The 135,997-nt window shown below is 32.2% G+C and overlaps 10 protein-coding genes across 11 annotated transcripts; 4 read left to right on the top strand and 6 right to left on the bottom strand.

The window, feature by feature from the left end:
- Positions 1-6,686: 6,686 nt before the first annotated feature.
- Positions 6,687-9,857, top strand: LOC149904733 (putative cytochrome P450 313a4). Its single transcript, XM_090107620.1, has 9 exons — positions 6,687-6,874; positions 7,029-7,118; positions 7,370-7,480; positions 7,669-7,857; positions 8,100-8,296; positions 8,427-8,686; positions 8,849-9,003; positions 9,151-9,336; positions 9,653-9,857. The coding sequence occupies exons 1-9, from the start codon at positions 6,721-6,723 to the stop codon at positions 9,814-9,816; spliced, it is 1,506 nt and encodes a 501-aa protein (XP_089963746.1). The 5' UTR covers positions 6,687-6,720; the 3' UTR covers positions 9,817-9,857.
- A 2,156-nt stretch (positions 9,858-12,013) lies between these two features.
- LOC149904734 (cytochrome P450 4C1-like) lies at positions 12,014-25,278 on the top strand. Its single transcript, XM_090107618.1, has 10 exons — positions 12,014-12,216; positions 12,949-13,038; positions 13,708-13,818; positions 14,441-14,626; positions 14,936-15,129; positions 22,682-22,751; positions 22,845-23,043; positions 23,521-23,672; positions 24,230-24,415; positions 24,860-25,278. The coding sequence occupies exons 1-10, from the start codon at positions 12,057-12,059 to the stop codon at positions 25,024-25,026; spliced, it is 1,515 nt and encodes a 504-aa protein (XP_089963744.1). The 5' UTR covers positions 12,014-12,056; the 3' UTR covers positions 25,027-25,278.
- Positions 25,279-25,965: 687 nt separating this feature from the next.
- On the bottom strand, positions 25,966-29,542 carry LOC149904735 (cytochrome P450 4d2-like). The gene is made up of 7 exons (XM_090107090.1): positions 29,452-29,542; positions 28,554-28,742; positions 27,974-28,170; positions 27,473-27,672; positions 26,869-27,023; positions 26,522-26,707; positions 25,966-26,129 (listed from the first exon to the last, which is right to left on the bottom strand). Exons 1-7 carry the CDS (start codon positions 29,540-29,542, stop codon positions 25,966-25,968), a joined length of 1,182 nt encoding a protein of 393 aa, XP_089963216.1.
- A 5,129-nt stretch (positions 29,543-34,671) lies between these two features.
- Positions 34,672-40,054, top strand: LOC149904736 (cytochrome P450 4C1-like). The gene is made up of 10 exons (XM_090107619.1): positions 34,672-34,826; positions 35,849-35,938; positions 36,716-36,826; positions 36,912-37,097; positions 37,603-37,799; positions 37,922-37,988; positions 38,192-38,393; positions 38,550-38,701; positions 38,952-39,137; positions 39,363-40,054. Exons 1-10 carry the CDS (start codon positions 34,673-34,675, stop codon positions 39,527-39,529), a joined length of 1,512 nt encoding a protein of 503 aa, XP_089963745.1. The 5' UTR covers position 34,672; the 3' UTR covers positions 39,530-40,054.
- A 4,012-nt stretch (positions 40,055-44,066) lies between these two features.
- Positions 44,067-60,194, top strand: LOC149904737 (cytochrome P450 4C1-like). Of its 2 annotated transcripts, XM_090106903.1 has the most exons (10): positions 44,076-44,247; positions 45,482-45,571; positions 49,564-49,674; positions 51,128-51,313; positions 51,588-51,784; positions 58,153-58,216; positions 58,295-58,496; positions 58,792-58,943; positions 59,274-59,459; positions 59,792-60,194. In XM_090106903.1, the coding sequence occupies exons 1-10, from the start codon at positions 44,088-44,090 to the stop codon at positions 59,962-59,964; spliced, it is 1,521 nt and encodes a 506-aa protein (XP_089963029.1). In that variant the 5' UTR covers positions 44,076-44,087; the 3' UTR covers positions 59,965-60,194. The 2 variants fall into 2 exon arrangements, with proteins under 2 accessions (XP_089963028.1, XP_089963029.1); XM_090106902.1 differs by having other exon boundaries at positions 44,067-44,247; positions 58,153-58,496.
- On the bottom strand, positions 47,068-48,165 carry LOC149904738 (uncharacterized). Its single transcript, XM_090107013.1, has 3 exons — positions 48,125-48,165; positions 47,250-47,662; positions 47,068-47,174 (listed from the first exon to the last, which is right to left on the bottom strand). The coding sequence occupies exons 1-3, from the start codon at positions 48,163-48,165 to the stop codon at positions 47,068-47,070; spliced, it is 561 nt and encodes a 186-aa protein (XP_089963139.1).
- A 498-nt stretch (positions 60,195-60,692) lies between the features above and the next one.
- Positions 60,693-73,181, bottom strand: LOC149904739 (cytochrome P450 4c3-like). The gene is made up of 10 exons (XM_090106905.1): positions 72,985-73,181; positions 65,533-65,619; positions 64,968-65,078; positions 64,377-64,562; positions 63,790-63,986; positions 63,256-63,325; positions 62,611-62,812; positions 62,178-62,329; positions 61,520-61,705; positions 60,693-61,297 (listed from the first exon to the last, which is right to left on the bottom strand). The coding sequence occupies exons 1-10, from the start codon at positions 73,139-73,141 to the stop codon at positions 61,122-61,124; spliced, it is 1,524 nt and encodes a 507-aa protein (XP_089963031.1). The 5' UTR covers positions 73,142-73,181; the 3' UTR covers positions 60,693-61,121.
- An 11,388-nt stretch (positions 73,182-84,569) lies between these two features.
- On the bottom strand, positions 84,570-94,857 carry LOC149904740 (cytochrome P450 4c3-like). The gene is made up of 10 exons (XM_090106947.1): positions 94,498-94,857; positions 92,752-92,838; positions 91,521-91,631; positions 89,468-89,653; positions 88,617-88,813; positions 87,337-87,406; positions 86,910-87,111; positions 86,435-86,586; positions 85,225-85,410; positions 84,570-85,081 (listed from the first exon to the last, which is right to left on the bottom strand). Exons 1-10 carry the CDS (start codon positions 94,652-94,654, stop codon positions 84,906-84,908), a joined length of 1,524 nt encoding a protein of 507 aa, XP_089963073.1. The 5' UTR covers positions 94,655-94,857; the 3' UTR covers positions 84,570-84,905.
- Positions 94,858-101,220: 6,363 nt separating this feature from the next.
- Positions 101,221-102,631, bottom strand: LOC149904741 (uncharacterized). Its single transcript, XM_090107304.1, has 4 exons — positions 102,067-102,631; positions 101,650-101,721; positions 101,472-101,561; positions 101,221-101,318 (listed from the first exon to the last, which is right to left on the bottom strand). The coding sequence occupies exons 1-4, from the start codon at positions 102,493-102,495 to the stop codon at positions 101,256-101,258; spliced, it is 654 nt and encodes a 217-aa protein (XP_089963430.1). The 5' UTR covers positions 102,496-102,631; the 3' UTR covers positions 101,221-101,255.
- Positions 102,632-108,722: 6,091 nt separating this feature from the next.
- On the bottom strand, positions 108,723-135,077 carry RhoGAP93B (MyTH4 and RhoGAP_KIAA1688 domain-containing protein RhoGAP93B). The gene is made up of 22 exons (XM_090106764.1): positions 134,940-135,077; positions 134,667-134,757; positions 134,371-134,463; positions 134,168-134,296; positions 132,957-133,096; positions 130,315-130,438; positions 130,033-130,138; positions 129,834-129,943; positions 129,551-129,649; positions 128,990-129,120; positions 127,569-127,742; positions 126,513-126,679; positions 125,943-126,056; positions 124,153-124,305; positions 123,568-123,845; positions 122,826-123,050; positions 122,283-122,488; positions 113,997-114,189; positions 111,704-111,835; positions 111,121-111,361; positions 110,532-110,686; positions 108,723-109,672 (listed from the first exon to the last, which is right to left on the bottom strand). Exons 1-22 carry the CDS (start codon positions 134,951-134,953, stop codon positions 109,448-109,450), a joined length of 3,300 nt encoding a protein of 1,099 aa, XP_089962890.1. The 5' UTR covers positions 134,954-135,077; the 3' UTR covers positions 108,723-109,447.
- Positions 135,078-135,997: the final 920 nt, after the last annotated feature.

The following is a 135,997-nucleotide window of genomic DNA, read 5'->3' on the forward strand; positions in this document are numbered from 1 at the left end:
TATGGGAAATGATTTTATGAATTCTAATTAAATAATAATAATGAATCGTTAACATTGCATTATATGACGTAATTAAACTAAACTAATATAATGTCTTGATAGAGACTGTATACTGAAATAGAGATACTATCCGAGATGCTTTCCGAATCGGTGGTAAATGTTAAAAATTTGTAATGTCGATTCGAAAGTGCTTCTAAAAGAAGTCTAATTGAATAAATAAATGTTTGAGTTTGAGTTTGATATGCCTTGGAAACAGAAGCTGAGTTTTTAACTGACTTCGACTTATCTCGTAAACTGAATAATTACATGAATCTTAGAAATGAATGTATTTATAAAACTTAGAAATTATGAATTTATAATGAATAATAGAAATATTTGGACACTTTTCTTTTTGTTTGATTATGTAACTTATTGTAATATCAAAAATCTAGTCTGGCAAATCGATATAATATTTTTAATAAATATTGTAAAAAAGTTATGACTTCATAATAATCTTATCTTATCTATCAACAATCTTATGTTGTATATGTATAATATTAAATGTATCGTGGTTTATATTAATAATCGTAAAACAAGTAATGAGGAAAAAAGTTTTTTATTTACTGGGTAATTTTTTTTAAGTAAAACAAGTAATGAGGAAAAAAGTTTTTTTTTTACTGGGTAATATTTTTTTAAATTACTAATTAATGGAATCTATGTTACATGCGTATGTTAGTCTTTTTATTGTGTATGTTATTTTCCTTCTAGAATATTCGAAATTTCATGGTGCTTATCACCATGAAATTTATTATTTTTTCAGTCGTCACATGAATAAAGTTCAAATGTTTATGCAATATACCGACTTAGTTTACCTTCAGTTTTCCTTGCACCATCTATACATATAATAAAATCGTAGGAAAGTCAAAACTGTACATTGAATATTTTTTTAAAAGAATACATAATCCATGATCTATAATCGATATAGAAGCCAAAAATATAGTTTTTAGAATTTTTGTCTGTTTGTCTGTTTGTCTGTTTGTCTGTTTGTCTGTATGTTTGTCCGAGCTAATCTCGAAAAGTACTGCATAGATTGACTTCAAATTTTGCATGAATATTACTAACAGGTCGTGTGAGGTTTTTTTAAACATATTATCATGCTATCACCTCCGGGGGAGGAGCTGTGAACCTTTACTTTTCTTACGTATTCCGTGTACTACGACAGCGTACAATCTAAAGACTCATGTTTAAATGTTGTTTTTGAGTAAGCCATGCTATTATCTAGCTTTACACTATAAAAACTACGTCATTTACGTAATTTGGGCAGAGAAACTGTTTAATGAATCTTAGTACTATAAATACAAATTTGATTCAGCGCCATCTATGAGATTTCGTAAAAATCAAATCAATTTACATGTTAACACTACTGAACACAATGTTAAAAATTAATAATTTAAATATAATTATGTTATTTATTTATTTAACTCTTTAACCCATAATAAATCTTCCCTTCCCTATAAGGTGCGCTTATATAATTCGTGTGAATATACTACATTTTTAAAAGTGAGGGTAGATGTATATTATAGACACCATTACAGTTAATCTAATATTGATTGTGTTCATTGGTTACATTTTTAAAAATCTTCGTGTTTTAATAATTCGATCACGAGGCGGGACTCTAATACAAAAAGGTTAGTTCGTTGATAATTATTATTCCTTCATCATTTACATGTTGTTAGTAAAAATATACTTTGACTGTTAATACTTTTGTTCAGTATTTATCTGTATGATTATTGCTTGGTAATTAATATATTTTCATGTCGTATACCTAATTATAAACATAAGTGTGATGTGAAACTAGCTGGATTTATTTTTACACACTCACAGTCTTATATTTTGTGTTAATGTTAAAATAGTATTAATAGTGTAAATCATAATATTTTTTCAAAGTTAAAAATATTTCCTTTTTTCTGATGGTGTTGCCATCGAATTAAACCGCGCTGTCGTTTCGTTCACAAAAAGTCATGTTATTAGGACCGAATATGTAGCCGCCTCAACTTACGGAAACGAGAGTAACCTGCGTTGTCTGTTAGTTATTGTATAGTCGAATTTAACGTTACATGGAAATTGGAATCTAAATATATGTATACCTACTTATATTAAATCTGTAGAGGTCAATTCTGCACATGAAATATATTTCCTAAATAACTATCACGAGGTGATTAGAGATCGACATCGACGTCAAAAATGTTTGTCCGTCTGTCTGTCTGTATAACCGTTATAGAAACAAAAACTACTCGACGGATTTAAACGAAACTTGGTACAATTATTTTTCATATTCGTGAGCAGAGCAGCAACTCCATTTTTAAGCTTTCGTCGCGTGTGCGTTCTTAATACGTGTATCTTAATGGTAGCTACACAGAAATCAAGTATGAAAGAAATGTTCTCCATATTATATAAAAAATATCTCCCGACATCATAAATGTCTATCTTTTATGGTTGAGCTTAGGAGTTCAAAGCTTTCTGATTATATTTGTCTACTAGCTGTCCCCGCGACTTCGTTCGCGTGGAATAGTGACTATGGGACCTATGACCATGGGCTCAGGGTGGGGCAACAATAAAAAATCATTTTTATTTTCATGCTCCCACTCCCGCGCCCACTCGCACTCCCACGCCATATGCCACGTTCAGTCCCAATCCCACGCCCACGCCCACTCCCCTTCACAATTAGTACCTACCAGATCAAAGCCAGGGTAAGCGCCCCACCCAGCCCCACCGTGGCTACGCCCATGCTGAATTACTACTTAACATACAATTATTGAGTAAATACGTACAACCATACTGTACTGTTGTACTACCATAAATAATTAAAAGAATTGTTATTAAAATTTCTTACTAAACTGAGCTAAAAAACTTACGTACCAAATTATTAAAGAAAATCAAGAAATGAAATGCCTAACCTATACCAAATAGTTACTACATATTGTAATTAAAAATTATGATTAGTATATAATATCGAAAATCAAAAAAGAAATGCCTAACTAATTCTACGTAAAATTTCTTTTAAATTATGTCATATTATTTTTTAGGAACCAAGGGGGGGGGGGGGAGAGGAGCAAATTCTATTTCCTTCCTTTCTTAAACGGATGTTTTTAATAATCTATGGTGTAGCCAGTAGCCACTGATCAGCTTAATCGATACTCAGTTTTTATCAAATCCAGCAACAAATCCAAATTAGATCTTTCCTGTCTCACGCACGTAACTAAAGGCTGAAGAGAGAGAGAGCGCGTAACTAAACCGTTTAGATGAAGAAAAGTGTATAGAAAAAGGAATAAATAATTTCATAAACTTCCCGACGATCTTTAAAAATAAATTATAACTTTAATTTTTTTCATTCCCACTTTTACCCCTATGTAGGTATAATAAGTGGATGAACCAATTTTGATACACTTTATCTAAGAACCAGCGTCGGAAAATATTCTGCCTAACAAAAAAAACCGCATCTAATTCGGTTTACCTGTTAGCCAGCTACGGTGCCATAGACAAACACACACACACACACAGAAATACATAGCGGTCAAACACATAGGTAACACCAGTCTTTTTGCGTCGGGGGTTAAAAATATAATACGACATAATTTAAAGGACATTTTATGTGGAAAATTTACATATACACCAGGGTAGATAATTTTTGAAACAAAAAAAAATCGCAGTAGGATGAAACCCATTAGAAAAGGATATGATAAAAATGTAAGGAAAAATAAATTACGGTCAATCGGAGTTCGGGAAGTGGGAGGGGGGGAGCTTTTAAGAGAAAAAAATGGTTTCTCTCGATTTCTCGATAATAATAACACCTGCTAATTTTTTTCTACATATTTTAATTGTACAGACATCACTTTTCCACAATTTTATTATATGTATTGATGATGATGATTGAGATTATAACACTCTTAGTCCGTTTTAACTTAATTTTTATTCACCCGCATCAGTGCCACCTAAAAAATCTTTATATATCGAAATTCGAGCAAAGTTAAGAAAATGAGAAATAAGAGTTCTCAAGGATCGTTAGAGATAAGAGGCTTACTATTGACCGAAAACAACATGTGTTATGCCGAACCTGAAACCGCTTCACAACGAGAATTGCGGCTCACAGCTGACCGCGAACGGCATGTACTATCCTGTGAGACCGAAACCATCACTGAGAGGGTATATATAACGTCTCACAGCTGATCGCAAATGGCATATTGTACTATCCCGTGAGACCGAAACCCTCACTGAGAGGGAATTACGTCTCACAGCTGATCACGATCGTCATATTTTATCTCGAGAATTCTGAAACTTTTACTCAATATGAAGACCGTTTGACAAATAATAGGGTGCACCATAATATTATTCGATCTCTCGAAGATGAACATGAGCATAAACTAGAGTAGGGACGCGAATATTACCATTATTTGAGACAAGAACGATTAATAAGTTTGTTTAATGAAAGATTAAGAATTGAATCTATTGGTCTCTTTAAACGGACGAATAGCAAGAGGCCCGTCTTACTGCAGACAGATTTCGACATAGTCTTAATGACTTAGAGGTAAACATAGAAGATCAATCTACAAATTCGGTGGTGTGGTCCGACAAAATAATATAAAAGTGGGTTTGCTTATAACCTCACAATTGATTACAGATCATCTTCTGTATAGGCGATATTAACGTAGTATGTTCTTTTTGTAATGCTTTAAAGTGGAGTAAGGAGTCGGCTTTCGTTTGAAGATACGCCGGAACCTTTGAAGTCACTACTTTTAAGTTTTATTTATTTATTTATTTTTTTTTTATTGTACAATAGGGGAGCGCTTGGCCACAATCTCGCCTGATGGTAAGCTGAGATGTGGCCTAAGATGGAGCGCGCTTCCCTAAAATGTACCTGTTCACTCTCCTCTTGAAGACCTCCAAATTGTACTCGTCGGGGAACACAGATTCAGGAAGCATGTTCCAGTCCCTAGCGGTTCGAATAAAGAATGACGATCCGAACCGCTTTGTCCGGGTAAATGGAACGTCAACCATGTGGCGATGCCTAGAATCTGTGCGCCTCGACGAACGATAGAAAAATGTTTTAGAGGAACATGTGCAATCTAAACAGTTCTTAGACAATATTAGCTCTTATAGTATTGCGTTTTAAATGATCCTTTGGTGCTCAACAATTATCAGATGCTCCTATCATTCTTACTTTTAAGATACAAGGTCAAGTTTATCATTTGATAGGATCCCTTTTGCCTGAAGGCCAACCTAAGTTTCTTTAAATATATTTTGTATTCGACTACGACGAATAATCGAATACAAGAAATCAATATTTCTCGAATTTAAAACTGAACTCATTTCACAATTTTAGAACATGTTAATTCATCAGGTTAATCCGTATATATGCGTTTTAAATCGACATTAGAAGCTTTTCCTCAAGATGGTGATATTAATATAAAATTGGTATAAATGCCGATAGACGGAAGTCTATCAGCACTCAGGAATTCCCTGAGCGTGTTATAACGCCCAGGCCACAGTATTACAATTTTTCCTACAGTAGGGCGACGAATGTATTTTCGCATAGCAACGAAGGGGAACTCGTGGGGGGTAAAGTGACGCGGGCCACGTACCACAAACATGTTTAGTTTGTGGTACCGAGCGCGAAAGAAAGTCATCGTGTTTTTAGTAAAGTTACTATATGTGTACTATATAGGTGCGCTCAAACTGTTAATCTACATTTAATTTAGATTATTATTTTAATTACTAAGAAATGTAGAATTTAAATCACATTCATTCATGTTTTCCTCAGATATTCGATGTCTATGATTTTCGATGATTTTAAGATTTTCTTATCAGAGTATTCAATTTTAATGTAGTTAAATTTTATAAGAGACAATTAAGAACATTCAAAAATAAAGTGACACGTATTTTTTTTAAACGACGAATGACGAAAAACGACCGAATCGCGGACGAAGTCGCGGGCAACAGCTAGTTATCTAATAAAATAGTGATATCGTAGCAAGGCAAAATACACCTTTTTTTAAAACCCTAACGCACATAAATTAATGTTTTCTATTACATGTTATTTCTATTTTATATGGGAAAACCATATAAAAATCTGTTGAGACTTTTTTAATTTACATTAATTAAACTCAAAGATACGATGGCCGACTTATTTCCATCTTTTCATAATAATATGTAGTACATAATTATATACACACGTGTATTGTATAGTAGTGGTAATGTATTTAAAAATCGGTTAAGTGCGAGTCGGACTCGCGACATTAAAGGTTCCGTAGATACAATTTACAAATTAGCTAAAGGGCAACTCCAAAAACGCTCACCCGTCAAATTTATTTGCTGATAGATAGCGGCCCGATAAATACTCTGAAAATTGTCTAACTTTCACGGTTCATGAGATACAGCCTTGTGAAACAACAAACAGACAACAAAGTCTCAGTAATAGGGACTCGTTTTTCCCTTTAAGTACCGAATCCTAAAATAAACTTTACTCGTGTTTATGAGTTAATTTACTGTTTAATTATTACACCTTATTAACTAGAGCAATCATTTTAAAAATAATATATGAAATGACCGCTCTTAATAGGTTTAAATAAGGAACAAAAAATCTTTTTTTTTTAATATATATAAAAGGTTATAATAGTTCCTTATACAATAAGATCGCCCTTTAGTTTCAAAATTTTACTATTAACGGACGTATAAAATTTTATAATGTTTTTATGGGTATATTTTATGTTTGTTATACTTTTTCTTTATTTGGGAAAAAGACACATCCGTAGGTATGTGGTAGCTTCGCGAATATATTCTACTAAAAAGAACTTGCCTTTTATAGGCGTTGCCCATCATTTTTCTGGCGATACTGAAAGTAAGTGTTTATACAATAAAATTTTGGAGTCAATTTTTTCATTGATGTCAGAGAGTTAAACGGTTCTATCCGGCTTTTCTGTGTTGACTACTTTCCTGAAATAAAATTATTATTATATTGTGTCAAAATTAATTGAATCTTTTTTATGTTTAAGGTATAATGGAGTCGCTAGTAGATTTGAGTAGCGAGTGTTCAGAAAACGGTGGTGTCCTGAGGGCATGGCTTGGCCCATTACTATATTTAAGTAAGTTTATTTCTTCAAAATATTACCTAGAATCAAAGACCGTATTATCTTAGATGGTATGTTTTCGTTTTCAAGCGTTTCAAATTAAAAATACCTAAAGTATTGAAGCATTTCGTGTACCCCCTCTAGCCAAATGACTAATTAGGTTTAACTGTATGAAAGACTTCATTATCATATATTCTTAATGTTTATCTGAACAAAAATTTTAAGATAGAAAAGATAAATTGAATGCTTATTGTATTATATTTCAGTTACGACGGATCCTGAAAAAATAGATGTAATACTTAAACATCACTTGGACAAGGACGACGTTATCAAGGTTCTTCATCTTGGTGTTGGCTATGGATCTTTATTTGCCCCAGGTAAGAAAAAAGCCAAATTTACTATTTTACACATGGTTTTAATAAAAGGCCATCTCGAAATGAGAAAAATATTTACTTGTGAGTCGAAACCGAACAATAACTTACTTGTAGGATGGTAGGATAGTATCTAAACTCAAAAGGAAAACCTTTCAATATTATTAATACTTAAATTATATATTTTATTATAGGTCCGATATGGAAGCCTCGTCGGAAAGTGATGATTTCTGTTTTACATCCAAAAGTTTTGACGAATTTCTTCGACACTTTTGTACAACGAGGTAAAAAATTAGCCGAGAACCTGGCTGTGATTGCAGTGGATAAAGAGCCGAAGAGTATTTGGCCGTATTTGAATTCACATAGTTTTGATATTATCTGGGGTAAGTAATGTATACTTACTTATAGTTACATTGGGCGGTGTGAAATTTCAGATTTAGGTTCCATAGGACAATAGCTAACCACAAAAAAATTTACGACTCTCAACTCCACGCCCTATAATGTACAGTTTAGCCGTTACATTCCCTTTTGAAATGTAAGACAAAATAATGACTAAATTTATTAAGGACTAAATCTTTTTAAATATTGGAGTAAGTACCTACCTATTTATTTATGTTTTTTCCAGAAACAACAATAGGAAAGAGCTCTATTGACTTCGATAGACATAAAGAAACATTTCTAGACGCAATAACACAAGTGAAAGATTATCTTACGACTAGAATTTTTCATTTTTGGCTCCAACCAGACTTCACGTTCCGTTTACATCCAAATTTTGCAAAAATTGAGGCACTTAAGAAAACTGGCTACGCATTTCTTGATGAGGTAATAAAAGATATAATATTAATTTTTAACGTATGCTTTTGCTTTGAATTGATTGATTCCGTTAAAAAACATAAAATATCATGATTTCTATAAATTTTTTAATTTGCAAAATATTGAATTTGTATTACAGGTTGTGCGAAATAAGAGAAGAGAATTTAACGAACAGCATGTAACAGATCAAAGCTTGGGGCAAATCAATGAAAAATCGACACTCTTCGATCTATTCCTATCCTTTTCTAAACGAGACAATAATGGGTACAATGATTTAGAAATGCGAGAAGAATTACTGTCTCTATTTCTAGCTGCTACGGAAACTTGCGCAAACGCAGTCTGCATCGTCTTAAAATTACTAGGAAAGTATCCTCTTGTGCAGGAAAAAGTATATGAGGAGTAAGTATATATCAGTTACTAGTAACTAAATCCAGGTCCACGTCATAGAATATAGTTAGGTACTGTATTAATATTAGTATACCGACATTGGAAAAATAGCAGATAAGGGTTTTTTACCAAATAATATATATCTCACTTATTGTATAAAACATACATTTTTAGAATGTGTGCAGCGTTTCAAGATCAAGACATGCTACCAAATAATAAAGAAGATCTTGCAAAATTAGAATATTTAGAGCGTGTGATTAACGAAACCCTTCGACTTTACCCTGCAGCGCCCTTCATAATCAGAAAAACAAATAAAGATATAAAATTCCGTGAGTATATTTAAAATGCTCATATTCGATGTAACAAAAACCTTTCAAGGTTTATCAAGGTATAATGAAATACGTCACAAAGATAATAACTATTATATCTATCAATAAAAAATATTTTTTATACAAAATTATTATATTATATTGCAGCGGATGGTATTACAATACCGGAAAACATAAGTGTACTGATATCGATTTGGGGTCTGCATAGAAACAAGAAGTACTGGGGCTCGGACGCAGACTGCTTCGACCCCGACCGCTTTCTGCCCGAGCGCTACACTCAGGTGCCCCCAGGCTGCTACATACCGTTCATTGCCGGTCCTAGGAATTGTCCTGGTTAGTACCCTATTTATTTATGTAGTTTCCTTATTTTGAACAACTAGTAACTACTTTAGTTAATAGATTTAGTTGCTAGGTTAGATTTGTTACAGGTAATAGTTATTGCTTCTTGGTAAATTTTCATTATGTCATTTTCATATGTTTATATTGATAATGCAAAATTGCGAAGCATAATAACAAATCAAGCGTTGTCAATTGAAAAAAATGTACAGCAGTTAGAATAAAACCTCAAAATTTTGTACATAGTCCATTTATTGATACAAAAGATACGCTACATAAATGTGATATTATCTATGTTTTGGATTTGTTACAGGTTATTCATACGCCATGATGTCAATGAAGATAACGTTATGTGTGTTACTCAAAGATTTCAGAGTCCAACCAGATCCCGAAGACGGTCCAATTCCACACATAAGAGTCAAGTTTGATATAACAATGTCGGTACTTGACGATAAAGTGGCACTAGAGAAAAGATAAAAATAAAACCTATGAATATGATGGTTACAGTCTTTTTTAAATAAACAAACAAAAAACTTTATTTATTATGTTTTTTTTTTCTTAAAGTCTATTTCTTTGCGAAGCCTTGATCAAATTAGAATATATTATGTTGTTGTAAGTTTTACATAAAATAATTATGATAAGAATTAAAGTCACCGTGAAAAAATTAAACAAACAATGAAGCAAAAACAACATGGGAATCCACTAATTAGCATAATTTATTATTCATGTTAAGAGCACTTCTGCTCTTGAGTGACTCGCGCACACATTAACACAATCGATTGTTATCGTTTTTTAGACCTCTTGACGGGTTTTGTTTTATTGTAATTTAGTATGGTTTTTAAGCAACAAAAGATTTTTTAAGAGGTACCTTTGTGATTTTTTTCTATAGAGTAAATTGTGTTTTCAATACTATACAACTTATTTGCTAGTATATCTCCTGAAGAATATCATATATTTATCTGAGATTTTTTACTGCATTTAATCATATACTTTAAAGCATTATAAAACACGCGTTTAGCTCTTCTATTCCTCTTATGAGTTTTTACCTATAAAGTAATAATAACAACATACATGCTTATGCACGATTTCATATTTCGAATATCTAATTATCAGTTAATCTGCACATTGTTCAGATCACACAAAATATCTAATTTTCAGTATTGCACAGACAATTTTACTTTTTATATACAGATATTTCACAGTAGTCTGTATTAAACTGAAGCGTACTTAACTGCGTAAGTTATGTTTGAGTAGGTACCATGTAGAGCAGCTAACAGCTATGATCATATTATCTTAAAATAAGAAAGTGAAAGTTTGGGAGAATATTTTATAATTTACTAGCTTTCCGCCCGCGGCTTTGCCCGCTTTGTCTAAAACCTAATAAATTAAATAACAAAACCTTCCTCTTGAATTACTTTATCCATTACAAAAAACCGCATCAAAATCCGTTTTAAATATTTAAGCATAGGTACATAGGACAGAAAAAGTGACTTTGTTTTATACTATGTAGTGATAAACGTGTAACGTTTTGTAAATTGCCTAAGGTTTTATTGTATTTTTATTTACATCTAGTTTTTGCAACTGGACGTAAATACCATGAAAATAATTTAAAAATAAATAAGAATATTATGTATATTAATTTTTAAAGTTTGTTTTATTATTTCCTTCGTTCTCATAATATGTACCTCTATGTACTACACTACCTACTTTACTATGGCATCTTTATATTATACTAGCTTTCCACCCGCAGCTTCGCCCGCGTAGTCTAAGAAAAACCCGCATAGTTAACGTTCCCGTGGGATTTCCGGGATAAAACCTATCCTATTTCCCGGGGTAAAAAGTAGCATATGTCCTTTTTTGGGTATCAAAATATCTCTATACCAAATTTGATGCAAATTGGTTCAGTAGTTAAGGCGTGATTGAGAAACAGACAGACAGACAGAGTTACTTTCGCATTTATAATATTATAATATGGATTGTCAATACTTTACACGCCTAAAAGTAAATCAGGATGTGATTTTAAAAAACCAAGATGAACTAATAATAATGATGATGAATTGCTCGTTTTTAATGACAGGAATTGAAAAATAAGAAAGTGATGTTGATAACATAATATTTTGAACCTAAAAATTAATTTCCTTAAATTTCGTTCTATTATATTAACTAACTTAAGCAGTTCCAAACCATCTGACCCGGATTTAAGAACTTTAATTTGCCAAATTCATAGGTTCCCCGAAAAGCAAAATCATATTAAAACTTAATATTAAATAGAAAGAATTCATAACATAAATATTTTCATACATAAATATAATATGTAGATATATTAATTAATTTAAGGCAAACGTTAGAAAACAAGTTTCAGATGACATAAAAAGGGCTTTGTAAAATTTTTATAAAAAATTACTACATATATTATCATCGCATTTCCAAATTACTTTAAGTTAATAATAGAATATTGGGAGAATTTTTTACATCAATTTAAGTATATTTTTTCCGTTACGAGCACAATGACAATGAGTAATTAACAAAATTTTTTGTGGTTAAATGGAGATTTTTTGTAAGAAAACAATAGACTACAAAATTATTCACTTAATTTTTTTTTGGGAAGCGAAGCCATTGTATTAGCATATATCTGTGTTACTAGTTGATCTATTAGAGCCACTATTATAGGAGAGTTGAGTGTTGTGTTTGCTAGACGGAGGAATTTATAATTAATAATGGCCACATTTATTGCATATTGTTTTGTGTTAATTTTGTGTTATTTTATTTACCGTTACAAAAATAGACGCATCTACTCGATGCTTCGGAATATAAAAACAGCCAAAGAAGATATTCCACTATTCGGAGTTTCTCTGTTTCTCCTGGGAAATGCTGAACGTATGTACACTTTTACTTTCAACGTAGAGTACAAGTAAAATATTATACATATTGTTATAAAGATAATAAAGTTTAAATTATCATCTGTATGTTTGTATGTTCTTGATGTACACTTATAAGGATCGTTGACAATGAAATGAGGAAATTATAAAATAGGTACAGGGTGTTTATACTTATTAACTTTCATTAATAGCACAGAAGAAGTTCTGTCTACTTCACAAAACATAGTTAAAATACAGAAATCAAAGCAGCCTTCATAATAAATAAAATTAATGTCGAAATTTAAAAATGTATTTTATATTACTTATATTTACTTAATACATTCATCCTAATGTGTGTGAAAATCCTAATGTGAATACACGTCAGTTTTTGTATAAAGTTTTCCAAATGTATAAAAAAGTTAAACAATTAAAAAGGTTAAACCAAAGTTCATGACTGATGTTAACATTAAGCCTATACTTTTTAAATTGGTAGTTACGTCATATTTAACCATACAGAATGCTCTTATGGAAAAATATTATAATATTAAATATCTAAGTATATCTTCTTACCAGCTTTATATAATACGGTCTACGTCTTAATCTAAGATATTTATAATAATTAATAACAACTTGCAATTATTCAAAACTAAGAATAACTAATTATTTATCATTCGGTAGTTACCTAGTTAGATTTTAATCAATAAATAGATTTTAATTAATAAAATTATTTTCGAATGCTTTCTATTTACAGATATAATGAACAAAATGATACAATATGGTCGGGCCGCAACAGCATTTGGAGGCATTACAAAAGCAACACTTGGACCTTTTGTATACCTCGGTAAGTATAATGCTGTGCCTACATTAAGATATTATATTTAGTTTTAACTCCTGTAAAAAGACCAAGACTCGTAGCTCAGTTTTTCTACCGTTAAAAAGTTGTGAGATCGTAGGTAATACGGTTAACTTATTTTGTCCCTATTTAAGGGACCTTCTGTCTTAAGTTATTCCGTAAAATATTATCATATCAATATTAAAAATCTTTAACGTTTTAAATAAACAGATCGACTTAGCCATCGCATTATTAGATTGTTTAGGAGGTATTTAGTACACAGTACCTACTACGGGCCAGCAACTAGAGTAGGTATTAGTGAATTAGTTGCACTCTGTTTGTTGACAAATTTAAGCGATAATAATATTGCCTCCCGATGAGCCGCTTGGAATAATTATACATTCCTTTTGGAGAACAGTTTGAATCGCTTGGAGCAATATTTTTATGCGATGGCCAAGTCTAAAGAGCATTTAAAGAACTAACGCTCTAAGTGCACAGATGAGAGCTAAGGGCCAAGTCGTTCGATGGCCAAATATCTCCGCACAAGGTACATTATTATTTTATGTTTTTAACCCATTGAGCCCCAAACGGCCCGATCGGTCCACGACACAATAGATTTTCTAATGTGTCTGTGATTCCAGGGCCTGAGTTATTAATAATATTGTTTTCATATTTCAGTAATAACCGATCCAGCTTCAATAGAAGTAGTTTTGAAAAATTGTCTAGAAAAAGACAAATTACATCGATTTCTACATTATTTTCTCGGAAACGCCTCAATTTTTGCACCAGGTAAGTTCTTCATAATTACCTTATTATTAATCCTGGAATCTTGCCAAAGAAGTTTCACTTCTGACACGTGTGCTCGGCACATACACTCTTTTTATTTATTAATGGTTTCAGTTTAAGGAATACCTACGCTTGAATAATGAATGTGAAACATATAAAAAAGTTCGAAAATGTATAAGTGAAAAGTGATGTCCCGTGTCCCCTAGTGGAGTAAGGGGCAGATGCAGTATGCATAGATCTGTTTTACTGATCGATTTTTTTAGAGTAAATGTAGATCATCCTTTTGTGTCCTGCCAGACCAAGACATTTTTTTCTTGGTCTCCACCGGGAATCGAACCCAGGACCCCTCGTTGCTACGCTTACCAAGTACCAAGTGACCTGTACCAAATCTACGAAGATGTATAGGTAATGAATAATGATATTTCCTGTTTTTCATTAGACTGATTTTTCTGTAGTACCTACTTACTATTTTGGTCTAAAACTGAAATTAATTCCGAAGTATAGGGAGATATCATTTAAATTTCGATTAGCTACATCATACTTAATTGTCGTCAAAGTATTCACCTATTTCAAGTATTTTTATAACAAATATTTTTTTTACAAATAAACTTTTATTTTATTTCAGTTTCCATTTGGAAGCCTCGACGTAAAGTGACAGTTCCAGCATTTAGTCCAAAAATCATATCAAGCTTCTTTGATATTTTCGTTGAGCAAAGTTTGAAATTAGTTGAATCACTAAAACCGATGGTAGGAGCAGGAAAATTTAAAATATGGCCATACATTAATAGTTATAACTTGGACTCTGTTATGGGTAAGCTAGAATTCCTAATCAAAGCACGCAATATCCATTTTCGACTTTAAATCAATAGATATTAAGGTATAAAATAAATTTTCAACTGACTTCCAAACTGCAGGAGGTTCTCAATTCAACTGTATATCTCTTCTTGGGTTTGTTACTTCAGAACTTTTGAGTGATTCTTTATTGTGTGTGGTTCCCAAATTTAATTGGAACCACCATTTAAATTTATTTCTATTTAAGTTTAATGTTTTGTTAAAGAGAATTATGTGTAAATATTATACCCAATTTTAAATGTATAAAACAAAATTGATATTTTTTTAGAATCCTCAATGGGCATATCCTTGACAGATGAGGACAATTATGACGTATTTTTAAAGGCTTCATATGATGCTATGAAATATTCCAGTGAGAGAATATTTCATCCATGGCTCCAACCAGATTGGATTTATAAATTTTTTCCGCAATATGAAAAGTTGAAAAAAGCTACGGAAATCATACATGATTTAACTGACAAGGTATTTCGTTCTCGAGTTGCTAAAAATTACATATATGAAAATAATATTACAATAGTGTTATTAAGGTTGATGTTCCGACCGTCCCTCCATACATTTTTGATTACCTCTAAACACTTAACACAGACACTATTTCTTTAAAACTAATCATTTTATCACTTCTCTATAATGAAATGTGTGCGCGTTCGACCTTTTTAATCAATAATTTACAATATTTACTTAGAAAAACAACAGTAAAATACCGGAAAAATTTGACACTTCTACAGTAGTGTGCGTGACTTTTGCCAAGCGAAACACGACATAAAGCACGACATCTAGCGCATAGACTATATACTTATTACAGATCTAGCGCGTCAATGTCTAAACGAAAGGCGATGTTTAGACATTGACGCGCTAGATGTCGTGCATTCGCGTTCGTTATCTTATGCATAATGAGCATAATTCTAATAAATCAAAGTTCTGTGTAAAAATTGAGTAATTTCATTTCCAATCGTTCAAAGAAAATAACAATAAAATAAAATAAAACTAATGACCTTAGAAACTATGTTTTTTTTTATTAATTACTCATTATTGTTCGTCCGTCGTAGGTCTGTAAACTGTATTGTACACTGAAGGTAAATGGTACTGTAGGTACTTTAGTTCGGCGTCGTCGCTCGTCGGCTTGATATAAAATTACATTCTTGATTTCATTGACACGCGCTATGATTTGCGCGCGGAATTTCTTGTGTTGTGAATTTATTTTTGATTCAAATTGCAATGTTTCTCTAGTATGCATTTGAGACTATATTGTAAATTGTAATAATTGATCGTGGGTATAGTAATTAATTATTCTAATAACGCAATTAGTAATATATGTATTTTCGGTGGGATTCAAAACAAAAAATTGGCCCGTGATTTTTATGAAATTTCACCACATTGCAAATCACATCAATCATAGTTCATACACATGTATGACGAAAGTGATTAGTATTGTGGCTAACATTGACTCATCAGTTCATCACTGAAACCAGTGATAAATCAGTACCTATATCATATTGTGTTTGAATATTTTTAAACAATGATATAAGTATACAATTATTATAAATCGGTAAACTATCAAAGTAATCACAAACTTGCAAACATTGGTAAAATGTCCAGTACCTAGTTTATGAGCCTATTCATTACAATCAAACAAACAAACAAAGTTTTCCTCTTTATAATATTAGTGTAGACAAACACTATGAATACGATCACGAATGCAAATTCGGGGATTTTCTAATTATTGCTAAATAATAATTGAATTCGTTTTGAAATACTCTATAATTTTTAGTGTATAAATAGACATTTATAATGTGGTGCTCATTTTTTTTGTACTGCTAACGCTATTGTAGGTACCTATTTTCGTTGTTTTATTTCAAGTGAACACGGCCATACAATTTTGTCACGAGCCGCCTATGATTGTAGCACAGACTAATAATAATATACTATTGTAGGTACTTTTGTTAGGCTCCTTCGTCGTCCGCGTCGGCTCGAAAGTTCTTGATTTCATTGTCACGCGCTATGATTTGCGCGCGGATTTTCTTGTGTTGTGAATTTATTTTTGTATTATTATTATTTTTTATTTTTTTTTTTATTTTATTGATTCAAATAAAATATTTCACTAGTATGCATTTGAGACTATATTGTATTATGTATAATTTATCGTAGGTATAGTTATTCTTATAACGCAGTTATATTTTCGGTGGGACACTAATTTGACCCGTGATTTTTCTGAAATATCACCACGTTGCAAATCACATCAATCATACACACGTATGACGAAAGTATAGTGGCTATAATTGACTCATCAGTTCATCACTGAAACCAGTGATAAATCAGTATATCATATTTTATTGTGTTTGAATATTTTTTAAACAACGATATATACAATATTATTATAAATCGGTAAACTACCAAAGTACTTCCGAATTTTCAGACAGACAAACAAGTAGTTTGAACACGCAGTTTTCTTATACTAGTAGCAAAAATCAAAACCATAATATTATGTTTACCTACTATATTTTACTAAAAGTCGAGTGCGTCGAAATCGTAAATAATAATATGTTTTTCACCTTCCTGGTTATTTTCCCATAGTAAATAGTGTTTTAGGTTTGTTGTTGTAGGTAGGAATAATAATAATTATTCTTACATGTTGGTTATGAAATGTATATTGAAATAATTTACTTTTACAAATCATTAGTGATATAAGTTTTGAGTGAAAATGCTTGGATCAGCATAATATTATATGGTACTTCAAATACATGTTTTGATAAAAAAAACAATAGTGTAATAAAATAAAACTGCGTTTTATTGTAATCAATGTTGACAATTTTAAATTCCAAAATTATTGATCAATAAAATAGTATACACCAACAAATATAACTTTTATTTTTATAACAATCGTTCATAATATAAACCGTAGCAGGTGGCGTTTTGAAGTTCTGTCTACTCATACAGAAAAATGGAAAACTTGTTTTTTTTGTAAACAATTTATTACTCATGTTTAGTGTTGCCGCTCGATAGTCCACTATTGATAGTCTATCGATTAACTATCGATAGTTGGGGAAAAGCAATAGTATCGATAGCACTATCGATACTATCGATAGTGTCGATACTATCGATAGTATCGATAGTCCTATAAGCGTAAATACTATCGACACATAGCAATACCATCGATAGTATCGATACTATCGAAGCTCAATATCGAACGAACTATCGATACTATCGATAGTGTCGATACTATCGAAGCTCAATATCGAACGAACTATCGATACTATCGATAGTGTCGATACTATCGATAATATCGTCCCATCGATAGTGACCTTAGCTATAGCGATAGCTCAAAACTATCGATAGTATCAGTACTATCGATAGTATCGATTGTAGTTGCAATATTCAGTAGCAATAGTATCGATACTATCGACAGTAGTTAGTATAGCAACTATTGGCAATCAATACTATCGATTTTATCGATACTATTGCAGTTCATCAATAGTATTCCATGATTAACGCTATCGATAGTATCGATAGTATCGATAATATCGATACTATCGATAGTGCTATCGATATTCTGACTTATTTTCAAGGTCAACTATCGATAGTCAAACTATCGATAGTTCGGCAACACTACTCATGTTGTTTGGCAACTCGAAGCGTGGTCGTCCGTCGTAGGTACTTTTGTTCGGCGTCGCGTCGTCGTCCGCGTCGGCTTGATATAAAACATTCTTGATTTCATTGACACGCGCTATGATTTGCGCGCGGAATTTCTTGGTTGTGAATTTATTTTTGTATGCTATGCATTTTAATTGAATCAAATTGCAATATTTCTCTAGTATGCATTTGAGACTATATTGTAATAATTGATCGTGGGTAGGTATAGTAATTAATTATTCTAATAACGCAATTATATTTTCGGTGGGATTCAAAACAAAAAATTGGCCCGTGATTTTTATGAAATTTCACCACATTGCAAATTATATATTATACAATTACAATTACAATTATTATAAATCGGTAAACTATCAAAGTAATTACAAACTTGCAAAATATGCTTTTCCGAATTTTCAGACAGACACACAATTTTATTAGTTTGTTTTAGCAAAGTAGGTACCTATACCTATACGCTTACGTCGCGCGTCGCGTCGTCGAAAACGGTGCGCCGGGCGCCCAGAAACAAACATACCTAATTCAGTTACAATCCTTTTTTTGTTCCGTAATTTATTGTATTTATTCTAATACGATTTTTTTTATTCGTCGGCCAGTTCTACTAGGTATAAAAAGATAAAATTGAAATATAATTATTGTAGCGACAGCCATATTATGTTACTATGTTTTCGTAAATATGTTTTTCACCTTCCTGGTTATTTTCACATAATCTTATCTTATATATAAAAATGAATCGCAAAATGTGTTGGTAAGCGCATAACTCGAGAACGGCTGAACCGATTTCGATCATTCTTTTTTTATTATATTCCTTGAAGTACGAGGATGGTTCTTATAGCTAGAGAGCTAGTTAGTTTAGTTTTAGTGCAGTGGCAGTGTAAATGTTGTTGTTGAGGTTATGTAAATTTAACACTTTAGTTAACTACCTACCAAGATATAAAGAAATGAGGATAGGACACAATAACTATTGGTTGAGGTATTTATAAACTCATAATATACTTTTAAAAAAATCACGTTTTAATAAATTTCTAGAATTAAATTAGAACAGCTGATTCAAAATAGCCTAAAAAATCTTAATAATAATAATTACGCTTCACAGCAAGAAGAAAATATGTACCATATGTACCCGCAAAAAGTCGATATTGTGTTGCCTACCGTTCGACTCAATGGCTAGGGTTGTAACTACCTTTAATAATTATTACCAAACTAATAAACCGAGTGATGCGAAATAACCATAATTCTTTTAGAGTTTGATAAAATGATCAGGCAGGTATTTTCTTTAATCCTCTGAATTCTCGGTTACTAAATTGTATCGTTGAAATTATTCTTAATCGCGTAAATTTAATAAATAATCATATGGAAAACACTTTTCATTTGTTTTTTTACTTTCACGCCCAACTACTATACAATAATTACGTTGTTTCGGTATTTTGACGAGAAAACGCAGGAAACATCCGTTGTATCATTTTAGATAGATTGTATATTTTGTATCTGTAGAATTGAAATCAAAGCTATGTATATGTTGTCTCCATTCTTTTCTTATCGGATTGTTGATCCCAATGCGAATGCGTCACTTAAATTTTATAAAAGACAATTAAGAACATCAAAAATAAAGTGATACGTAAATATTTCACAGTGCAATATATTATGTAATTAATAATAATTATATATTTATGAAAAAATAATTACATCAGATTTAATAATAGCAATTGTTTTGAATGTACATAATATGAATAAATGATTACATCATAATAGTAATAATCACAATTGTTTTATTTCCCATTTGTTGCAACCCTAGCATATTTTCATGTAGCAGCAGAAGTACCTACACTGGCGGCGCGGCGGCATCGTGCGACATCAAAGGCATTGCCTTACTAGGTAAGTTTATAATGACTCATTTCTTTTATTATATAATTTACGTTTTACTTTTACAGAATCCGATTCAATGGATTATGAAGACGAGTCACACAACGCCATACGATAGTGATGATGAATGAACATTACATTTTTTTACAACATTCCGATAGTAATAATAATCTATTTTCAAATATCAAAATGGCAGACGTGGTCAAATGGTTTCAAAGTTCGCCAAAAATTTCCACCTGTCTTACCTAAGCGCGCGCCCCGTCCACCACTCTGGGCTTAGTGACTCCTCATCTCATGTATAGTAGGTATAGGGGAATCAACACACAAAAATCCAGGTCTGGTCAAATACATACAGGTAGCTTTGCGCTAGCTCTCTAGCTATTACTTCTTATGGAGAGAAAACGTAAACATGTACCACGGGCGAAGCCGGGGCGGACCGCTAGTAAATAATAAAATAATAAATAGTGTATTAGATTTGTTATTGTATCTTGTATACCTACGAATAATTATTCTTACGTCTTGTTGGGAAATGTTCAAATACCTACCTATTGAAATAATTTACTGTTACAAATCATTAGTGTTATTAGTTTTGAGTGAATAGGCATGGATCAGAAATTCAGAATATAATATGCTACTAACTACTCAAATACATACATGTTTACACAACAAACACTATGGATACCTACGCTCGCGAATGCAAATTCGGTGATTTACTAATTATTGATACCTAGTCATTGAATTCGTTTTGAAATAGCCTGTACTTTGTAATTTTTAGTGTTATAGACATTTATAAAATGTGGTGCTCATTTTTTTGCAATAAATCATCCCGAACGCTATTGTATTTTCGTTGTTTTATTTCAAGTGAACACCTATACAATTTTGTCACGAGCCGCCTCTGGCCTCTGGGTGAAATAAACAAGTCAAATGATTTTTGTTCTAATTGTATTTTGGTAGTAGTTTGTTTAGAATTTACATTACCATTGTTTAATTTTTATTTTGTATTTGCAGTAAAATAAAAAGATGAAAAACTTCATTAGGTATATTGTACGACACCTCACTCTGAATCGCGCTAGCGAAATTTTTTCGTTACAGAGCACATATACAACTTTCGGACAATCTTCATTGAGGCCGGCCGGCAAATCGAATATGTCGAGAAACTTCACTTATTCGATGGAGGTATTCTACCTTCCTTCCTCCACAGTTGTGGGACCCCGACGTGCATTGAACACGCAGCTTTCTGATACTAGTAGCTAAAATCAAAACCACAGATATGTCTGTGATCAAAACCATAATAATATTTTTACCTATTATTTTACTAAAAGTTGAGTGCATCGAAATCGTAAATATGTTTTTCACCTTCCTGGTTTTTTTTCCATAGTAAATAGTGTTTTTGATTTGTTGTTGTATGAATAATTATTCTTACTTGTTGGTTATGAAATGTATTTTGAAATAATTTACTTTTACAAATCATTAGTGATATTAGTTTTGAGTGAAAATGCTTGGATCAGCATAATATCATATTTGCTACTTCAAATTCAGCATAATATCATATTTCAAAATAACATCGAACAATGCGTCGAACACATTCATTTGACATTTCAAATAGAAACTATGACATATGACGTTTGCAAGAGAGATAGATATAGGTATGTGTCAAAACAAAACTTTTACTTTTATTTCTATTTATTCGGTATAATTACAACTTAATAGTGATAAATATGATCATTATAAATACAAATAGGAATTAACAATATCACGAACACGTGACACAACTAGTATTTTACCGATTCCATACGTAGTCATACATGTTTCAAAAGAAAAACTTTTACTTTTACTATTATTTCAATTTATCCGGTTTAATTAAGACTTAATATTGATACATATGATCATTATAAATACAAATAGGAATTAACAATATAACGAATACGTGGCACAACTAAAATTTTACCGATACCACCCGTGGTCATTCTCCTTTGTGGGTCATTTGTAACAGGATGGCGGTTCTACAGCGAAAAAAGAAAAATGATGGTCAGAACGCTGATACCGGATACCTTAAGATACTGTAATATAAAATATTACTAGATTAGATAAAATATTATAGGTAGTATCTTCACCGTGTGTGACGCGCTTTACATTCACGCCATCTAGAGTTAAATCTTTATCATTTTTGTATACGTCTGTGTGTGTAAACGACCCTGTATGCAATGACAGATGTTAAAACGCATAATTTTACCGAATTGGGTGGATTTTAAGGCAATGATATAACATATTTCAATAAAATATAATATTCAGTAACCGCCATGACTATTCCTAGGTTTGATGACTATTCCAATTACGCAAAAACTCAAATAAACTAGAAATGTAGAATTCAGCGCCATCTAGCGGGATATTGGCTGGGAACAGATCGTTGCAATCAACTTTATTATTTTAACACACTTCAAAAATCCCAGACAATAACATTAGAAAAGAACTACTTTTTTCACTTACATTTCATTATCTTTTACTTCAGGTAATCGTGAAAAAGAAATCTCAGATGAGAAAAATTCAGACAGGGGAAGCGAAAGTCCATGAAACAAATGGTATTTTCTTTGATTATTAACTCATTTGTATATTTTGTTATGTAGGTTCGTCTCCTTTAGCATCTGACTTATGAAATATTTTAAAATTTTTAGATGGACGGAAACAGTTGTTAACCTTTCTTGATCAATTAATATCCCATTCTGGAGGTGTTGATGGTTTGAATAATTTGGCGATACGTGAAGAAGTGTTGACTTTTATTTTAGCAGCATCAGACACTTCGGCCGTCGCGATCGGTAATACTCTGAAACTGCTTGGCAAATATCCGGAAATACAGCATAAAGTGATGGAAGAGTGTGTATCTTCGTATTATTTTCTATGAACGACTATTTACCTATAATTATGTACGAAATCGCAAGGAAAATATCCCATGCAATTTGTAGACATTTCATAATATATTATTGAATTGCCTACAGTTTTTCTTTGCATACAGCTATTAATATGTAGTTGTTAAACTAAGAGTATAAACTTTTGTTTTTCATTAGTTATAATCCGGTCAAATTAAGCTTGAAAATAGTATTGAAATTAGGATAATTCCGACAAAGCCAAATTTTGGTGAGGAGCTGGAGTGTACCATAACAAATAAAAATTGAAAAGTCCCTACTTATCCCATGTGTGCAAAAGTTATTCGGGGTCAAAGGTCAAAATTTGCTCCTCACCAAAATTTGGCTTTGTCGGAATTATCCTTATTTCAAATGCTTAACTTGACCGGATTATTAGGTATTGATTTTGTTTATATCCTTAGCTGGCCTCACTTTTTTTTATTTTCAGATTAGATTCTCTCTACGGGGATTCAGATCGTCTCATTGAAAAAGATGATTTTCCAAAGCTTCAATACTTAGAAAGAGTTATAAAGGAGAGTATGAGACTGTTCCCACCAGTACCATTTATTGTACGAACTGCTACTGAAGATTCTCCTTTGAGTAAGTAAAGTGAACTGACCAAAGCTATGATACTTATTACTCAGAAAGAATATGTTGTCGAAGCTTTTTTATTTTTGAACATGCTGGTTTCCTTGCAATGTTTTCCTTGATCGCATCGAATACATACTCCAAAGTAGAGATGATGTTAAAAAAATTGTATCAACCTCATTTGAACAAAAAAATATATGGATCAGGATTACCATTTACTTCAAACTTCTCGCACTTCTCGCAAATTACTTATTAATAATAAACCGAGATGGAATTATTTAACCCTGTATTCAATTCTGTGTTGCAGTTGTGCCCGCGCATTGCTCCGCTCCTGTTGGTCTAATCGTGATGATATAGCCTTCCTTGATAAATGGGCTATCTAACACTGAAATATTTTTTTAAATCGGACTAGTAGTTCCTGATATTAGCGCGTTCAAACAAACAAACAAACTCTTCAGCCCTATTATATTAGTGTAGAAGATATTCTTATAAATTAAGATTGATAGTAAAAAGTAGGTACATCGTAAGAATATAAAATACTTTACTTTCATTTTCCAATTTCATTTTAGATAAAGAAATTACAATACCTGAGGGAACAGGTATAGTTATAAACATTTATGGTGTCCATAGGAACCCCGTTGTGTGGGGTTCTGACGCCGATTGCTTCGATCCCGACAGATTTTTACCGGAACGAATGCAGGGCATGCAACCTTGCTCTTTTATGCCATTTAGTCAAGGTCCTCGAAATTGTCTGGGTATGTATCATATAAATTTTGACTTAATTATTGGTAAACAACTTGCATTTAAGACCGTTTAAAAATCATCTCAATAAGATCTAAAAAGAAGCACTTTCTTAGGAGGAAAGATTTCTATATCTTCTTCTTGCGGTATGCATTTACATGAAACGAGCGAATGCTCATTCTAATCCCGCTATGTCAAATTATTTTAGTGTAAACCTTGGTTTAAACAGGCGTAGAGCATTCTTTCGTTGTTCGTGCGTTCAAAAAGATTCTATACAGTTTTCTGATAATGAACAACACTGACGACACGACAACCTCTTGTTCTTGCTCTATGTTCATTTGATGTAAATGCGCGTAACACATTTTAAAAGTAATGCTAATGGTAATAAATTGGATTAATAACAGCATTTATTTACATTACACCCATTATTATATCACTGACAATTTTGTCATTTCCAGGTTATCGGTATGCTATTATGTCAATCACAACAGTCCTAACGACTCTTTTGCGACGATATAAAGTCATCGGAGAGCCAGAAAAAACCCTTATACCAAAGATTAGATGCAGATATGACCTCATGATGAAAGCTATCGACGGATATGAAGTTGCTTTGGAATTACGATAATAATAAATAGCAATAAATTCTGAAAGATGTTATTTATTGTGTAGGTTTTGATTTGTAGTACATAATAATACGTTCGCAGATACATAACTGTATACTTAATTGATTTTTTATCGGGTAATATTATTTTTACGAATAAATAAAAATGACAAAATAGAATTTGGTTGAATAGAACATTTAAAGTTACTACGTTACTTGTAAATATATTTACTTTTCATTTTTTCTTATAAGCACATTAAAAATTGGAGATGTACTTCAGTAACTTATATTTTATTACAATTAATGATTTTTTTTTTATTCGTAACTATAACACTAGAAACAAATGTTCATATTTTGTATAAAAAAATACAATTACTCAATGATCATGTAATGCGTAAGTAATTTGCATAGATAACTCCATAAAAAACTGAATAAATGTAAAAAAAGATGTTCAATATGTCTATTGTCTACTATTTATTAAATATTAATAATTATGCTAATTTATGCATTTGTCTGAAGTTTTTACCTGTTTAATTAATATTCTCATGGCCTAAACTTCGATTTTTATCTAGATTATTATATTCTAGGGTCAAAAAAATTGTCTGACGTTAAAGCCATTTTTTATTTTACTTTTATATCCTATAACTTAGATAATATCTTTCCGCCGGCTGGTGTGAAACTAGCTACATGCGTAGGTATAGATATAGCTTTTTTACGTTTGAGCAGCATCTATACTAATATTATAAAGCTGAAGAGTTTGTTTGTTTGAACGCACTAATCTCGGGAACTACTAATCCGATTTGAAAAATTCTTTCGGTGTTAGATAGCCCATTTATCGAGGAGGGTTATAGGCTATATTTCATCACGCTACGGGCAACAGGAGTGGAGCCACGGGGGTGAAACCGCGCGGAGCAGCTAGTAATACAATAATGATAATATTCTAATAAGCATTAAATATTTATTTTATCTCTTCGCTAGTGCCACTTTATCGTCAAGTACTGACATTGTGACATCAAACTTGACTCTTATATGTGGAATTGGACCGTCCTCCGGCTCTGGTAGGACTCTGAAGTTTTTCAGCAATACGCATAAAGTTGTCTTCATTGACATCATGGCGTATGAATAACCTGAAACAGTATAATTCACAAAATATGTTCCCCTCTACAACACATAGTCAACTTATCGTAACGTACATCCATAAATCGACTATATAACATTTGAGACTTATGTATTGTAAGGCTAGTAAGAGTTCTATAGCGTAATCATATAGATTAGTATGTTACAATAACGATAAATTAAAAGGCCGATTTTAAATCAAATTATGATAATAATTAATATTGGCGTAAATTTTAATTTCCATCAGCAGTGTTAATTTTTATCCTATTATTAAGTAATTATGTACGTCTCTAAGCAAATTTAAAAAGTAAGTTCAATAACAAAGCAGAAAAAAATAGAAATCTTTAGAAATGGACAGATTTGTAATTCCTAACAAAAAGAGTATTGAATACTAAATATTTACCAGGACAATTCCTAGGACCTGCAATGAACGGTATGTAGCAGCCTGGGGGCACCTGAGTGTAGCGCTCGGGCAGAAAGCGGTCGGGGTCGAAGCAGTCCGCGTCCGAGCCCCAGTACTTCTTGTTTCTATGCAGACCCCAAATCGATATCAGTACAGCAGTGTCTTCAGGTATTGTTATACCATCCGCTGCAATATTTTAATTAAATAATATTACCATATCTTATACATTACTTAAGTATTTAAATAAAGATTTGAAGTTTTCTTCTTTCCCTGTTTAAGTAGTCAAGCAAAATAAAACTGATTTTATTCGATTATGAAGAATTGAGGATGTATAATAATAAACTTACGAAATTCAACATCTTTGTTGGTTTTTCTGATAATGCAAGGTGCGGGGGGATAAAGTCGTAATGTTTCGTATATTACACGTTCCAAATATTCCAGTTTTCCAAGATCATCTTTATTATTTGGTAACATGTCTTGGTCTTGAAACGCTGCACACAACCTAAAAATATATGACTCAATTATTTTAATAAGAGATATTTTATTAGCTATGAAGAAGAATCGAAATGCTATTCTTTTACTACATTGAAAATGTGTTAACCTAAGTTTGGCTAGTAGGTAAACATTACAGCATTTTTCAAGTCAGGATAGTAAATTAATAAAGGCTCATAAATAAGTAGATACTTCTAAGTTCGGGTAGCTCGATTTCTAAGCTTGAAAGATTATCTACAAGCCAAATTAGTTTGTTAATAGGATTGGTAAGATCATCTTGAATAATACTTGCCTAGAAGTCAATGACAGACAAAATTATACATATAAAAGAAAACATGATTATCGTCCTCGTCCACCAACTTAAGGACACATCCATAAAGATTTACTACATTTACTTACTCCGCATATACTTTTTCCTGAACCTGAGGGTACTTTGCAAGAAGCTTTAAAGCAACACACACTGCGTTCGTGCAAGTTTCCGTTGCAGCTAGAAAAAGAGCCAGTAATTCTTCTTGCATTACCAAATCATTGTATTCATTATTGTCACGTCTAGAAAAGAATATGAATAGATTGAATAGAGTTGATTTTTCATTTTGACTCAAGCTTTTATTTGTAACATCATATTGTTGTTTGAAATCACTTCTCTTCTTTCTTACAACCTGTAATTTTAAAATCCTCATTTTATAAATTAACCTATGAATATAAAACTTTCCATTTTTATCATGCACATTGCAAATCGTGTCTAATTATTTTTTTTTAAACCTTTAAAAATATTTTTGTAATATCCACTGACCACACCGTGCCTTATAGCGCAAAAACTTTCCTCTAAAAACACATTCCAAGAGTATGAACGGCTATAATATACATTTATTATAATAAAGTAATTTAAATTTATCATTATCTAGTTAAACAAAAAACAATAAGAGGAATAAAAACATTATTATTCATATTTTTTGTTACCATGTCTAAAAAAGCGTAAGCACTTTTTTTAATCGACTCCACTTTAGCATAATTGGGATGTAGACGAAATATGCAGTCTGGTTGGAGCCAAAAGTGAAATATTCTAGTCGTAAGATAATCTTTCACTTGATTTATTGACTCTAGAAATGTTTCTTTATAATCATCAATGTCAATAGAGCTCTTTCCTATTGTTGTTTCTGGAAAAAATACAAATAATCCTAGTAAATGTTACCGAACATTTCATGAATACTGAAACACGCTTAAATATTATAATTCAGCACAATTAGTATTATTATCTATTTGCTAGTTGCTATTATAAATTGCATCTTAACATAAGTTTGGGTTTCTTTTGACTGTATTGAAGTGAAACTTCTTTAGGCACGTTGAGAGTAATATTTCAAGGCCGCTTCATGGCAAAAAACCGTCACGTAATGGAGTAAGACGACGATTTTTATCTTTGTATCTTCTACTCTGTATTATCTTTAAATATTGCCAAAGAAGTTTCACTTCTGGCACGTGTGCTCGGCACACACGCTTTTATTTTGTATCCGAATTTTTTAGTCTTTAGACTGTAACTTACCCCAGATAATATCAAAACTGTATGCATTCAAAAGCGGCCACATATTCAAAGGCTCATTTCCCACGGAATTTCGAGACAAATCTTGTGCAAATTTTTTGCCTCGTTCTACAAAATCATCGAAGAAACTCGTCAAAACTTTTGGATTTAAAACAGAAAGCATAACTTTCCGACGGGGCTTCCATATTGGACCTAAAATATACAATTTTCCTAGTAAAATAATGTAATAAAATTCATTTTTTACCCATTATGTGTCTCTTAACTTAGTCATAATTTTTGTTCTTTTTGCTCATAATTCAAGTTTCATATTTCAAATGTAGGTATATTATATTTTCAATAATTTCAAACTTTCCAAATACCATTCGGTAAAACTATAAACATTGTAGGCACCTTATAAGTTTTTTATTGCGCAGAATACCTAATAAATAATAATAACAATTCACAAAGCATCATTAAATCTTATTTATTATACCGGTATAGGGCATGCAGGTCGTAGCCACTAACTTATATTTAAATAAAATATTCAAACATTTTCTTTTTTATTATTTTTTTTGTGTGTATGTATTGTCTTACTTTTGACGTGAGTAATAACCATTAACCAGCAAGCACTTTACAAATTCATTCGGGGATCTGTTATGATATCAATTATATGGATTACTAGATTTCCACCCGCGGCTTCGCCCGCGTTTTCAAATAAAAACCCGCATAGTTCCCGTTCCTGTGGGCTTTTCAGGATAAAAAGTAGCTTATATTATGTCTTATTCTGGGTTTTCAGCTACCTACATCCAAATTCTAAAATCATTGTAATTCAATGGTTCAGTAGTTTTTACGTGAAAGAATAACAAACTTACATCCTCACAAACTTTCGCATTTATAATAGTAGGATTTATAGGTTAGGTACCTGGGGCAAATAAAGATCCATTGCCGACACAAGTATGAAGAACCTTGATGACGTCATCCTTATCTAAATGATGTTTCAGTATTACATCCATTATCCCGGGGTCTGTCGTAACTGAAATTTAAAATTATTTTTATAAAAAAAAATATTTTGATCTAAATCCATTTCAAGAATATTTGAATTTGGGTTTAATGGTTTTCTGTAAATACTATTTCAATTAATGTTCTTATTAATTTTCTAGCCTAAAGAGCAACTCTAAACATGTTTTGAGATTTACTTAGGTACTGATTAACGCAATTAGTGAGGAAAACTTGAACTTGAACCCATGAATAGAGTGAATTTTATTTTTTACTAGTATTATTTTATGGTAGGCGAAAAATTGCGATTGAAAGAAAAGCTTTGAATTTTCACCTTCATAGAGCAATTTTGCTTAACAATATTAATAACTAGCGGTCCGCCCCGGCTTCGCCCGTGGTACATGTTTACGTTTTCTCTACATAAGAACCATCCTCGTACTTCAAGGAATATAATAAAAAATGAATTATCGAAATCGGTTCAGCCGTTCTCGAGTTATGCGCTTACCAACACATTTTGCGATTCATTTTTATATATATAAGAAGATTATCAGTATTATTTAACTGTCCTGAGGTCGTCAAATCAAATAATTTAAAGACGTGCATTCAACGAACCAAAATGAAGCTTCTAGCATATATAATGTATGTTTGAAAAGCATTTTCTCTATACACGAACGGCAAAATGCCGCTCTATCTATTGAAGAAACCGCATCAGTTGCGTTGCTTGAACAATCTAAGCGTACATACTACATAGTGACAGATAGGCTGTAGAAAGCGACTTTGCTTTATAAGTATACTATTTATAAGTACTATGTAGTACATTTGATCAATTAAATATTCTTACTTATATATAGTAATGGTCCAAGCCATGCTCTCAGTATACCGCCGTTTTCTGAACACTCGGTACTCACTTCTGCTAGCGATTTCATAATACCTTTAACATAGAGGAATTCAAAATAAAATTTAAACACACAATTTCATGTTTTACAAGAAGAGAAGGACTAAAGCGAGATTGGTGAAATAAAGCGGAATATTATGATAAAATAAACCGGTAAACTAAAACTCGGTATAATAATATGATATCGACTGGAAATCAAAGGAATAGCAGTTTCCACAAGGTAGGGTGTTAAGACTACAAAGAGCTCCACCAGATCAATGAAGGATGAAAAAAGTTGGGCGCAAAAAATAATGTTGAGAAAAAAAACACATGAGCACTTTGATTCTAAAAATTGCAAAAGTTAAAAATTTCAACCACACAAACTGCGGAATAAATAAACCAAAATTTAATAAGGAAAACTATGAATAATATAATAATATTTTCTTATATTCATAATACAATTTTAATAAACTGTATGGACAAAATTTTTATTAAGCTTTGAAAAAAATTGGAATTAAGTATATATTATAAATTTATATTATTAGCTCTTAAAAATTAGTTTTTTTTATTGAAATTTATGTAAAATAAATATTGTGCTTCTGTGTGTATGAGGATAATTTACAAACTGTAGACGCAATGTACCAGTTATTGTTATTCGTATATTTTAAAACCATTAATATAATTTATGTAAGAAAATTGTCAATATAATACCATGAACACTTACTTTCAGTATCCCCAGAAAAATGATGGGCGACGCCTATTAAAGGTAAATTCTTTTTCGAAGAATATATCCGCGATGCAACAACATATTTACGAATGTGTCTCTTCCCCAGAAAGAGAAAAATTATAACCAATATACAATAAACCCACAAATACATTGTAAAAGTCTATACGTGCGTTAGGTACAAAACTTTAACACTGAACTGTAATCAACCTATTTAAGGTGCTGATATAACCTTCTTTACAATAATAAAATAATCAAATTAATTTTTTGTATAATAATTACACGTCATATTTTTATATGACGTGGTAATAAGAGTTATAGTACTAGCATGGCATAGCCCTGGCTTCGCCCGTGCTACATATTTACATTTTCTCTCCATAAGAACCATACTCGTACCTTCAAGGAATATAATAAAAAAAGATTAAACGAAATTGGTTCAGCCATTCTCGCTTAGAAATACATTTGGCGATTCATTTTTATTATAGATAAGATATGGTGGTATATGTGCCATGTGGGGAGGTATCCTTTTCTTATTGGTCTGCAGGATTGCATATTTACCTTTTAAGAATAACATACAAACCAAACGGTGACAACATGAAAATTGGAAAGCTATTTTGTCAAAAATTAACTATCAGCTGACTAATCTATTAATGCACAACCCAATCAATATTTTCAAAATTAATAACATTTTCTTATTGACGACAGAAGAATTTTTAAACATTAGATAAGTTCGTATTGAATTGATAATTTAGAAAATGAACTTTTATATGTATCCTAACGTATTATATTATAGGTATGTATGTGATCTTTACATACCTCTTTGCAAAATATAGATATTACGTAAATGCAACTTTTTAGCAAATAAATAGCTATGACTTTGGTAATCATAGGAATTTACGATTGGTTTTAACAATCATTGTATTAAAGATAAAATAAAGCTTAAGTAATGCATTCCTCAATTATAATAATTATTATGGCACTTTAATAATTAATCCTAGATGATTAATTACCTATTACATACATTGCATAGGTCAGGTATTGAAGTAATACTGATTTGTAATGTAATATGATTACATTGTAATATTGTGTAGGGCTTATAGCAGATAAATCATTATAATAATTGTTGTGGTAGTACGTAGGTACGATTTATCATGTATTTTTATTTTTTATTTTATAACAATGATAGCAAGAAAATAAAAATAAAAATTAAGAACACACCCGACCTCATTTTATGATCGCGTAGGATTTGATTTTTTTTTCAAAATGTTTGATTTTTTACTAGTTAAGCCCCTTTAATTTGATACCTATATGGAGGGAGTTGTGCAAAAATATTGAATCCGCCATTTTGTACCGTCGGCTTTCTTTTACAAATGTTTATTGAACATATCTAAGAACTCTACTCACTACTTCAATTTCCAAATAAAAAAAAACAAATAAAATTAGTTTATATGTTCGTGTGCCACACACATTATATTATAAATAACGAACTTATAGCATCCCTGGGATTTAAAATCATTGCGCTCGTAAGATTATGTAGTTTTCAGCAGAACAACTTTTTTTGTAGAATTTAAATAAATTTAATAAATTAAAAGATAAAAAGTGTTTAAAAGAATTAAAAAGTTCAAACAAGGTAATAGTGAACAACATCTGGTTACAATGTAGAGCGTTCCTTAGAGGCAAATATACCTACTTTGCGTGTACAGGTAAAAATAATGTTTTGAGTTTTTTTTTAGGCCTTTTTTAATAATTGTGAACGTCATAATGGTATTTTGTTTGTACTTCGTGTGATCTTCGTAATTCTCATGTCTAATTGCATCAATTATTTTAAGACTTGCAGTATAAAGTAAGTAAGTAAGTTTAAATTAATTAGATCAAAATTTTTATTTCATTTATATAAATTCAGATGCATACAATATATTTCGTTACTAAGGAGCTTAAAAAATGTTTATTTCATCTCCATCCAATGCCCGAGTTAATATTTTTTTAAAGATATGATCTGAATTTCTTATGCGCTAGTCGTTATTCTTTTATAAAGCGTTTTTATATCTTTCATCTTCTAAATTGATATAATTATAATTTTAACGTTTTTCATTTCATAATAATATACTATAGATATATTTCATAAGTACAAGAGAACAGTGACATAGTTTTCTTATATAAGACATAAAGCCTTCCCCCAGCTAATTGGTTAATTAATGGCAATTAACATTGTTTTTCCAGTGTGTGTGTTATATGTTAATTATTATTAAATACATATATTTCTGTTTCAACAAAAATTTAAAAGCGCCTTCAATTTGTCAAAACTATAGACCAAATTTAATTGGTATCAACTTCCAATAAATGAAGAGTTCCATCTATTTTATCAGGATTCCATGATCAAATAGTGACCTGATGATCATGGAACCTACTGGGAAGATCTTTCAATCAAAAAAATTATTTTCGAAAGCGGCCCAGGTGTCGGTGCATATAAAAAAAGATTCCGACGAATTGATAATCTCCTCCTTTTTTTGAAGTCTCTATAAAATATTATGATAGTCATTGAAAGCAGCCTTTTGGCAAATAACAAGACGTACTTTAATGCCTGTTTTTTAAAGTGAAACTTTTATTACATCGTCTCAAAATTTTTTGTCTGTGTAGCGCATGTCGCGTGTATCGCGGCTGCCGAGTAGGTATACCTACTCGGCAGCCGACCGTCACGCGACATGCGCTACACAAAGCAGTGTTCGGAACCGTTCGAACAGTTTCACTTTTACCGTGGTTTCATAAAACCACACAACATTTTTTTCTTGCCTCCCTTCCACCCGTGAACAGATTTTTTAAATACACGCGAAGTAAAATCAAAAAAATTAAAAATTATAACTTAAAATCCTTTTATCTGTTTTTGAGTGGTGTAACAAAAACTTTACTTTATCTCTATAAAAACGAATCTTCATACTCTTTGTTGATTATATAATCATCTTTAATTATTTCAATTTAAAATTATCTTTACATTGCTAACACTAAAGTCACCGACGGTAAATTATTCTGAATTTTAAAGATGCGTTAACATTTTCACGGGATATCTTAAAACCTTGTTCTATTATTTTCCTTATAGGCATGTCTGTATGAAACTAATTGAAATTAAAAATTAATAGCTCCTAAATAAGAATTATTATAAGATATTATCCTACTATACTACTAGGTCAGTAAAAGTAAAAAAATAGAAAAATGACAACCGTAGAAAGCGTTACGAAGCTTTAACGGTAGTACTATGTTTCGAAAAAAAACTACCAACTTTTTAGACCTGCTTATGGGTGTGAACTTTCCTTAAAATTGGTTCAGTCATATTTACGAAATATAATGACTTGAAAATGTATATCACAATTCAGCGCACACGCTCTAAACGATTCTTCGGACGTGATACATTTTCAGTATTTTGTCGAAACTTTTGCATAATGTATATAACAAGTTTTAAAACAGTCAATTAAAAGGTCTGTTACGTCTCATGCGGATATATATAGCTGTAAGATTAGCTTGCAATCATTTGAACTAGTTACCCATATTGTTAACATGTTGTGGCTTTATATTTTGATCTTAATGATGTGGTATGGTGTGTTCCGTTATAAGCGTCGAAGGATCTACGAAATGGTTTCACATGTAGAGGCACCGCGCGATGATCTACCGTTTTTCGGTGTTTCATTGTCATTGCTTGGCTCTAGTGAAGGTATTTTTCTATTATATTATCTTCTTATATATAAAAATGAATCGCAAAATGTGTTCGTAAGCGCATAACTCGAGAACGGCTGAACCGATTTCGATAATTCTTTTTTTATTATATTCCTTGAAGTACGAGGATGGTTCTTATGTAGAGAAAATGTAAATGTACCACGGGCGAAGCCGGGGCGGACCGCTAGTACTTAATAAATCTATATTGATAAAGTAGTTCAAGTACTATAGGTGCAAACTCATCATTATACATTATTTCTAATAAATAAAAAGTAATATAGGTAATAAACAATACAAATTAATTTAACAATATTTTCAAATCGTGAAATTTTTCAGAAATGAAATATAATAATTATTCATCACACTTTTAAAGGGAAGACGAAACAGAACATGATTAATGCCCTTGTTCAAATATTGGTTGTTATTCGATGTAGGTACAAATGTTAAATTAAATATTTCAATAAATAAATTCTTCCAGTCCCATAGCTAGTTAATCATCATAAGACCCTCATTAAAAAATGCAGCTATTAGGACTTAGCATATTAATAAAATTTTCTTAGCTTAAATATTTACAAAGATCCTTGTGCTCAATATGAAAAGGTGTATTTCTTAGAAGGCTATTTATTTCTAATTTCATAAAATATTCCTTAGAAATGCCTCGATAAATCAGACTTTCCATTGAAACAAAATCACAGCTATACATTGAGTTACCATGTACTACGTACTAGAGAGGGCATCTCTACTAAACTATTTCTAACACGAATTAGAGTCAATCGTCTCAAGCCATTTTTTTTTACATTGATTGGTTTTAATTGATAATTTTTTTCATATTTCTTAAGAAGATAAACAATATTTACATTGATTGGTTTTAATTTATAAGTAATAAAAGGCAGAATATCTACAAAGTAAAAAACGAATATAACTATAATTTTAAACCTATGATGACATGGTCGGTAATGTAGTCGAGTAATCTTAAGTAATATAATAATTTTTAAAACATGTACATGATGTGCTTTTCAGGTATCATGAAGAAACTCGTAGAATACAGCTCGATGACAACAAACGCAAGTGGTGTCGCAAAAGCTTGGCTTGGACCGTTTTTATTTTTCAGTAAGTAGTTTCGTTTTTATTTTTCGTAGTTCTTTTTTTACAGAAACAATAAGGTTTACAAACATAAGTCTATAGTTGTGAATTTAATAACCACCATATTAAGTATCTAATGATAGTCAATATTTACGTACTGTATTATTTTATATTTTATTTGAATTTAGCCAACCGTTTCACACGTAACTAAAAAACCTTTAAAGCATAAAAATATAATATACTTACGCAATTAAATAAGTGCATGCTTAGGTTTTATGTACGCAAAAAAATGAGCAGGAAAATAAGTAAAATAATTGTTTACTTCCATTAGATGCCCATTGTTCTTAGACAATCTTCACTGTGAGTTCATAAAATTAAAATTTACGTTTGCTTATAATTATTCACGTCATTCGTCAACGAATGCGTTGGTATTTTTAACCGACTTAAAAAAAAGGAGGAGGTTATCAATTCGGCCGGTATGTTTTTTTTTTTTTTAATGTATGTACACCGATTACTCTGAGGTTTCTGAACCGATTTACGTGATTCTTTTTTTGTTCGATGGGGGATGGTGTCGAATTGGTCCCATAAAAATTTTATTCCGATAGGCCCAGTAGTTTTTATTTTATGAGCATTTTTGGCTGTATTTGTAAATGTTGCAAGTGCAAGTTTGAAGTCGGTTGTTTTTAACGCAGTTATTATGCAATATTTTTGTAGAATTAAAATGTACGTTATTATTAATTATACCTTAGTACCTCGAACCTCGTAATCGAATTGGCATATTAGTTTTCTATCATGTATTTTCAGTGATTACTGACCCAGCTTCTATAGAAGTCGTTATGAAGAATTATCTAGAAAAACATAGTTTACATCGTTTTTTGAGATTTATATTTGGAAATTCATTAATATTTGCACCCGGTAAGTTTAAAAACGGTTATACTTAGAATCGGTTTTTTCTCAGAAATAGTTAGATATTATTACGTAAATATATTGTACATTTCAGTCGCTATATGGAAACCGAGACGTAAGGTTGCAGTGCCAGCATTCAGCCCAAAGATTATATCAAGCTTTGTGAATGTTTTTGCTGAGCAAAGTTTCAAGTTAGCTGAGTTACTAAAACCAATGGCAGGGACGGGCAAATTTCAAATATGGCCTCATATCAATGCTTACAATCTGGACTCAGTAATGGGTAATTTGATATTATACCGAATCTATACATATAATCAAAATGGAATCGCCAAATGTATTGCTAGGCGCAAATCTCGGAAACAGCAGAACCGATTACGTTTCTTTTAGTTTCTTATCTTTTTCTTTCGATTCTTCTTTTATAATATTCCTTAAAATACGAGGATGCTTCCTATGGAGGAGAAGATAAATATCTATCACTGTCGAAACCGGTGCGCTCCGCTAGTCTTCTTATATATAAAAATGAATCGCAAAATGTGTTGGTAAGCGCATAACTCGAGAACGGCTGAACCGATTTCGATAATTCTTTTTTTATTATATTCCTTAAAGTTCGAGGATGGTTCTTACGTAGAGAAAACGTAAACATGTACCACGGGCGAAGCCGGGGCGGACCGCTAGTTTCAAATAAAATTACATAATGACGGATATTATTAATTATACTCCAAAATCAATAGTCATATCAAAAAGCCTGAAATTAAAAGTTATGTAATCGATAAAATAATTTCCAGAAACTGCAATGGGTGTTTCTTTAAATGCTCAAGAAAATAACAACGATCCTATTTTAATAGCAATCAATGATGCATTCAAATACACATGTGAACGAATATTTCATCCGTGGCTCCAACCAGACTGGTTGTATAAATTGTTTCCTCAATACAAGAAATTGAAAAATGCCACAGATATAATACATAACTTTACTGATGAGGTATATCTTATTTCGATTTTTTTGTAACTTTGCTTGTAAAATCTTATAAAATATAGAAAATAATTAACATATTTAGATACTGGTTAATATTTACATATTATACCTATTTACATATTTTTAAGGTCATTGCGAAGAAAAAGCAAAAACTCAAGGAGTTGGACAAGGGGAAAACGAGCGAAAAGCAAACAGGTAAAATATTTCTACTATTAGTAATTATTGGCTTCAAATATTTAAGCAGGTTCTTAATTACGCTATATTTTAATGAATTACCTCATAGTTTATGGTCGGTTTTCATTTGTTAAAAATTATGATTAGCTATCTTGTCGTGTATTAGGACTAGGGATACTTAGTCCTAATACACGACAATTTTGACACATCCTCTACATTTCTAGATTACCTCCTGGATAAAAATATTACCTTCCTCGATCTTTTAATATCCCAATCGGGGGGTATAAATGGTTACACAAATCTGGAGTTACGGGAGGAAGTATTTACCTTTCTGGTAGCAGCTACAGACACTTCTGCAGTCACAATGGGTTTCGCTCTCAAACTCCTGGGGAAATATCCTGAAGTCCAACAGAAAGTATATGAGGAGTATGTATGTTTTGGATTCTTAAAACGTGTAATATATTTTTATGTAATTTATCAAAACAACAAAGAAGATTACACTAACATTAATTTTGAAATTGCCATGGTATGTTATTTAATAAATGTGATTAGCAGTTGAAAAGCAATTTAAATTATTTCTAGACTTCACGCAGTGTTTGGAGATTCAGAGCGTCTTTTAGAAAGAGATGATCTACCAAAGCTTCAATATTTAGAAAGAGTTATAAAGGAAACTCTAAGACTGTATCCTTCAGTACCTATCATCATTCGAACTACAACTGAAGATTCTCCTTTGAGTAAGCAATAACTATTATATATTTACAAAAATTTTAAAGTCTGAAATATAAAAGTGATAAGCTTGATTAACTCCATACTGAATATAACTTGCAGGAAAAGAACCTGTGATATTATGTCTTAAAATTTTAATCCTTTAAAATGTATATTCCATGTGTTTCTTAAAGCAAAGAGATTTTATTTATTTATTACATTCATCTCCTGTGAAAGAAAATCAGTCAATAACATAATATTTATTGTACTTTTTTTCAGATGATGATATTATTTTTCCAAAGGGGGCAGGAGTAGCTCTTAGTATATATGGTGTCCATAGGAATCCCAAAGTTTGGGGTCAAGATGCTGACTGCTTTAACCCAGATAGATTTTTACCGGAGCGAATAAAAGGAATGCATCCTTGCTCGTTTATACCGTTTAGTCATGGACCTCGAAATTGTTTAGGTGAGAAACTTTTACTGTATTAATTATTTCTACTATATTTTACTTTATAAATACTGCTCCTCTTGTTGTGACTTTATTTTTATCTGCTGCTGCGTTTTTTTCTTTAGTAAAGGCTCTATAAAGAAATAAAGTCTAATCCGATGTCCAATATTGAAACTAATAAAATAGTTTAAGGTATTTTTCTGATATTCTCCCTTATGATACTATAAATTTTACCCTTTTCAGGGTATCAATACGCTATGACATCAATTAAGACAGCATTATCAGCTATCCTAAGACGATACAAAGTCATAGATGAGCCAGAGAAGAGTCCTGCACCAAATATAAGAGTCAAATTAGATATTATGATGAAGGCAGTCGACGGATACGAAGTGGCTTTAGAACTACGATGAATATTATCGAAAGATTATAAATAAATATAGGAAAAAAAAATAAAAAAGCAAAAATGACCGGTAAAAAATTGTAAAAAAACTATGAATTAATTTAACCCGGAAAAAATCTCCATGTAGGTACATGTAGTATAAAAAAATTATTAAAAAAATGTGTTTCAATCTTTCCTTGCACCCTAGGTACCAATATAGGTATTTGTTTTTATATAGCTCTTCCATAAAAAATATTATAAATGCGAAAGTAACTCTGTCTCTCTGTCTGTTACTCAATCACGCCTTAACCACTAAACCAATTTGCATGAAATTTGGTATAGAAATATTTTGATACCCGATTAAGGACATAGGCTACTTTTTACCCCGGGAAATAGGATAGATTTTATCCCGGGAATCCCACGGGAACGGGAACTAAGCGGGTTTTTCTTTGACTGCGCGGGCGAAGCTGCGAGCGGATAGCTAGTTAAATATAAATTAAATAAAATGTGAATTACGGGTTTTTATCTCACAGTTAATGTAGTATTGAAAGAAATAAAATTTATCAAAAGAGAGTTTGAATTTTTTTTCATCCTTGAATTTCCAACATATCCATTATAACACGAATGTTTCTGATATATCAAACATAATGATTAAAATATTCATCTCAAAAGTTTATATTAATTACAATTACCTACCTACAGTTCAGGACATTGTTTAAAAAACGAAAAATCTATTAATTTTCACACATGCATCATGCGATACCATCTAAACATTTCAAATAAAAATATAACATTAACAATTTAACAGAAAATTATACTTTAATAAAAACAACACAAACTCTTGTAACTTCGTTCACACCTGTGGTTTACACAAAATTTTTATTTAAATATAATGACAAGTGCAACAAATAATTCGCATAAAAAGAGATATTAATTATTCATAATTTGTATTATTTCCAATTTCGCTATGTAGGTACATAGGTAGGTACCTATCATTATTTCTAACACAACCTTAACTATTTATAAATAACGTTTATTTAAACCGAGGAAAAATAAGAAAAAGCTATTTTAGTTTTTAGTTATCTAATAAATTATCGACTTTTTTGTAAACGTGACCTCAACGACACGTGATAGTGATAGGATTTTAATCGATTGACAATTTGTTTTAATATTCGCGGAAGTTTCCGTAAATTGTTCATTTCATTTTATTTTCATCTTAAATCATCACGATTTAAAATGAAAAAAAATGATCAAAGGATGCTATGATCAAATTTTACAAAAAAAAAATATTTTTCAAAAATTACAGGGACATGTTTTCCTACACCTTTGGTCTAAAACTGTTACTTGAAAATAATCAATTATATTTATGAGATTGAATATTCTTATGACGTCATTTGTACATTTTTCAAAAAACAAGAAGTTGACAACATAAAACATGATTTACACGGAAATGTCTAGCACTACGTGCTTAATTATTCATTCGTTGAAGAATTACGCACACATTCCATTTAAAAACAACAAATCTCACATTGTAATACGCTTTAGATAACTGTAAGCTGTATCTCCTTGTAGTATTAATTGTACACTTTTTGTTGGGTTGCGATCTGCTCGTGAAATTGATGTGGCGCCTGTGGACCCGGCAAGATCGTGACCTGTCATGTGTATTTAATTCTTATATATAAAAATGAATCGCAAAATGTGTTGGTAAGCGCATAGCTCGAGAACGGCTGAACCGATTTCGATAATTCTTTTTTTATTATATTCCTTGAAGTACGAGGATGGTTTTTATGTAGAGAAAACGTAAATATGTACCACGGGCGAAGCCGGGGCGGACCGCTAGTTTTAAATAAAATAACATTAGATAATGATTAAATTAACAAAATTATTATATTCATTGCGTTCTCATACACTGGATATGATTAAGCTATAATTTTTTTCTAGTTTTTTTATGTTATAAGGTACCTAATTATCAGAATGTCTACTGACGTCAAATATAATTTAAATTATTATTGCTTACGGCAGCCGTTAATCTCCTGCACTGAGAGCAATTATTTTTCTGTAACTATATTTTTGTACTCAAAAAATAATTTATTAGAGCACTTGAATATCATATTATCATATATGTAGTTCACAATTCTCTGATTACATTTTGAAAAATTTAACAAAACATTATTATTAAAAATATCTTCCAACATATTATCCAATTTACCTATATTGTAAAAAATCTATACCTAGATTATTTACATGGGTTGATCCAAAAGTAATGATAATCAATATTAAACAAGGTCATTACAGTTAAAATTATTATTTATTCCTCTAGATAGTCTTCTAACTAGATAATATACTTCGATATTTTTTTCTTAAACTTAAAAAAAAAACCTTTGACTTCATCCACAAAAACCCCTCTACTGCGGCCATCACTTCGCTGTCGTCTTAAAATTTCTTGCCTCGAAGGTGTTTCTTGTGCCGAGGAGAGAGATAGAAATAACTAGGAGCTAGATCTAACAAACAGGGTGGGTGTTCAAGCATTTGGAATGGATTTTTGAATGGCAGCCATTGCAACTGACGCTTTGTGATCTGGTGCGGTGTCTGGGTGAAACAGCATTCAAGCCCGCATTTTGCCATGTCTCTTTTCCTCACTAACCTACCGCAATCTTTTAATTTGGTCTGTGTAGTAAGAGTCCATTATAGTGGCTACCTTCTTAAAATATTCCACCATAATTATTCCTTCTGCGTCCCAACAAAATAACGCTTTAATCAATCCCACTAATTTTCCCTTTGAATTTCTTCATCGTCACTCGCATCGTTTCTTGGTTTCAGCATAAACATGGTGAACCCGGGTAACGTCCATGATCACAAATCGTGACAAAAAATTATCCTGGTCTCATAAAAAATTTGGAAATTCACCCTCTAAATGTCGAATCGTTGTTTCTTCTTTTCGTCGGGAAACATTCTGGCACCCACGGTTCACAGTTAAATTAATTTAAATACTTGGAAACGTGGCCGGTTGATATGATTTTTTTGTGATAACTTAGTGAGTACATGAGTAAACAAAAACATTTATTTTGTATTTTTATGTGCACAGGAAATACCCAATTATCATTACTTTTGGATCAACCTAGTACAATACGTTTATAATATAACTAATACCCATGACCCTTGTTATAACATCACGCGTGAGTGGCTGAACCGATTTAGAAAATTATTTTTTGTTGTTCTCATGAAAAATTAACTTATGAGTTGTCCCTCAATAATCAAGAGAACAAATAATCGAATTACAGTTTGCGCGAATACAGAACGTCTTTTTTATTAAATAATAAAAATTAGTTATTTCATTTCGTTTTTGTAGTATCTATAAATTATAGAAAATATTTAATGGCTAAGGTATATTGACATTAATCTTGTTGGAAATATAAATACAAAGTTTTTATCGATTGATTAAAAAATAAATTTAAATATTTATAACAGAGAAGGTTTGTTACCTATAACGTATCCCCCTTTGCTTTATGTTGGTTACTCTTTCATATATATTTTCGAAGATATTTTATGTATATATCTATACAATCTTATTAGTTTTTGATTGCTGCTTTTGCCTTTAAATGTTGCCGGATTTACCAGGACGCTAAGTGCAGGTATGGTAAGTATTTAAAATTATGTAGGTACGAATGTATTTTTATATGAATTAAACCGTTTAAATAATAAATATATGTTGAGGTGCTGCTCCTTTTTCTTTCTTAACCACGACATGATACTTAATTGAACCTAATAAATTTTCAATCTATTTTTTAGGATTTCGTACTGAAATGCTGTATGTGTGTGTGTCTGAGAACATACCAATCTGTATATCATGTACCGTGATAGTAGGACATTTGCAAATTTCAGAGAGTAATAAATATTTACTTCAATAAAATTTGCTACAGCAACATCTATTTCCGAATGATGTTTAATTTTTATTAAACTTCATCTGCACTAATATTATAAAGAGGAAAACTTTGTTTGATTGTTTGTTTGAGTGTAATGAATAGGCTCATAAACTACTGGACCGATTTTAAAAATTCTTTCACCATTCGAAAGCTACATTATCCACTAGTATTCTAGTACGAGTAATATGGGCTATATATCATCATGCTAAGACCAAGCTATAATAATAAGTCGCTAGCTTTATTTACTTTTACTTTATCACATTTAATTATCTATAATTAATAAATAATTCCCAACTGTTTTTTAAACTCCCTCGCTAACTTATAAGTAACTCCATGCTACAAAACTTGCAGGCACCAGCTAGTAGACAATATTAAAATATATTTTTTTACTTATTTCTCAACAAATTATCATAACATTTTTTAGTTCATTGTCTTGGTCAACACGTAAAAAGTAAAGATTTAATGACATAAGTAATTACTATCGTATTCTATAGTTTGGGTTTAATATTATTTTATGCAAAATATTTTTAATTTATGGCATACTAAAAAAGGTCAATATTATAATTAATGTTTTCACATTAATTGCGGTTAGATAAATTTTATATATATTAGCCAAGCCGATAGCTCTTTCAGTGTCACATCAGATTTACGCATAGAAGCACAATAATGGCTTCTTTTTTATTTTACTGTTTGTTACCAATTTTATGTTATGTGTTATATCGTTACAAAAATAGAAGAATCTATGCGATGATAAAACATGTGAAAGGGAATGCAGATGACATTCCGATCTTTGGGATTTCCGTGTTTCTTTTAGGAAGTGCTGAACGTATGTACATTTTATTATATTACTCATCAGTGTTTTAGCACAACGTAGTAGGTATATATCTGTCAACTGTGGTTTTAGTGTTTCAGTGTGGATCATAATACTTATAATTCTTTAGTTTAGTGAATTAAATTAAGGTGCACCAAAACGTACGGGCCTTGGTAGAACTGGAAAATAATAGTTCCTGATAGGGTTAAAAGTTAAAACCCTACGTGATCATAAACAAAATCGAACAATTCTAAGGTTTTGGCACACCCCGGACACTCCATACAAAATGATCGTTTTGACAGTCACACTGTAGAGACTGCAAATGTGTGTGTTAACGCTTTATGGTTGGCACATTTGTGACTAGCGTAAAAAAAATTCTCGTTTTTCTGATGAAATACATCCGTAAACAGCACAATATCTAACCATTTTCTACGAAAAACGATAATCACAAATCCAAAATAATAAAATTACTTTAAGTCAATTTGATTAATGTTGTCAATCTTCGTTGCGTATCGTCCTTTCAGAAAAATATGGCCCATTTTATGTCTGATCGCGCGGGGGTGAGGTAAGTTTAATTTTGGCGGGAGGCGGAGAGTGTCCGTTCTGTAGCGTTTAGCTACTATTATGTATTCTGTGGTTTTGGATTAAATCCACATGCCTCATAGACAAAATCTCAAATCAATCAAGTCAACTTCCATATCCCTTCAATATGACTTAATTTATACAGGGTGTCCCACTGTTGGTATACTAAGCTCAAAGGAGGTTATAGTTTTGCATACGCTGAGTTCGTAAAAAATACTTATAAAATTCCAGACGCATTTTTTTTTCAAATAGATGAATTCTTAAAACTCTATGTGTACAGTGTACACCCATAACAAGCAAGCCGCCCAACTTTGCCACCAGCACGTGAGCTATCGTTTAAGATTATGTTTTCATAGACAAAATGCTCACATTATCGAAGCGGTGTATGCCGGCTGTGCGAAGCTAGAGAACAAAACATGGATTTTCAGGAACTAGATTTTAGATATTCAAAATGAATTTTAAGCCAGTTATAGAACCAGAAATCCAAATTATTTTTATTACTTTTATTTTATGCTTGTTTAAATTATTTCCAAAAAATACCTGTATAACGCGTTTAGAATTAATGGACGTCACATGCATATTCACTTATCAATCTAATATATCGACATAGTAAAAGAAATTACATTTACATATATCTTAATTTATGAAGAAAATATATTTCTTATAGATATAATGAAGAAGATGGTAGAGTACAGCAAGGTTACAACACACTTTGGAGGTATAACAAAAGCGTGGCTTGGACCCTTCTTATATTTCAGTAAGTAAAGATATTGTATTGATGAATACAGTTATATTATATTGTAAAATAACACTAGGTAACTACCGCCTCCATGATAACTACGAGAGACCATGGGTCTACAGGCATTTTATATTCCATACTAAGAAAAATCAATCAGTAAGATTATTTCCAAAAACCTTTACCTTTATAATAAGTATTGTCAGTTACCCGACTCTGCCTAAGTTAAAAAAATAAGTGGTAATTCGTAACTATCATCATACACTTAAATACTATGTATAATTATATTTTTTGTTTACAAAAACAATTCTTTCCCACCCATCTATTTAATTGAATTGTTTGTGAATGTTATTAGTAAAATAAATTATAGGATAGAAAATTTAAGTTGTTTTTTAGTTTGCTTACAGGAAAAAGCCTTCATTTTACCTTAAAGTTTTACGTACTTGATCACTAGATTTTTCACAAGTCATAAAAAATGTATGTGTAAAAAAAACATGAACACACAAAAAATGATTTATGTATGTGCAATGCGCATATCTACATAACGTTATAAGAATTTTATAATAGACAACTAGCGGTCCGCCCCGGCTTCGCCCGTGGTACCTACATGTTTAAACTATCCTATCTCTCAAGTTGGATCGAACTGCACATGGTGTGCGAATTTTATTATAATCGGTTAAGTGGTTTAGGAGTCCATTGAGGACAAACATTGTGACACGAGATTTATATATATTATTAAGAAGATTAAACTTACAATAATTGTATTGCTATGCATTATGAAACAATAATATACAAAATAAATGTTAGAATTAGTGTTTATTTATTTTTATTACATATAGACCGGGATCCCTCGCCCTTTTTCGTAAGTGATTACTAACAAGCTAAATTTTCGTCAGTAGCTTCATTTTGACGAGACGCCCAACATTAACTAGTACAAAAATTTCGTAAGTGGTAGCTAACAGGGGTAATGAGAACATAATTTGTTGATTTAGTGGTTATCAAAAATTCATTACTAACTGGTTTTTTTATTTATAATTCTTATAATAATAATCTAAATTAGCCGAAAAAATATTTGTCCTACAAAATGCTAGGTTTGATCAACGAGGTCCCATTTTTGCAACATGTACTATTTACGAGGTCATGAAAAATTATTACTAACCAGCTGATTTTTTTTTTGTTGGTTAGTTAATAATTATATAATTTAACGCCCACATTGTCCTACACATTACGTGGAACGTTTTTCTAGTCCTAGACTCCTAAGTTGTCCATACCACAGGACCATTTTTTTTATTAGTAACTGTAGGACAAAAGTATCACGTGATACATTAGTGTGTTTTTTATCCGAATAAAACAATGTCCAACAAAAAAACTGGTATGCATCCGTAGTCCTACAATAATCGTAATTTTCCTTTTTCCTATGTACAACATGAGGTAAAGTGAAAATATATTTATTGAAATAAATCAACTTTATTATGTAACATACATGAAAAAGTAGATATTTTTATATAAAAAAGTAATTAATTTTCATCTGACTCATCAGAAAAACATTCATCCTCACTACTGGCATCACTCTTCTCATCTTCATCAGTATCTTCTTCATTCTGATCTTCCGTGGTATCTAAATCTGTAATAATATGAAAAAATTAATGAATGTCGCCGAAAAATTAAAAACCAAATTTCAATAATATTAATAGGGTACCTTGCAATTGAGAAGATAATTCTTCAAAGGATGGGCTTTGAGGACCATCAAACCAATAATACTCGTATTTACCATCAATTATTGTCCATCCATAATTTTCAGGTACTTTATCTGTGGGGCACCGCATGTGTGCATTACACCATACATTGCTGATGAATACCGTTCTTTTAATTTGTTGCAACAATTCTTGTTTTGTTGGTGGCAAACTGGAAGGATCATATCCTATAATATTTTTTTTTAATACTTTTTCACTTCCACCTTTTGATCTATAGCCTTTTTCAAATAGTTCATACCGTCCTCTGTTGATATCATTTTTGGTTTTTAATGAGTACACTCTACATACATACTCTTCAATAATTCGAACTATTTCATTTGACGTTGTTAATACTGTATGATCACTGTGGCACGTGTAACTAGTGACATACCAGTTGTGATTGTAAATTGTATCGATAATAATAATTATCGAAAACTATTTAGGTTCGCGATTTTATACTATAATTAATGACATGAATGACGTTGCATAACATAGTGTTATATTATAATATAAAATGTTAAGTTTTTGTAATAAAATAATATGAATACTATAACACTAAAAATGAAAATCGAGGTTAAGCAAGGGGCATAATTTAGATGGGTGACCGATTTTTTGCAGATTTGTTGTTCTTTAGCCTGTTTGTACGGAACCCTCAGTGTCGCGAGTCCGACTCACGCTGGCCTTATTTTTATTAATATGTATTAACATCGTATTCAATTTCCAATGATAAAGTATGTGTATACAAAATACCTATATCGATAAAGTATGTGAATACAAAATATATCGATAAAGATATCGATATACAAATTTACTATGTCTCATCTCTAGGACATTTGGTGACCTTGAATTAGCCAATGAGAATGCAGCGCCCCGCTTCACCATACCTCAAGTTGTTGACAGATTGAACTTAGTACATACAAGCTAACATTAGGCGTCTAGTGGTTGTGTGGTCGATGTTTCAGAGCGTCCAACACGTGGTCAACAGAAAAAAACAGCACGGTTATAGTCGGCTTCAGCATGGAGTAACTAAACACAGTACGCAGCATCGCGCGCATGCGTACTAATATAACTAAACTCCAATAGAAAAATGTACAGAATGAATAGATTTTTATTGTTATGAATTTCAAATTCCATTGGAGGATCAGCAAAATATACCATGCAATTTGTAGGACAATGTGGGCGTTAAATTATATAATTATTAACTAACCAACAAAAAAAAATCAGCTGGTTAGTAATAATTTTTCATGACCTCGTAAATAGTACATGTTGCAAAAATGGGACCTCGTTGATCAAACCTAGCATTTTGTAGGACAAATATTTTTTCGGCTACTTTAGATTATTATTATAAGAATTATAAATTAAAAAACCAGTTAGTAATAAATTTTTGATAACCACTAAATCAACAAATTATGTCCTCATTACCCCTGTTAGCTACCACAATCGAGCATTTTCGTAAAGGAAATTCTTGGGCGTCTCATTGAAACGAAGCTACTCACGAAGTTTCAACTTGATACTAATTATTTTTACATCTAGTATTTGTACTACAACCTAAGAGTGTCGGACTAGAAAAACGTTCCACGTAATGTGTAGGACAATGTGGGCGTTAAATTATATAATTATTAACTAACCAACAAAAAAAAAATCAGCTGGTTAGTAATAATTTTTCATGACCTCGTAAATAGTACATGTTGCAAAAATGGGACCTCGTTGATCAAACCTAGCATTTTGTAGGACAAATATTTTTTCGGCTAATTTAGATTATTATTATAAGAATTATAAATAAAAAAACCAGTTAGTAATGAATTTTTGATAACCACTAAATCAACAAATTATGTTCTCATTACCCCTGTTAGCTACCACTTACGAAATTTTTGTACTAGCTAATGTTGGGCGTCTCGTCAAAATGAAGCTACTGACGAAAATTTAGCTTGTTAGTAATCACTTACGAAAAAGGGCGAGGGATCCCGGTCTAATATAAGAGTTCCTTAAACTTTCCTTCCAATAAACCGTAAAGTTTATCAAATAAAAAAATAAAATATTAATGCATTCACTTCACTCATAAAAACCGGATTATTACCTTCCGGGCTGATTGAGAATTATTATGTTAATATTACACATTAGGTATACATAATAGATACGTGTATTACGTCTGTCCGTTTACTGTTATTAATGCTTATTCTTTGGTAATACATAGTTTCCCACTCGAGTTGTGTTCTAGTATCAATATTTTATAGTTTTAATACCAATTTATTATATAAAAATTTCTATTTTTTTCTTCAGTGGTTACGGATCCAGCGGCATTAGAGGTGGTTCTGAAAAATAATTTAGAAAAAGACAATCTGCACCGTTTCCTAAGATTCTTCGTCGGAAATGCATTAATTTTCGCGCCAGGTGAGATTTTTGACAACACCATGTTTATGTATATTATTTACCTTTTCTTTCTTCTTCTCATTCTTAAATTAAACAACTAAATTAGAAAATAATACATCGTAATTTATTCTATAAGGGTATCGTGATAGTACTAGATCCCACCGCAGGATTACTTCGTTCATAGTTTTTTTGATGAAACCAAAATTTTATGTAAGTATATTTATAATTAGGAGAATATATATCGACTAGGTTGCCAGTCAAAATTTGGCCGCAAGTATGTTTTATTAAATTTTTTCCCTTCGATTTTTTGGAAAAAAATTCCGATCACTTGTTATTTATAGTCTACATCACGGCAAATTACATAAAGATTCTAAAAAACCGCGGTTGCCGTTTTTCATCTGGCCGCATCCCCTTCGCAGCCTAGTGCAAACAGGTATGATTTCAATCAATTTATACGTTACACGTTCATAACGCACATTTATGAATCATATATCAAATTAAAGCTATTTTTTTTTCTTTTAATTACCATATATGGTTGCCTAATTAACCCTTAATAAGCCATGGGGATATTATTTTCCCACCTCGGCATTGCCCACAAATTAATTATTATTTTTTGTATTTTTAAAGATACGGTAACATTTAAGGAACGCACCTTAAGATAGATAGTTCTTTTAATTTTTTTCTAGCAACACTTCTTTCTAAACGTCAACTGTGAATGTCAGTAGACAATCGAAGTAAAAAGTTAATTAAAACGACCGTTTTTTTTCCGAAATTCAAGATAGTTTTTTGATCTACGCCCAGAAAAATTCCTGTAAATATGCAATTGTTTATAATTCGTAAAGAAGAACGTGTTATTTATCAAATATAAACAAAATAACGTACGAAAGCTGTTACTTTGGGTTATTTTTTCTAATTTAAAAAATGGTGGGAAATTAATACCCTGTAGCCGTGCATGAAATCTTCAAGTGGGAATATATTTTCCTTTATCCTGTAAGGATACCAAGTAGGTATAAAAAGTAAAAAGTTGAGTAAAGTAAAAAGTAATTTAAAAATTCATACACATTCAATAAATAATAAATTTAATGATGCATTTTTATTTTTTGTCCCTGTGTTAAAATCGACGAGAAAAGGCGCGGGCAAAAGCGGCAAAAGTGGGTTGCTGGCTGTTAAATATGATGAATATTAATTAAAAATGCTTGCGGCCAAATTTTGACTGGAAATCTAGTCGATATAATATTCTCCTAATTATTAATAGACATAAAATTTTGGTTTCATCAAAAAAACTATGAACGAAGTAATCCTGCAGTGGGATCTTAGACTATAACACTTCATTTGATAGATAACATAATTTAAACTAAGATATCATATTATGTTTGAGTTTTTGTTTGTGCTGAGGCGGGTTGCCAAGGAATGTCCTATAAAACATTTCAATGCCATAGTAAATTAACAAATTAAATCCTATGTTTGTTTACAGTCTCTATATGGAAGCCACGCCGAAAAGTTGCAGTACCAGCTTTCAGCCCAAAGATAATTTCTAGTTTTGTCCACGTTTTCGCAGAGCAAAGTGACAAGTTAGCCCACTTGCTAAAACCTAAAGTGGGGATTGGGAAATTTAAAATATGGCCCCATATAAATGCTTATAATCTTGACTCTGTAATGGGTATGTATAACAAATCTTTGATTTATTTTAACATTAATCTATGAGCATTAGTAAAGTATATAATCTGAACTCACACAAGTTTAGTCATCTTAATTTTCGAATGTGGCACAAACGCAATGCAACTGTGCATTTTGAGACATTGTACATTTCCTGAATTTAGTACTAGTCCTGAAAGGATAACTATTATAACATTGCGTATTTATATACAATGTTATGACAAAAATATATCTGTGATAGACTTCATAATTTTCTCATTACGTTTTAATTATTACAGAAACGGCTATGGGTGTCCCCTTAAATACACAAGATGATTATGAAAACCCAATATTAACGGCCACAAATGACGCATTTAAATACGCATGTGAACGAATATTTCATCCGTGGCTCCAACCCGACTGGTTATACAAATTCTTTCCCCAGTATACCAAATTGAAGAAAGCAACGAAAATTATACACGACTTTACAGATGAGGTATGAAAGTTTAGCTCATTCCATATAATCACAACGTTTTATTACGTACTAGCGACCCGCCCTGGCTTCGCACGGGTGCAATGGCGGCCGGCCGGTACCGCCGCAAACGCTATGTCCCGCAATTTTTAAATCTGTAATATCTTCGAAAATATTCACTTAAATCATACGGTGTAAAGGGCCATATAGATCTATATTAAATGAACAATGTATTCAAGGTATTTAATTGGTTAAGGATTAAATTGATTTAATTGCTGTATTGGTTAAAATCGCTTCGAAAATTAGCCATTATTTTTCGTAAAAAGTAAATGACAAAAAAAAGTTATTGTGGGTTATCCATAAGAGATAGACATATACCATCACGGACTTTTCTGTAGACCTTTTCAATGTGTACAATACTTAGTACATTATTTTGATAAAACTCGTAGGGTTCAGCCTGCGTTTGCAATGTAAGCGGAAAAAATGTAATTATTTACGACATCACATTAGAAACCTCAAAAATAACAGTACTTCTCCACTATTTAATGGATGTTATCTATACATATAATAAAATCGTAGGAAAGTCAAAACTGTACATTGAATATTTTTTTAAAAGAATACTTGGGCCGTAATCTATAATCGATATAGAAGCCAAAAACATAGTTTTTAGAATTTTTGTCTGTTTGTCTGTTTGTCTGTTTGTCTGTTTGTCTGTATGTTTGTCCAGGCAAATCTCGAAAAGTACTGCATAGATTGACTTCAAATTTTGCATGAATATTACTAACAGGTCGGGTGAGGCTTTTTTAAACATATTATCATGCTATCACCTCCGGGGGAGGAGCTGTGAACCTTTATTTTTCTTACGTATTCCGTGTACTACGACAGCGTACAATCTAAAGACTCATATTTAAATGTTGTTTTTGAGTAAGCCACGCTATTATCTAGCTTTACACTATAAAAACTACGTCATTTATGTAATTTTGGCAGAGAAACAGTTAAATTAATCTTAGCAGTATAAAGACAAATTAGAAACAGCGCCATCTATGAAGTGTTATAAAAATCAAACACGTTAACTATTGGAAAATTTGTTTTTGAGTAAGCCACGCTATTTTCTAGCTTTACAGTTGAGACTATAAAAACTACGTCATTTATGTAATTTTGGCAGAGAAACAGTTAAATGAATCTTAGCAGTATAAAGACAAATTTGAAACAGCGCCATCTATGAAGTGTTAGAAAAATCAAACACACGTTAACTATTGGAAATTAATAATCAAATCACGCATATATAAATGTTGTTTGACAATATCTAGATTGACACTATAAAAATTATGCCATTTAAGTAACTTGGGAAGAGAAACATAGTTTAAAGAATGTAAGTTGTATGATTGTTGTATAATGTTAATTTTGTAACAGCGCCATCTATGAGATTTCGTAACAATCAAATCAATTTAGATGTTAACACTACTGAATACACAGTTGGAAATTAATAATTTAAATATAATTATGTTATTTATTTAACTCTTTAGCCCATATCTTCCCTTCCCTATAAGGTATATTTCGTGTAAATAATAAATATACTACATTTTTTTAAAGTGAGGGTAGATGTTTATTATTTTAAGTAAAGTAAAACTAGACACCATTATCATTGACGGTTATCTGATTATAATATTTATCGTTATGGCTATCGAGGTACCGACCGTACTGGGATCAGAGTACATGATACAGTTCATCATCCGGGATTGCTAAGAGCATTTTAACACTGAAAAAGATGTTTTCTTTGAATCGTAGTTGCTTCATTTATTTATTTTTAATCATTTTACATAATGTTTTTTATATTTTATAAATATAATATCATTTTCATTATTTAAGTAGATAAAATAAATTATGTAACGGTTTTATAAGAAAACACAGTATATTTATTAGGCGACGGTGATTTCTTCCAGGCAAAAGATATTCATCAGCTCAATAAAATTGAATAGTATGTTGTTAGTTATTCTTTAGATTCACAATTGTAATGAGCATTTCCGCAAGCAAGTTGTATCGTAGTTTAGATATATCATAGTTTTGACATATTAAAGTTCCAACAAAACCCTCAAATTTTTGAGCAGGGTTGAGCAAGATAATTTGAAAAATGTGCCGTGTTAAGTATTATAGAAAAGGTTAGTTCGTTGGTAATTATTATTTCTTCTTCATTTACATGTTGTTAGTAAAAATAAACTTTGACTGACAGTCAAAGTATATTTTAACTAATACTACTTAATATCTATTATACCTACTTATGTTCAGTATTTATCTGTATTATTCATCATCATCAGCCCATATACGTTCCCACTGCTGGGACACGGGCCTCCTATGAGGGTACAGGCCATAATCCACCACGCTGGCCAAGTGCGTGTTGGCGGATGACACATGTCATCGAACTTTTTAATTCTTCGACATGTCGGTTTCCTCACGATGTTTTCCTTCACCGTTCGAGCAGTGGTGATGTTACAACATGCGCAGATAAATTGAAAAATCAATTTATTTCCTGCGCGCTCGCCTGGTCTCGAACCCCGGACTTATCGATTCGAAGTCCGAGTTCTCACCACTGAGCCACCACTGCTTATCTGTATTATTATTGCTTGGTAATTAATATATTTTCATGTCGTATAACCTAATTATAAACATAAGTTTGATGTGTAATTAGTTGGATTTATTTTTACACACTCACAGACTTATATTTTATGTTAAAAGAGTGTTAATAGTGTAAATCATGATATTTTTTCACAATTAATAATAATCCTTTTTTCTAATGGTGTTGGCATTAAATTAAACCGCGCTGTCGTTTCGTTCACAAAAAGTGATGTTATGAGGAGCATATTCGGTCCTCATATCATAAAAAATCTGTGCGAAAACAATAAACACGTGTGAGGCCCTCACGGCAGATCGGGGTGGTCTGACGCGAAGTGGGGACAGCGTTGTCACTGTATCGCTCTTGCCACGCTGTTCAACAGACTTATTCGATAGTTCAGTTTTGTGTTAAGACCGCTGTGACAACCAACCCGTGAGGCAACCAAATCCGGTCTCCCCTACTATCCCGTGAGACCGAAACCCTCACTGAGAGGGTATGACGTCTCACAGCTGATCGCAAACGGCATATTGTACTATCCCGTGAGACCGAAACCCTCACTGAGAGGGAATTACGTCTCACTACTGATCACGACAGTCATATTTTATCTCGAGAATCTGAAACTTTACTCAATATGAAGACCGTTTGACAAATGATAGGGTGCATCATAATATTATTCGATCTCTTGAAGATGAACATGAGTATAAGCAATGACTAGAGTAGGGACGCGAATATTACAATTATATGAGACAAGAACGATTAATAAGTTTGTTTAATGAAAGATTAAGAATTGAAACTATTCGGTCTCTGGAAACGGACGAATAGCGAGAGGCCGGCCGTCTTACTGCAGACAGATTTCGTCATAGTCTTAATGACTTGAGGTAAACAATCTACGAATTCGGTGGTGTGGTCTGACAAATATAAAAGTGGGTTTGCTTATAACCTCACAATTGATTACAGATCATCTTCTGTAAAGGCGTAGTATGTTCTTTTTGTAATGCTTTAAAGTGTAGTAAGGAGTCGGCTTTCATTTGAAGATACACCGGAACCTTTGAAATCACTACTTTTAGAGGAACATACTGTGCAATGTAAACTGTTATTAGACAATATTCGCTCTTATAGTAGCGCGTTTCAAATGATCCTTTGGTACTCAATAATTATCAGAAGGTCCGTTCATGCTTACTTTTAAGATACAAGGTCAAGTTTACCATTTGATAGGATCCCTTTTGCCTGTAGGCCAACCTAAGTTTGTTTAAATAGGGTAAAAGTGGGATAGATAAATGGTGGCCCCACTTTTTGAAATAGCCTCATAATTTTAAAAACATGAATCTTATACGACCACTTTGTATGAATATAGCTAGGTTAATTATCTGTTTTGAATTACTATATATATTTTTTATCCTATCATTTATAGATAATGTGTAATAAACATTTTTGTAGAACACCTTTTTTGAGTATAGATGCCTGCAGAGTGGGATAGATGCCTTACATACTCTATAAACACGAAATCTAATAAAATTTATATGATAAACCAGCAAATGTCATGACTCATGTTAACATAGTTGTTCTGTTGTCCAAGAATATACTTGCGCTCGCACTCCTTCTTTTCTTTTGTATTTTCGTGGCGTGGTTCTCCTACAATCAGTATAAGGGCAGATCATTAATAAGTAAGTATACATAACAAAAAAAAGCAAATTAAACGAGTAAAATCGGTTAACATAGAGAAAACCTCTGGCGCAATCAGGTAAAAATATAAACGGTACCTGTGATTATCGATAATAACATATACATAATATGTATTGAGGGACAGATGCCCTTAGAGGCCCCTAAGGGCATCTATCGAAAAAAAAGGGGCAACTATACTTTTTGATAAGGATAGCTGCCCCAGTATTTTTTTTATTAAATAAAAACAAAAGAGCCACTATTTTCACTTAGATTTGTAATTAATGAACCAGTGTATAGACATAATAAGAAATATAGTGAAATTTATTAATGCTTATAAAGTTATGCAAAGGCAAATATCAACCTTTTTAAATTTTAACGTGTTCGTGAAGTTCGTCGCGGATATTACAACACGCACTAGCGAAACACGTCTTCACCAAACAACAGCTCATGCGTACCCGAGGTGCGGGGTGATAGGAGCTCCTATTTAAATCATTAATTCGTAGTCACGACTCTGGGAAGTGAGGTTTTTTGAAAATGAGGCATCTATCCCGGTGCGGCATCTATCCCACTTTTACCCTATATTTTGTATTCGACTACAACGAATAGTGGAATACAAGAAATCAATATTTCTCAAATTTAAAACTGAACTCATTTCACAATTTTAGAACAGGTTAATTCGTATGTATGCAGTTTTAAATCGACATTAGAAGCTTTTCCTCAAGATGGTGATATCGGCACTCAGGAACTCCCTGGACGTGTTATAACGCCCAGGCCACAGTATTACAAATTTATCCTAAAATAGAGCAACGAATGTATTTTCGCATAGCAACGGAGGGGAACTCGCGGGGGGTCAAGTGACGCGGGCCACTTACCACAAACATGCTTAGTTTGTGGTACCGAGCGCGAAAGAAAGTCATCGTGTTTTTAGTAAAGTTAACTAACGTAATTTAATACTTAAGTACATATTCTATAATGGTGTGCTCAAACTGTTAATCTACATTTAATTTAGATTATTATATTTTGATACTAAGTAATGTAGAATTTAAATCACATTCATTCATGTTTTCTTCAGATTTTAAGATTTTCTTATCAGAGTGTTCAATTTTAATGTAAGTAGTTAAATTTTATAAGAGACAATAATTAAGAACATTCAAAAATAAAGTGTCACGTATTTTTTTAAACGACGAATGACGAAAAACGACCTAATCGCGGACGAAGTCGCGGGCAACAGCTAGTTATACATATAAACCTTCCTCTTGAATCACTCTATCTATTAAAAAAAACCGCATCAAAATCCGTTGCGTAGTTTCAAAGATTTAAGCATACAAAGGGACATAGGGACAGAGAAAGCGACTTTGTTTTATACTATGTAGTGATAAAGCACAATACAATAGTTTCGTAAAATATAATATATTATTGTGAAAGTTGTTGTAAATTCAGTTTTTTTGTCTTGTACTTATAATACTTGTTTATTTGCAATAAGTAGAAATAGTCCGGGATACATCGCCCATTTTTGCAAGTGATTACTATCAAGCTAATTTTTCGTGAGTAGCTTTATTTTGATGAGATGCCCAATAATTTCATGTACAAAACTCTCGATTGTGGTAGCTACCAGAGGAAACAAGGATAAAATATTTTGATTTGATGGTTCTCAAATATTAATTACTAACTGAATTTTTTTTGTTCAATCTCAAGATAATTATGTAAATTATTCGAAAAAATATTTGTCCTACAAAATCTATGGTTTGATCAAAGAGTCCCCCTTTCCAATGTGTATCGATAACGAAGTCATCATAAATGATTACTAACCAGCTGATTTTTTTATTTTCACTTATTTAATACTTATATAATTCAACAGACATATTGTCCTACAAATTGCGTAATAAATATTTGAGAACCATCAAATCAAAAATTTTTATCCTTGTTACCTCTGTTGGCTACCACAATCGAGAGTTTCGTACATGAAATTATTGGGCATCTCATCAAAATAAAGCTACTCACGAAAAATTAGCTTGATAGTAATCACTTGCAAAAATGGGCGATGTATCCCGGACTAAAAATAAATATACCTAAGTATTTCTATTATTTTTTTTTTTTTTAACTTTTGAAATATTTTAAGGTTATCAGTAAGAAGAAGTTACAACTTAAGGCGGATCAAAAGAAATCGAACATCAAGAGATTAGGTAAATTTCCGTTCACAATCTCATATACCAAACGTGTTCCTTATATCAATCTACTAACATCACTCATAAAATTTTCAGATTTACTGCAAAATACGGATATTACCATCTTGGATCTCTTGATATCTCAGTCCGGAGGCTCGGAAGGCTACACAAATCTGGAGCTACGTGAAGAAGTATTGACGTTTATTTTAGCCGCTACAGATACGTCGGCTGTCACAATGGGCTTCACTCTCAAACTTTTGGGAAAATATCCAGAAATACAACAGAAAGTGTTTGACGAGTAAGTATATTTATTTGTGCATTTTTACCATCGATCGTCCTGGTGTCCTCGGTTCATTGGAACTAAGAGAATAGTTTGTGCAATGCTATAATCAAGTATCAAATACATATTAATATATTGGAGTTTTTTCTAATCCTTTTATATAGTTGTCACCTGTCTTTACAGAATTTAAACACTACGATTATCTTCCATTATAGTACACACCACCTCTACCATAATGTTAATAATCTATTGTAAAAGACATTAACTATTTCTTATTGTATTAGCAAAAACTGTATTACAAGTCTATTTACAGAATTGACGCAGTATTCGGTGATTCAGATCGGCTCTTAGATAAAGATGATCTACCAAAGCTTCAATACTTAGAACGGGTTATAAAAGAAACACTAAGATTGTATCCTTCAGTGCCGTTAATTATACGAACTACCACAGAAGAGTCACCATTGAGTAAGTATTCTTTTTATTAATTTGTCTTATCGTTTAAAAACAAATTCACCACCAATTTTTCTATTAAGTGAAACAAACGAAATTAATTTATTAATTTTCTACGCCTAGCGCATACAGTGACATTTTTCGGATTCACAATTTGCTTCAATTTTTATGAAACGTAATTGTATTTTATTGTTTATAATCGTACCATTGCTTTTTTGTCTTCTAACTAAATAACTATGAGTTATTTAGTTAGAAGACATCCTTACTTTAACTATTTATATGGTGTTGTTTTTTACAATAATGTTTATTTCATAAAATGTATTAAATTTTAATTTTGTGTTTCAGATGAAAACATCGTTCTGCCGAAGGGTACAGGCATAGTTGCTAGCATATACGGTGTCCATAGGAACCCCAACGTGTGGGGTCCAGATGTAGACTGTTTCGATCCGGACAGATTTTTGCCAGAGCGAACTAAAGGAATGCACCCCTGTTCGTTCATACCGTTTAGCCATGGACCACGTAATTGTCTCGGTAAGTTTAAAGTTACCTACTTATTTGGCTTTTTTCCTACTAATTTTGTTGTTTTGAAAACTTGCTTAAATAATTATCCAAAGGATAGGTAATTTTAAACAACTGAACAGACTTTGATGATAATTCTATTGACAGTGCTGTAGCCTATATACCAAAATAACAAATTAGCACGAGAGGCTGAATTAAACTCACTTGTTTTCAACCTGTTTATAATACCAAATAAAAAGCCACGCGCAAAATCAATTAAGACATCTCCAAATGGAGAATCAAAAAGTTTGATTTGAATAGTAAATATGTAAGTTGAATGTTTTAAAAATACCTAATACTTTCAGGTTATCAATACGCGATGATATCTATCAAGACTGCACTTTCCACCATCCTGAGACGTTACAAGGTCATCGATGAACCAGAGAAAGGTCCTATACCAAACATAAGAGTCAAATTGGATGTTATGATGAAAGCCGTCGACGGTTATGAAGTGGCTTTAGAATTACGTGAGAAATAAGCAATTAAACATAAATATATTTCTGTAAATATAGGTAGAAACGAAATTTAATTTATTTTGTATTGTATACACAATTAGGTCATGTTAAATTTGGTATAATGTGGTATAGAGTTATTTATTTCATACATAAGAATATAATATTATATTCAATACAAGTAAGTAAGACAAGACTATTTAAAAAAATGTTTAAACTGTTTTAATGGTTACCAAGAAATTAGTATTAAAAGTTGTAAACCAATATGTGTAAATGTTTTATTTTGAAAAAGACTTCCTTATCCGTACTTATAAAAAGATAATACATAAAATACATTTGAGAATAAAAAAAATGAAATTATAAAAAGAAATAAATTTTTATTCCGCACATCAAAAACTGACTAAATGTCGGAAAATCGCGTAGTGCCTTAATTACTATGCGTGTAACGGTGTAACAACGACAGCAATAATATTTGCTTAATATATAAAAAAACTCCTATACTCTTTACTATTTTAAGCGATTTGTTTAGCAATAAATAACTTCATAATATTAACAATATCATAATTACAAAAAATAAATTACATGGACGTTGTGTCTTTATAAATTTCGGATCATGCATATTTTAGTGACAGCTTTTATTATTTGCTTTATATTCTGATGAAATAATATAAAGAAATAATAACACAATTATAAGACTTGTTATTTCAAATGAATACACATACATTTCTATAAATAAATGAAGTTGAGTGAGTTTAGATAGATATAATTAACTATAACATTTGTCATTTCGATATATCCTGTATATCAACTGTATATATATTATTGTACAAGTTTCATACACGCCACGAATAAATAAATACCTTGTAATAGGTATTTTTAAAGTGAAACTTTTATTACATCGTCTCAAACTTTTTGGTCTGTGTAGCGCATGTCGCGTGTATCGCGGCTGCCGAGTAGGTATACCTACTCGGCAGCCGACCGACACGCGACATGCGCTACACAAAGCAGTGTTCGGAACCGTTCGAACAGTTTCACTTTTACCGTGGTTTCATAAAACCACACAACATTTTTTTTTATATAATTTACAACATCAGCATCACCCGCATAGTAAATAACTTAAATTTTATTTATTAAAGTCCTAGTATCACTGTTAAGCCGCGAACCATCCTTATTATCATCTATGCTATAAAGAGATCCGTTTTTCTAATGCTATGCGGTATCCATCCACTGCCTTCATCATTATTTCTAGCTTCATTCTCATCTTAGGCGCAGGGCTGGTCTCTTCTATGCCCACTACTTTGTAGTTTTTGATAATCGCCGACACTGCTGCCTTCACAGACATCAGAGCGTATTGGTATCCTGAAAAATGTATTCGTAACAAAATTAACAATATTCGTAAAAAACAAAATACATCAAAACTTTATTTGATAAAAATCTGAATTGAAGTGAATAGAATCAGATGAAGAAGAAATCTTTGAAGCGATTTGCGTACTAGTTATTTTTAATAATAAATCTGAAATATTATTTTTCCTGTAATATTCTTTTCTAGAATATTAAAAATGATATGGCAATAGAGCTTACCTAAACAGTTTCTTGGACCATTACTGAAAGGCATGAAACTGCAAGAGTTGGCCATATTAAAACGTTCCGGAAGGAATCTGTCAGGATCAAAGTTCTCTGCATCAGGACCCCAATATTTAGGGTCTCTATGAGCACCCCATATGGACACTACCACCCCAGAGCCAGCGGGCAAAACGTAGCCAGATGCTGTAAAATAAATGTTATAATAATGAATCTTCACGAAAATGTGGCATCAAAATATTTCTATTACCTAATTTTACCAATTACTAATTTTAAGTATAGTGTAAACATTATTTAACTTATGAAATGTATAGGAGCTGCGATAGCACTTTATGAATAAACTTTTTGTTAACTTTATTACATAATACTTTGAATAATGAAATATCAAATTATACAAACTCTATTAAATACTGTATGGTAGGAAAAGTGGTACAATTGCTTCCCCTTGTTACCCGATATTAAACTCACTGTATAAGTTCTTAGGTTAGTAGACAATTATAAATCAGAGAGACTGATTTCAAAATAAAATGAACAATTTATTTAGTCGTTTATTATCAACAGGAGTGCTTTGATAGTAAGAGGTTTGAGTTAAAATTATTTTCTTATTGTTCTAGCCTCTAGGTCTATAATATAAAGGGAAAAATTGTGTCATACATACGTAATTTGGAGTCATTTAATACTTTTCTTATAATAAAAGGTACAGGTGGAAATAATCTAAGAGTCTCTTTAACTACTCTATCTAAGTACTTCAATTTGGCGTAATCTTCTTTGACTAGTGGCCGTTTTGTCTCGCCGAATACCTCTATAAGTCTGAAATACAAAATTTTCGTATATAGTTTGCATTTTATATCATTATATTTCTCTTTCTAAACGAAAATTCATGAAAAAGAAATGGTACTAAGATCCCTTGATATTTTAATCAATAAATTTCTTTGAAAAATGTATTTCTCTAAAGAAAATCTATCTAAAGAAAAACAAATTTTGTTAGCCTTAAAATTATATATCTTAATATAATATATAAATCCCGTATTATACTATATTTAATAATACTGTTTCACAAAATATTAATAAAGAAGATTAAAAGAACATACTCGGCATACAGTCTCTCTTGTACTTTCGGGTATTTCCCCAATATTTTCAAGGTGTTTCCAATAGCAACAGCAGATGTGTCGGTCCCAGCCACCGTCAAAGTAAGCACTTCCTCCCGAAGCTCCACATTGTTGTAGCCCCTCTCTCCGCCGGACAAACTGATTAACATATCCAGGAAACTTCTTGTTTTGTAGTCTTGCAAATCTGTAAAATTTTAAAATCGTTTTACAAATCAATTTCTTCATCCTAAGTTATATTTTAAATGGGAAAGTAACTCTGTCTGTCTCATATTCTCGCCTAAGCCAGTGAACCGATTTTCATTGAATTTGATTTCTCAGTAATCTCACGGGTACCTACGTAAGCTACGCAGGCAAAGCCGCGAGCGGAAAGCAAGTATTATACGATCTGTTTGTCCCAACTCCACCCAAGCAGTCATAATTGCTCATTGCTGTGTCATTGCAAGCTCTATTTTCGATGTTGTTCAATTTCCTTATGTTATTTTCGACTAACGTAGTACTAACGAACCAAAAATCATTAGAATTGTTCCATTTAATATCCGAATCATATAATAATCACATGATTATGTACTAGTTATAAATGTATATAAGTAATATGGTAAATATCGATTTACACTATAGAAAACTTACCCAATTGCTTATCAATCTCAGGTTGTGATTGTTTCTCGATTTTCAATTCTTCTCTCTTTTTACATATAACCTGTTTTGTAAATCAGATATATGATTATATAGTATTTATAAATAATTTTAATGCCTAGTTTTTGATGTATCGTTAAAATTGCATATTTCAGCATACACCTAAGGCATACACATTAGACTATTAGAACTTATCTAAAATTTAAATTAAATATTTGAACTCGTACTAGGTTACGTTAAGCCAGAATTATTGTTGAGTTAACTCTATTTAAATGAATAAAAGTTATTATATCCTACTAATATTATAAAGGCGAAAGTTTGTATCGATGTTTGTTACTCTTTCACGTAAAAACTACTGAATGGATTTGAATGAAACTTTACCACAATATAGCTTATACATCAGAATAACACATAGGATAGGTTTTATCCCGGAAATCCCACGGGAACGGGAACTATGCGGGTTTTCCTTTGACAACGCGGGCGAAGCCGCGGGCGGAAATCTAGTGTATTAATAATTACGATACACACATCGTCAGTGAAGCTGTGTAGCACACCAATACCGTCTTCTTGCACTTTGTATTGTGGGAACAGTTTGAAGATACAGTCTGGTTGCAGCCACAGGTGGAATATCCTTTCGCAGATCACATTTAGCAGAGTATTCAATGACGTCAGAAACGGGGATACCGATTTGCCTTGTGCGTCCATTTTCACACCCATCACAGTTTCTGTTTTCAATATATAGAACAAAACTTCACGTTAAAATGTAACATGACAGTATGAAATAATTACGTAGAATCAAAGAATATGTAATTTCACAGCTGTATGTTAAACCGTCCTTATTCCTTTCAGGAATAAACTAGACTTGAATATCAAACAGAACTTGTCTTAACAACGGCGCCATCTAACGAAAATAAAGCTAAAGAAGGCACGTCTAAAGCTAAAAGTCATGAGCCTTTGTTAAGCTGATAATCTATGTATTGTTGGTTATAGTTAAATACAACTCGTAGTAACTCTTGGCTCTTGTGCCACAGTAAAGGCAGGTCTTACTTATCTCTGTTTCTTAATAATAAAATAATGTTTAGGAATAAAACATAAATACATAATAATAAACTTACCACAAACCGCATCAAGAGTATACGACGATAAATACGACCAAACGCTAAACTCTTTTCCATTAGCGCACTCCGCTAAATTTTCTGACATCTTCTCACTTTGCTCCGAAAATACTGCTACGAATTTCTCCACAATTTTCGGACTAAACGCTGGCGTTAATATCTTGCGTCTTCGTCTCCAAATTGATACTGTAATAAAACTTAATGTTACTTAACAGTTCATATAATTCTTTAATAGGCTTTAAACGTCTTTCAAATCATTGAAAAGAAAAAAATATAAAATAAAACTCGAATCAAGTAATTTCGTAATTATTCTTCCCTCTACATAGCCTACGCTACGCCATTTTCACTAATTACGTCGTACTGCTCGTACGTCTTGATACGTCTGAGGAAGAAATGAATTTGCCCAATATGGAATATGAATATCCAATTGAATTACCGAATTAGTAGTACCAAAGATATTAGATTTTTAAAAACGTTCTCTAAAGTGCATAGAAACTGTCGAACCCGTTGTAAAGCATGAGGCAGTTTTTGTACAAAGTTTATATTATAAAACTATTTACTATTTATTTCATTTATTAACTATTAACCAACCTGGTGCAAAAATGCCTCCATTACCGATGACTTTTCGAATAAACCTGTGTAAATCATCTTTTTCCATAAACGTCTTCAGCGCCATTTCAATATCCACGGGGTCGACGACAACTACAAAAACCAATGTAAAAATATAATATACGAAAATTTATAATTTTTCATAACTAGCAACTATCAATAAGGTTTTTTTTTTTGTAAAATATAAGGATAACAGAAGCAATTAGCAATTTAGCTTTTACTTACAAAAACTAACTGAATTACACTTTTTATACAAACAAGTAACTTTTTTTAAGTACTAATTTTCATTTTTTAACGAATCCTAATCCAAGCGGACTGAAAGCCAATAAATCTAAGAAATCCTTTCTTGAATTATAACAGAACTTACTTCTTACATAATATAAAAATAAAGATTTTCAATATACCGGAGATCGCTCGAATTTTCTTTGATTCCAATAATTTAAATGTTTGGAAATTGACTACTTTAACAAAAATTTCACATAATTTGATGTATTTAATATAATCAAAAAATAGTATACTAATTATTTTTCTTATATTATGTACTTACTAAAATATAAAATATGACCGAGCCACGCGCGGATTATTCCATGCTGCATAGAGATATAACTATAATACTGTAAGGATGACATTGTATCTAAAAATAAGAAATAAAATTATTTATTTATTTAACTAAAATATGTACAAAATGTAATAATTACATACATTACTAACATTTTAAATGCATAACTTCATCTAGTCAAAAATGAAGTTTTTATAAAAAAGTATCACAAAATACACATTAACATCACACGTACACAAACTTTTTTTCGTAAAAGACATCCAAAAATGAGTAATTTTAGGGATTTTCCTTATCATCTACCTACACATAGACACAGACAAATATTTATTACAATAACACACTCAACTAACAAAAGATATAGTAACGAAATGTTGTAGCAACATTTGTTGAACATCGAGTGACGTCACATATTTTGCGATAATATTTTCTTTATTATTATTAAACTAATTATAATTAAATCAAATAAAAGCTACAATTTTTTTTTTAATTTTCGGTTCGGTTTCGGTTAAAATCGTTTGTACAGCGAGCCGATGACATCCTACATCCAGAGCTTCACCAACCATTAGTGCGTACGTCAGTCGCGCTTGTCATATGTATGGAAATACGTGGAAATACGCGTGCGTATGGTCGGTCTAGCTATGAACGGTTTTATGAATTTCCATACATATGACAAGCGCGACTGACGTACGCACCTAAGGTACACACTGATGGTCGGTAAAGCTCTGCAACCGGCCTTAAACTTTCCAGTTTTCTACATTTCGTCTGTTATCAAGAGCCTTCAACCCAAAGCTTTATTCCCATGGGAATCTCATAATAAATAGTGCAAATTATTATTTATAGCAATATGTTTGTTTAACATTTAATAAAAATACTAGGTATTACATATTATAGGTATCTTTTTTATTTTTATAGCTGACAACTTTTTATATTTTTATATTTGCTTACGATTTTACCTCAATAAAACAAAACTGTGAGTAGTGTTTTAATTTAAATTTTGTCCTTATATAAATCATTATTTATTACACCGCACAAAACAAAAAAAAATCGTAAGTAGGAAGCATTTCTGAAAAAGTGTAATTTTGGCGGTACAAACAAAGACATACTGTCATACATAACACATACCTACGTGGCGTAAATACACAAAAAACAATATGTTCATTGTTATATATTATGAATAATCGTTTTATAAGTACATTATAGAATATAAAACAAAGTCTTCACCCGCTGTCTGTGAGTTTGCCTCTATGTATGCTTAGAACTTTAAAACTACGCAATTGATTTTAATGCAGTTTTTTAATAGATAAGGGTTCTCGAGGAAGGTTTTAGTATAAGATACGTTAAGTTTTAGACAAAACAGGCGAAACCGCGGGTGCAAAGCTAGCTATCAAATATTTACATCGAATGGTATATAAATATGGTACGGGAGCTATTAACGTTGAAAAAAAAGTCATTTTAGTATAGCTGGTTTTTTGATATATTGTTCCTCTAGCTATTTCGGTTAGAGTCCGCGCAGTCTGGCTGGCCGGAGTGGTTGCGTTCAGTAGTGCGCATCTTATCTGCACAGGAAATTATCCTTAATTTAAAGTCATTTTTTAACGCGTAATTTTTAAACTTTTGCCTTTAGATAGATCCATCAATCATAATTTTTTTATTGCAAGACGTTTTTTTCGTTGTTAAATAGGTGCCAGACGCAATTTTTTATTTCGTTTTTATAAAAAATTCAAATTATTTTAGAATGTCTGTAAATTTCATATTATGTTCTTCAAACATAATATAATCTAAAATTAATTAGCCAGACGCTAATTCGATTGTTAAGTATTAAATATGTACAAATAAAAACGTAGTGAAAGTAGGTAAGTATAACAATTTGATGATTGTGTATAAGGAGAGATAGTTTAAAGTGCAAGACAGATAGAAAGGGTCGGCCGCGAAAATTAAATAACAATAAACAATAACTTTTTTTTTCGAAAATATAAGATGCATAGAAATTGAATTGTTCCTACTCTAGGATTCCCTGTTTTGTGGGAATAAGTAGGTACCTTCCATTGGTACATTTTATTCCTTAGGTTAAAAAATAAACTATTAGGGTACATCAACAATCTTCTATACAAAACAATTTTTTTTATTACTCAACTAGCGACCCGCCCTGGCTTCGCACAGATGCGATGCTGATACTAAAATATATACCTATATAAATCTCGTGTCACAATGTTTGTCCTCAATGGACTCCTAAACCATTTAACCGATTATAATAAAATTCGCACACCATGTGCAGTTCGATCCAACTTGAGAGATAGGATAGTTTAAACATGTAGGTACCACGGGTGAAGCCGGGGCGGACCGCTAGTATACCTATATAAATTCATGCTAACTACTTTAGTTAAATTCAATACAAACTTAAACATGCGAGTGTGTGTGTGTTCACGTGTATGTGTCGTGTGTTGTGTATGTGTATGTGTATGTGTGTACATCAATAAAGATAAATACGATTTTGTTTGGTTTGAGGGAGAGCAATCACCTTCCACAGTTGTAGATGTTATTATTCAAAGTAAGTATTGAATAGAACATTAATCAAGAAAAACTAAATTATTATATTATAACGAACAAATCTTTTTACTTTGAATAAATGAATTATTAATTTTTTTGTTACAGATAATGGAATATTGGAAAACAATAACAATTCCTTAGACGGCTTAGACGATAACATAAATAATTCTGACAGTGAGAGGGAAGATGATGATGATGATGATTATGAAGATGGCTTTTTAAATTTAACACGTTCACTGCGGCACCTAAAATGCCAAACTTACCGTTGTTGCGGCATGTCTTCCATACTTCACATCGGCAAGTTCACCACTGTGCGTCATGAGCCATTTTTATCACATCGCACCTTCTGACTTTGAAGGTTAATAATTTCATGAAATTTCAAGATATTTCAAAAAAATTTTTTTCAGATAATAGTTTATATAGTCTAGTATATACCGCATAAATAGCTTTTAGTTTGACCCAATAGTTTAAAAGATATGAGGGAAAATGTAAACCCCTGATTTTGTGAAAAATTATTTGCCATCCCGCACTTCGTTAATACGGCATGTTTACAGTGATTGCGATGAGAAACACAGTAAAATAAAACATCGATATCGATATAAATCAATTTTGTATATTTCAGTCTGTTTGTTAACAGATAACGAGATCGTCGATACAAAAAAAAACACATAAAACAAGGCACTTGATAGAGTAATATCAGGAAATAGTTCAGTAACTTTTGTCTTAATTTGTTCAGTAACTTTTGTTTTTAAAAAAACTCAAAAGAAAAGTGCTTCGGTCCTAGTGCATCACTATGCGAGACTGACACGCGGCGCGCTCGCAGTACAGTGCGGCATGCCGCATGAGGTGCTTGTCCATGGCAAAATATTTGACATGCCGCACACAAAAGAAACGGTTTCTTTTCTATGCGTTGTGTCCAATATTTTGCCATACGATTTTTAAACGAAATTGAGTCCTACTTCAAACTGTGATCACAAAAATATATTTGTCTCTTTTCTAGTCATTGATTAACATATAAAAAACCTCGCCGCACCACGGTGAAAACTGCGATTTTGGGCGCCGCACTGTGGTGTAGTCGCTGATGGCCCGATACTGGACATGCCGCAGTGAACGTGTTAACAATGTAATTGTTTAACCTTCATTGATATAGTTTTTATTCCATTCTTTTTAATGTATGGTAACTTTAATTTATTTTTCACTTTTATGTTTTTTTTTTCATTTTAACTTTTTAATTTATAAGAACAAGTGTAAATAATATTGTATTCTTGCAATTATTTCCTGTCGCATAATTAAAATACACTAGCTGATGCTAGCATGCTTCATTACTTTTTTTTATTTATACTCATTTTTTAATACTTAACAATCGAATTAGCGTCTGGCTAATTAATTTTAGATTATATCTGTGGTATTTGGTACGTACCACTTAAGTGCAAAATGGTGATTTTTGGGTATGAGCGTTTGAAAGTTTTCACGGTTGCTACCCTGTTGCTACAGATCGGAACAAACACTTGAGTAAAACAAATTTATGGTATTTAAATGTCTATTATGTTCAAGTTTTGAACACTTACAAAAAAAAATAAAAAAAATTTTCTAGTTCAAGAGTAATTGTTACTTAACATGTTTGTACCAAAAGAAAAAATGTGAAAATGATGTGAAAATGTCTAAAACGTGTGTACTTAAGTGGATTAGAGCATATTTATTTGTACTCTTAATTAGTATTTATTCCTATTTTTACCTTAATGGAAAGGATTTTTCTTTTTATTTTTTCGACGGAGACATTAAAAAACAAATATTATGGGGAAACGTCTTCCATACAAATAGATTTAACCATATATAAAAACAAAAACGAATAGGAGTGTGATTTGCCACAAATAAGTACTCATAAAAAAGCCAGGAAATATTGTGATTTTCGTGCAATATGCAATTCTCTGATACTCTCTCTACAAAGTAAAATCCTAAAAGTAGGTAGTGTGTGTGTGTGTGTGTGGTTCAGAAGTCACGGTAGTTCGTTTGCCTGCCGTGCTAGATGCTGCGGGATCGATCCCATCAACCGACATGTACCAATGTGTCTTTTTCGGATGCATAAGTAGATTCTCTAATAACCAGAGATACATCTTCTATAACAAGAAAACATCATCATTTCTAATAACAGGAAAACATCGTGATGGCAACCGGGATTTTGGTCTGAAATCACCAACCAGCAGTGAGCAAGCGTGGTGATTACTGCTCATGTCTTCTCCTTCTGAGAAGATGTCTTTACCCTGCAAATAGTTACGAGCTGGATCAAGTCAAATAAAATTTGTTTGTAAAACGTACCACTACAATATTCATTCATAGTCGTCATCACTATCACTGAAAGTCATAAGATTGTTTCTAGTCGGACCATGAGACAATGATTTGAAATAATCATCATAAATTGGATCACTTATTGGCAGGAGATCTAAGATATCTTTGAATTTCAGAGCATCGATATTGATAGGCTCATTAGAGGCCAATGGCAAAGCCACTTCGGAGAATTCTATCTTTTCTCAGTTCTCTTAAACCAGAAATACAGAAACTCTTCATTTTCACTCAAAGAGTATTTAAAATCTACGTCATTAGACTTTTCATACATCAACCAGAAAATACAGTTCTAACCAAATGTAGTTTTGTCTGTTGCAGTATTTCTTTTGATAAAATGAGTAGGTAGTCAATAGTTTCGAAAATGGAAAGAAGTCAGATTCATTAATTAATTTTACATCATGGCGATTGCTGGTCATTTTCATTTATCTCGGGGAACGGAGATGGTGCTGTTTCTTTTTTGAATGAATCTTTCAATATCTGCTTAACAGGCAAGATATTATACCGTTTTTGACCTGGAAAACACTGAATATAAAATAAGCTACTCTACTTCTTCTGCCAAACGGTTAATAAAATGCCATAAGCATGATGCGATTTCATCCGCACCTCTTTGAGCTATTCCTTCATACATAACATAATGGAATGTTCGTTTAGTAGTAACTTTGCGGATTTTTAAATTAAAAGTCCAAAGTTTCTTTTATAAAAGGCTACAGATGCAGTTAAATTTGGAATCTGTAAACAAACAGCTTTTATCTTTTAGTTTCATAGTGAAATGTTGCCTTATGCTCCGATTTTTCTAAATCTATTCTAATCTGACATGAAAGAATTAATTTGAAGAGACAAAGAATCAAACTTTGTGCATGTAGGTATCGTTATTTGGCTTTTTAAACGTTTACCAATCTTTAAATCGATTTAAAGATTGGTAAACGTTTCTGAACACACTAAGTCTAAGAGATCTTGCATCACATGCATGTTTCTTTATAGATAATAGGCTTGAGACCTAATGTCTGAAGATTTAAATTATGTGCCAAATAACGTTATATTTAAGTAAGGGAGAATTCAGAGAAGACCTGTTAAGTTCACAAATAATTTTATTTGATTTGGTACAAATAAGTTAAGTGATGATAATAATTATTCAAGTTTGGTCTAATTATGTTAAGTGCTCTTACGTTGTAAATGGCCGTTCGTTGATTGAGTATTCGTTTTACAAGTCTATGTTAAGTTATATTATTATGTTTGTATCAAATAAAAATATTTTTTTTTGTACTTAAGTGGTTTTGATACAACCTATTTAAGGTATTTCTACTATCAATAGGCTTATGTGACATAGACCAAACGAAAGAGGACGTTTTTATCAGTATAGATGGCCAAAAAACAAAAAATGGCCATTTTTGCACTTACGAGGTATATACCAAACACCACAGATATTATGTTTGAAGAACATAATATGAAATTTACAGACATTCTAAAATAATTTGAATTTTTTATAAAAACGAAATAAAAAATTGCGTCTGGCACCTATTTAACAACGAAAAAAACGTCTTGCAATAAAACAATTATGATTGATGGATCTATCTAAAGGCAAAAGATTAAAAATTACGCGTTAAAAAATGACTTAAAATTAAGGAAATTATCGTGTGCAAATACGATGCGCACTAATAAACGCAACCACTGCGACCAGCCAGACAGCCCGGACTCTAACCGAAATAGCAAGAGGAACAGTATATCAAAGAACCAACTATACTAAAATTCTCACTTGTCAACGTTGGTAGCTCCTATACGAATATACATGCAATAACTTTTTTCTGCTAAATAATTGTTATCCGTTTATGGACATTCCATTATTACCTATACAAGGTTATAGACTAAGATACCACCACTAGATTTAGTAGATATTTGCTCATGTATGACATTCATTTTAAATGAATTTTCAGAAAGTATGCAATGGATTACAGATAGGTTGCCTCATTGCGTGTTAAAATTAGCCGCATAATTTACCTATATGTAATTCATTTTTGTATGATCAATTTGCTTGTGTAAATTGCAGCTATATAATTATTATTTATTCATGAATTTTACTTAATTTTAAAGAATCAAATGAAAAATTAAAATAAGTGATTGACATCTCTCAGCCGATATATTTTTTGTTAATTCCTTGTTCACAAAAAATAATTATAGATACTTGCGGATATTTAATTACAGAAAACTTATCGCTTATCCATGACGTAGTCACGCAATATTAATTTAAAATTTGACAATTATGTTTCTCTTGAATTTTCATTTTCATTTTTTTCCTCCACATAATATTGAAAACTTTTAATTATATGATTAATTTTGGAAAGTTTTACAATGGAAAATAAGGATATTTTTCCAAAGGAAAATAATATTTTCTAACACAAATTTAACATGTTGATGAAGAATATTAAAGCATCTTTTTACAGGTATCATCGTGTCATCGTTTAAATATCGATTTTAAAAATCATCGTCTATTTCTAATATGTAAAGTTTAAAATCAAAGCATTTTAAAAATTCGTGTGAGAAAACGTATTTTACCTTCTGCATCCCCAAGGAATGTGTGTGCGATCCCAAGCAGCGGAAGCTCTTCCTTAGGCCCAGGTACGAGCGCAGCTAGCTTATACATTCGCCTCCTTTTCAACTTAAAGAAAACCGTCCACAGCACAGTCAATATTACAAGCAAGTACAGAATCATCTTAGCATCACGTTTCAAGACTCACTGAACAAAATCATACTCTCGGGCGATCAAATATGTGTGAAGCGGTGATGAAATCGAACCGTTTTATATACATTGTCCTGTAAACGTTAGTGCACTAACTCTTATGTCGTAATACACGAGTAAAAGGGTTTGTGGACAAATCTGACCTTCCATGTCTTGAAACGAGTTCACTATAGACCTCGGTGTAGCATTTAACTATTTTTTTAGTTTTCCTAATCGTTTTTTTCGTAGAGAGATTAGGTATCTACGTTCGGCTACGACCTACGAGCAAGGGCTGTCTCTTGCATTAGCTAACTGCGACCGGTCTATACTACAATAGTCAATAATATAATATCATCATCATAATCAAGGTATATTTCAAATTTGCTTGATCATTTCTTTGTGCAGTATGTTACCTTATATTTTATATGTATTTTATATAAATTAAAGATAATTACAACCAACTCAAGATCAGTTTATGTTGATAATAGTTCGTTGAATTTGTCCCCGCTCTTTACCAAGCAAACCATAACTGCATTTAAAATTCTATGCACTTATGTGTATTTGTATTGACATTGCGCATCACGTAGATATTTTGAAACAGATTCAAACGAAACTTGGCTGAGGTAAGCTAGTTCATCTAGACAGTTCAGGTCTATAACTAGGACAACAAATCTTTATTTGTGTTTCCAATAAAAAAAATCATTTTTTTGAAGTGAAAAATTCTTTAGCGGCGTTGAGCACTTTTTCTGTAATGGGTATAAAATCTTAAACTCGCGTCAGGACACGTGACCTGATCGAAAAATCGTAAGATGGATACCATTCCAAAATATCAAACATGCTCTACGTTAATAATCAAGTTTTCACTTCTGCCGGCACTCCCGGAGTGCAACCCGTCTTTTTTTGATTTATTTATTTATTTGCATCAACCATCAAGACACAGGTATTTTTTTCGTTGACTCTGACTTATTCGTATTAAATTAATAAGAAGAAGAATAAATTATTAAGTAACTAGGGACCCGCCCCGACTTCGCACGGGTGCAATGGCGGCCGGCCGATACCGCCGCAAACGCTACGTCCCGCAATTTTTAAATCTGTAATATCTTCGAAAATATTCACTTATATCATACGGTGTAAAGGGCCATATAGATCTATATTAAATGAACAATGTATTCAAGGTATTTAATTGGTTAAAGATTAATGCTGTATTGGTTAAAATAGCTTCGAAAATTAGCCATTATCTTTCGTAAAAAGTAAATGACAAAAAAAAGTTATTGTGGGTTATCCATAAGAGATAGACATAATATACCATCACGGACTTTTCTATAGAGTGTAGACCATAGTGTAGACCTTTTCAATGTGTACAATACTGAGTATATTATTTTGATAAAACTCGTAGGGTTCAGCCTGCGCGTTTGCAATGTGAGCGGAAAAAATGTAATTATTTACGACATCACATTAGAAACCTCAAAAATAACAGTACTTTTCCACTATTTAATGGATGTCATTATACATATAAACCTTCCTTTTGAATCACTCTATCTATTAAAAAAACCGCATCAAAATCCGTTGCGTAGTTTCAAAGATTTAAGCATATACAAAGGGACATAGGGACAGAGAAAGCGACTTTGTTTTATACTATGTAGTGATTAGCATACCTAATATTGATAAGCAATAATAAATATATATTAAAGATAAAAAATACCAATAAATAAGTAGATTATGCCAATTGATTTTTACACTAGACTAGAATAGAGCTCATTGCCGACAGACCTTACTTGTGAATGACAAAATATGTAACGCATGTAATAGTGCTTATGTGATACAAAGCTTCCAAATTGGTTAGACGGCCTTATTGGGAAAAAAATACTTTTAATTTCAATAAAATAAACTTATTATCTAATTCGAAGCATTTAAACTAACACTTACAAAAATTTTTCATCGTAGGCATTTAGATAATCATTGGAAAATAAAATAAATCAAAGTAAATACTAAAATAAAAATAAATTAAAAAATATTTTATTTGTACTCGTCAATCGAATGGTATGGAAATATACATTAATCATTATTAAATTATATCAAAACATTTTAAACACAGATCTGTAATAAATTAGCAATGTCGATGAAAGTAATTAGTAATGTGATTATATTATAATCTCAGAATTTTTACCTGATTTTAATATTTTTTTTTACCACTAAAATACATAATATTACATTTTGATTAATATTAATTTAACATTAAATAATATTAACAAGATTTAAATTTTTGCACCAGATAGTCAGGTCGTGAATTGTGAATATGCATTCAGTTTTCATATGAATTTTTTTAAGTTGACTCTTTTGTGGCGTAGCATAGGCACCGTTGTTTTTTTGAACAAGTTTGAAAAAAAATCACGGTCCACTGCTTAACTAAGAAATATTTCTAAGAAAATAACGTATTTCTACCCAATGACCCTTGAAATAGTTATTAAATATATATTTTTTTTAAAGAAAATTACCAGTTTTCCATGATTATAGATAGGTACGTAACTTTGACCTCAAAATTATAACCGTAATTTGTTACAATAGTATTATTATAGTAGCTTGTTCTTCTATGATTCAGATACAAACCTATACAATTCATACTATCATATTAGTAGGTACATAGTTTACTGACTTCTACAAATTCATAACAATTATTTAATAATAAACTGTAGAGCCTAAAACCATGCTACTGCGTATTAAAGAGCTTTTGCTTCGCTGAAACAAATCGATTAGATTAACGGATATTTTCAAAACATCGGTTATGAAGACAATGTATTTGAAATATTAGGTACGTAGGTAAATAATATGTAGATACGAGTACAAATATAATTTTTTTATTGGTTGTTGAAAAACACGATAGCATCAACTAATTTATTAAACGCGTGCTAAGAAAGTTAAAAATATTTAAATAAATAAATAAATATTTCAGGACAATTTTCACACACGGCACAATCTGATCCCATACTAAGCTTTCGCTTGTGTTATGGAAACCAGATGGCTGATAAACATTTTTCATCATTTGGTTCGGAAAATATTACTATTAGCTAAGTATGAAGTTAATTTTTTAAAGAGATATTATAAATGAAGAAATTAATAAAATTAAAAACGATAAGATGATAATTATTAAAATTACATTTAAATTGAAGGCTAAATAATTAAAAGCATGGCTTAACAGATTATATATAATTATAGATAACCTATTACTGGATTATTAAAACTCGAATAATATAAATTAAGGCGGGATTTTTCTTTATTTTACAAAAAATTACGCACACTATGGGATACAGTTTTGGAGGTGACGGGAGGTGATCCCACTCACGTACTTTATTATCCACCATTTCTGTGAAACCCTATATATTATTTTATTTTTATATTTATATATTATTTATATTTAATTATTTATGAAATTATAATATGTACTCAACTAGTGTACTCAACTGCGAAAATCAACGAAAATACAAACATTGTCTTAATAATTAATAAATTATCTTCAATTATATTTTAAATTTTATTTGTTCACTAAATATAAGAACATAATACTTTTAATATGTATAAGTTATGTAGCAAATATCCATAATCTTAAAAAAAGTTACCTAAAACATAGAGCTCACAATAATTATAAATTCAAAAATACAATTAACAAGGTATGAATACAATATCTTTAAATAAAAACTAGGTTAATGTTTATTTATATTTCTTCGAAAAGTCAGAAAATAATAATAATATAAATATACAAAGTGTTATTTCGTAATACTACCTACTGGGGGAAAAAGCACCTACTCTTAATACTGTAGATAGAAAAGTTTACTCAAAGGACTTTACTCATTCGAAGATTTCCGAAAATTCGTTTGTCCCAACCGGGCATTTAACCGATTAAAATCTGATAAAATTACACGTACCTACTTTCATTGCATCGATCTAACGGACGGTTGATTATAAGGATGATAGCTCTATAAGAAAATTGATAATCAAAGCAAAGGAACAGCATGAAATCAATAATTATTAACATTCCCCTTCTTTTAGCTAAGCTTTCGTACTATTTTGACTCTAACACCATTGACTGGTTTAAAAGTTATTTGGAAAATTGTACTCAACAAGTTCTTTTACATAGTATTAATGGCAACCACATACTTTCAAAACCTATGAAAGTAACTAGAGGAGTACCTCAAGGAAGTATTTTAGGACCTATTCTATTTATACTGTATACAGCAGACATTACACACTCAATTAAACATTGTCAATTTCACAATATGCCGATGACGCGTCTTTCCAAACTATACAAGGCCAGTACGCAACGGTGTGAAACTAATCACGTATAGTTTGGAAATAACTTTTTTACAAAGTTCTTCCAATCTATACAACAGCAGTACGCAAATACTCGCGTATACTTTGTAGTGAAGTAAGTAAGAATAGCGCTCCAAAACATACAGCGCCAGTACGCATGCGGACTAATCGTGTATGTTTCGGAGTAAGCGCGGCGTCTTTCCATTGCTCGCGTTTATATTATGGTATTGCTGTTTTGAAATATATTATTAAAATTCATGTGTATTGTGTATATAATGTTGCGTACTGATCGTATGTTTTTTGTATCGAGGATGCTTGTGTCTTCGTTCCGACTATAGGTACTGCACGACTTACAATTGACAATAGTGCTAAAATGTAAGAATCTAATAAGTCCAGAAAAAGACGGTTGCAAGGCGACGGAGCCCCGCTTTGCGGGGCTCCTATTTTTGTGTAGTTAAAAAAAACACGAACCTAACCTAACCCATAGGTAACCCTTATATCTGTTACCTATTTATTTTTCCAAGCTTACCTAATAATATTTTTATTCCATATTTTACTGAATCAATCAAGAAGAATAAAAGTAGATAGATATAGCTGTACAAGTCTTTGATTACCTATATATTTATTATTTCGCTCAAGCGTAAGTGGTGTAGTAGCTATATTTAGTTATACATATTTTGCGTACTGATCGTATATAGTTTGGAACGAAGAAGCAAGCATCCGCGTTACAAAGTATACACGATCAGTACGCAAAATTCGTGTATATATTGTAATAACAAACTTAAAAACAGCATTACAAAGTATACACGAGCAGTTTCCTATGGTTGCGTTCTGGCTATGTATAGTTTGGAAATACGCGCCGATGACCTACAACTAAGTACTCATTCCTATCAGCAGGGATAATTTTGACCAGACTATAAAGAATCTTAATTCGGATTTAAATAATATTTCATGTTGGTCTACTAATAACTCTTTGGTATTAAATCCGATAAAATCTAAATTCATGATCGTTGGTTCCAAAAAACAGGTCAATTGTTTATCGCGGTTGAAACCTAAAGTTTTGTATCGATAACTTACCTCTCGAATGTGTCAATTAGGTGCGCAACCTTGTATTGAAAATATGGACAATAATTTGAAATTTGAAGCCCATGTTTTAAATGTTACTCGAAATTGCTTTTATCGTATTAAAGTTTTATACAAAACTAGCTTTCCGCCTGCGGCTTCGCCCGCGTTTTCAAAAAAAAACCCGCATAGTTCCCGTTCCCGTGGGATTTCCGGGATAAAACCTAGCCTATGTCACTCAGAAATGATGTAGCTTTCCAACAGTGAAAGAATTTTTCAAATCTGCCCAGTAGTTTCGGAGCCTATTCAATTCATACAAACAAACAAACAAACAAAAAATCAAACCTTTCCTCTTTATAATATCTTATCTTCTTCTTATATATAAAAATGGATCGCAAAATGTGTTGGTAAGCGCATAACTCGAGAACGGCTGAACCGATTTCGATAATTCTTTTTTTATTATATTCCTTGAAGTACGAGGATGGTTTTTATGTAAAGAAAACGTAAATATGTACCACGGGCGAAGCCGGGGCGGACCGCTAGTCTATCTAATATATAAAAATGAATCGCAAAATGTGTTGGTAAGCGCATAACTCGAGAACGGCTGAACCGATTTCGATAATTCTTTTTTTATTATATTCCTTGAAGTACGAGGATGGTTTTTATGTAGAGAAAACGTAAATATGTACCACGGGCGAAGCCGGGGCGGACCGCTAGTATTTGTATAGATTCGTGATTTTTTTAAGTGTAGATATGCGCATTAGCCTATGTGAAACTCTAGTCTTGTCCAAATTAAACTATGCTCTGGCAGTTTATGGTCCTTGTTTGCTTCAAAGAACACAACGTCTCCTTCAGAGAGTGCAAAATGCTTATGCACGATATTGCTTTCAGATTCCTCCAAGAACACATATCTCACCATACCTAAACATGCATAACCTACTTAAAAACATGAATGACCGCCAAAAACTTTACTTTGCCAGTCTCCTTTTTGACGTTATTAAATTTAAAAAAACCTTCTTATTTATAATGATAAACTTTTATGGAGGACCTCCAAAAGCCTCGAGTGAATTTAGGTCATGCACAAATATGTTTTCTGTGCCTAAATAAAAAACCAACTGCCTTTAGTGGAAGTTTTAGATTTCTTGCTACGAAATGCTGGAATGATATCCCGCCTCCCATTCGAAATTCTCAATCAAGGGACACTTTTAAAAAGAAATTCATTCGTTATTCAAAAACAGTCTACATAAATACCTATTGTTATTTTCTGTGTTTAATAATATCTACTATCACTACATAGTATACCTAAAACAAAGTCGATTTCCCTGTCCCTATGTCCCTATGTCCTTATGTCCCTATGTCCCTTTGTACGCTTAAATCTTTGAAACTACGCAACGGATTTTGATGCGGTTTTTTTTAATAGATAGAGTGATTCAAGAGGAAGGTTTATACGTATAATAACATCCATTAAATAGTGGAGAAGTACTGTTATTTTTAAGTGATGTCGTAAAAAATTACATTTTTTCTGTAGTGTATTTAGTATCAGCATTGCACCCGTGCGAAGCCGGGGCGGGTCGCTAGTAAACTATAATCTACTTGATATTCATTTAAATTGTGTACTTCTTTTACTTCATCTATTTTCTACGTTTTATATATATTATTGTTCTGGAAAGGATGTCTTTAACTTCTTCTACCTACTTGGCGTTGGCATTACCATAATAAATTCATAAATTACACTTAAATTCATTATTACACTATTTATTTTTAATTACTGATTCGTTTCCTCTCAACTCACTCAGCCGATTTTCCGTTCTGACTGGCAAACAATGTTATATACTTCATACATCAAAATCTTCTTACTTTATAATGTAATACATAGCATAATTTAGTCCGTACATTAAAATTATACCTACTCTTATTAGTCACTCCTCTCTACTTAATATGGTGCTGACAGAATAACAGCGTTACAGCCTCAGCTGTAATAGCGGCAGTACACATGGGGCCAAGGCGTTGGGCCAACGTGTTGGGAAAAAATGAAGGATATCAAGATTCCTGTTCACACATTGGCGTACTGATCATTCTGCATTGGCGCTTCAAAGATGGACGTAGTCCGTAGAAGTTCTTGCAGCCGCGGCAATTTATTTATATACAGTGCGTTTAATTATTACGTACATGTGCATCAATAACAATGATGAATGAGTGTACTCTGCCGTCTGCGATGATACCATTTTCCAATCTCTATTGTCCTTTTTTTATAACTGTATAAATAAAACATTATTATGTTTAGATTTTTTCAAATGTTTAAAATGTGTACATTTTACATTTAATTTAATTTACAACCTTACCAACTTACCTATAAAATGAAACTTTAAAGATTAGATTTTAGATATTATTTTATTAAATGATAATATTATTTATGTAATAAAGCACAATTTGATCAAAATCATGCTCATTGTATATTGTTATTTAAGAACAAGTAACTTTTTAATACTATTTTACTCATTTTATAAATATATTCATTTTTTTATCGCATTGTATGAAAGTTAGCTAAGAAAAACATCTAGAATAATATAATAAATAGAAAATAGAACATCTAATTTATTGAGTCATATGGTTTTATTTTTGTGTAGTTCATGCCGTGGATTCCAAATTATTCCTTCATGTCGATACAAATCTACGAATTGTAAAACCTCGGCGCCGCCATCGCTATCGGAACATGGTTAAACGTAAATTTCATTGACGCGCAACGATACTGTCTCCGCTGACGAGTAACAACAAACTGAACAAGACACCAACGTGTGAACGCTGGTTGTGGAGCGCGCCAAGATCCTTTGATGTGTGCACAAAAAACCGACAACATTCGGTTGGCCTGCCAATATTGGCGCCAACTAGGCTAATGAAGCCAACATACCGCCAAGTAGCTCTCTACACGTTGGCCCAACCCGTTGGCCCAACACGTTGGCCCAATGTGTACTGCCACCATAACATTCATGCTGACAAGGGCGGATCCAGCTTTAGTGCCAGGGGGGGGTCACATAGACGTGGTCAATTTTCAAAAGCTATTACTATTTTGGTAATTTAATTAATACGTAGATTTAAAAAAAATGGTCAAGTGCGAGTCGGATTGGCGAACCAAGAGCCAAACATTTTTATATGTTTTAATATTAAATTTATGCTTTTTGCGATTTTTTTTAAATAAAGATTAAATATCTAGATTCTGTGTTCACGGGAAGTACCCTGTAGGTTTTGATTCCTGGCAACACTTGCGAATGTTGATAAGCATGAAATGTATGTTTTAGCAATTTTTCCTCCATCTGTGCTGACATTGCTTTTAACCAAATTTCAGAATTCTGTGTTCACAGGAAGTAGTACAACCTATAGATTTTAATTCCCTTGCGATAATGTCGAAATTTGCGATAATTTACGGCATAAATGGCTGTATCTTTTGATTGCATTGGCTTATAAGTTTGATTTTTTCACAGCTATAAGAAACCGTAGATTTGAGTATTCGGTATGAATTTCAGATTGATACCTCCACGCGTTCCTGAGAAAAAGGGTCTTCACAGGCAGACAAACTTGAAAAATATATATTTTTTGCAATTATTCCTGTATCTGTACTATAGGATGTTGCTTTGTACCGAATTTCAAGATTCTGAGTTTACGGAAAGTACCCTGTAGGTTTTGAGTTTTGATTCCTTTGCGAATGTCGAAATTTGCGAAATTTTTCGGCATTTACGGCTGTATCTTCTGATTCGTTGACATAGAAGTTTGATTTTATTATAGCGTAAAGGTATTTTAGACTTGAGTTTTTGGTATGAATATCAAGTTAATACATGTCAGCGTTCATGAGTAACAGGGTTGTAAGTTAAAATTTTTTTAAATATTTTTTTTATATTATAATCTAAGGAAAAATTCATGCTTTTCGCAATTAGTAAACAAAGTCGTTGTCTCTGTGCCTATGTCCCTGTGTATGATTAAATCTTTAAAACTACGCAACGAATTTCGATGCAGTTTTTTTAAAGATAGAGTGATTTAAGAGGAATAGTGTATACTTAATTTATAAGGTTTTAGAGAAAGCGGGCGAAGCCGCGGGCGGTAAGCTAGTCTGCGTTATAAGACATTTGATTGTACTAAATTTCATGACTCTGTGTGCTCGGGAACTACCCTGTAGGTTTTGATTTCTTAGGGAGTGTCGAAAAATTTCAGCAATTACAGCTGCATCTTTTGATTGCGTTGGCTAAAACGTTTCAATTTTTCACAGCATCAAGGGACCGTAGACCGTAGGATTTCGACATTAGCAAGGGAATCAATACCTGCAGGGAGCACCCTGTCCCGTAAACACAGTCTTGAAATTGAGTAAAAAGTATCGTGTTATAGCACAGATGTAGTAATAACTGCGAAAACCCTAATTATTTAATTAAATTAAATAAAAATATATTTTTTAAATAATTTTAAACTTACAATCCCTTTACTCATGAACATCTACATGTATTTAATTGATATTCACATCAGAACTCAGGTCTATAATAACTTAAATCTGTTATTAAATTTAAATTCTATGTCAACGCAATCTGAAGAATAAGCAATTAGAGCCGCATATTCTGTAATTCGCAACTACTTGCAAGGGAATCATCAATCAAAACCTACAAGGTACTTCCCGTGAACACAGTCTTGAAATTTCGTTAAAAGGAACGACTTAAGCACTTACAAGCACAGATAAAGAAAAAAATCCTTTGAACAAAATTGTAAGATAATGAAAAGACAACATAATGAAAAAATATGTTTGCTCGTGAGTCCGACGCGCACTTGGCCGATTTTTTGTTGTAATTTGACTGTATTTTCTATTGTTCGTTTGAAAAAAAATTTTGCTATTTTATGTCTTATCCACGAACTGGGATATTTCGATATTTGAGGTTTTGTGTAAAAAGTGTAACAGCAAAAGTTGTACAAAAAAAAATTAATTACATAGGTATACAACTTTACCATTACACTTTTTTTATTATTTTTTTTTTAATCGAAAAACCTGTTATTTTTCCTTAAATTACGACCATAGGTCGACCCTAATAAACTTTTTCTATAATTTTTGTTATATTCTCTTCCGTTACCGTTTGTAATTGATTTCATTGTTCTATATTACTTTTATGTCTAAAAATTCAATAAAAACATCATATTGAACAGTATTAATTTGTTAATTTAAAAAAGTTAATATTAAATTAGTGGTCCACATAGGTCGTGGACCTAGTCCAGGGGGGGGTCATGACCCCGTGACCCCCCCCCTGGATCCGCGCTTGCATGCTGAGTCAGTAATCCCTATCCCTGAGGTGATACAGATATAATATTATTACGTCTACACATTGTTTTACCCAGTTATACCTTGGTTTTAAGTTATAAGTATTTTCTGTTATCTAATGTACTGTATCATTTTTTGGGAATAAATGTGTTTCTATTACTATTCTATTCTATTCTAAATAAGCTGGCTAAGTGCGAGTCGGACTCGCGCACGAACCATTATCTATAATAAAAAGTCAATATTTTTATTTTATTTATAATTTCAAAAGCATTCACCCAAAGATACCCAAAACAATTTTAATTACGAGTTTCCGCGCCACTTTATTTACGTGAGTGATTTGAAGTTTATAGGCCCAAGACTAGAAATTACAGGGGGGGGGTCACCGTGTTAACGAGTTTGGCGGGCTATATCTCGTAAATGGTAAAGCCGATAAAAAAGTGTTGTATGGAAACTCTGTCTCATTTACATAGACCTTTTCAACGATGCCCCACACAAGGGAGTGCGCTCAAAAAAAAATATTCAGCCCCCCTTTACATATTGTATGGGGAGGTACCCTTAAAAAAGGGTAATTTAAATTTTTTGTATTTTTAAAATTGAGATCTATATCCAAAGTATCCTTGAACCAAGTTTCATGCAAATCGATCCATTATGAATTGTTGTAAGTATCAATTCTTTATTTTAACTGATAAATGACATATGTATACGAACTTTCGAGCTTATTCAGATTCCAAAGAATTTGGGAAGGATGGTAAAAAATAAAAAATTAAATAAATATTTACAAATTTATTATTTTAGGTACATTAATAAAACTAAATTTACTAGTATACTAATAAACTGTATAACATAAACAACAAGCAAATGTTCTGTTCTGCATGTAAGTAATTGATAACAGTCTTCATATAAAATAATAAAAGGTATTCGTCGCAAATAAACGTTTATCATATAAATTATGAAGTTTCATTATTTACACGTGTTAGTTTTTACATTGAATAGACAAAAAAGTGGTTTCCAAGACAATTAACGATCAAGAAATAGTTATATAATTCACATTTATGTAATTGTTTTCACTATAGAGTTACGTTTCTTTCTTTATTAATATCCAGGTTATAAAGCTGTCCGCTTTTCTAATGAAATCTGGTATCCATCCACTGCTTTCATCATTATTTCTAATTTAACTCTCATCTTGGGTGCAGGGCTGGTCTCTTCTAAGCCCACTACTTTGTAGTTTTTGACAATCGCTGACACTGCAGCCTTTACAGACATCAGAGCGTATTGGTATCCTGAAAAAAAACAATATCGTAAACTTTCTATAGAAAAAAGGCACCGTATATTATTGTCCAGTTAGGAGATTCCATACATTTTGATTGAGCTAACATGTTTCTTAAACTTCTTCTATATCAAGTACAGGATTATGTTAACTCACCTAAACAGTTCCTAGGTCCATTACTGAAAGGCATGAAACTGCAAGAGTTGACCAAATTGAACCGTTCTGGAAGAAATCTATCAGGATCGAAGTTTTCTGCATCAGGACCCCAATATTTAGGGTCTCTGTGAGCGCCCCATATGGACACTACCACCCCAGAACCAGCGGGCAAAACATGGCCAGAAGCTGTAAAGGTAATATCACATACATTAGTATTTGGTCAAGCAGATTATTTGCTAGAACAATCTTAACTACCTGCCTGTAACAACGAAGAAAAAGTAAACCAGGAGGTTTACTTTTAGAAGTGAAACTTCTTTCGGCGCATTGAGAGTAAAATTTAAAGGTCGCGTCATGGCAATACCACCACGTCATGGAGGTATTTTTGAATCATGCCAAAGAAGTTTCACTTCTGATACGTGTTCGTGGCACACACGTACTTTTTTATATCAATAATCTATATAATTTTAAAATATGTATTAAATTTAAGAGTTGAAGAGTGGTTCATATTCAAAACTGATTATAATACATAAACAAATCGAACACGCGTATTTCTTCATAAAAACTAAAAGGGTGCATCCAGAACTGAGTTACATAAAGATTTTCAAGGCAATTAATCTCGTAAGTAGTTAAGCTTAACCTTTTTTATATCATAATTCATAATCAATAATAATAAGCTGCCAACGGTCTATAATTATCACAATGACACATTAATGAGAAAAAATGTGTGCGTGTGTGTACTAGTGTACACAGGTAACAAGTGAAACTTCTGACCTTATTTTTCAAAAAATAATTTACTATATGCAACTTTACAAAAATACGTCGAATCATGCGTGGTAGGGATAAGAAAAAGATGGCACGTAACGGAAAAATGTCACGCGTAACGAAAAAAAGTTACACTAATTTTTTTTCCAACCCCGATAAAGAAGTTTCACTTTAATAATTACTAATTATTCTATAAAGCGTAGCATTGTATCAGTGGTGACAAAAATGTCCTTGCCAATTAATCAATTTTTTATGTTAAAAAATAATACCTCAATATGTAAAAATATTTAATAATTTTTGTAATAAGTTAAAATTAGCAATATAAACGTAATGTTTTTTACTCCGATTTTATTTATAGACCTCAGTTTTTACGATGGAAATCCTAATTTAATTGCTTAAATTTAACAAAAAACGTATTAATTTGGAGAAAAAAATTAAGTTAACTTACGCAATTTGGTGTCCGTTAATACTTTTCTTATAATAAAAGGTACAGGTGGGAATAATCTAAGTGTCTCCTTGACTACTCTATCTAAGTACTTCAATTTGGTGTAATCTTCTTTGATTAGCGGTCGTTTTGTTTCGCCAAATACTTCCATTAGTCTGAAATTAAGAACATTACTTTTCATGAGTATTAATATTAATTTACACTATCACATAGATAAAAATGTCAGTTTATGCATGATTATTTTCAATTGGCGGGTCCATGCAGAGCATACAACCTCTTGCGGTACCTAATTGCTACGCGAGGCTTCTTGCTCCGTGGGGCTCTGCTTACATCTAGTTTTTTTAATTTTATACAAAGCAGTATCTACATTTCCTTCGAATTATTCTTTATTCTAATTTATGATAAAACATTTTTTATCTCTATTATTAAGTTTTAAGTTCTAACCTATTCTATTTGCAAAGAAAATCATGTCACTTACTCAGCGTACAATTTCTCTTGGATTTTGGGGTATTTCCCCAATATTTTCAATGTATTTCCAATAGCAACGGCTGATGTATCGGTCCCAGCAATCGTTAATGTTAGTACTTCCTCCCGAAGTTCCTCATTGTTGTAGCCCCTCTCTCCACCCGACAAACTGATCAACATATCCAAAAAACTCTTTGTTCTGTAGTCTTGAAGATCTGGAATTATTTTATAGATTTGTAGGTAGCTCACCTATTTTGTGTCAATTTAATAGATTCTACTATCTGATTAACCTTCAAAACATAATTTTTCACATGTCTCCAACGGGTATATCAACCAAAACCAGTTGTTTTTTTTTTAGTTTCAGTAACTACTTAATGAAGAAAATCATAAGCTGGACTTTTTGTAATGCAATTTTCGTTACTACAACAAAGAAATCTTACCAAATTGTTTGTCGACTTCGGGTTGTGATCGTTGCTCATTTTTCAATTCTTCCCGCTTTTTTTGAATAACCTGCAGCGTACCGGACAAAATTATTTTAATTAATGCATTTAAAATACATAATAATATTTCAACTTATTTTTATTGTTTTTTAATTTTGATTTTTAATATAAAATTAGGTATGATAGTTTTTAAAACAGATTAATTTGACTTTAAACAATTCTATTGTTGTTGTAAAGGTCATTTTGGTTTAACTATAGTCCTTTCCACCTAAGATGATTTCTGTGACACATCGATTTTTGACACGTGTAGAGATGTCGGTTACTGAAATCGTATCAATTGTTTCCGATAATCGATAATATTTTATATGGAAATGAAATCGATTTGAATAAAGTACCAAAATTAGTTTTTTCGGCATTTCGCCAACAATTAACTAAGGAAACTTAGCAAACAACAGCAACAAAAAGTAAACAATAACAATTAGTAACAATAACAGAATATCACGTAAAGTATCAATATAAAAATGCAACTTGTATACAAGGCTGATGCACTCGTACAGACGATTGACTCGATTGACAAACGATCACAAGATGGGCGCCGATTATATGATTTTCCAACTCTATGATTTTTCAACGATCCATTTCATGTACACGAATTGCGTAGGTATTATATTTTTGTGTTATTTTATTTTATTTTTCATTATATTAAACTAAACAATACTGTTTTTGATTTATAAGCTTAAGATGTTTCATTTTTAAATTTTTGATAATAATGCCGCCAAAAAAATAAAAATATTATGCACTAAAATTATTTTGGCTTTTTAAACATAAATACGTAATTCGGAACACGATGAAGTGTCACAGGAATCATCATAGGTGAAAAGGACTATAATTTTAATGTAAGACAAGTCAATAACTGCGTTAAAAACAACCGACTTCAAACTTGCACTTGCAACATTTACAAATACAGACAAAAATGCTCATAAAATAAAAACTACTGGGCCTATCCGAATAAAATTTTTATGGGACCAATTCGACACCATCCCGCATCGAACAAAAAAAGAATCACGTAAATCGGTTCAGAAACCACGGAGTAATCGGTGTACATACATAAAAAAAAAAAAAAAACATACCGGCCGAATTGATAACCTCCTCCTTTTTTTGAAGTCGGTTAAAAAGAAATACGCATCTAACTTTGACTTCAATTTCTACGATACTTTTTACTACCATAGTCAAAGATAGCTTAAAAAAGTTAATAAATACCTAATTTTTATCATACAAACCTCATCAGTAAAGCCATGTAGTACACCAATGCAGTCTTGATGTATATTGTACTGTGGGAAAAGTTTGAAGATCCAGTCTGGTTGCAACCACAGATGAAATATCCTCTCGCAAACAACATTTAGCAAAGCATTCATAGAGGCTAAGAACGGAGAATTTGGATTTTCTTGCGCACCCATTTTAACTCCCATTGCCGTTTCTGTTAAATTAAAAACACATACTTATACTCGCGTCATAAAAAAATGTTATAATTGGAATTGGAATCAAGAATATAATAATTGTAAAGTGAAGTTTTCTGTTTATCAGAATTAAATTATTGCACCTGCATATAAGTTGTTTACTCAAAATTATGTACTCAACATTTTTGTTGCAAGTTATATAACTGGTTTACTCAAAAATAGTACACGGAATAAATAAATTTATGAATAATTAACAAATAAATAAAATTAACTCGACGTGGAATCTTATAACTGAATTGTATAAAGGAGGAAAAGATTATTTTCACAAAATTTGAATGGATTACTGATTTACTAGAAAGGCAACGATTTAAATTTTTTAAAGTTATTCGATAAAATGTATTTTAAAAAACTTTCCAAATGTCAAGGACTGCAGCGTTTAGAAAATCCTGAAGTCAATGCAATGTCAATGAGAGGTCATTGTATCTCAGTCTACGTTCTTTGATCCCTCGATTCCTAATAACGTAAAAATGAACGAAAGGAATTTTCTCATACTCTATATAATAAATAAAAAGTAATGTTCGTATGTATGTCCTGTATAGAATTAAAAACTGTAACATTGTCTCTATTGAGTTTACTTTTTTCAACATTATACTCAATTATTTTAAACTACTTACCACAAACCGAGTCAAGGGTATACGACGATAAGAACGGCCAAATGCTAAAATCTTCCCCGCTTGCAGAATCCGCCAGCCTCTTAGATAACTTCTCACTTTGCTCGGAAAATACTTCTACGAATTTCTCCACAATTTTCGGACTAAACGCCGGCATTAATATCTTGCGTCTTCGTCTCCATATTGAAACTATAAAAATATATAGACATTGCACATATCGTAATTATAAAACTCATTATAAAAATATAACTGAACATACTCAGTTTTAATAATATAATCATATGTTTATTGTTAAAAGGCGGGCGAAACACTAGTTAACGGCGGCGGTGAACACCAGGAATAACCTCAGTTTTAGGTTAACGTTCATATGTATGGCATTATCATCATTATTTTCATTAAATCCCATACATGCCCCCACAGTGCTAATTGAAATAACTTCTATTAAATAACAACTCGTAATGATACGTTAACATAAGGTTAGGTCAAGTCGTAACTGCTCCCCATAACCGCATTATATCATACCATCATAATTACTGGTTTCTTGTTACTGTTTATGTAAATAGTATTCAATTAAATTATGCGTATATTTTTATTCTTCATAAAAACGAATATTAAAATACAATAACACAGTATTAAATAACTGGCATTATGCATCGTCACACTGCAGTGAATGCAACTGCGGGAAGCAAAGATAAATCAAATTTAATTTTATAAGAAATGAACAACTAACTTAATTTTTAAGAACATAAAGCCCGAGATAGAACCTAATTTAATTCCTAGAAAAATATACAGTAGAGACAATCGAGTCCTCGAATTATTATCTTCTATCTTTAATGAATTAATTACGAGAGTACGTAGAGAATATTATGGAGTCTTAATTCTGTTGTTCATTGATGAACAGGTTAATTGTATCGATCAAATTAAGTAATCTATTTGTGCTATTGTAATTAGAAGCATTACTATTTATGGTTGTGGATGATAAATGCAAAAAACATTATGTAGATTTAATTCATCTACTGCTGCGTAACCTACATAAAATAGACTATCCAGCATTGTGCTATTATTATAGAACGTTACATTCATTATAATTTAAACTAATCAATCTTACTCTAAAAGATTTTGTTTATGATGTAGCTTCAAGAGTAATTTTCAAGGGAATAATGAGTCGCAATTTTGAAGCAATTAATAAAATTGCATTCTTTGTCTTACGCTTACAAGATTCTAAGAACTAAAGATCATCTATTTTATTTAATATATTTAGACCTATTTTCGACACGGTTATTTCTTTTCTCAACTAACGAATAAAACCAAAATGTGATATCACATGTTCCCATATTTAAAATTCCAGTCAGTAGATAAAAATTTGATTTTTATAGGGAAACATCAGCCTTGAAAAACACAGCATATTGCCAACTAGTACGAATAAACAGTGCATAAAATAAGATAAAAATCCTATAATTATTTCTCATGTAATTGTTTTCCGATATTTTATTTTATAGGAGACCTTCTTGCCCTTGATGTTTCCGCATGCCGTGGTGGATATTTTATGCTTATTAACATGTCCATAAGTATCACTTTACTTCTGGGAGTAAAGTGAGAAATCCAGATTATCTATGTATTTATAATTGCCATTTATAGGCCACGAGTAAAATGGGAATATTTGCTCATTTATCGAATTATCATTGATAAAATAATTTGCTTATTCAAATGTTATCACACTTAAATCGAGTTACTCCATATTTGAGTTAGTTTTAACATGATTTTCTCATTAAAGCATATTAATTTATAATAATTCTAATATTAGTGTAATAAAGTAATAATTCTAATACATGTACACAAAAATAGAAACAAAAAGTACTAATAAATTAATATAAAGTAGGATAAGGAAAACTTATTAAATTACGTTTGTTTAAATTTATTAAAATAATATCAACGTATACAAAATGCATCATTGCGATATTGCTACATAACCACGCAGGCGTAAAATAAAGAACAACTAGGTAGGTACTAATAACTAAAGTACATATTATGAAGCAATTACTAATATTTTACAAACCTGGTGCAAAAATTCCTCCGAAGCCGATGACTTTTCTCATAAATCTATGCAAGTCATCCTTTTCCAAACATGTCTTCAACACCATTTCTAAGTCCACAGGATCAACTACGACTGCAAACAATATTACATATTATGAAATATCCGGACATCTCGATTCTCGACAACTGATTAATTGCATATATTATATTTCTGGTTTCCCTATATGACATTATATTGCATGCAAAACTATTATTTTTCTATGACTATCAATATAAAAATAAATGTTTCTTAGAATTGACGTAGAATCAACATAAAATATACTAGGTAAGTAGTTAGTTGCCTTGTTTCGGAGTCACCTGGAATCCATACTTCCATACTAATATTATAAATGCGAAAGTAACTCTGTCTGTCTGTCTGTTACTCAATCACGCCTAAACTACTGAACCAATTTGCATGAAATTTGGTATGGAGATATTTTGATACCCGAGAAAAGACATAGGCTACCTTTTATTGCGAAATATGTACCACGGGCGAAGCCGGGGCGGACCTCTAGTAATCAATAAAAACTACCTATGGTACTCAGATAATACATTGTCAAATCTCTAGTTCAGAGATTATTTATGGTAAAGTATTTCGGCTTATTATCATATCGGAGCTGCAAACTATCCAAAAGTTGCCATATAACGATACATTGCAAGCAAGAAATAATAGAGACGATTACCTTTAATAACCCAGCACTACGATAAGAAAAATTTTCACGTGTAGGTACTATAACTCATTAGACGTAGTAAAACTATGAGTTATTCAATGAACGATAAATAGCTCTATTATTGCACATTTATAACATGACTAACAACTTATTCAGAGATATATTACAACCCAAATTAAGCGTATGGATGTTATATACATGTAATGAAATTTTATTTCTAGTTGAGGCGATCGTCGAGTTTGTATAATTTATGTCAATGTATTGTTACTCAATAAATGATTTTTATTTTTATTTTTTATTTTTATTTATATTATTTATATTATTATACAAGTAGTCAAAATAAATTCATACTACCAATTTTCTTTTCGTATTTTATCCCCTTGATAATTTATAAAAAATCCTTTCTTAGCGGGTGTCCGGTGTCATCATCATAGTGGCTATCTGCATGCCAAATTTCAGCCCGATAGATCAGTCAGTACCTTTATTTTTTTACACAGAAGAAGATATGTGTACTATAATAAAATATACAAAATATATACTTACGAAAATATAAAATATGACCCAGCCATCCGCGAAGTATGCCATGTTGCATACTTCCGTAACTATAGTATTGTAATGCTGACATTATACCTGAAAATACACAGTAACAATAGGTACATACTTATATTTTAATACTGAAAGAAAAATCGTTTGATTTCGTTAAATGTATTGCGGGTGTGTAGGTATACTGGTTTCATTAAGTTAGAAGAATCATGAAGAATCCACCTGTTTTTCGATTTTTAAAAATAAATACAATAACTTTCTAACTCAATTCTTATTACATTTTTAATTTGATCACAAAAACTACTACCCGTATCGAAACATCACCCTTAGCACGGAATAATAACTAGTACAGTAAAGCAAACTTGCATTTTATTTTAAAAATTATTATTGTCGGCTATGTAATTTATTATAATGTAACTTAAATTAATTGCACCATAAATTTATAAACAATTTTTCCTCAACGAGCTTTTTCATAGAAGAAATAAACAATACAACAAACACATTTTATTACATCCGATTATAATTATTTTTTTCCTACACTAGCTGACGCGACAACATTATAAGAAATTTGTAAACAAAACGCGACACATCTAGCTATTAACATTGACCTTACTCTAGTTAAGATTTTCAAACCAGATTTTTTACGGACAAGTAGGCAATAAATAATTTTAGACATGAATGGTGTTTGTTCTAGCGTCAATGTAAAAACCATTGCAAACTAACTATTTAAACACACATTTTACACTAGCATTATTTCGGTTCATTAATATTTAATCCCTCGATCTATAACGAGATTCGGCAAAATTGTAAGTTTTTATAAGTTTATTAATTTAATTACAGTACCTAGGTAGAAATTAGATCGTGCTTGTTGGCCTTTGGGAAAATTGCCTATACTTCTGTTTTAAAATTGATTGTCAACTAACCATTTGTTGTGTTGGCAATAAATTATGTATTATCTACTAGTTTATTCTGTGGTATTATGCTATATAAGATAATTAACGGACTTCAAATTGTTTTTAATTAGACCCTATTCAAAATTTCAGGCTGTGAGCGCGCCGTGAGATGTTATCGTTACCGTCTTCGATGAATTGCAGAGTAACGAGCGGTCTACCCCGACTTCGCTCGTAGTGTAGGTATAATTATATCCAACAGTAAAATAATTTAAAAATCGATCGAGCTTGCGATTATTGCTTTCAAAGAAATTAATAAACAAACTATATGAAATAAAAAAATGTAAGTATGTAAAAATATATGTTTATCTTAAAACATTTTCAGGAAATATTTTTTTTATCTCTATTGGTAACTAACTACCAACAAAGAAAATAATATTTTTCTGAACTATGCATTATTTTCATATTACCTAAATAGAAATCTGTAAAAAAGTAATAACAATACAGACCGTAATTTATGACTCTACATAAAAGAAAGTCTCTATATATTATACGAAGGTGTCGAAATTATAGTTTTTATAAAATAAACAAATTTTTACATTTAACCCTTTTTCACTTTAGTAAAACATTTTGCAAACTAACATTGCTTGATAAACATATCGAAGATCGAATCATTGCATGGTAGAAACGTTTATTGTCAAGTTTAATCGTTCCAAGTTTAATGTGGTCTCTTCTAATTATTGCCTTGTATGGCCACAAGTACCTACTTGAAACATTGCATGTTACAGATAGATCAATTACAAATAAATCAACGGCCAATTACATATTTCATAAGATTACCTATATTAAGACTCACCTTCCGCGTCTCCCAAGAAACTGTGAGCGACGCCGATAACTGGGAGCTCTTCTTCAGGTCCAGGTATCAGCGCCGCCAGTTTGTACATTCGCCGTCTCCTCAACTTAAAAAGTACCGTCCACAGCACAGCCACAATGACCAACAAATATAGGATCATCTTTGCATTCGTTACTTTACGAATTGAATAGAATCATATGCACACGGCGTATTAGCGTGTCGCAATGATGAAAATGCGCCGTTTTATATAGACATTTTCCTGTAATCGAGTACGGTTCGTGCACTAATTCTTGTGTCGTAATAGATGTGGGGGTCGAAGAGTTCATGGAGCGCTAGCCCAACCTTCAGTACCTGGAAACGAGTTATCACCGCGGGTCTAGTTAAACAGTGCACTGAGAAGGATCGGTATGAACGAGTGACATTCTAGCCACCTGCAGTAGGCACCTACATGTTTTTCCTATTAATTATGAACATATCTTGCGGTTGCAAACGATTGAAGCATGCTAATGTTATTCTTTGTAATATTATGCTTTCTATTCTATCTGATACAAGGATATAGGTATTATAGCAATAAATATCAAAGCAATGAATTAAACATGGTTAGCTTTAATATTTATTTACGATTGACCATTTTTATATTACTTTCAGTTCCTTCATAGTTCCTTGTAGAATTTATAATAATAACATGTTATTCAGGGTGTCCCCACCGTCGGTATACTAAGCTCAAAGGAGTATATTATGGTTTTGCAAATGCCGAGTACGTAAAAAATAAAATTCCAGACGCATTTTTTTTCAAATAGATGAATTCTTAAAACTCTATGTTCACATACCAGCTAGGTATTTTTAATTTATAAAAGTAGTTTTATGGCGAACCAAAAAACTATACCTATAGGAAATACGGTAAACGTGAAAGTTGATCACTCCTTGATGTAGGTATATCCGCCTATATTTTATGGTAGGTATATAATATATGGTATTTAAATAAAGTTATAAAAAATTAACTTTGGGATTAATTAGTTTTGTATAACGTAACGGCACCAGTCTTGTACAGATTAAGGAAAAAATTGAGGTTTTTTGCAAATTTCTCGTAGGTTTTTTAACTTTATTGGATATTGTTTAGTTATACCTTTAGTTAAATGTTAGTTTAACGTAACCAAAGTTAGAAAAAAGATTACAATGCATAAATAATGAAGTTATTTATAAATTAAAAAACCACTTTTTTGCACCAGTGTTGGACAGTGAAAAATCTAATGATGGACACCCAGCTTTGGACAACATCCAGCTATGAACACCCATTTATAGACTGTACCTAATGTCGTTTCTCCAGTTATTTACACTTGGAGAAGACTTATAGTTATCAATAGAATCTTGAAAATGATGATTGGAATACAATAAATCGGGGATGTATTTATAAAAAATAGTACTTATTAATTATTTTGCATACTTATAATATTTAAAACAGTCTTAATTTCCATTTTCTAGGCAAAAATTGGACAAATGCATCGTTAAATACGAGTTATGTCCGTTAAGAAACACCAATATGGTTTTTTTTCTCAATAAGTCAGGGATGAAAAATATAACTAAAAAAAGTACTGGCATTCCATCCATTTTGGGACTTCTTCTTCTTCGTCATATCACTCTAGGGGGGTAGATGTTACCCGCTTCACGATGTTCCGCCATATCTCTCTGTTTCCTGGCATTCGGCTACACTCGTGAAGAAAATCGCCAATCTGAATCCGCCAGCAGCCTTAATCTGATCGGTCCATCGATATGGATGGACTGATGGATCGATATGGTAGCACGAGGCAAAAAGCTTTTTGTAAACGTGTGGTGGTGGAATTTAGCAGCAGATAACGATCCAAACAGTTCATCAGAGAACTCTCTATGATAGATGCGTTACAATACGCATAAGTATGCGACTTCTCTACGCAGTGATAGAGAATGAAGCCGAGAACGAGTTGCACAGCACATAATGACCCATTGTTCTAAAATATATTCTTCATGTTTAGATAGATATTATGTTGTTGGACCCATTAGTGTAATTTTAACAAAAAATATCAATGTCCATTATAGGAACCAAAGCAAATCCAGTCATGGACAATTGTTGTACAATATTGGAACCCTTTGTTTGAAATGGTCGTGATAGGTATATTATTAATCAGAAAGAAAAGATAATACAGAAAAGCGCATGTAATTAATACCTTTAAAAAAAGTTTATTTTCGACATATCCATAGAATTAAATCCAGTTATGGACACTGATGAATTTTATTTAAACAACATAACCTATCATGATACTAAATCGTGTAATATTTCGTACACTTCACTACTATAAATAAAAGTAATATCAAATTTTGCTGACATTTATACAAAAACTAGCGGTCCGCCCCGGCTTCGCCCGTGGTACATGTTTACGTTTTCTCTACATAAGAACCATCCTCGTACTTCAAGGAATATAATAAAAAAAGAATTATCGAAATCGGTTCAGCCGTTCTCGAGTTATGCGCTTACCAACACATTATGCGATTCATTTTTATATATAAGATTCTTATAACCAAAATTGTGTCCTCACTTCCTTAAGGATTTTCTTAGTAAAAACGGATTTCTTCGAAACGAGTCGCAGCAACTAAACATAACGTTCTGCCATCTTCAAATATTTTGGCCGAATAAGATGAAATGTCGTATTTTGATAGCTTATGAACCAAACTTTTATTTTAAGTACTAGCGGTCCGCCCCGGCTTCGCCCGTGGAACATATTTACGTTTTCTCTACATAAGAACCATCCTCGTACTTCAAGGAATATAATAGAAAAGAATTATCGAAATCGGTTCAGCCGTTCACATGTGATGCCGTGACAACGCGAAATGGGTGCAGACCCGCCGCCTTTTTATAGCTCCCGCCGCGAAGCGCGTCGAACGCGGCAACTGATACACAAAAATAATCCTTATGGCATGATTCTGTATTCACGCGCGATGACTTATAGCGTATTTCATGTATAACTTTGGTGTTTCTACACCGATTTACATGATTCTTTTACTATAACCTGCCCAGGAGTATGAAGAATAATTGTGCCAAATTTGGTTAAAATCCGTCGTGTAGTTTCTGTTTCTATAGCGAATATACAGACAGACAGACAGACAGACAGACAAAAATTTTACTGATTGCATTTTTGGCATCAGTAGCGATCCCTTATCACCCCTTCATAGTTTTTTTTTAAATATATTTCATGTACAGAATTGGCCTCTCTACAGATTTATTATAAGTATAGATTGCCAAATTATATAACGTTAATTTTGGTCTTAATATTTAAATTTAATATTTATTTTGTCCATTACTGGATGCTTGTCCACGACTGGTGCCGTTACCTTATAAAGTAATTTAAAAATTGAAATTTAATCAAAATAGAGCTGGTAAATTAAGTGCTTTAAAAGCTTTTAAAAGTCTAAATTGGGAAAAACTGAGTGGTGAAAAAATTAAGGCGCCACTTAAAATCGTATCGCTCTTAACTCATGAGGAAAACATTGATATTTGATGTTTCTATAAATCTTTGCATTTATTTATTTGCTATATGGGTAACGAGTTTGCCGTATTTTTATTTATTATTTAAAACCGCCCAAGGTAATAAAGTAACATTAAAAAAATCCATAGACTAGAAATAATATTATCATCGTGTATTTTGCCGCTATACCGACCGTTTTTCCGAAGTTTCCCGTCTTTTCCGAAGTTCAGCCGAAGGGTGATTTTTCCACCAATAATGTGCGAGGATGAGTTGTCCGAAAAACCCTACGGCTTGTTCCTCAAGAGCTGTGGGTATCCAATGCATGATTTCCCCAGACAAAAATAAACAACGCACGTGTAGTACTAACAAAGGGAAACGAAGAAAATAAAGAACACAAAACTTTTATTTAAAAATCGTATGATTATTAGACTTCGAGGTTTTACAGTAACAAATACGTAAGAATGAATAAGGCGCGGGTCAAACACAAGCGGCCGCGGCGCGGGCGCGGGCGTGCCATAAGCGCACCTCTTGAATCTGTTTTGCACCACGTCCTTCTTATACATTTTGTATGAAAGAATTTTGGACAGGCGTCGAGACGGCACGCCACGGTTGTGCCAAGGTTGCGCCGCCTTTCCAAAATTATTTCATACAAAATGCCAACTGCACTGTCTTTGTGTTTGACAGAATGAAAAATATGGCAGAAAATTCTTGAATCAGCCTCTGTGTGATTAGATTTGGCATAAACTTGAAAATAATTTGGAAAATCCAAAAGTGCACGCCTCATAATTTTTTTTTAATAAATATTTATTAATTATTATTTTTGTTTATTTAATAACAATTAAACCACATCGAATCAGACCCTGAAAAATGAAAGGGTTCTATTCCTGAGCATACTCAAGCGTAAGAGAAAAAAAAAGACTCGATTAGTAAAGTATTTCGGTCGCTATCGTGTTAACAAGAAAAAGGATCCGCACATACAGACACACGGACGTCCAAGACAGAACTTTTTTAAACTGTTTTTTAACTAGTTTAAATAACAAAAATGACATCAAAAATATCATGAACGTTAAAAATAGTATTTTTTCTTAATATGTGTGTGTATGTATTATCTTACAAGTGCAATGTATGATACATAAAGACATTTTAAGTTTGAAAAATCAGATGTTTTGCGCGAAGTGACAGTAGTACCACAGTATTACCATTATTTCCTACAGTAAGGAATCGCCTTTGATGTCGCGCGATGCCGCCGCCAGCGTAGGTACTTACGCTGCCACACGAAAATACGCTAGGGTTGCAACAAATGGGAAATAAAACAATTGTGATTATTAATATTATGATGAAATCATTTATTCATATGTACATTCAAAATAATTGCGATTATTAAATCTGATGTAATTATTTGTTCATAAATATATAATTATAGATATTGCACTGCTAAATATTATTTACGTGGACACTTTATTTTTGGATGTTCTTAATTGTATATTATAATTTATAACATTTAACTAAGTAATGCATTCGCATTGGGATGTACAATCTGATTAGAAAATAATGAGGACAACATATACATAGCTTTGATTTTAATTCAACAGATACAATTAGGTAATACAATCTTTCTGAAATATTGTTTCCTTCTGGGATTTCAATGTAGATTTACATCCGTAAACGGAACAGTTTGTGCGCGCCATAATAGAATATGTAAGTACATATGTATAATAAAATTATTACACAAAAAATACGACTGCGTCGTCCTTTCGCGATAGGTAAAGCAATCTCAGCGTGATTGCTTTACGCGGCCCGCGTCGCCCGACCCCCGCCAGTTCCCCTCCGTTTCTCTGCACAAGTACATTCGTCGCACTACTGTAGGAAATAATGGTAATACTGTGGTAGTACCCACCTCAACGCTTCGCTTATGAGGCGTGCAATATACTCGCCATCTTTGGATGCTCCCCCCACTCCCCCATGCAACTATTTCACTGTACGAACTATTGAATCGTAAACAATGGACTATTGTTAATTATTTAAAATAATAATTTAAAAAATATATTCATGAGTTTTCAATCTTTAGTGGTTTAAAGTTAACTCAAAAATGGACCATTTTCGTAAATTTTCTAAAAAATCTTAGAGAAAGTGTAAGAAATGTTATATGTAGTATGCTATATATTCGTGATCTACTCAATAAGCTCTTTCATTTGATACCCCACGCGGCATGTTTTGGGAATGTTTATTTTTTTCTTTGTATGCCATATTTAATTACCGAGGTGGGGAGAGGGGGACCACAAAACTGGTTGGCAACATCTGTCTATAGGATGTCTGGGATCTATACAATATATATCAGAAGTCAGATTTAGGTCCGCTATTTTTGCAAACGAAACTCCACTGAGAGTCCGGTCTACGCCGGCAGCGCGCCCGCGCCTAAGGTAGAAGAAAATGTACAAAACTACTTGGAGATTCAATCACAATATTATTCTTCATAATATGCTCCGTCACTGCGGCCTAGTTTATAAGGTACGTACCTACCTATATAAAATAATATTTATAAATAGAAATAGACGTCATAATTGCTTAAGAGCTAGCGCGCACGAGCAACTTTGTCTCCGCAACTATTTTGTCTCTCCCATCAATTTGTATGGGGAGTTGCGTCGCTACGTGCGCGCACTTTCATACTAGCCCATAGGTGGGAGAGACAAAATAGTTGCGGAGACAAAGTTGCTCGTGCGCGCTAGCTCTTAAAAGGAAGGGCGAGTAATAAAAATACCTTCATCACCGCTATGATATGTCGTATAATATTTAATACTTTTGAGCAGGATATTTTGTGCTTCAAGTTTTTGTTTGCAATAAACAAACAACATATTTAACTAGTGTATTATATTAAACGACAAACAATTTTTCTCTTTTGTAATTCATAGGTGTCAAAATAAAAAGCTTGTACAATTACGATGATGTTTATTGAATCGAGTTTCATACACATGGTCCTATAACATTTAGATTTTAGACCATAATCCATACTACGCTGCCGGTACGCTATGATTAGTATTTGTACAAATATAAAACATTTTCTTTTTTTATGTTTGACTGTTATCTTTAATTGATTGAATAAGTGGTGATGTCCGATTATAACTTCTAAAATCCTTATGAAGTTTATGAACAAAAACAATAACAAACATATTCAAAATAATTGATAGTAGAGGAAGAGTGAGACTTGACAATCTTGTGTTTAGAAATAAGATTTATCCATCGGTGATAATCCCTGCCAAAAAAAGCTTAATGTTTTTGAGTAACAGACTGGAGCAAGATAATCAGAAAGGTGATGACAGAACGAGTTCCCTGAAACATAAAAATAAATTGAAGAAGAATAAATATTTTTCAGAATATTAACTTCATGCTCCAGCACAAAATTAGGAACTTTCGAAAGAAATAAAAGAATGACATCAATGATAAATTGATAAGTATGTTACCCCTTATGTGAAATGTTATTACCTCTAATAAAAGCACGTATTCTATAGGAAATATGCCGCGTGCCGTAAATTTTGGTGTTTGATGAATAACTTGCAATGAGAGCTTCAAAGCCTACGAATAATTAATTTATTAACTTATTTTCAGAAAAAAATTGATATAAAAAATAAGGTAAATTTAATGTTTTAACTATTATATTTACCTCTTCTTTCACAGATGAATCAATATTCCTACTATTAATCATAGTATGCGCCAAGAAAGAAGTTACTTTAGCCTGAAATTCAATATTAAAGATAGCAGTCCTTGAATAACAAACATGTATGCAAATTCCATAAACTTATATAGGTACCTCTTTAACAGTAACTTCACAGAAGTAAATGCTCGAAGACAACATAGCTATGGAAAAAAATATTTGCCAAAACACATATATCAAGAACTGAATATATCGTTCTAGTTCATGAAAAAGACCAGCTGCAGTTGCTTCCATAAAATAATAAAGGTACAGTATTATTATAAGAAGCCACACCGACAGAGTTAGAAGTAATGCCAGACCAAATTTATCGTTAGCTATCTCTGTGGCCTTGTACAGCATACTATAAATTTTCCCACATTTGTTTACCATTTCGCAGAGAGCCCTGTCTTGCATACTGATCGTTTTATTATCCGAATTTTTCATACGCACAAAAAAGAAGCTCTCGCCTCGTCTTTGTAATTTCCTGAGCACTTTATTTATTCTCTTATATCTGTCACGGATTATGAAGAGGTAAACACCATAGTGCAGTGTTGTTACAAAAACTAGGGAGTCGGAGAATAATATTTGATATATCTTGCTGTACGGGATGTAGTCTATTCTTTGGCTTATCGAAACCCAGATACTGAATGAACGTATGACCCACATCATAATATGTGTTATAGGTATTAAGAAAGATGGAGCAGAACTTTTACTATGATCTATATTTTCGCCCAACTCTTTGAACGCTTCGTCTATATCAACGAGTTGCTGCATGTGTTTAGTAGCTCCACTGAGGTCGAACGATATCTTCCACATTGCATAAATAACGTACGTTGTAGTTGCGATATTTTCTACTAAATCTCCATAGTGTTTCAACTGTGTATCATATAAAACTCGCAATATAGTTTGGTCATATCTGTACACATTGTAAATAGCACAAAAATAAAGTGAATGCCACAGCGTAAAGAAAACAAATCCAACAAACGTAAATTGAGATGTAATTACATTTTCAGAAGTACTTTTTATATTAAAAATAGATACTCCTAACAATTTCCTCACAGTCCCTATTAAAATGCATGCTTCGACTATGTTGCCATATTTCTTTTTCCGTTTAAATAGTTTACCAATTTGCTCCATTTTCGCCAAATTAAGTAACACAAGAGTCTTTTGGGAAGTATGAAAAACGAATGTATGGGAATATTACATTCCATACTTTCAAAATGGATTTGAATTAATTTAATGCCCTATAATTCTTATTGTAATAAAAACAAATCACTTTTCATTACTTCAATGATAACCACTCTAGACGATTGCGTAATACAACATGCAGATGAGTTAAATGAAACAATTAATGGTATTTTCAATTATCCAACGGATAATCGAATTTTATTTTTCAAAATGTTCACATTTACATAATAGCCTACGCAATGAACTATAATGTCCAACGCGATAGGTATATCATCTGAACAACTGAAAATTAGGCATATTATATACAAAGGGTGAAAAGAAATTGTTTATTACAATTATTTATAAGCACTATACAACTTTACATATTGTGAAAATACAAGCATTTCGGTATATAATATAGGACTATCATATCACTGCCAAAAGTACAATTATTAGAATTTAACATAACTAAGTGTATACAGTAAACACATACGTAATTATTGCAATACATAGAAAATAATAATATATATGCTGCGTAACACACTCTAATATTTAAGAGCAATAAGCATCTATTAGTTACAAATTACAGATCTTGATAAGATTTACCTTAACTATCGAGGCTAGCTACAAAACTATGAGAAATTCGAAAAAGGTACCTCACTTGGTACTCGCTTATCACCAGAATTAAACCAATACGACGGTAGCCGAATTTTTAATAAATGGTGGATTACTCTTACTTTTCTTTCTCTTTCTATTAGGCTACCGACGCATCTTATGCTATTATGGCACAACGTAATAAATGAAGAATTAAGGTAACATTTATACAGGTATCTGTTGTTGAAACCTTCTACACTTTACACAATTATCAGCTTCTGAAATTATCTTAAAAATATGAGTGAATTAGGCATTTGTGTATGGCCAGCAATAATTTTAATATTATGCCTTTCAGGAGACCTTTGTATGAAAGTTGCATAAGAATTAATATTCGAATAATTTATCTGTCGTATGAACAATACTTTAATTAATACCCTCATGATATTTATTCACTCATATTTTCATTTCTCATACATCGATGTTTCAACCAATTGCATCCTTATACTGAATATTCTTCCTCCACTTCAATGCGTGCATGTCACTTTAAGATTGTACCTAAACACTGTTAGATTTCAATCTGTGTTGATACACTGAATGCATTATTTAGGCAAATTATAATCTTTCAAAGTGAACATAAAGAAAATGTTACAATTTGTCTTCAGAGAGATCAATCTCGGTAGCTATAATATAATAATCTAACGTTTTGACAATCTTACGACGACACATGCAACCTGATATAAAGGTAAGTCAGGAAAATTAAAATTAAAATTAATTACACAGATACAATATGACGTACAAAAAACAAAAACGTTATAGTTATTGTGACGCAAATCCTGACATCGCACCTGGTTTTAATTAAAAAAATAAGAAGCTGCCTCCTTTTTTACTTATATGTATATTATGGTCGATGTATGACTATTTTATCTCTCCAAACTTTAGCTTCTTTAGAATCAAAAGATTACATTGCTTTGTGACGAAAAAACTGCTAAAATATAGACACTAAAAATTGAAGAATAATGTTACATTTCCCTTATAAACATAGTTTTAAAGAATCCCTGAATATTAATTCAAAATTATTAGAAAATACAAAAATAATTACATAATAAATCACTGCGATATGTCCAAATGTTAACTTAGTTCTAGTCACTAGGTACTCAAAACTTAAACATAAACAGAAATATAGAACAAAGTTACAAAAATAAACATTTTATTGTTTATTGTATGAGATTTGATTTTGTAATTGTAATAACTTCATTCGCGAAATAGATGTGAAAGTTCTTGAAGGATTGAAATGTATCTATTCACCGTCTTAACACTCAAAATTGTATCCAGCGGAATGTTCAATGGAATAATTTATAATCACATACATTTATAATTATTGAATAAAAATAGCAAAATAATTTTATATTTTCCACCGCTATAAAATAAATGCAACCAAAACACATTATAATAATATACAACTAGAATATCGTAATAAAATACCATTTGTGACATAATTGAGGCGGTCAAAGCTGTGTTAACAATAATAATTAATAGTTAGAAAATCATTAAATCATAAATGCACATAATATATAAATAAGTATAATATTTAGTTTATTGCAATTTTCATTGAATATGATTAAACAATAGATTTTGGGAAGGTTAATTTTACCATATTACTGTAGTTTAAAGAAGTCTTAGCAGTTAGAAAATTTTATACATGTTATAAAGTTGATTACCATTTGGTCTTACCATCTTAGCACTATTTCCAATAAACTTTAAACTCCATAATTGTGACTATAATAATATCTACTATACTTTCTTGCTAATTTAATGAACACTATTTCAATTTTCAATACACTTTCTATACAAACATATGCTGCAATAACATTTCAGGTGATATCGCTAAGTATTTTGTGCCAATAGGAATCTATACTAATAATATTATAAAGCTGAAGAGTTTGTTTGTTTGTTTGATTGTTTGTTTGTTTGTTTGTTTGAACGCGCTAACCTCGGGTACTACTGGTCCGATTTAAAAAATTCTTTCGGTGTTAGAAAGCTCATTTATCGAGGAAGGTTATAGGCTATATTATATCATCACGCTACGACCAACAGGAGCGGAGCCACGGGGGTGAAACCGCGGGGAGCAGCTAGTCTTGAATATATCTATAGGTATAAGTTATAACTCCAAGTTAAGCAGATCTAGTGAATATGAATACTTTTAAACATTAGTAACTTTATTGTTTCCCTCTATACCTAGATGATTATTTACTGGCAAGTTTGAAGTGGCATAGAAAAATTAAAGAGTGGCTCATAAGGGTGCACTCACACACATCAGTCACCGTCACGGCACGTCACCGGACAGGATTAAAAAAAAATATGTATCAATAGTTCTAGTATGACTCTGTTCCCACACGACAGTCGCCGGCACGAAATCTATCAGTGACGTCACCGGTCAGGCACGTCAAATAATCTTTCCATACATGTATCATACTTTTATCCCCACTCACCCGGTGCCGTCACGTCTCAGTTCAGTCAGCGTCGTGCTACCGTCAATAATTGCTACATGTTCTCTAGCGTGACACACGTCTAATCACTGACTAACCTGATGTATGTGTTCAATGATTCAGTCAAACCGGCGACGTGACTGACGGACAACATGACGGTGACTGGTGTGTGTGAGTGCACCCTAATTATATTTTCCGTGTTACAGTCGCTAATTAACAACAGCTATATAAGAAACTTTGAAACTTATTGATTCTTTAAGGTTTATATTTTCAATTATTTTATTCATCGTCTTCTCTCAATTTTTAATATCATCCAATCGAAAAAAAAAATTTTTTTTTTTGTGTAATTTCCACATTATGTAAAAGTAAATGTTCCAATCATATTCCAGAAACATCTTCCAAATACATTAACAACTCGTCTTTAAATCAAGTAAGGTTTCTACTGTCATGGGACACCTGCTAGGGGATTTACCTGTTCGATTCACTATACATACTTTAGATATTATTATTATATTGCTATTAGCTATACAAGTAAATGCAAAAAACCCAGGTTACAGGTACTTGACACTTGAGACTATCGACAACGTGACACGCACGTGCGCTGTCATCGTCGTAATTACTTCATAATATTAAAATTAAAATAATTAAATCATATTATTCTTTTAGTTTAGTATTATTGCATGTCTTGTTTAACCGATCTTGGAAAACATTCGTAGTGTTAATAGTTATTAAGTAAACTGATGCCAGAATAGTTTTGGAATGGAGCCAAATTATCAATGGGCTTCATAGAGATAATGAATGTCATATCTTTTTATGTTTTCCAGTGTAAAATGCGATATATAATTTTATTTCTTAAAGATTATTCCCATGTCTTCTCTTAAATGAGGGCCACAATAATGAGAAAGACGATTAATAAAATAATAAAAAATAAAGTTCACACAATTGAAATAAACCAAACAGTCGAAATGCCGGCATAATACTCTTAGATCAATCAAGATAGTTTTATTGGTTATTATACTCAATGGATGTTAAATGTTAATAGACCATTATACATGTAGTTTATATAATAGAAGATAGTATCATGCACTTAATATATTGCCATACATCGTTATAGAACACCAGCCTAATAAATTGTATCTAATAATAAAAACACGCGCGTCCACAGTATAACAAATTCGTACCACACAAATTGCACAAATACACTTTCGTAAAGCTCAAGTTATGTTAATCACATATCAATAAATATCTTTGGATACGACCAAAAAAAACGTTTTCGAGTACAAAAATACAAAAAATATACAAGGATATTTGGGAATATTCACTTTATATGGAAACGAGCGCTGCCTTGCCACGACACTAAACAATTGTTTAATCACTATCCATACACATAAAAAAATTAAATAGGATAAACAAAAGTTTTATTGACTCTAAGAAGAAAGCATATTACTAGGTCAAACTGAGATACTGAGTTGATAGAGCGATAGTTTCGGAAATGTCTTATAATTTATTAAATCTATTTTTTCCTCTTCTCAATAATTTAAAAATTATTTGATATCACATTAAACCAATTATTATAACATCTATAAGCACATCGGAAAGTACTGAGTTTCAAATTTGAAACGTAGGGTTGCCAACATTATAAAATACATTGTTATGGTAGGTATCAGAGATGTAACGGAGCCTCGATTCCGGTTCCGTTAAGTCGGAACTTCCGATTATTATTACACTTTCGGTTCCGACTTCGGTTCCGATACTTTTGTATCGGATGTTAATCGGAGGTCGAACGAAACAAAGCGGGCGGCGCGCGACGGCCTGTACCGAACAGGTTCATACATGTCGCGCGGGGAATCCCCCGACCCCCACTACGTGCACTCTATCATCAATTATTTTTTCACTTTTAGTTGTTACAAAGCATCAAAGCTTTTGTTCATAAAGTACAATACATTACTTTTGGAGTCCATTTTGATTTAATTTGCTTTAGCTATGGTTCATTTATTGTAATGTCACCAAATGTAACACGCTACTTTGGGTTTTAATTTTAATTAAACTTTAAATTCATTAATTTTATCTTTTGTTCATTTGGAATTATGCCAATTTTTTTTCACAGTTGTTTTTTATTTTATAATAAAAAATAAAAATGAAAAGAATTGACTATAAATCATGTTTTATTTGTCCTTAAACAAACTGACCCTGCCTCCGATTTCGATTCCGATTTCGATTCCGATTCCGATAAACCAAATTTGAAAACTCCGATTCCGATTTCGGTTCCGATAAAACTACCTCCGTTACATCCCTGGTAGGTATATCAAGTCTATAACAGCTATAATATTTATTATTTAAGAAATATATATTAAGCAGTACACAGAAATTTTGAAATGGATGGAACAACGACTGCCACACTAAAATTAATAACAATCTATTTCCTCGATTTTGTAAAATCTATGAACAAGGCTAACTGTTTAACATCATAAAATTTAACATCTTTACTATATTTAACTTGAATAATTATGATTACTAGAAATATGTTGGCAACCCTTATTAAATGACTAAACGTAACTGTCAAAACTTCCCTCTAGAACGACTATAAGGACAGGCACTATACTTTCTCTATATCGCAATTATAATTATCTTTAAACATTTGAGATATTCAATTTAAAGCCGTAGGTATATTACGATTCGCTGACCAGATAATTATGATTCTTTAGTTATTTTAATAGATGAGAACAAATAACTTCAGTCACTCAAGACTACGATAAGATCTTGTCGGTAAAACAAATCGAGCTATCAGCAACAATTGAAGTAAAAAGGTGATAAGAATGGTAATTTTTTCTGCTCATTTTGTGATATCGTATAATTAAATATTACGCAACTATTATTGCTGTAACTCTTGCTACCATGGTACATTGCTACGCCACATTGAAAAAAAGAAAACTCCAAAGGTGAAATGAATTGTTTTGAAGGTAGAAAGATGTAGCTTTTTTCATCTACCTTCAATTTTTATATAATCTTTATAATATTTATTAGGCTCTTTCCTCCCTGTTTTTAAGGTTTAGGCCATAATCCACAACGCTGGCCAAGTGCGGGTTGTTAATTGGTATATGGTACATGCCGTCAAACTTTTTGGTTCTTTATAGAGTTACAATAAAACTTGATAGTAACTGAAACCCTAGGCCGATTGTGTTTATTCCATGTTCAAATAGTTGCTTCTTCTATTCATTATTTATCATAAAATAGAGCAGGACTATATTATTTCATATTTCCCATTATAATTGCTTCCGATCATTCAAATAAATACAATTTTACATAAAACATTTACTTGCTACACACAAAGGCATCTTACAAATCTACTAAGGCTTACAAAATCTATCCAACGATAGTTGTTTTATCACTATGCATATAAACATTGCTTATAGCTCGATTTCTTTGCCCATATAATTCAATAGAACACCTACAAAGGTAAATAGCTGCTAAAAATTCATATATTTTGTAACGTTATTGTTACAATAGTTGAGATTCATCAGTCACAGAAGATCTTGTACGTGCGAAGTGTCGAGGTTTGTGATTAACGTTTTCATAAAGGTCATTTCTTTGCGCGCATTTTCTAATATGACCCTCGGGTCTGTGGATGTGCACCTGAGGCAGTTTGGAGCGAACACCATCGCGAGATTCGCGGAGTCCATTTTGGTTTGACTTACCACTTCCGGCGCGGTAAATTGTTGTAGGAAACTTATTAAATATGTTAGTACCTGGAAGGAAGGTTTGCTATCAAAATACGAAATATAATTTTTTTTTTATGAAAACATCAGAAACATAATAACTATGTTAAAAACAACCGATTTCAAAAACGGAAAAGTAAAAAATAAAAAAGATTTGATATTATTAATTACTACATATTATTTAGATGTGCTACCAAATCTTTTTTATTTTTTACTTTCCGTTTTTGAAGTCGGTTGTTTTTAACGTAGTTATTTTTATTTAATACTTATTAGTGTATTTTTCTACACGAATTAAACGAGCCCAAAGTCGATAAAGTTCAGTCAATTAATTACTGAGTTCCTATGGCCGATTCCATCATCAAATCAGCTCTATGTCATGATAATTTTTCATTCCTATCCAATTTACATACATATATAAAATTTCAGCTCAATCGATAACCGGGAAGTGAATCAAAGTTACTTGCTAGATTTTCAATTAAGTCATTGAGATCAAACAAAAATGCTCATAAAATAAAAACTACTGGGCCTATCCGAATGAAATTTTTAGGGGACCAATTTGAAACCATTCGACATAAAAAAAAATAATCATGTAAATCGGTTCAGAAACCTCGGCTTAATAGGTGTACATACATAAAAAATATATATACCGGCCAAATTGATAGTTATGCCTAAATATTTAGCAAAGGAGACTTTTTCAATTAAATTACAATTACAATTCAAGTCATTTATATTATTACATTCATGAACACACCAGTTTATAACGCACCAGCAACCACTGCAGCGCTCGTATACGCTGCGAATTCACTTCCCATTTTAACATTAGCAGCGCTGTGCAGCGCTTCGATATAATCTAAAATAGAAACCGAAATTTTAAACTTCGAACACTCACCAGTCTATTAAGCGCCGGCAGCCGCTGCAGCGCTCGCGTGCACGCGGCGAAATCGCTCCCCGCAGCGACGCAAGCGCCGTACAGCGCGTCCGGGATCAGCGGCTCGTACAGTTCGCGGTACCACAGCTTGAGGAGACTAGCGGGGGCGTGTGCGTCTGGAATTTTAGTGAATATAGGTCCATTTGAATTTCCTACTAATATTTAAAAATGCTAACTTTTTTAAGGCTGAATGGGTTGTATGTATGTTTGTTAGTCTTTCATACGAAAACTGAACTTGTCGCTGAACGGATTTTTATGATACTTGCGGCGATCTTGTGTTATGTAATAGAATAACACATGAGCTACAGAAATACAACATCATACATCTGCCCCTATATCCTCTAGGGGACATGGGACTTCACTTTTTCTAAATAGAAATATGTACTTGCTTTTGGCCGCAGTTTCTTCCGTGGACACAGATAAATAAATTATGTTGGTATCTATGTTATTAGAGAAATTATTTTTATGTATCCAAATTTGTGTATCCGTATTTGGATGATGGACATATGATATTTTATTCGGTTTTCAGTCTTAAAAAAACCGTACTCACCGGTTAACATAGAGGCATCGGGCAGTTCCCAATTGTCGATTTTCGCCTTAAGAGCATTGACTTCATCCACGTCAGCGGAAACCCTGAATATGCCCTCCGTTTCCCTTCCGTTAAGGGCCAGCACTTGTTGAGATAAAGCCACTTGAACCCACGGCAACTGTCTGTTCGGAAACCTCTCCTTTTGTAACATCATCACTTCTGCTAGCGTGTTTCCGAACATTGACTGACGGAAGATTTGTATCTGCGAAGTATTTTTGTTTTAAAGAATTTGTAGGGCGCAGTCACTTGGCCTTAACTAACATAATTGATACAGTAGACAATATAGGTAATAAATTGGTATATGCTTGTGACATTTAAATAATCTACCTAATCTGACTTGAAGGAGTAAACAAGCGGCAATAAATTCCCGATAGAAGAGTCGTATAAATGCTTTTAATTCCAATCAAAATTTATCCGTTGGAATTGTCAATTAAAAAGTTATGTGTTAAACTATTTGAATTTTAATAAGTACAAGTTCATGAAAATGTCTAAATCTTAATCTTTTTAGTTTTTATTATAAATTGCTATCTAAGGCATATCTTACCCGCGCTTGATCAATGTCTTCAGTAGTGGGTTTCCTTGGTTGCCGTTTCCCACCGAAGCCGATCCGTTCTAGCCTCTTGCACGCCACACTTGCGTAGTGTGACACTTGCACGTGAATCGGCCATTTTCCAACCTAAGAGATTATCATTATATATTATCATTGTTTTTAATTAAGAGTTCCAAACAAGGATTAGATTTTTCTTAAAAGACTTTAATTTAAAAATATCTAAAAACACATTGTTTCGAAATCTTGTATTATAACTGCAGTTAAAGTTGGTTAGTACGTTTTACATACACCAATACCCCCCTACCTACAGGACAGGCTTGAAACTGGTGGACGCGATATTTTCTATAAAATTCCAACCTTATTAGTGTAAAGCTGCAAGCACACGCACCACACCGCGCAGCAGCGATTCGCGTAGCGGCTTCGCATTGCTTTCACATCCATGTGGTGCGGTATAAATGGTCCACATTTTTATACAAGGACGATACGCAACGAAGATTGACAACATTAATCAAATTGACTTAAAGTAATTTTATTATTTTGGATTTGTGATTATCGTTTTCATAGAAAATGGTTAGATATTGTGCTGTTTACCAGTGGCGGTACGTTCATACAAGCCGAAAAGCCCGGCTTGCCTTAGAAATTCGCTACGAGATAGGAAAATAACCAAATTCACGTTTGAATATTCGCGCGCAATGAGCAGTTCATAATTTGCTCCGAAATTCAATGAAAGAGTTTTCACCTACAATATAATATATAATACGCCTAGCATAAAACAATGACGAATTCGAGTAAACTTTTAATTTCATCCTTCTTCCTATCAGAATAAGGTCGTACCTTTTATTTTGACGTTACAATCTAAATTGGATGGATTATAACATGTAGTTGTCTCGCTTGCACGCGTGGGCTTTTACCGGGCTTTGCGCTCATCTCTTCTAACGTATGAAATTTCGTCTAAGTGGCTACATACCTAGCCATAGAATTCTATAGCAATCTGTATGGAAAATAAAGCCACGATAAAGCCCGGCTTTAACAGTGTGAAGATAGTTACAATTGCGCGAACGAACGTCGTGAATATTATTGTTATTAGGTATAGTTTGTTTGAGCGGGTGATTATATCGGTGTAATTTAGGTTATGTTTTTCGAATTTTGTGATAAAATGAGTGTCGCGACAGCAGATTGTGTTGTAAATTGTGATGGTTTGCTTTGTGCTCAGCGGGGGAAAGGTAAAATCATTAAATTTTACTGAAAAACATCAATTAATTTCTTCATAAAAACCAACTCCCGATTTGTGCATTACCCAAACAGCTAGTAAGTCACATAAACGAAATTTTAATTAAAATATGTTTACGAATTAATCGATTTCATGAATAAGAATTGCTTAGAAGCCCCTGCAGCTGTTGAAACTTGCACATTTGGTACTTGGTAGTTATGATTTCTGCTAGTAGGTATAACGTAGTTCTTCCACGGAGCGTGCTTTCTCATAGTTAAATCGAATTCATAGGTACGTATTTAAGAAATACACAAGGCCAAGAACGCCTTATTGAATTATCAATAATTGAAAGTTGTTAGGTAATTGAATTCTAAAACAATCACCTACTTTCTTCCGATTCCGATTCCGGTGTTAGGTATAAAATCTTTCCTTCAGAAGATCGCCGTTTTGAATTATTAGAATATAAATGATCTGTTCAATTTTATTAATAATATAATGTCATACAGTTTAATAATTATAATTTATCGATTTTAATGATAAACGTTTGACTCAACTGTTAGCAGGCGCGCGTGAAAATTTAGAAGATTTGATTCGGTAATTACACAGTATAGGTACCTTAGGAAGGTTTCTAATTCAAGAAAAGGGTACCCAGCAAAAACTTTGAAAACTTTGGGCTTGCCCAGTCCTTACACCCTAGGCACGCCACTGCTGTTTACGGATGTATTTCATCAGATTTCATATTTTTTTTACGCTAGTCACAAATGTGCCAACCATAAAGCGTTAACACATACATTTGCAGTCTCTACAGTGTGACTGTCTTTTTTTTGTGTGTGGTGTTTCTCAATGTTTGCCAGAAGGGCTTCTACATTTTAACGCGGACGCGGGGGTGAATTGAAGGTTCACGGTGGTAGCGACATGCGCAAGGGCGTCTCCCCGCCACGGGGATCTCGAACCTCGGCTTGGGCTGTCGCTTGAGTGGAGGAGGCCGGAAGGGCCCTAATCGGACGGGAGTGTGACTGTCAAAACGATAATTCTGTATGGAGTGTCCGGGGTGTGCCACGAGTTAGTACAGCTCACCTCCGGGAAGCAGTCGGCGAAGGCCGGGTCGCGGTGTCGGTTGACGTAGTTGGTGAGCGCGGGCTGGAAGGCGGGCGAGGGCGGCACGAACGCGAGGCACACGGCCAGCAGCTCCCAGCCGCGCAGCAGCGAGTCGCGCAGCGGGTTCTCCGTCGTCTGCCGGCACAGCTGCACGTACAGCTCGTCGCGGAGTCTGTGCACACGTTGCAATATCATATAACGCTGTTTGGACACGATCCCTACCAGGGCATTGACCTTCAAAACTAAAGAAAATACCCCCCACTCTCATTTTTTTACGTGATAACGTTTTTAAAATCGTTTTAGTCGGGTGACATGTTCAGAAACTTGTGTCACACCAAAACCTCACGAGCGCGATCGCAGGTATAACGAGAGAGAGACGGACCGATCTCCCGTCTCATCTCGAGCGCTGCCACCAATAAGACGTTATCACGTAAACATCTCGATCATAAACCTACTTTACAAACTACCAATATTTTTTTTCAAGATATTGATACTGGTACATTACTTTTCCCGCTATGCAAATCTAACCAAAAACTTATGTCATCTGATATCATACTCAATACAAATAATCACAATATAAAAATTCTAATAATTATAATCACTCGTCTTCCGAATCAATAATTCATAAACAAGTTAAGGTTGATGTTCCGACCGTCCCTCCATACATTTTTGATTACCTCTAAACACTTAACACAGACACTATTTCTTTAAAACTAATCATTTTATCACTTCTCTATAATGAAATGTGTGCGCGTTCGACCTTTTTAATCAATAATTTACAATATTTACTTAGAAAAACAACAGTAAAATACCGGAAAAATTTGACACTTCTACAGTAGTGTGCGTGACTTTTGCCAAGCGAAACACGACATAAAGCACGACATCTAGCGCATAGACTATATACTTATTACAGATCTAGCGCGTCAATGTCTAAACGAAAGGCGATGTTTAGACATTGACGCGCTAGATGTCGTGCATTCGCGTTCGTTATCTTATGCATAATGAGCATAATTCTAATAAATCAAAGTTCTGTGTAAAAATTGAGTAATTTCATTTCCAATCGTTCAAAGAAAATAACAATAAAATAAAATAAAACTAATGACCTTAGAAACTATGTTTTTTTTTATTTATTACTCATTATTGTTCGTCCGTCGTAGGTCTGTAAACTGTATTGTACACTGAAGGTAAATGGTACTGTAGGTACTTTAGTTCGGCGTCGTCGCTCGTCGGCTTGATATAAAATTACATTCTTGATTTCATTGACACGCGCTATGATTTGCGCGCGGAATTTCTTGTGTTGTGAATTTATTTTTGTATGCTATGCATTTTAATTGATTCAAATTGCAATGTTTCTCTAGTATGCATTTGAGACTATATTGTAAATTGTAATAATTGATCGTGGGTATAGTAATTAATTATTCTAATAACGCAATTAGTAATATAATTATGTATTTTCGGTGGGATTCAAAACAAAAAATTGGCCCGTGATTTTTATGAAATTTCACCACATTGCAAATCACATCAATCATAGTTCATACACATGTATGACGAAAGTGATTAGTATTGTGGCTAACATTGACTCATCAGTTCATCACTGAAACCAGTGATAAATCAGTACCTATATCATATTGTGTTTGAATATTTTTAAACAATGATATAAGTATACAATTATTATAAATCGGTAAACTATCAAAGTAATCACAAACTTGCAAACATTGGTAAAATGTCCAGTAGTTTATGAGCCTATTCATTACAATCAAACAAACAAACAAAGTTTTCCTCTTTATAATATTAGTGTAGACAAACAATATGAATACGATCACGAATGCAAATTCGGGGATTTTCTAATTATTGCTAAATAATAATTGAATTCGTTTTGAAATACTCTATAATTTTTAGTGTATAAATAGACATTTATAATGTGGTGCTCATTTTTTTTGTACTGCTAACGCTATTGTAGGTACCTATTTTCGTTGTTTTATTTCAAGTGAACACGGCCATACAATTTTGTCACGAGCCGCCTATGATTGTAGGTACTTTTGTTAGGCTCCTTCGTCGTCCGCGTCGGCTCGAAAGTTCTTGATTTCATTGTCACGCGCTATGATTTGCGCGCGGATTTTCTTGTGTTGTGAATTTATTTTTGTATTATTATTATTTTTTATTTATTTTTTTATTTTATTGATTCAAATAAAATATTTCACTAGTATGCATTTGAGACTATATTGTATTATGTAGGTATAATTTATCGTAGGTATAGTTATTCTTATAACGCAGTTATATTTTCGGTGGGACAATTTGACCCGTGATTTTTCTGAAATATCACCACGTTGCAAATCACATCAATCATACACACGTATGACGAAAGTATAGTGGCTATAATTGACTCATCAGTTCATCACTGAAACCAGTGATAAATCAGTACATATATCATATTTTATTGTGTTTGAATATTTTTTAAACAACGATATATACAATATTATTATAAATCGGTAAACTACCAAAGTACTTCCGAATTTTCAGACAGACAAACAAGTAGTTTGAACACGCAGTTTTCTTATACTAGTAGCAAAAATCAAAACCATAATATTATGTTTCCCTACTATATTTTACTAAAAGTCGAGTGCGTCGAAATCGTAAATAATAATATGTTTTTCACCTTCCTGGTTATTTTCCCATAGTAAATAGTGTTTTAGGTTTGTTGTTGTAGGTAGGAATAATAATAATTATTCTTACATGTTGGTTATGAAATGTATATTGAAATAATTTACTTTTACAAATCATTAGTGATATAAGTTTTGAGTGAAAATGCTTGGATCAGCATAATATTATATGGTACTTCAAATACATGTTTTGATAAAAAAAACAATAGTGTAATAAAATAAAACTGCGTTTTATTGTAATCAATGTTGACAATTTTAAATTCCAAAATTATTGATCAATAAAATAGTTTACACCAACAAATATAACTTTTATTTTTATAACAATCGTTCATAATATAAACCGTAGCAGGTGGCGTTTTGAAGTTCTGTCTACTCATACAGAAAAATGGAAAACTTGTTTTTTTTGTAAACAATTTATTACTCATGTTGTTTGGCAACTCGAAGCGTGGTCGTCCGTCGTAGGTACTTTTGTTCGGCGTCGCGTCGTCGTCCGCGTCGGCTTGATATAAAACATTCTTGATTTCATTGACACGCGCTATGATTTGCGCGCGGAATTTCTTGTGTTGTGAATTTATTTTTGTATGCTATGCATTTTAATTGAATCAAATTGCAATATTTCTCTAGTATGCATTTGAGACTATATTGTAATAATTGATCGTGGGTAGGTATAGTAATTAATTATTCTAATAACGCAATTATATTTTCGGTGGGATTCAAAACAAAAAATTGGCCCGTGATTTTTATGAAATTTCACCACATTGCAAATTATATATTATACAATTACAATTACAATTATTATAAATCGGTAAACTATCAAAGTAATTACAAACTTGCAAAATATGCTTTTCCGAATTTTCAGACAGACACACAATTTTATTAGTTTGTTTTAGCAAAGTAGGTACCTATACCTATACGCTTACGTCGCGCGTCGCGTCGTCGAAAACGGTGCGCCCAGAAACAAACATTTCAATTCAATTTTTCAATTCAATTTCAATTCAGTTACAATCATGTTACAATCCTTTTTTTGTTCCGTAATTTATTGTATTTATTCTAATACGATTTTTTTTATTCGTCGGCCAGTTCTACTAGGTATAAAAAGATAAAATTGAAATATAATTATTGTAGCGACAGCCATATTATGTTACTATGTTTTCGTAAATATGTTTTTCACCTTCCTGGTTATTTTCACATAATCTTATCTTATACATATATAAAAATGAATCGCAAAATGTGTTGGTAAGCGCATAACTCGAGAACGGCTGAACCGATTTCGATCATTCTTTTTTTATTTTATTCCTTGAAGTACGAGGATGGTTTTTATGTAGAGAAAACGTAAATATTATGTACCACGGGCGAAGCCGGGGTGGACCGCTAGTATATATATATATAAATGAATCGCAAAATGTGTTGGTAAGCGCATAACTCGAGAACGGCTGAACCGATTTCGATAATTCTTTTTTTATTATATTCCTTGAAGTACGAGGATGGTTCTTATGTAGAGAAAACGTAAACATGTACCACGGGCGAAGCCGGGGCGGACCGCTAGTCTTATATATAAAAATGAATCGCAAAATGTGTTGGTAAGCGCATAACTCGAGAACGGCTGAACCGATTTCGATAATTCTTTTTTTATTATATCCCTTGAAGTACGAGCATGGTTCTTATAGCTAGAGAGCTAGTTAGTTTAGTTTTAGTGCAGTGGCAGTGTAAATGTTGTTGTTGAGGTTATGTAAATTTAACACTTTAGTTAACTACCAAGATATAAAGAAATGAGGATAGGACACAATAACTATTGGTTGAGGTATTTATAAACTCATAATATACTTTTAAGAAAATCACGTTTTAATAAATTTCTAGAATTAAATTAGAACAGCTGATTCAAAATAGCCTAAAAAATCTTAATAATAATAATTACGCTTCACAGCAAGAAGAAATGTACCATATGTACCCGCACAAAGTCGATATTGTGTTGCCTACCGTTCGACTCAATGGCTAGGGTTGTAACTACCTTTAATAATTATTACCAAACTAATAAACCGAGTGATGCGAAATAACCATAATTCTTTTAGAGTTTGATAAAATGATCAGGCAGGTATTTTCTTTAATCCTCTGAATTCTCGGTTACTAAATTGTATCGTTGAAATTATTCTTAATCGCGTAAATTTAATAAATAATCATATGGAAAACACTTTTCATTTGTTTTTTTACTTTCACGCCCAACTACTATACAATAATTACGTTGTTTCGGTATTTTGACGAGAAAACGCAGGAAACATCCGTTGTATCATTTTAGATAGATTGTATATTTTGTATCTGTAGAATTGAAATCAAAGCTATGTATATGTTGTCTCCATTCTTTTCTTATCGGATTGTTGATCCCAATGCGAATGCGTCACTTAAATTTTATAAAAGACAATTAAGAACATCAAAAATAAAGTGATACGTAAATATTTCACAGTGCAATATATTATGTAATTAATAATAATTATATATTTATGAAAAAATAATTACATCAGATTTAATAATAGCAATTGTTTTGAATGTACATAATATGAATAAATGATTACATCATAATAGTAATAATCACAATTGTTTTATTTCCCATTTGTTGCAACCCTAGCATATTTTCATGTAGCAGCAGAAGTACCTACACTGGCGGCGCGGCGGCATCGTGCGACATCAAAGGCATTGCCTTACTAGGTAAGTTTATAATGACTCATTTCTTTTATTATATAATTTACGTTTTACTTTTACAGAATCCGATTCAATGGATTATGAAGACGAGTCACACAACGCCATACGATAGTGATGATGAATGAACATTTCAATAAATGCATGCGTGTTTTTTTTATGTTGTTTTGTAATTGTTAATTGTTTCTTAAATAAAGAAATAAACTAAATATTTAAATGATGATTTGTTATTTGCAACACAACTTTATATTTGAGATTCTTTACAAATGTATATTTAGTTTTGTATCATCAAATTTATAAATTTTATTCCATAGTTTTCAAAATTAAATGTAAATGACCATAAAAACATTAATAAAGTAAATCATTGATGTAAGGTCAGGGAACGTAATACATATATACATCTGACCATGTAGAAGCTAAGTCTTGTTGACTGCTGAAGTCTGTAAAGTTTTGTTGTCTGCTGAAGTCTGTACGCAATGAAAATGTCATCCGTTTCGAAAATAAGTTTTTAAGACCCTAATAAATAAAATATATGAATGGCAGATCTGGTCAAATACTTTCAAAATTGTATTTTTTTCAGCACTTTCATAAGTGTCTGCCAGAATGTTATCCGCGTGATAATGGTCTGCCATTGTTATTTTCCGATAGTAATAATAATCTATTTTCAAATATCAAAATGGCAGACGTGGTCAAATGGTTTCAAAGTTCGCCAAAAATTTCCACCTGTCTTACCTAAGCGCGCGCCCCGTCCACCACTCTGGGCTTAGTGACTCCTCATCTCATGTATAGTAGGTATAGGGGAATCAACACACAAAAATCCAGGTCTGGTCAAATACATACAGGTAGCTTTGCGCTAGCTCTCTAGCTTCTTATGGAGAGAAAACGTAAACATGTACCACGGGCGAAGCCGGGGCGGACCGCTAGTAAATAATAAAATAATAAATAGTGTATTAGATTTGTTATTGTATCTTGTATACCTACGAATAATTATTCTTACGTCTTGTTGGGAAATGTTCAAATACCTACCTATTGAAATAATTTACTGTTACAAATCATTAGTGTTATTAGTTTTGAGTGAATAGGCATGGATCAGAAATTCAGAATATAATATGCTACTAACTACTCAAATACATACATGTTTACACAACAAACACCACTGACCTCTATAACTATAAGTTATAGAGGTCAGTGACCGTCAGTGACAAACACTATGGATACCTACGCTCGCGAATGCAAATTCGGTGATTTACTAATTATTGATACCTAGTCATTGAATTCGTTTTGAAATAGCCTGTACTTTGTAATTTTTAGTGTTATAGACATTTATAAAATGTGGTGCTCATTTTTTTGTAATAAATCATCCCGAACGCTATTGTATTTTCGTTGTTTTATTTCAAGTGAACACCTATACAATTTTGTCACGAGCCGCCTCTGGCCTCTGGGTGAAATAAACAAGTCAAATGATTTTTGTTCTAATTGTATTTTGGTAGTAGTTTGTTTAGAATTTACATTACCATTGTTTAATTTTTATTTTGTATTTGCAGTAAAATAAAAAGATGAAAAACTTCATTAGGTATATTGTACGACACCTCACTCTGAATCGCGCTAGCGAAATTTTTTCGTTACAGAGCACATATACAACTTTCGGACAATCTTCATTGAGGCCGGCCGGCAAATCGAGTATGTCGAGAAACTTCACTTATTCGATGGAGGTATTCTACCTTCCTTCCTCCACAGTTGTGGGACCCCGACGTGCATTGAACACGCAGCTTTCTGATACTAGTAGCTAAAATCAAAACCACAGATATGTCTGTGATCAAAACCATAATAATATTTTTACCTATTATTTTACTAAAAGTCGAGTGCATCGAAATCGTAAATATGTTTTTCACCTTCCTGGTTTTTTTTCCATAGTAAATAGTGTTTTTGATTTGTTGTTGTATGAATAATTATTCTTACTTGTTGGTTATGAAATGTATTTTGAAATAATTTACTTTTACAAATCATTAGTGATATTAGTTTTGAGTGAAAATGCTTGGATCAGCATAATATCATATTTGCTACTTCAAATACATGTTTTGATAAAAAAAAAACAATAGTGTAATGTAGGTAATAAAATAAAACTGCGTTTTATTGTAGGTAATCAATTTTGACATTATTTATTTCCCAAAATTACAATAAAATAGTTTACGCCAACAAATATAACTTTTATTTTTATAACAATCCTACTTCCTACTAATGCGAAAGTTCATACATGTTTCAAAAGAAAAACTTTTACTTTTACTATTATTTCAATTTATCCGGTTTAATTAAGACTTAATATTGATACATATGATCATTATAAATACAAATAGGAATTAACAATATAACGAATACGTGGCACAACTAAAATTTTACCGATACCACCCGTGGTCATTCTCCTTTGTGGGTCATTTGTAACAGGATGGCGGTTCTACAGCGAAAAAAGAAAAATGATGGTCAGAACGCTGATACCGGATACCTTAAGATACTGTAATATAAAATATTACTAGATTAGATAAAATATTATAGGTAGTATCTTCACCGTGTGTGACGCGCTTTACATTCACGCCATCTAGAGTTAAATCTTTATCATTTTTGTATACGTCTGTGTGTGTAAACGACCCTGTATGCAATGACAGATGTTAAAACGCATAATTTTACCGAATTGGGTGGATTTTAAGGCAATGATATAACATATTTCAATAAAATATAATATTCAGTAACCGCCATGACTATTCCTAGGTTTGATGACTATTCCAATTACGCAAAAACTCAAATAAACTAGAAATGTAGAATTCAGCGCCATCTAGCGGGATATTGGCTGGGAACAGATCGTTGCAATCACCTTAAAAGTAACACAAATAAAAAGTTTTAGTTTACAAAATCCACTTACTTTTCATTAGTAAAAGTAGCGTGCAGTATATCCTGCGCGACCGAGTTGAGTGTCATACCGGGACGCGCCTTCCGATCGCCCATGTATATCTGCACCAATCTAAACAAGTCAGTTGCCGCCTTCTTGTGTCCCTTGTCCCACGCCGCGCCCACCATTGGTGCGTTTATCGATGATGACGTCCAGGATAACATGTCACGGACGGACGCCTGGAGAAATTATATATGTATATTAATAGACAGAACATGTCAAATAAATAAATATGGCAACATTGTAATGTTCAAAATCAAATAAATAATCAATACTTTATGACAATCTATTTATTTGTATTCGAATCTGTATGGAACAGACCGATTTCAGATTTTCAACACATTAGTTATAAAATGTAAAATGTTAATATAATTTTTGTAAACTTATGAACAAACAACAATTTATATTTTCAATTCATTTACATTTATTTAAAAATGAGGTTATTTATGTCTCATTTGGCGTCGCCCACAGATAACGTCACAACACACTACACTTAAAAAAACAAAGAATAATCACCTTCCTCCTAAAGATTCCTTTATTGAAGTTCAGGTTGTCCTTCGCGAATATCTCAATATCCTGTTCAGGTGGCGGCATGTGCGGCAGGTGCGGCACTAGCGGGCGCGGGTGAGCTCGCACCGGGCTATATAGAGCCCCTTCGCTAGCAGTCACGCTGGAAGCCGCCGCACCGTCGCCTGTGTCTACGCGCTCAGTTGTTCCCGTGCCGCCGCCCACGGATGACGTCTGTATTGAGCATTCGAATTTAGTAGTGTAATTCACTAATAAAAAAATGAAGATTTGTTCTTAGAAACCCTACCAAAAATGTTATTGAGAAGAAAAACTGTATTCATTATTTTTATATTAAGCTATTGCATAGCTTTTATCTCAGACTTTGAGCGCGGCGACCGAATGTAAAAATTCCGTAACGAAAAAACCTAACACCCCCCACTCCAACCGGCACAGCGATGCGATGCTATGCAATAGCTTTACCGCGGCAGTCCTCGAGTGCCACACGTATTTTATTTTTATTGACAACAAAAACTGTATTCATTATTTTTTTTATGGTTTGTAAGTTCTAATGACAGCCTATAAAAGAGTCATAGTTGAATCGTTTCCACTATTATTTTACGTGAACTTATTTTCCATTATATTCTTAAATACATACTTTAATATCTATTAGTTTACGGATATCATACACAGCTTATAATACTAAATGAAAACATTGATTTATCACTTTTAGTATAACATAATGTACACTTACCCTATGTATCCCCGGCGAGGGCTGACGATCGAACCCAACAAACGTGTTATAATACGCCACGCCGTGATTCATGTACTCCGCGTCCGTCGGCCGGTGCGCGTACGTGTGCGGCAGGTACACGCCGGACCCGTCGTCGTCGTCCGGCGTCCGCGCGCCGCCGTCCGACGACTCGTTGTCCGGCTCGTGACCGGACAGCGAGCGCGAGCCGGACCCGGAGCGGGAGCGGGACGAGCCCGACTCGTTGTCTGAGTCCGAGTGGCCCGTGTAGCGGCTGCGGCCTATTTAAACATTAGTTGTTAAGATTTGACAGTACTATCTTTACTGATTCGACCGGATCTAGCCTCTATTTCTAGATCTGCTTGTTTCTCATTTACAAAAAACATAGACATAGTAAAATCATTGGATCAAGTAAAATACAAAAACTTATAATCCCCTAAATTCAAATGAGTCATTCAATGTATACAACTTGTTGAAACACAAAGGTGATAAAAACAATAATATCCATTGCATATATGTCATACAATATTGACAATTGCATGAAACACAATTCCAATTCAATTAAGACTAAAAAAGTACTGCACTTACTGGACAACTTAGCCTGCTGTATAATATAGTCTTGCAATGGTAACAAATGCTGCATGCCCCGCAGATCCCAATTACAGTAGAGCGGGGAACCACCACCATCCTCCTCTTCCTCATCTTCAGCTTGATCGTCAGGTTCTACTGGTCGTCTGTGACCTGTTAAAGATTAAAAGGTTTTTACAACGACAACAGGATATTAATTTAAATAAGAGTTAAGACAGATTCAGGCGATTACTGTACATTAGTACAGGTAAATTAGCTTGGAGAAATTTTTGCGTTTGTAGTAGTGTATGGTCAGCAAATAAAATAAAACAACATTTTATTTTTAGTTTTTATTTTATATATATAAGGGATTTTAAATTAAACTATATGTGTTTCTCCTCTGAAAAAGATGAGACTTTATTTTAATATTTGCACATTTAACATACATATAACTTTTACATTAACAATGTTACTAAAATGAAAAATTTACTAACCTGAAAAAGAAACGACATTTAAAGTTTAATTCTTTAGTTTGAGAAGTCAAAGGCTTGCCTCGACCATGTTTTAACACTGGAGCCATTTTGAATTAACAATATAAAGTTACAACACTTACACACAAATTAAACACTAGTTATGGCCCTGCCTTCATACAAAACTGCTGAATACGCCGTTCGCACGGGAATAGAATGTGGATGCGATTTCCCTTAGTTAGCATCCAAGCTTACGTCTTTATAATTATTAAACTGTATAAATTCATTCTTTAACTCCGGTCTGCATCGTGCAGACATGGGTGTAAAAGTCTCATTTTAGCTATTAAATGTAGTTTTTAAGTACATCTGAGTTTTCATTTGGGGCCTCCGGCTGCGGGACATGTAATTCACTTCAACAAATATTATAACAATAATAACAAATAATAACAACAATCAACAAATACAAAATTTATCAATTAAACTACGTACATAATAATTATAATTTTTGAATGAAATGTGTGCTTTATGTTCTAACGGTACCAAACGACTGCACGTGGCACCTGCGGACAGCGTAAACTGGTTTATTCTGGTTTTGTGCGTGTTTCCACTTTCCAGTATCAAGTGACGATTTATTTATTTGTTTTGTTTCGTAATTATTATGGTCAAATATTAATTATGAAACAAATTATTATGGACACGATATTTTATTGTTTCACGGTAGTTGCCTTGTCGTTTGCTCAAGGACGTAAAATTGAATGATATATTTTTTTTTTTATAAAGTCAAAACCATTTTCTTTCAAATAAAAACTTGTTTTTATTGAAAACAAAAGTGTTGCTAGGAATAAGTATAAAATTAAATAGTAATGTTAGGATATCGAAACATTTTTGTATAGGCCAGAACGATATAGTGGAAACGCGCTCTAAGATTTGAGTAATATACATACCACTACATATGCAAAAATTTCTCCAAGCTAATTTACCTGTAATCGCCTGAATCTGTCTTAACTCTTATGTAAATTGATAATAAATTTAAATTGATAATAAAATGATAATAACTCAGGCCCCGGAATCACAGACACAATAGAAAATCTATTGTGTCGTGGACCGATCGGGCCGTTCGGGGCTCAATGGGTTAAACTATTTTCAAAATCTAATGCTCTGTTAATTTTTCATAGAGTCGGTCAGAAAAGTCTTTGCTTTAATATATTGCTTTCAAAAATGTTTCAGATACTTTATACTTAATTCATATGAGCATTTACAACAACCTAATTACAAATTGATTGATTGGTGAATGCCAGTTATAAAGTCGAACATCTCAAAAAAAGATTAATTAATACTAACGTCTAGACTTAGTTCTATCCCTCGGCGTTGTTCTCTCCAAACGTTGATTGTGCTTTTGAACATTCGGCTCTGTAAGTGATGGCTCCAAATTCACACACTTCATTTTGTAGTTCACTAAAAAATAACAGAATCTATCATATAACAACCAATCATACATCAATATCTTCATAATGTCACATGCAAGTATAGCAATTTTTTCAATACCCTCACACGCCACTATACATAAAAACGAAAAATATACAGCATAATATTCTATCGAAAACTTTAAAAAAAAATTACTTTTGCCGTCTACATAGTTTTGGCTCACCTAAATTAGAGAAAAAAAAGTTATATGATACTATTTCTACAAAAAAAAATTGGTTGTCTGTAAGTCGGTTTACTGACGATAGTTGAACGTAACAACGTCCGATTGTGTTTCTTTGTCACTCGTTCCGCGCTCTCGCTTGCACTTCAAGCCTCACATAGAACGCCTCAGAGCGAGGTAACGCCGCATGAGTCATGTTTTTTCGTGCGTGCAGCTCTATCGAATTATAAGACGTTGTCACGTCAAAAAACTATTTCACAACTCACCAGCAGCAACATTATCCGCTTCATTAGCAGACGAGAGCCTCATAAAGTTGTGATGTTGGTGCACGTGCGGTTGGTGCGGTTCGTGCGGCGGCGTCCTGTGCTTGCTGCTGCTTGACGACGCGGACGCCTTGCTTGATGTGTATCGCTCAGGTTCCGCTTGTTGCCGCCTGCAAACATAACTAGGTTACCCGAAATTTATGTTACCTATTATTATTAATAAAAAAATTGGTTGTCTGTAAAGTCGGTTTACTGACGATAGTTGAACGTGACAACGTCCGATTGGGCTTCTTTGTCGTTCGTTCCGCGCTCTCGCTCGCACTTCAAGCCTTACATGGAACGCCTCAGAGCGAGGTAACGCCGCATGAGTCATGTTTTTTCGTGCGTGCAGGCGGCTCTATCGAATTATAAGACGTTGTCACGTCAAAAAATATTTAAAATAAAATAATCAAGAACAAATATCAAGGAAAGCTCTATATAAGCATATCCTGATGTGACATATTTAACTGATACATTGACACCAAAATTAACACCTATTCGCTCCTAACTTAAGACCGGACAAAATTATTGGAGAGTGTGTTACATTACCCGAAAACTATTGAGAATAAGGTTTTGGTAAAATACTATGTGAGAATGTTTATTATCTCCTTTTGAAACTGACATTACTGCTTACGAAAATACTATGACTTCAACATAATACGAGAGTGCACAAATTCTTAAACATATTTAATTTTTGTATTGTTTATTTGTATTGCTTCATTGTTTTTATATATTATTTAATTCCGTCTTCCCCCTTACCCTATTCTGGTAGGCAACAACCTTAACCTCTGTTATGGTTTATGGGCGACGCAACCTGCTTACCACCAGGCAGTGCGTCCGCTCGTTTGTCTCCCCATATCATAAAAAAAAAAAAAAAAAAAAAAATATTTAATTTGGCCCCAAAGGCCACAAATCTAAAATGCAAAATAACGAACTTTCTATTAGTCCCTTTTGAACAAGTACATATATTAAAAAAACTTTTCAATCGAAATTTAGATAAATCCTATAACATTTACTCACATATCAACAGATTGCTGATACCTTGTGAACTCTCTCGGCGTGTGCCAGTTGGAGGCATTGTGACGGAGGTCCAGGCTGGTCTGTCTGAACGGCTTGTCCACGCTGTATACTGCTTGCTTCTCGGGATATCGCTCGATACGGTCTAGTTCCGCTAACCGATCTTTGTCTAAATGTCTGGAAAGTGTTAATACTAGATTATTAGAAGGCACTCTGGATAATCATTTTATGTATACGGTTACCCGACTGTAGCATTAGTGGCTGCGTTTATAATAATGTTTTATGGAATGTTAAAATATATGTACACTTTGATATAAGTTGGTTTTCAAAATTTCGTGATGTTAGTTTAAATGGACAGTTTAGTAACTTGGTTTGTGATATACTTACCTACTGAAGTTGTTGTTACTCAATTATTTACAAGTTTTCTTTAAATAATGATAATACAATCTGTTAAAAAATCTTATTGAAATTCAGCCATCGTAAATCGTAAAGTTATAACTGTTATATTATTACTTATTGAGAATAGAAAGCGATGACATGAGTCATATTTATAATATCCGGTATTATCACTGAAAAATTCAGGTTATAAAAATTTCACTTCCGTAAGCGTGACACGCAAGTAAAAATCATATTAATGAAATTAAAGAATACAGAACGTAATATATTTTATAGCAATCCACAAAAGCCATTCAGTCTTTTTTTATAATATTGCTCCACTGAACACCCAACAATGAAATAGATTTTGAAAAGGATCTACTACGATGCAATAATATCTTTTATATGTTTATTTATAAACTTGCCTAAATTAAAATTTTATTTTTACAGTTCCATTCAATCCTAGGTTAATTACGATGAATCTCAAAGAAAATGATGAATAGAACGATACATAATGCAAAACACCTAACACACCCGTAAAGAAGGTCTTAAGACAAAAAATTATAAAAAAAAACGTGCGTGCGAGCACACGTGTCAGAAGTGAAACTTCTTTGGCAAGATTCAAAGATACCAAAATCGTGAAGGTGCTGCCACAACGCGACCTTGAACTTTTACTCTCAAAACGCTCAACGAAGAACACTTCAAAAATTCAAAAAATAAAACTTACCTATCAGAGTATCTTTCTCGCGAATGTCTAGACAAATGGTGCGGTCTCTCCAAGCTGAGCATGTGCCGTGCGCCCGCCGCCTCTGTGGCCAGCGATATTGACGACACTAGAGATGGTCCGACTGCTAATGTCAAATAATTATTTAAAAAATAAAAACTTACCTATCAGAGTATCTTTCTCGCGAATGTCTAGACAAATGGTGCGGTCTCTCCAAGCTGAGCATGTGCCGTGCGCCCGCCGCCTCTGTGGCCAGCGATATTGACGACACTAGAGATGGTCCGACTGCTAATGTCAAATAATTATTTAAAAAATAAAAACTTACCTATCAGAGTATCTTTCTCGCGAATGTCTCGACAAGTGGTGCGGTCTCTCCAAGCTGAGCATGTGCCGTGCGCCCGCCGCCTCTGTGGCCAGCGATATTGAGGATACGAGAGATGGCCGGGCTGCTGATGTCTGAGTAAATATATAGTATATTTATAAGAAAAATAATAATCTTTGCGTGTTAATAGAAAATTCTTACTTACAAGTGTGAGTGATTTTGTTAAAATTTTTAGTATTGACAAATTAAACAATTATTAACAAATTAAAATGTTTAAGTATTATTACGGTATAGTTTTGATACCATAATTGGTAACAAAAATATTGAAATAGAAGAATTGAGTCAATAGTTGCTGTTGCTTTAATAGTTTTGTTGGAGGTAGTTTTTTATTTTATAAAACTACCCGAAATAAAACATGATTATACTTTAAGAAATGTGTAAATTGTTTTTCCTTTGTAAATGTATATATTTATGTGATTCTGACAATAAATGTGTTTTATTTATTTATTTATTTATTAAATAATTTTATGAAGTTATTTAAATAAAACAAATCAATTTACATACCTGTAAAAATGATGTAGGCTGTGGTTTCTGTAGCGGACTGCTTGGACTCTGCGGTGAAGCGGACTCGCAAGACGACCCGCCCGCCGATTGCTGTTTTAACTAAGTAATTGATTATTTAAAATCACCTACAGAATCTAATCTACATACTTATTAAAATACCGATTCCGAAAAAACTATATAAGTAGAGCAACAATAGTGTCATAATTATACTAATCTAACTTTCCTTGTTTATTCTTTTTTTTTACCATTCCAATAAAAATTATAAAAAATATGTCATATTCACCTTACGTCTCGTTAAAGGCGTGCTTTCGACAGATTTAAAGTATTTTTCATGCATCGAATCATCGGAGGCATCTTTCCTAGGCGATATGAAACTACCGCTGCGATTCAAACCTATAAAACATCGGTATTTTAAAAAATGTAACTCATGTATTTTAATCTTTCATATAATTAAGTAAAATAGAAAATAAATAATTATTTACCTGAATGTGGAGACCATTTTTCGCTATCGTGAGTAGGGGGTGGTTGAACACTGCTGCGTTTTTTCAATTGTGGCGTACAGATCGGAGGATTGCAGGCTGCTAGCTCCTAAATAATATCATTAAAATACATTATTTAAACTGTTTGTTTGTGTGTGTTGGAATAAATGGTTTCTTTCTTTCTAATCCTTATGTACTGTTTTTATGCACTGTTATGTAAAGTGTACTTTTGGAAGTCTTAAATACTCCATAACATATTAAAATGCCATAAAACAAACACTATACCTGTTTCCTCCTTTGTTGTGCACTACTGATGCTACTATCAGAAGACCGTCCCGAGTCCGTGTGTCGACACAGAGCTGTAGAACCGTCTTCGCTCATCCGCCCTCTACGACTCTCGCCGCTATTCCTGTTTTCATTGTAATATTATAATATTTTAATATGGCCAAAACTTACTTATTACGGAACAAACAATCCGTAAAACTGAAGTCCTTTTATTTACAAGACTTTTCACATGGTAAGTGTAAACAAAATTAACGCCAAAATTACTGAACACAATGCATACAGATTCATAACATACTTTTTTTATCCGCATTTACACTTTACTAATATGTATTAATAGCTACTCCCCGCGGTTTCACCCCCGTGGCTCCACTCCTGTCGTAGCATCGGTCCAGTAGTTCCTGAGATTAGCGCGTTCAAACAAACAAACAAACTCTTTACGCTCGCGCACGCACGCTATCCATCACGCTCTTTTACGCCTAAGACTCTGAACGTTTTAGGATGAAGATTGAAATATAGAATGACTAATATACCCAACAAACTAAAGGCCTGGTGTACCGTGTAAGGGATAGATATCTTAAGTTGGCAAACCTTAAGCTAAATGATGACCAAAATCCGGATTAAATGTTCACTCAATCTGAGTATTATACTCAGATTGAGTGAACATCAGCTGATCGTTGTCATATGTCATTACTATCTTAGTCAAAGTACATTAACATTGTAGACGTACATCTATGTACAATGTAGGTACATAAAAGATAACGTAAAACATACAAAACTGCCGACTTTTCTGAGCTTTGTTGTGAAAATACCTATGTCTTTTAAAAAATGCTCTTGCTTTATATGACTAGCTTTTCAATTGAAAAGGGCTTCATTATTATTTAAAAGAGAGCAACAATTTACCGAGTCATAACGTGAAATCATGCAATGAAACAATATTTTGAAATAGGATGAAAGGTCGCGACATTATGCGATAGCTAACAATGGATTTCACTCTAAATGAATATAACTCAACGCTATTCGTTCAACAAACAGTATAACTAAATACAATATTATATTTGAAGGTCAGAATACATTTTGCAGCCGCAATATTTTTATTTCTCTTTACAAAACGAAACATAAAACTTCAGTAGATAACATTCATTTCCTTTCCATTCAGTACTTTTCATTGCTGGATGTTATTTTCCTAAGTCATGTCTGTAGCATATAAAAATGCGAGAACTGCAATAAAAATTTAGTTTACGCCGTGTTTTTTCGTGCGTAAATTCAGACCCCGAAAGCAAATATAGGCCAGACTAATGTAACTTTATCGAGTTAAAAAATAGATTTGTTACTTTTGGTTTTAAGCGAAACAAAAAACAAGTGTGCGGTCAAAAAATTGTTTATTTATAAAAAAAATAACAATAAGTAAAATATTATCATCACACAAATACGGAGAATATGATTGTTATTTAATTTAGATCATGAGATAAAATTTTTAGAACTATTTGATGAAACTACAACGAGACAATGGGGCTCAATTCATAAACTTTCTTTAATTATTTAAAACAAGTAGGTAGCGCATGAACGTTTTTGTATTCTAATTCGAAGTAAAAAAAAACTACGTAAATTTATAGCTAATTCAAACACCATGTGGTGGTTCAGAGAGCAGTCAACCTTATCGAACATTGTGTAGTAACTTGATATGTTAGGCAGAGATTTGTTTACACTATGTGTCTGCGAAAATATTTCCATGCGATTTGTTATTTTTTTGCATTGTCTTTGATGTTTCATTTGATCACTGCTTTAATCAACGTTGAGTTATTTATTATCTTTTCTCTAGAATATCTGGCGGCTTAATTCTGAACGGCCAATTATATCAGCGATACGCTGATTATTATTTATTGCATCAAAAAAGTTTACTTAAAAATTGGTAAAGCGAAAGCTATGTTTACGTAATTTTGTTTTAAATGTTATATTTCTATGTTAATTATATAATTTAAAAAAAATGCACACAATGAATTAAGAATGTGCAACATTAAGTATTTGGAAATGATATTATTTTTTCAGTGACGCGCGATCATGTACTTTATTTATTGACAGGTTTATTCATGTGATTGTTCCCTAATCGTCCACATAACACACACTTCATATTTCATAGGCAAGCTTTCGTCAATAATAGACGATTGCAAGACGAATTCTTACAGCTTGCGTAGAAACAACCAAAACTGTGTGCACAGAGCGGCAACGTCGCGTCATCCGTCATGCGTTCGTCGTGAGGTCGTGGACACATCCTCGTGCGTATTACATATATTTTATTACAATAGGCCCAAAACTTTTTTGTAAAAAAAGGACTTGACTTTAGAGCTAATAATATCATGATTGTTATTTTGTTTTTTTTTCCACCCTACAGTTTTGTATTTCTAAACAATTTTAATGCAAATATAATAATTATGCCAGTTCTATCTGATTCTTGTAGACACCAATAAGAGCAGCAGACAATCTTTTACACGGAATGAATATTTAGAATTTACTTTAGTATGTATGCAATTATGCATACAGTTTTTGTTAATATATATTTAAAACCTCTCAACTTCTAAGTTAATTTATACACTTAACAACTTCTCTTAATAAACAAGAAATTCATAATATAGAAATGAACAAACCTGTGATGATAATGAGTTCGCCTCGTACGCACAGGGCTTGTTTGTGTGATTGTCACATTTTTGGTATTACTCGGTGATAGCTTGCTGACACTGGCAGTAGTGTTGCCATTACTGTTGATTGGATCTAGGGTTGATGACACCTAAAAGAAAACAGAATCAAAGATATTTAAACAAAAAAATACAATTTTAATTGACATTTCTTAGCCAAATTAAATATGTTCTTATAATGATCATTATATTCTTGTTTGATAAAGAGAAGGATATAGAATTAAATATAACACTAGTGTTTGTATATTAACTAATGCATCTCAGCACAACATACTTTATATTTAACTATTGAAACCCTCAAACAGACAAACAATTCCCTTTTTAAAATAAACATGCTTTCCTTTTCAATATAAGCAGTTACCTATTAAAAAGTTTCATAATTAATATATTTAAAGTTACATAAGCCATGTAACAAATCCACCGAGTAAAAAACAAAGATTTCCAACAATAAAATTTAAGCACTTAAACCTTGTTCGCCATTTACTCATGCTCTATAAAACTGCATAAAAGTTTGAAACAATGTTTGGCACGGTGCCAAGTTATCAAAGCGTAATAATGTAAAAATCACTTTACAAAAACAGGTTAACAGGTTAGGTTGAGATGTTCATTGTGAGTAAAATGGCCATGCAAAATATATGACCACACTTGAGGTGCTAGAAAAACACTTAGTTTTAAGTTTTCAGATATAGTGTGTAAAAGAAATTGTCTTTTTAGTAGAAGAATTCAGTGTATGAAATATTTGAGCACATAGTTCCCATCAATGTACAAATAGTTCATTAGTGATGTGTTATAAATAATTAATTTAACATATTTTTAATAAGAATAAATTATAGATTTAATGAGAATAATTTATAGTCCTCAAGTCCTTTGTAAAAAAATTATATTTAAATACAGTAGAACTCCAATTATCCGAACTCCAACTATCCGAATCGCCGATTATCCGAATCACAAAAAATTGTCAAAAAAAAGTCAAAGTGGAGTTGGTTGGAGTTCTACTGTATTTCTATGGTAGCTATATAATTGATATAAATATAATTATTGTTAAATATATATCTTTTCTTTTTGTTTCTTTTAACTTGCAAATAAAAAAGTAAATTATTATATTCAAATTTCAAACTGTGACATTCTTAAAATAATGTAAAATCAATAAAAAAATTAATTACCTGAGGTGCTGCCAAATTAGTTTGAGTAGAGGTTTCCCTTCGTTTTTCTGGATCAGTGTTTTGTTTCAATGTTTGTAATTTTGCTAAAGGTATGATGTCACAGTCTGTAGGCCTATGCCAAACAGTTGTCTGAAAGTAAATAATCTGTAAGACTGATATCAGATACAATATGAATCATCAGACACATAATATTCTAAACATACCTGAGTTGAAGCATTGTAGTAATAAAATCTATGAGTATTGATATCAAATAACTCCCACCATTGTGATGAATCCGTACGTTTTACTTTAACACCCTGAAAAAATCTTCAATTAAATTCCGTGATAAAGTTATAATATTTGTTTATATTTATCTATTACGATAAGTTAAAAATGAGGTACGGAACCCTAAAAATCGATAACAATTTTTGTGATTTAAATCATAATTAATTAAGTAGAAATTCCTATGATTTAATAAATTAAGAGATAATTAATTTTATTCCTCTTTTTCAAAGTTTACCTCCGGCGGGTCCCATACACATTCTCCTGTAGTTAGGTTAGCATACATATGCTCCTTTGTCTTCGGTTCTATAATCTCCACCCATTCCACCCTAGAATAAAACATTACCGCAATTTAAATGAAATACTGCACCCCTACCGCACAGCAACAAACGTATTCTGGGCGTGACATTAGCGATTTCCGCGTATACTTTATTGATTTTGCAACTTTACACCGATTTATTTGAAAGTTATCGATCTAAAATATTAATAAAAACATGTATCTACAGATTACCTCTCTGAAGACATTGTCACGGTAATAAATTCACTGATAAAGCTTTACTTCTTCATACTTAACAACTTATTGGAACTAAAATTATGTACGAATTTTTAACCATCCATGTTGAGTGTTTACTTCACAGCTCACAGCAGTTCAGACGGCTGAACATAGATAAAAAATATTGACACAGACTACATATGAAGTCAGTGTCAATATTTTTTATCTAAATTTACTGAATATGAATTCTTTTCTGTGGTGCACAATGCACATTATGAGAAATTTTGTTAGTATGTTTGTTTGTTTATGAACTTGATTTATTAAAGATTTTATATATGTAATTACACCAATATTACACATTACACACATGAACACATAAACAAAGTCTGATAATATTGTACAACTATCTAAAAATATGATAATTTTGTGATAATGTAAAAGAAAGATTTAAATAGCTCTTTTAAAGGTCTATATTACAAAATAAAAAAGAGCACGTGTACCAAGCACACGTTATTATTTGGCAACTTGTTTGACAAGATTCAAGAAGCTTATACCCTCAGCTTATACCTAATACACTGGAGATTTCAGTATGAACATTAATTTGTAACAAGAAAGTGATAAAAAACATACAGGCGTCATTTAAGGTCATATTTTCTTGTAACAAGTTAATGTTCATACTGAAATCTCCAGTGTATTAGCTTGATATATAGTACGACATAAAAGAGATGAAATTAATTATTTTGGAACTAATTCGTTTTTCATTACCTGGCAACCCTGAATTGGCAATGTAGCTGTCAAGTTGAATAAAAATTTGTTGTTTTTTTCGTGAAGTGGAGAATTATTGAGATAAATTGTTATTTAGAACAAGAAATTTAAATAAAAAAGGAGACATCATGAAAAAGGTTAAACGTAGCGGTGTCCGTGATGTGGTGTATAAAGTTTTTATTCGGTGTTTGTCCGAATTTCAAGCTGGAAATTTATTGACTGATTTGGAAAACGTTTACAAACGTACAGCAGAATATACCGGTGAGATTCCATTTATTTTTGCTCAATACTACGTAAAATAGAATATTCCA

This window comes from Colias eurytheme, chromosome 11, assembly GCF_061535395.1.
Source record: "Colias eurytheme isolate Ceu_HAF_F1 chromosome 11, ilColEury1 Martin Lab GWU primary, whole genome shotgun sequence".
NCBI lineage: Eukaryota > Metazoa > Arthropoda > Insecta > Lepidoptera > Pieridae > Colias > Colias eurytheme.

Bases quoted from the DNA above. Each gene is read 5' to 3' on its own strand.
- LOC149904733 (XM_090107620.1), top strand. From the start codon at position 6,721: ATGTTTTTATGGGTATATTTTATGTTTGTTATACTTTTTCTTTATTTG. The intron at 7,119-7,369 runs GTAAGTTTATTT...ATTATATTTCAG, and splicing joins TGGCCCATTACTATATTTAA to TTACGACGGATCCTGAAAAA. The intron at 8,297-8,426 runs GTAATAAAAGAT...TTTGTATTACAG, and splicing joins GCTACGCATTTCTTGATGAG to GTTGTGCGAAATAAGAGAAG.
- LOC149904734 (XM_090107618.1), top strand. From the start codon at position 12,057: ATGGCCACATTTATTGCATATTGTTTTGTGTTAATTTTGTGTTATTTT. The intron at 23,044-23,520 runs GTGTGTATCTTC...TTTTATTTTCAG, and splicing joins CAGCATAAAGTGATGGAAGA to ATTAGATTCTCTCTACGGGG. The intron at 23,673-24,229 runs GTAAGTAAAGTG...ATTTCATTTTAG, and splicing joins TACTGAAGATTCTCCTTTGA to ATAAAGAAATTACAATACCT.
- LOC149904735 (XM_090107090.1), bottom strand. From the start codon at position 29,542: ATGGATGTAATACTGAAACATCATTTAGATAAGGATGACGTCATCAAG. The intron at 28,743-29,451 runs GTACCTAACCTA...TGTATATTTTAG, and splicing joins TGGATCTTTATTTGCCCCAG to GTCCAATATGGAAGCCCCGT. The intron at 26,708-26,868 runs GTAAGTTTATTA...AAAATATTGCAG, and splicing joins CAACAAAGATGTTGAATTTC to CGGATGGTATAACAATACCT.
- LOC149904736 (XM_090107619.1), top strand. From the start codon at position 34,673: ATGTTGTGGCTTTATATTTTGATCTTAATGATGTGGTATGGTGTGTTC. The intron at 37,989-38,191 runs GTAAAATATTTC...CTACATTTCTAG, and splicing joins AACGAGCGAAAAGCAAACAG to ATTACCTCCTGGATAAAAAT. The intron at 39,138-39,362 runs GTGAGAAACTTT...TACCCTTTTCAG, and splicing joins TGGACCTCGAAATTGTTTAG to GGTATCAATACGCTATGACA.
- LOC149904737 (XM_090106902.1), top strand. From the start codon at position 44,088: ATGGCTTCTTTTTTATTTTACTGTTTGTTACCAATTTTATGTTATGTG. The intron at 51,785-58,152 runs GTATGAAAGTTT...AAATATTTTAAG, and splicing joins TACACGACTTTACAGATGAG to GTTATCAGTAAGAAGAAGTT. The intron at 59,460-59,791 runs GTAAGTTTAAAG...TAATACTTTCAG, and splicing joins TGGACCACGTAATTGTCTCG to GTTATCAATACGCGATGATA.
- LOC149904738 (XM_090107013.1), bottom strand. From the start codon at position 48,165: ATGGTGAAGCGGGGCGCTGCATTCTCATTGGCTAATTCAAG. The intron at 47,663-48,124 runs GTCACCAAATGT...GTATGTCACTAG, and splicing joins TTCTCATTGGCTAATTCAAG to TTACACGTGCCACAGTGATC. The intron at 47,175-47,249 runs GTACCCTATTAA...ATATTATTACAG, and splicing joins ATTATCTTCTCAATTGCAAG to ATTTAGATACCACGGAAGAT.
- LOC149904739 (XM_090106905.1), bottom strand. From the start codon at position 73,141: ATGATTCTGTACTTGCTTGTAATATTGACTGTGCTGTGGACGGTTTTC. The intron at 62,813-63,255 runs GTAAGTTTTCTA...AAAATTTTACAG, and splicing joins TGAGATTGATAAGCAATTGG to ATTTGCAAGACTACAAAACA. The intron at 62,330-62,610 runs GTATGTTCTTTT...TTTGTATTTCAG, and splicing joins CAAGAGAGACTGTATGCCGA to ACTTATAGAGGTATTCGGCG.
- LOC149904740 (XM_090106947.1), bottom strand. From the start codon at position 94,654: ATGATCCTATATTTGTTGGTCATTGTGGCTGTGCTGTGGACGGTACTT. The intron at 89,654-91,520 runs GTTTGTAAAATA...ATATTTTTATAG, and splicing joins CGGAGGAATTTTTGCACCAG to TTTCAATATGGAGACGAAGA. The intron at 87,407-88,616 runs GTTTGTATGATA...GGTACGCTGCAG, and splicing joins TACATGGCTTTACTGATGAG to GTTATTCAAAAAAAGCGGGA.
- LOC149904741 (XM_090107304.1), bottom strand. From the start codon at position 102,495: ATGTGGAAGATATCGTTCGACCTCAGTGGAGCTACTAAACACATGCAG. The intron at 101,722-102,066 runs GTAAACAAATGT...ATTGAATTTCAG, and splicing joins ACAGGGCTCTCTGCGAAATG to GCTAAAGTAACTTCTTTCTT. The intron at 101,319-101,471 runs GTAATAACATTT...TTTATGTTTCAG, and splicing joins AATACGTGCTTTTATTAGAG to GGAACTCGTTCTGTCATCAC.
- RhoGAP93B (XM_090106764.1), bottom strand. The intron at 129,650-129,833 runs GTGAATATGACA...TCAATTACTTAG, and splicing joins CGCCTTTAACGAGACGTAAG to TTAAAACAGCAATCGGCGGG. The intron at 126,057-126,512 runs GTGAGTTGTGAA...GTTATTTTTTAG, and splicing joins AGCGGATAATGTTGCTGCTG to TGAACTACAAAATGAAGTGT.